The sequence below is a fragment of the Aquarana catesbeiana genome, linkage group LG04 (genome assembly GCF_042186555.1).
Source record: "Aquarana catesbeiana isolate 2022-GZ linkage group LG04, ASM4218655v1, whole genome shotgun sequence".
Taxonomy (NCBI): domain Eukaryota; kingdom Metazoa; phylum Chordata; class Amphibia; order Anura; family Ranidae; genus Aquarana; species Aquarana catesbeiana.
This window is the reverse complement of record NC_133327.1, coordinates 143,106,839-143,248,756: the sequence shown is the minus strand read 5'-3', so window position 1 is coordinate 143,248,756 and position 141,918 is coordinate 143,106,839. Positions and strand designations below refer to the sequence as shown.

At 43.1% G+C, this 141,918-nt stretch overlaps 1 protein-coding gene across 1 annotated transcript; it reads right to left on the bottom strand.

The window, feature by feature from the left end:
• Positions 1-46,460: 46,460 nt before the first annotated feature.
• On the bottom strand, positions 46,461-132,946 carry KLHL6 (kelch like family member 6). Its single transcript, XM_073625822.1, has 7 exons — positions 132,581-132,946; positions 115,889-116,054; positions 108,739-109,188; positions 80,036-80,273; positions 76,316-76,518; positions 57,398-57,611; positions 46,461-48,864 (listed from the first exon to the last, which is right to left on the bottom strand). Exons 1-7 carry the CDS (start codon positions 132,838-132,840, stop codon positions 48,563-48,565), a joined length of 1,833 nt encoding a protein of 610 aa, XP_073481923.1. The 5' UTR covers positions 132,841-132,946; the 3' UTR covers positions 46,461-48,562.
• Between the last annotated feature and the right edge of the window lie 8,972 nt (positions 132,947-141,918).

Sequence of the window (141,918 nt, the reverse complement as noted above, 5' to 3'; positions counted from 1 at the left end):
CATAAACAGAAAGAAAAATACCTAATGAGCTACACCTCCATAAGAAGATGTGGGGAAAATTACTTCCAGTCAAACCCACAGCTGTGGCACCCGTCTACATTCAGTTAAGAACTATAACTCCTCTAGACTAAAGGCAACATATAAGAAATTATATGGGGCACATCATAGTTGGTCTGTCCTTGGCTCTCAGCCACATCAGATGGCTGATTTCTCTAGGTGGACAATGAGATAATTTAATGGTCATCCAAAGTGGGCGGGACTGCCGAGTGTGAAAGCGAATCAACTGGGTATAATATTCTGGGCAGGACATTCATTTTTATTGAATACAGTCGACTGAACCATGATGAAGGATTGTTGGACCACCTATTAACCCCCCTGGCGGTATTCCCGAGTCTGGCTCGGGGTGGATTTTACATACCAAAAGCGGTATACCCGAGCCAGACTCGGGCTTGCATCGCAGGATCCAGGAAGAGATTACTTACCTTGTCCCCTGGTTCCTGCGATGTCTCTCCGCTGTGATCGGCGAGCCGCTGTGTCTCGCTCGATTCACAGTGCCGAGCTCCGTTCCCTGCGAGCGTTGCGACGCACGGGGACGGAGTTCGGCGGCAAATTCAAAAGTGAAACACACAGTATAGATACAGCATACTGTAATCTTACAGATTACAGTACTGTATCAAATAACTACACATCCCCTTTGTCCCTAGTGGTCTGCCCAGTGTCCTGCATGCAGTTTTATATATATAAAACTGTTCTTTCTGCCTGGAAACTGGAGATTGTCCATAGCAACCAAAACTGTCTCTTTACATCAAAAGTGGTTTTAGACCAGCTAGAAAAAAGCGATAACAAATTATAATCACTTGCAGAATTGAGCGATAGTGATTTGTGGGGAGATCCGTCATCAAACACTAAAAGTAATAAAAGCTAAAATTCTGGAACTGAGCAAATTTCAGTGTTTTTGATTTGATTACATTATTATATAATTTTTATTATTATTATGTGTTTTAATTATTTATAGTTATTTATTATATTATAATTTTTTATTTCGTTTTTCAAACTTTATCATACCCGGGATGTCTACTAGACTCTTGTTTGGACAGATTTAAGTGAACTATTCCTAAGAATTACAGGCCTACAATATAAAACGCCAAATTTCTGTGCAAAATAATGGTACCGCTTTCAGCACCTAAAATCTGAAATAATCATACCGCCAGGGAGGTTAAGATCTTCCGACAGTTTTTTATAAAGTGGTGGGAAATTCTTTTGATGCAGCTTTGGAAGAGATGGAGTTAGGAAAATACCCAGGTAGGGAAGAGCATTCGATCGCCAATGGAAGGGGAATTAATTTTGCATGATACAGATAGTGTGAGCCTCTAAAGATTAGGATTAAGTGCTAAGGATTTTGAATGATTAATAGGGATGAGCTGAACACCCCCCGGTTCGGTTCGCACCAGAACCTGCGAACGGACCGAAAATTTGCACGAACGTTAGAACCCCATTGACGTCTATGGGACTTGAACGTTCGAAATCAAAAGTGCTCATTTTAAAGGCCAATTTGCATGGTATTGTCCTAAAAAGGGTTTGGGGACCCGGGTCCTGCCCCAGGGAACATGTATCAATGCAAAAAAAACTTTTAAAAACGGCCGTTTTTTTGGGAGCAGTGATTTTAATGATGCTTAAAGTAAAAAAAAAGTGAAATATTCCTTTAAAAATCGTGGCTGCAAAAGGAACCCTAGAACATGGCGTCGGTCCCATAATAACCCTGTTCCCAGAATGCAACTCGGAGGACCACCTCCACCGAGCTTGTCTCCGAGACAGTGGAGCATCTATACACTTCGACACGTTGTCTTTCCAACACTGACCAGTGGTAACAGCGACACCCACCGGTCAGCACGGAAGCACACACAATGTCAGCCAAGCTGGAACAGAGGCAAACTTTTAACCTTCCTAACACACAATTTACTAAATTTACCTAACCTGTGGTAGATTGTAAATCTACCAGCGCTACACAAGGATTGGTGATAAAGCATCAGTGGAAAGGAGAAAAGTTTTTCCCATATTAACTCTTACAGGAGAGAATTTTCCTTCCTAGAGGTAGATTTCATCTCACTTCCTGTTGTCTCCTTCCGTTTGCAAGTAGGAGTCGTTTGTAAGTTGGATGTTTGAAAGTAGGGGCCTGCCCTATATACGCAGCAGAAATTTGGGCCTTAGGTGTTGTTGTGGCCACAACACTGTAAGCCCTCACAGGGCCCTGCTGTGAAATATTAGATCAAGAATTGTAAGTACATGCCCCTGTTGAACAGGGGCAGAAAAATTGGGCCTTTGGTGGTGGTGGTGGTGCTGGTGTCACAACACTGTAAGTCCTCACAGATACTCTTGGTGGGCGCAGAAACGGGCCCTGCTGTGAAATATTAGATCAAGAATTCAAATTACATGTCCCTGTTGAACAGGGGCTGAAAAATTGGGCCTTAGGCACTGGTGCTGGTGCCACAACACTGGAACCCCTCACAGATACTCTAGTTGGAGCACAGGAACTAGCCCTGCTGCAAAGAATTGCATCAAAAATTGTAGTTACACGCCCCTGTTAAACAGGGGCTGAAAAATTGGGCCTTAGGCACTGGTGGCGGGACTGGCGGTGCCCAGAACCAAAAATGTTCTTACAAGCTATTAGCATGATCATTGAGGAGGAAGAGGATAATTACTCAGCATAACAGAATAGTCACTCAGCATCAGCATAGGCAGTCTTTGAAGGGATCTGACATTTCAAAAAAATGTATTCGGTTACATCAGCATCAGGTGCTTGGTAGCTGGTGGTGATCCAAGACTGATTCATCTTTATGAAGGTCAGTCGATCGACCGAGTCAGTGGACAGACGCACCCTGTGATCGGTTACAAAGCCTCCAGCAGCACTAAATGTGCGTTCCGAAAGAATGCTGGATGCAGGACAGGCCAGTAGCTCAATTGTACACTGTGCAAGCTCTGGCCAGTGATCCATCCTCAAGACCCAGTAACCCAGAGGATTTTCAGTGGGAAAGGTGTCCAAGTCAGATCTTGCCCCTAGGTATTCCTGCACAATGTAAAACAGACGCTGGCGATGGTTGCTGGAACTGATCATACCTTGGGGCTGCGAACTAAAAAATTGTCTGAAGGCATTGGTCAGATGGCCACCTTCTCCACTGCTCCTTCTTTGACTGACCGAAGCCTCAGCAACACGTTGTCCAGAAACAGGAGTTTGTAACCTCCCAGTCTCTGGGAACGCATTGCACAGACCTTTCTGCAAGGCCTCCCGAAGATGTTTCATCCTCTGCTCCCTCTGCGACGGCAAGATAAGGTCCGCAACCTTACCCTTGTAACATGGATCAAGGAGGGTTGCCAGCCAGTATTGTTCCTTCTCCTTGATACCATGAATACGAGGATCCTTCTGCAGGCTTTGCAGGATCAGGGAGGCCATGCAGCGTAGGTTTGCTGAGGCATTCGGTCCGGAGTCCTCTGGGTCACTAAGGATGACATGATCTGCAACCACCTCCTTTCAGCCACATACACGTCCATGTGTTTCTTGGGACTGTAAATGATCCCTTAAAGACTGTTGCTGATGCTGAGTGCCAGGCTCCACCTCCATACTGACACAATCCTCCTCATCCTCCTCCTCTTCCTATGTGATCGGCGGGCATGCAGGAACACTGTCTGGATAAAGGGGGCCTTGAGAGCTAAAGAAGTCCTCCTCTTCCTGCCTCTGTTCTGCCTCAAGTGTCCTGTCCATTATTCCATGCAGCATGTGCTTCAACAGGTGGACAAGGGGGACAGTGTCACTGATGCATGCACTGCCACTGCTCACCATCCTCGTGGTCTCCTCAAATGGTGACAGGACCGGGCATGCATCCCTGTTCATGGCCCACTGGCGTGGGGAAAAAAAAGCTCCCCTGACCCTGTCCTGGTGCCATAGTCGCACAGGTACTCATTGATGGCCCTCTGCTGCGTGTGCAGCCGCTGCAGCATGGCCAATGTTGAGTTCCACCTGGTGGGCATGTCACAGATTAGGCGGTTCTTGGGCAGGTTAAATTTCTTTTGGAGGTCTGCCAGCTGAGCACTGGCATTATATGACTGGCGGAAATGCACACAGACTTTCCTGGCCTGGCTCAGGACATCCTGTAAGCCCGGGTACCTGCCCAAGAACCGCTGCACCACCAAGTTAAGGATGTGAGCCAAACAGGGCACATGGGTCATTTGTCCCTGTCGGAGGGCGGAGAGGAGGTTGGTGCCATTGGTGTGGCATCAACCACCTCTGAACCTGCCCCTGCAGAGCTGACAGAACCTCTGCCCTAGTGTGGCTCCTGTCCCCCAAGCACACCAGCTCAAGCACCGCATGGCATCTTTTGGCATGCATACTTGCGTAGCCCCTTGAACGCCTACGGAGCACCACTGGTTCCGAGGACAAAGCACAGGAAGAGGCCATGGAGGAAGAAGAAGAGGAGGGGGTGGAGGAGAGAGGTGTGTCAGAATCATTAGTAGTGGCATTTTGGAGGCGTGGTGGCGGAACAACCTCCAACACTACTGCACCTTGTCCTGCATCCTTCCCAGCTGCCAGCAGAGTCACCCAGTGCGCCGTGAAACTTAGGTAACGTCCCTGTCCACGCCTGCTGGACCATGAGTCAGCGGTAATATGCACCTTACTGCTGACCGCCCTGTCCAGCGAGGCATGGACATTGCCTTCCACATGCCGGTTGAGAGCCGGAATCGCCTTCCATGAGAAAAAGTGGCGTTTGGGTACCTGCCACTGAGGAACCGCACATTTCACAAACTCACGGAAGGGGGCAGAGTCTACCAACTGAAAAGGTAGCAGTTGAAGTGCTAGCAATTTGCCAAGCTAGCATTCAACCGCTGGGCATGTGGATGGCTGGGAGCGAACTTCTTTCGGCGGTGCAGCAGTTGGGGCAGGGAAATTTGCCTGGTACAATCTGACGTCGGTGTACCGAAAGCAGATTGCCCACAAGTACTTGGCTGTGACACACCTAATTCTACACCTTCATTCCTCTCAGTGCAGGTCTCAGAGAGGACTGAAGGTATAGTGGGGTTGGAGATCTCAGCTGATGAGGAGCAAGGAGAGGTCCTCTTTGTTCTTTGGTGTGGGTCTTTTAGGTACGCTTGCCAACGAACTGCATGGCAGGTCAACATATGTCTGGTCAAGCATGTGGTGCCCAAGCGGGAGATGTTTTGGCCACGCGAGATACGCTTGAGACATATGTTGCAAATAGCAGTGGTGCGATCTGATGCACTCGTCTCAAAAAAGGCCCACACCAAAGAACTTTTGGAATAACGCGCAGAGACAGCAGCGCCCTGCACATGCGGAGCTTTGCAGTGTGATGCAGTCAGTGTGCTGCCCTTAGGCTGGCCCCTGGAGGGCATCCTGCCTCGTTGGTGATGTGCCTCCTCCTCTCTCCTATCAGGCACCCACGTTGAGTCAGTGACCTCATCATCCCCTTCCTCCTCATCGCTGGAGCAAACCTGGCAGTATGCTGCAGCAGGGGGAGCATGACTGCCAGATTGCTGTCCTTCTTGGGCACCCCCTCTGTCCGTGCTCACGTTACTGCCTTCATCTAGCTCAGTATCATCATCAGAGCCTTCTAAACGCTGGGCATCCTCCTGGAGCATGTACCCAACACTGTGGTCAAACAGTTTGAGGGACTCCTCAGGAGGACATGGTGGGGCTAGGGAAGGAGTCACTGATGCCATTGAGCCGAGGGAAGAGGCCGCATTGGAAGCTGCTTTGCCAGACAAAGTACCCTGAGCTTGGGTGAGAGAGAATGAGGACGGCTTGGTCATCCACTCGACCAAGTCTTCCGCATGTTGCGGCTCAACACGGCCAGCCGCCGAAAACAAGGCCAAGCGTGTCCCACGGCCACATGCTGATGAGCATGCACCGTGTCCACAACCAGCACTGTTGCCTCTAGACACAGAACCTGCTTGCCCTCTTTTATTGGCTTGTGACAATCTGCCTCTCCTTGTTGGCCTTCCAGACATACTAATAGCCTGCAGTGAGATGTAACTGCACTAAGCTGGGATATATATATATATATATATATATATATATATATATATATATATATATTGATACTGCAGCTAGCAAAATCAACTGCCTGCCTGTAGTATGAGAACACCACCAATCTTCTACAGGTAGCTTTAGCTGAACACTGTGCAGAGGTCGAACTACACTAACTTGTAGCTTTAGCTGAACACTGTGCAGAGGATGCACTACACCAACGTTAAAATAAAGTAGCTGCCTGCGGTAGTGATAGGATCAGGAAAACACCACCAACCTTCTACAGGTAGCTTTAGCTGAACACTATGCAGAGGTTGCACTACACTAACGTGTAAATAATTTAGCTGCCTGCGGTAGTGATAGGATCAGGAAAACACCACCAACCTTATACAGGTAGCTTTAGCTGAACACTGTGCAGAGGTCGCACTACACTAACGTGTAAATAATGTAGCTGCCTGCGGTAGTAATAGGATCAGGAAAACACCACCAACCTTCTACAGGTAGCTTTAGCTGAACACTGTGCAGAGGTCGCACTACACTAGCGTGTAAATAATGTAGCTGCCTGCGGTAGTGATAAGATCAGGAAAACACCACCAACCTTCTACAGGTAGCTTTAGCTGAACAGTGTGCAGAGGTCGAACTACACTAACTTGTAGCTTTAGCTGAACACTGTGCAGAGGATGCACTACACCAACGTTAAAATAAAGTAGCTGCCTGCGGTAGTGATAGGATCAGGAAAACACCACCAACCTTCTACAGGTAGCTTTAGCTGAACACTATGCAGAGGTCGCACTACACTAACGTGTAAATAATTTAGCTGCCTGCGGTAGTGATAGGATCAGGAAAACACCACCAACCTTATACAGGTAGCTTTAGCTGAACACTGTGCAGAGGTCGCACTACACTAACGTGTAAATAATGTAGCTGCCTGCGGTAGTAATAGGATCAGGAAAACACCACCAACCTTCTACAGGTAGCTTTAGCTGAACACTGTGCAGAGGTCGCACTACACTAGCGTGTAAATAATGTAGCTGCCTGCGGTAGTGATAAGATCAGGAAAACACCACCAACCTTCTACAGGTAGCTTTAGCTGAACAGTGTGCAGAGGTTGCACTTAACTAACGTGTAAATAATGTAGCTGCCTGCGGTAGTGATAGGATCAGGCAAACACCACCAACCTTCTACAGGTAGCTTTAGCTGAACACTGTGCAGAGGTCACACTTAACTAATGTGTAAATAATGTAGCTGCCTGCGGTAGTGATAGCCTCAGGAAAACACCACCGACCTTCTACAGGTAGCTTTAGCTGAACACTGTGCAGAGGTCGCACTACACTAACGTGTAAATAATGTAGCTGCCTGTGGTAGTGATAAGATCAGGAAAACACCACCAACCTTCTACAGGTAGCTTTAGCTGAACACTGTGCAGAGGTCGCACTACACTAACGTGTAAATAATGTAGCTGCCTGCGGTAGTGATAAGATCAGGAAAACACCACCAACCTTCTACAGGTAGCTTTAGCTGAACACTGTGCAGAGGTCGCAATACACTAACGTGTAAATAATGTAGCTGCCTGCGGTAGTGATAGGATCAGGAAAACACCACCAACCTTCAACAGATAGCTTTAGCTGAACACTGTGCAGAGGTTGCACTACACTAACGTGTAAATAATGTAGCTGCCTGCGGTAGTGATAAGATCAGGAAAACACCACCAACCTTCTACAGGTAGCTTTAGCTGAACACTGTGCAGAGGTCGCAATACACTAACGTGTAAATAATGTAGCTGCCTGCGGTAGTGATAGGATCAGGAAAACACCACCAACCTTCAACAGGTAGCTTTAGCTGAACACTGTGCAGAGGTCGCACTACACTAACGTGTAAATAATTTAGCTGCCTGCGGTAGTGATAAGATCAGGAAAACACCACCAACCTTCTACAGGTAGCTTTAGCTGAACACTGTGCAGAGGTCACACTACACTAACTTGTAGCTTTAGCTGAACACTGTGCAGAGGTCGCACTACACTAACTTGTAGCTTTAGCTGAACACTGTGCACTACACTAACTTGTAGCTTTAGCTGAACACTGTTCAGAGCACGCACTACACTAACTTGTAGCTTTAGCTGAACACTGTGCAGAGGTCACACAACACTAACTTGTAGCTTTAGCTGAACACTGTAAGGAGGACACACTACACTAACTTGTGGCTTTAGCTGAACACTGTGCAGAGGTCGCACTACACTAACTTGTAGCTTTAGCTGAACACTGTGAGGAGGACGCACTACACTAACTTGTAGCTTTAGCTGAACACTGTGCAGAGGTCGCACTACACTAACTTGTAGCTTTAGCTGAACACTGTGCACTACACTAACTTGTAGCTTTAGCTGAACACTGTTCAGAGGACGCACTACACTAACTTGTAGCTTTAGTTGAACACTGTGCACTACACTAACTTGTAGCTTTAGCTGAACACTGTGCACTACACTACCTTGTAACTTTAGCTGAACACTATGCAGATGTCGCACTACACTAACTTGTAGCTTTAGCTGAACACTGTTCAGAGGACGCACTACACTAACTTGTAGCTTTAGTTGAACACTGTGCACTACACTAACTTGTAGCTTTAGCTGAACACTGTAAGGAGGACACACTACACTAACTTGTGGCTTTAGCTGAACACTGTGCACTACACTAACTTGTAGCTTTAGCTGAACACTGTAAGGAGGACACACTACACTAACTTGTGGCTTTAGCTGAACACTGTGCAGAGGTCGCACTACACTAACTTGTAGCTTTAGCTGAACACTGTGAGGAGGACGCACTACACTAACTTGTAGCTTTAGCTGAACACTGTGCAGAGGTCGCACTACACTAACTTGTAGCTTTAGCTGAACACTGTGCACTACACTAACTTGTAGCTTTAGCTGAACACTGTTCAGAGGACGCACTACACTAACTTGTAGCTTTAGTTGAACACTGTGCACTACACTAACTTGTAGCTTTAGCTGAACACTGTGCACTACACTACCTTGTAACTTTAGCTGAACACTATGCAGATGTCGCACTACACTAACTTGTAGCTTTAGCTGAACACTGTTCAGAGGACGCACTACACTAACTTGTAGCTTTAGTTGAACACTGTGCACTACACTAACTTGTAGCTTTAGCTGAACACTGTGCACTACACTACCTTGTAACTTTAGCTGAACACTATGCAGATGTCGCACTACACTAACTTGTAGCTTTAGCTGAACACTGTGCAGAGGTCGCACTACACTTACTTGTAGCTTTAGCTGAACACTGTGAGGAGGATGCACTACACTAACTTGTAGCTTTAGCTGAACACTGTGCAGAGGTCGCACTACACTAACTTGTAGCTTTAGCTGAACACTGTGCACTACACTAACTTGTAGCTTTAGCTGAACACTGTTCAGAGGACGTACTATACTAACTTGTAGCTTTAGCTGAACACTGTGCAGAGGTCGCAGTACACTAACTTGTAGCTTTAGCTGAACACTGTGAGGAGGATGCACTACACTAACTTGTAGCTTTAGCTGAACACTGTGAGGAGGAAGCACTACACTAACTGTAAATAGTGTAGCTGCCTGACTGTGGTACTAATAGGATCAGAAGAACACCAACAATTTTCTTCAGGGAGCTGTACTGTAACAACACCTGCCTGCCTGTCAGTAGGAAGATAATAACAGGAACGGATCTAGCTAAACTGAATACAGTGTATATATATATATATATATATATATATATATATATATATATATATACAACACCTGGGATGCATATATATACAGAATACACTGTAAGTGCAGCTAACTGACTGACTGTCCTGCCTAATCTAGCTAACTTAAATCAAATGACAGTGTCTCTCTGTCTCTGTCTCTCAACACCGGAACACTCTACACAGGGCCGCCGTGCAGGCGGCCTTATATAGTGTGGGGCGTGTACTAAACCCCCTGAGCCATAATTGGCCAAAGCCACCCTGGCTTTGGCCATTTACAGCTCTCTCTACAGACGGCGCTGTGATTGGCCAAGCATGCGGGTCATAGTCCATGCTTGGGCAATCATCAGCCAGCTATGCACTGCGATGCCGCAGTGAATTATGGGCCATGACGCGCCACACGAATTTGGCGCGAACGGCCCATATCGTTCGCAATTCGGCGAACGGGCGAACAGACGATGTTTGAGTCAAATATGGGTTCGACTCGAACACGAAGCTCATCCCTAGTGGTTAACCCTAAAACCCAAAATTGAAGGGAAGCATCGCAGAACCCTATAGGTTAGGTATCGAAGTGACTGGAGACAAAAGGAGCATTAAAACGTCATCCGCAGATAGGGCACATTTGTGCTCCCAATCTCCACAATATATCCCTTGAATATCCGTTGTGCTTTTAATCTTAACAGCCAGGGGCTCTAAGGGGGGCTAATATGAATAAAAGTGGAGATAGAGGGCAACCCTATCGCCTAAATCTATGTGTATTGATGGATTGGGAACCATACCCCTTAGCTGAAAGTCGGGCCGTGGGTTCACTATAAATAGCTTTTAGGGTAGTCAAGAAGTTTGTACCAAATCCACAAAGTTCTAATGTAAAAAAAAGGTAGTCCCAGGAGAGAGAGAGTCGAAGGCTTTATGCAGGTCTAGAGATAACCCTCCATGCCCCTCCGTCTCCCCTGCCCGTCCCAGTTGGAATTCACGGCGGATATAATGTCAATTAGTCGTCTAGTTTGGTCTGGCACCTGTCTGTTAGGGACAAACCCCACTTGATCTGGGTGAATATAAATGGATATAAAGGTATTTAAAGGGAGGCTAATATCTTCATCATTATTTTGAGATCTACATTTATTAGTGAGTTCAGGAGGTGCTTGAGGACATTTTTGACAAAAGTCAGTAAAGGTGAACATTACCTTTAAGTGCTCAAGTGCACAAAATTATGAAGACATGTCAATAACATCTAAATAACAGATATCCCGTGGACAGGGACTCTATCTTGCAAAGGCTGGCTGCTCTGGAATTCCTCCGCCAGCACCAGCAGGATGCCCTGAGCTGTATCCATCTCCAGCAAGATGACATGGAAAATTTCCATAGGCAAAACAATATTGAATGCTGTATACCTGCTTTCTTGGTCTCGGTCGACGTGGAAAAAGCATTTGACGGGGTCCATTGGGAATTCCTTCACTGTACACTACTCCAACAGATTTTGGTTTTGGGCCTAACTTAATGAACAAAATACAAGCCCTTTACAACTGTCCATCGGTGAGAATCTATTACAATGGCCTCTTTTCTGAACCTATTTGGATTCGTAGTGGAAATCAACAGGGATGCCCTCTCACACCCCTATTATACATACTCAATATGGAACATCTCGCCATGACCATAATGACGCGTACACACGAGCGGACTTTATGGCAGACTTTGTCTGGCGGACTTTTCGACGGACTTTAAAACAAGGAAGTTCATAGCCAGTAGCCAATAGCTGCCCTAGCATCGTTTTTTGTCGGTCGGACTAGCATACAGACGAGCGGACTTTTCGACCGGACTCGAGTCCGTCGGACAGATTTGAAACAAATCTAAGTCCGTCAAACTTTTAAGAAAAAAAAAAAGTCAGCTGAAGCCCACACACGATCGAATTGTCCGATGGACTCAGGTTCGCCGGGCCAAGTATGCCGTAAAGTCCGATCGTGTGTACGCGGCATAAGACAGAATCTGGACATACAAGCATCCTGATGGGCCAATACCAATATAAACTGTCACTTTATGTGAATGCCCCTTCACTATTTGTCATGAACTCGCATGTTTCTCTCCCCTCCATTGTCAAAGAATTTGGCTTCGTTAGCAATTTTAAATCGAACTATGGTAGCCTATATGATATCCCTCAATATATCCCTACCTCTGCCACTTTTATCTCAGCTTTGTTCTAACTGCATTTAAATGGCAATCAAAAGTTGTTAAATAACTGGGGATCGAAATCACTGTTTGCTCTTGCAGATCTAAATTACAAACCTCTTTTGAGTATGGGCCACTCGTGTTTAAAACCCTATGACAAGTCTAAAATCTCTTGGTTTGGTCGTATAAGCGTCATTAAATTGAACATCCTACCAAAAATAATGTATACCTTCCAAGCTGTCCCAGTATCTCCTCCTCCTGGGTTTTTTCTTTCCTTAAATAAAGTTATAAAAAACTTTATATGGTGATACAAGAAACCCAGGATCATACATAATGTTCTGTCTTTGCTCAAGAACAGAGACGGTGCAGCTGTACCTCAAGTCTCAAGTCCATTTGTACTAGCCAGACATTGGCGACAAACCGAATCACCTTCACTGTCTTAAAGGGCTTGCAAAACGGACAGAGTTGTCTATTTGGAACACATGATAGCCTAGGAGGAGGATATCAAGGAGTCATATCAATTCACATGAACGGTATGGTCTCATTTTCAGGACTCCTCTAAGTTCACATCCTTCCTATCAAGTGGGGCTTAAATATTTGGCTACTTTCAGGACCTCCATGCTTGCTTCCCTCTTTTCCTTTCCTTTCTTTTTTTTTCTTCTTTTCCCTTACAATTGCCTTCCATATCTATCCATGCTTCTTCTCCCCTATCGGTCAATGTTGCTACTGCCCCATTATGCCCCATTATGCATACATTATGCATACACTGCCCAGAAGAAATTTTTGAGAGGGGGTTATCCTTCAATTATTGTCGTATTTCATATACTGTTGGGCAACTGTATATTGGATAAAACCTTATGGTTTCTTATATATATAAACCTTGTATTACCTTCTTGTAATTTGATATTTGGAATTATTGGATATGTGTTGTACTACTGTACTTCTGCATTTTCGTGTTTGTTCTTTTGCATTGTATACTTGGTTGTATTGTATATGGATACTGTTTTTGATCAGTATGTTCTGAAACCTTAATAAATAGATTTAAGATAAATAACAGATATTACAGTTGTTCAAATCTAAATAAGAGATATTACAGCTGTTCAAATAAAAGGACATTCTCTAAAAAATGGCTTTTTGCAGAAACTGGCTTTGAAAAAAACTAACATTGTGCACGCATCTCGCATGTCAAGAACAATACTCCACACAGGGCTCAGTCTTAAATGACTTATATAACTTCTCATTGAAAAGTACATTTTAAAAGAAGAAAAATATAAACAGAAACATAGAAGCAAAATGGCATGTTAAAGGCCAAGTAATCCATTGAGCCTGCCACATTTTTTATAAATTTATTTAGTTTAAAATGTATTTATTTTTTGTCTCAGTATAGATCAATGATTGTCCCCGGGATACTTGAATCCACCTACTGTTGATGGACTCACTACAACTGCTGGAAGTCTATTCCAAGCATCAACTACTGTTTCAGTAAAATAATACTTTCTAAAGTTAGATTTGAACATTCCTCCTGCTAGTTTGAGGTCATGCCCCTGTGTTCATGATCTTAGCTTTATACTGAAAAATACTGCAATCCTGAACCTTATTAATGTATAATGTTCATGTCTCCCGAATCCCCTTATTTCATCAAGACCATACAATTTAAGTTCCCAGAGTTCCCAGAGTTTCTCCTGATATATTTCATTATTGAGATATTCTATCTCATCAATATCTTTTTGTAAGTGAGGTCTCCACAACTGGACACAGTGGGGGAGACTTACTAAAACTGGAGTGCAAAATCTGGTGTAGCTGTGCTTGGAAACCAATCAGCTTCCAGGTTTTATTATCAAAGCTTAATTGAACAAGCTGAAGTTGATTGGCTACCATGCACAGCTGCATCAGATTCTGATCCAGTTTTAGTAAATCTCCCCCAGTATTCTAAATGAGATCTAACTAAAGTTCTATATGAAGAATCTGAACCTCCTTCCTCCTGCTTGTTATCCCTCTAGTTATACACTATAGAGTTCAATTTGCTTTTCCCACTGCTTGGCCACACTGTTTGCTCATTTTGCAATCATCTGCAATATGAAATCAATAACAAAAAAGTAAAAATAGTGAAATGTGAAAAAACACAATAATACAGAACTTTATTAAAACATGTAATACACAATATTTAATATCTACAGTATATAATTCCAGATAACAAAATTCTTAATATGATGTTATTCAGAGAATCTAAAACCTGTTCTGGGCAAACACTTTTATTTCAAAAGGAACCTACAAAGTGGAGTCAAAATATGAAAATTTTCTTAGAAATATTTTACATTGCCACAATCCGGACTTTTCTCTTGGAAACTATGCATCTTTCTTGCACACATTGTGGGACAAGTGTCCACTCCTGTCACGTATCTTCTTTTCGCTTTTCACACTTACCAATCCCTGCAGGAACAAAACCAGACCGGGCCCCTCCCATTTTGGACTTACCTCCAAATTAGACACTATTTGAACAATCCAATGCAACGCCCACATCACAGTAGGCACCTCATGACATTTTTTTTTTTTAGGTTTTAAAATGTTTATTGAGGTAAAATGTTAAACATCAACAATTCTTTACCCACACAGGGGAGAAGAACAGATATAAGATTTTGAACATGTAGATACAAATATAAACGGATTTAACATGAAAATCTCTGCACTGTAGTTATTGACATCTGGAATTTCAATTCAGAAATAATGAAAGAGAGCTTCTATATGACCCAGTTGGGTATTCGCAACAAAAAGCCGACTGCCCCAGCGACCAGACACCCCGAAACGGGAACATGCTGTGTCTGGGCACCACGGGCCCCGGTTCTCCGTTAATAAGTAAATTCCCAACAGTTCATGAAAATTGGTGCAATGCCAAACATTTAAGTTCTTGAAAATGATACTACAGTTTAAGAGTCGAGATCTCGGAACCAGTGTCTATTCTGCTAGGTTTTAAACTTATACAAGCGTGGGTGAAAAATAACATCTTTAAAGTAATAACTTAAAGGATCATAATAGGCATATGTATAATCCTGTATCCTCAACTTCACACCCCACCATTCTGATTCGGTGGGAGAGAAAGCACAAATAAAATTTTATTTTACTAATAAAAATAAAAAATAAAATAAAAAAGGAGAGAGATATAGTAAGAAAGAGAGAAAGAGAGAGAGATGAGAGGATTGAGTGGGGGGGGGGGTTGCCAGGGCCCTCGAGGAGAGCTGTGTTAGAGTGTCAAGCAGCCGGGCAGGAGAACTTATTTAGCCGATTAGGAAACGAGTTTAGGGATTAGAGGGTCACTCCCATATGGCGAGCCCACGGATCCCATATATACGTTTGAATCTCTCAGTCTTGTCAAGAATGATGTTAGAAATTTTCTCTTGGTACATAATCCAGGAGATTTTCTGTTTGGCTATATGGAATGAAACTTTAGGAAGTTTCCATGCCCGGGCTATTGTAATTTTGGCTCCGATAAGAATATAGTGGATTAGAATCTGGTCATATTAAGGAGTTTTGGGGACTTTTTGGTTTAATAGGGCTACAGTTGGGGTTTGTGGGATCGCCAAGTCAGTGACTTTGCGAATTAGATTGAATATTTTTTTCCAGTAGCCTCTGATACGTGGGCATTCCCAAAAGATATGTAAGAGGGTACCCATATGTCCACATCCCCTAAAACATGTAGGGGAGGATTGTGGGTAGAACTTAGCTAACCTAGTGGGGACTAGATACCACCGCGTTATGCTTTTGAGATCTGCTTCAGTAAGAGAGACATTTAGGATTCCCTTAAAAGCGGATGTGACGTGTATGCCATGTATCGAGATCCCATTCAAATCCGACCTCATGCTCCCAGGTTGTCCTATAGGTAGCTTTCTCTTGAGGTTCGGCTAAAGCTGAGTATATGAGAGAAATTCCCCCTTTCATGTCCGTGGCTGAGGAGCACCACTGTTCATAGGGAGTGGTATGAAGTGGAAGCGATTCCTGGGATAGGGTGGAGAGTAGGAAATGTCTCAGTTGGTGAAGGCGAAATTTTTCTGATTGGGGCATTTTGAGTTTGGATGTGCATTGTGCCAAAGTGAGGGGACCACTAGAGTTACAGAAATGACCTATTCTGTACATTCCCTTATCAAGCCACCATTGGAACGCTCTTGTGTTTGTGCTGGAGGGAAGAGGGGATTATTAAAGATGTGTGCCAAGGGTTTCCATGAAGATATTAGATTGTGTAGTTTGTGCATGGTGTCACACAATGTGAATGAATGTAAGAGGGAGGGGGAGAGGATTGACTGTCTAGTTTTATGGGGACGCCATAAAAGGTAATCTATAGTGAAATTGGGTATAGCTTGTCTTTCCATCTCTATCCATTCAGGTTTGGGGCCTCTGTAGTAGATGGCTGAAATCTAAGATGTGCTGCCTGGTAGTACCACCAGAGATTGGGCAGTCCAAGACCTCCTTTTCTCCTTGGTCTAAAAAGAGTTTTTCTTAGGGAGCCTGTGATTCGATTTATTCCAAATAAATTGGATGATCGAGGATTGTAACTTGGAGATATGAAATTTGGGGACAGGAATGGGAAGGGAGCGGAACAGGTACAGGATTCGCGGTAATAGTGTCATTTTGACTGCGTTTAATCTTCCTAGCCAAGATAATTTATGTAGTGACCATTGATCAAAATCAGAGTTGAGTTTTTTGAACATGGGGGGGTAGTTAAAGCGGAATAGTTTCTCTATTAGAGGGGTTAACTGAATACCTAAATATGTGATGGAATTTGAGCTCCATACAAAGGGGAAGTGTTCCTTTAGGCTTTCCAAGATGCGTGATGGCGTGGATATGTTAAGTGCTATGGATTTGGACATATTCACTTGTAATCCCGAGATCCGTCCAAATTTATTAAGAAGGGAGAAAATATTGGGGATAGAGACGAGGGGGGAAGTGATGAAGAGTAGGACATCGTCCGCGAATAGGGCACATTTGTGTGTTGACTGGCCACAGTTAACGCCATGGATGTCTGGGTGATTCCTTATTGCAATAGCTAAATTTTCTATGCCAATGGCAAAGAGCAAGGGTGATAAAGGGCAACCTTGTCTAGTCCCTTTGGTTATAGGGAAGGGTTCAGATAAATGTCCTTGGATCCTAATCTGGGCTCTGGGTTGGGAATAGAGCGCTGCAAGGAGATTTAAGAAATGGGAGCCGAAACCCCATCGCTCTAATGTTCCGAAAAGATAAGGCCATGTAATGGAGTCAAAAGCTTTTTGGAGGTCTATAGATAAGAGGTAGCCTTCTTGGGGTGGATTACCATCTCATTTTGACTGCCTCCCTGGTATAAAACCCACCTGGTCTCTATGAACGTATGCTCCTATAAAGGAGCCTAGTCTGTTGGAAAGGATTTTGGTCATTATTTTCAGGTCATTGTTCATGAGGGATATAGGTCTGTAATTGCTGACCAAACTCTGATCTTTTCCCGGTTTCGGTATGACTGAGATATAGGCTAGGTTTGTCGCTGGGTCTACAGGTGATTCTTTGTTAAGAGAATTAAAGAGCCGGACCAGATAAGGAGCTAGAGAGGCTCCAAATTTGTTGTTTTACAATGACGAGAACCCGTCTGGGCCTGGGGCTGAGCCCGTTCTAGTTTCTTTTATAACTTCCATAACCTCCTCTATAGAAATAGGGGCTTCCATTAGGGCGCGATGAGAATCAGATATTTTGGGGAGGGGGATACTATCAAAAAATTTGTTGAGTTTCTGGGCATTATCCTGACTAGGATAGGAATATAGCTTGGAGTAGAATGAGTGGAATGTTTATAGTATTGTCTTGGGGTTTTGTGTTAGAGAACCTGAAATGGATTTGATTTTGGGTAGAGCTTGGTGTCTATATCTGGGAGAAAGTTTTGAGGCCAGTTGGGGGCCAAACTTATCGGCATTAAGATAAAATCTTCCACTAACCCATTTGAGGTGTTTTTCTGCAGTAGATGTGAGAGCAGTGTTTAATGCAATCCTAGAAGCATCCATTTTGGCCAGAGACGCGGGTGTGGGGTGTTGCTTGTGCTGTTTACAGATGAATTGGAATTCTTTTTGCAATTTTTTTATGTCAATTTGTTTTTCTCTTTTTAGTTTCGCTGCAAGTTGTATAAGGTTACCCCTTATTACTGTTTTATGTGCTTCCCATAAAGAGCCTGGAGAAATCTCCGGTGTGTCATTAAGGCGGAAGTATTCTAAGATGTCTTTTTCTATCATGGTGCTGTGTACAGGGTTGGATAGGAGAGCTTCATTGAGGCGCCACTGTGGTGGGCTTCTTGTGTGTAGGAACCCGCCTAGCTTGGTGGAGACCAGTGAATGGTCAGACCAGGGGACTTCGTTAATTACTGCCCGAGATGCTAGGTGAATGTCAGTGGTGTGTATAAAAATATGATCTATACGTGCATATGTTCTGTGGGGGGCTGAGAAGTGAGTATAGTCTTTGGCACTAGGGTTTAACTCTCTCCATACATCAATCAGACCCAAAGAGTGCAGAAGTTGAGCAATACGAAGGCTCTGATTGGGGGGCCTTTTGAGCTTCGAGTGGCTTATTGTTGATTTGTCAAGCATATGATCGAAGGCAATATTTGAGTCCCCTCCCATGATCACCTTGCCCTCCAAATGTGGGGAGAGCGAGTTGAGCATAGATGAGAAGAAAGAAGCCTGTCCCCTATTAGGAGCATAATATGATACCATGGAGAGAGTTGCACCGTTTATTTGACCTTTCACAAGTATGTATCTTCCCTCTTCGTCCTTAATGATTTTGGTCAAGGAAAATGGTGTGCGTTTGGAAATAAGTACAGCTACTCCTCTTTTTTTGTCATCTGCATTGGCCAAGTAAAAGGTGGGATAATTACGGTGCAGGAAAGATGGGTTGAAAGATTTCGGGAAGTGAGTTTCTTGGATGAGTATAACGTCTATCCCTCTGGAGTGGTAGCTATGGAAGGCTTTGCGCCTTTTTACTGGGGAGTTTAGTCCCTGAGCGTTGTGGGTTGCTATTTTAAGAGATGACTGTGGGGTAGGTTCGTTAGCCATGGACATTGTGTGAGGTATTCGTCAATAAGATACGGGTTCTTACCCAATCTAGGGTTGGGGTACCATCCATCCTTGGATCGTGATCTCGGCCGTGGAATCTCGAATATTTTGCTTGGTCTGTGAAGGAATGTGATGTAGATAATAATAATAGTAATCTGAAAATGTCTATTTTCTTATGTGCATACATATTTTTCTCCTTACTCATTATATAAGAATACAGATTTGCTCTGTTCCTATATTTTCTCAAAATGGCGTGTACCCCCTACCTCCCACACACAGAAGAACGCGGAACTGGAGATAAGAACAAAGAGAGCCAAACCTCGTTATGAAAATTATCCATCTTCTTTTCTATCTTAACCAATGAGATGTACCTATTAGACTGACATAGCAATGACGTATTTGTGTGTATAAAACATTAACACCGCCTTGAATAAATTAGAAGTGTAACAGTAACGAAACTGAGCGTGTCTCAGTGTGTTTACTTTTATATGCATGCATATCAACACTTTTCAAATTAGAGACAGCAGCAGATAACCTTGAGCTCGATTGGAGCTCTTAATCATTTCCATAACAGATGGTGCCGAAACCCGGGATCTCAGGCTACGGTCGAAGTTATACCGCGACAAGCATTCGGGCGTTAACTGATTAATGAGAGTGGGGTTTGCGCAGCCCTAACAGTACCGGTGAGTTGATTGATATTCTTACCACTGTACGACTCTCTTATCTTTCGGTTGACGGCTGGATTCTGTCGGTATGCTGAGACTGTTTTAGAGGCAGGTATTTCCTCGCCTGAGGTTGTTTTAACGAACCTGCCAATGGGTTTCTGCTGACTGTATTCTTTGTTCACTGTCTGCCATTCTTTGGGCTACGAAACTCAGCAGTCTAAGGGTGCTACATGTGTGAATGGGTAGTCTCATCTCCAGATGAGCTTTTGGCCTCTGGCATGAGATTGTTTCCCATGTAGCAAACGTTGTAGACTTGTTACTCTAGGTTCGACGAACCTTTGAGGGGAATTTCAGCTGCTGGCTTTGCAGCCTGAAGTGCTACATGTGTGAATGGGTAGTCTCATCTCCAGATGAGCTTTTGGCCTCTGGCATGAGATTGTTTCCCTTGTGGCAAATGTCTATAAACGTGTTTATTTTGCAGGGTGGTCTGCCCTTGTGGTTATTTTAGCCTGCTGAAATTTTGCAGTTCGAAGAGTGGCAGGTGTAATGTCCTGTCGTGATTGTATTTGTGGTTTATTGTTTGATATACACGAGAGGGGGAGGGGGGCTGCCCGGGGGATCTGTTGGGTCGCGGGCCGTTGCTCCTCACTACCCCTGATGTGTTTGTTCTTGTTCTGAGATTAACTGTACATTAGTCTTATGTGCCCACACCGAAGGAATTTGCTGATAAGAACGCTGAGAAAAATATTAACTCCTTGGTTGTATGTATTCCCCTCTCAAGCCGTTAGCCGAGAAACAGAAAGTGATATTGTAATGAAAGTGATATTGTAAAGAAGGAGAGAAGAAGATGTTGAAATAGTTAACAAAGTTGAAAGAAGTGACGAAAGTTATGTTGCAGAAGAAACAGGGAGAAAAATCCTGTGTGATAAAGAAAATTGGATAAAGGAAGTTAAGAAAGATGGCGATTGTATTATGTATGTATAGCTGATGATATGTTGGAACTTTAAACAAAGGAGGGGAGGGACAGCACTGCCCTCCGTCTAACAACCACTCCTTTCTCACCACCCAAGCACAACCCACTGTGACAACTCAGCCCGGCGGCCATCTTAGTGCACCCATGCCTTCACTTTCTACCCAGTCCAGTGCACTTCCTGCCGGCGGCCATCTTGGTACACCCAGTAAGCTTAAACAGCCTGTACCCAGCCCTCCCTGTTTTAGACCAAGATGGTTCATACCACACACCTGTCTTCCCCAATACGGGAGCATCACATTCCCAGGCTGGATATGTTAATGATGAAGAAGCATCTGAGTGGGAAGCCCGACAGCAGGCAGCAAGGCCACCCACTGATTTAACCCCCAATCCAGCTCCAGACTCTCAGTTCCGAGAGGATCTCAAACACATGCTGGCAACCGTAAAGAACAGTGCCTCTTGTCAGCCCCCGCCCCAACAACAGTCTCGGTTACCAGAAGGGGCACCAGTGATGTATGTCGCTTTTACTCTATCACAAGCAGCGGCCTTAGTGACAAGTCTGCCTGACCCAGAGAAGCAGCCAATTCCCTTCTACCACAGGATAGTGCAAATACAAGAAACTTACTCAGCTGCCTGGAGAGACTTGATCAGCCTATGCCAAATCAAAGCAGGATATGTCTTTTGGCCAGTCATGCAGATGGCCTTCAATGATGCCTGCCTGACAAGTGCCACTTCCTACACCTCAGGCGTGGAGTTCTGTGCACAACTCCACGACTGGGCAAAGGAGAAGTTGACGGATCAGAAGACCACAATCCAAGATATTACCCAAGATAAAGGGGAGTCTGTGAAGAAGTATCATGCTAGACTCATAAAGGCACACACACACATGTTATCAACTGCTTTTGTTTCAGGGCTCAGAGAGGATATCAGAAAAGGCCTGATGGTGGCCCGCCCTGAATACTATTCAATGAAAATGTCTGATTTATTGTTGGTGGCCAGAGGTATAGAAAATCAAAAAGGTAAAAAACCAACGCCCCTCATGGTAACCCATGACGAAGATCCCACCTACACTCGTCCACCACCACTGCCCAATACCAGGGAAAGGATCACCTGTTACAACTGTGGGAAACGGGGCCACATAAAGAAAGAATGCAGAGCCCCAAGATGTCCCAGACGAGGCAGGGAACCCTATGCAGGGCAACGGGGACATGAACCACCACCACCACGCCCCAACTCTCACTAGGAAATGGGCAAACCCATGTCACCCCTTATGGCAGTGTCCTCAAGTGGAACCGGGGGACCCTTAGCAAAAGTCACGTTACCCATACAAGGAAAACCTACCACCTTTCTACGGGTACAGCCAGAAGCGTGTTGAGGGCTGTGGACCTGCCTGATAATTCTTTCCTTTCCACTATTGATGTTTCCTGCGTAGGAATGGATGGGGTGCCCCGCTCCAGTCCACTTCCTGATTTGCTTGCCAAATTTGTGGTGTCCTCTACATGTCCCTTGAATCTACTAGGAGCTGATGTGTTGTCCAGACTACAGGCCTCAATCAGGACACGCCTGAAGGGGGGGTGAAGTTACATACTCCCCTATTTTTAGAAGACTCATCTGCTTTGTGTTCTCAGCCTCTCCTGATGACACTTAATGAAGCAAAAACTTCAGGTTCAATACTGCAGGAAGTACTTGACAGAATCCCTGCGTGCCTATGGTCCACAGGACCGGAAGACAACAGTCACTTAAAAGGTGCCACCAGTTTCAGTCAAGCTAAAAGAGGGCGCTTCATTGCCCCGGAAACCACAATAACCCCAAGAAGAGAATCCTAAAAAGAGAACCAGGTACCTACTGTGGATGCCTTTGACTGCAAAGTACCTCACAGAGGTGGACCTTACAAACGTTTTCTTCAGTGTCCACCCTCACCCCTCCTGCTGGTACCTTTTCGCATTCATCCACGGAAAGAAACGGCAACATACCTAAACCGTTGTGCCACAAGGGGCACAGAACTTTCCAAGCCAGTTTGCAAAAGCTATGGCTATCATCCTTGACACATGACAAGAGGAACACCCGGAAGTGATTCTCTTCCAACATGTTGATGACCTTCTCCTTTGTGTAGCTGACTTACCCCCTGTTGAAGTCACCTCAGAAAGCCTGTTGTGCTATCTTGCCAACCAGGGCTGCAGAGCCTCAAAGCCCAAATTGCAGTGGTGCTCAACACCTGTCATTTTCCTTGGACTAATTTCCTAGTGCAGAGCATGGATTCCAGAAGCCTTCCTACTGATGCTCTGCAATCAGACCCTTCCAGATGTCTCCTGAAGAAATATCTAAAGTTTGAAACCCTTGAGTGCGCCACCCCCGGCGCTAGGGCTCCCAGCCTACGACAAAACGCTCAAGCTCTTTGTATCCGAACGTCTGGGACATGCTGCAGGTGTACTCACCCAATCACACGGCATCAGCCTACGCCCCATAGGATATTATTCCTGTCGGCTGGATGCGGTAGCAAGAGGAGGCCTATTGTGTCTGCGAGCTGGATTTGCTACACAAGACTTGCTTGACAAAACTTTGAACTTGGTCCTCGGACACTGCCTCGTTCTGCTTGTTCCCCATGACGTTGTTGCCATATTCAACCAAGATCCAGCCGAAACACTTGTCCACTACCAGACACTTGAGACTCCTGTGTTCCCTCCTACTGGACAGCATTACTCTATTAAGTTGTCAAACACTGAACCCTACCACCCTTCTTCCACTTCTCGAGGGGGGAAAGGAGGAGGAGGAGTAGAGTCTTGACTTGTTACCCCCGTGACCGCACAGGACACGCGGTCACCACTGAAAACACTGTTCTACAAGCTGAAGCCTTAACACCGGTGATGTCTACACAGGAGGCAGAGCTATAAGCACTTACTACAGCACGTAAATGGGCAGAGGGAAAAAGAGCCAACATTCATGGACTCAAGATATGCTTTCAGCATTGCCCATGATTATGGTGTTATCTAGGACAGAGGATTCCTGATGGCTGCAGGAACACCTGTGAAAAATTGATTGATGCCTTGCTTCTCCCAACCCAAGTGACTATTCTGAGTAAAAGCACACGACAAAATGAACTCAAAAGAAGCTTAAGGCAATCATCGAGCCAATACAGCTGCCAAACAGACAGCTGGTGGTCCGCGGGAAGTGGACAGCAGGGTGGTAGAAGAAGACCACCCCGTGCTTACCTTACAGACTTTCCCAGTGGACAGAGTTTATCTAAAAGAACTACAGGAAACAGCAAGTCCGGATAAGAAGGAAAGCTGGAAACGGAGAGGAACAACTCTCAGAAATGGACTATTCGAGTGCAACAAGAAGCCTTGTCTACCCAGGAGTATGTACCCAGCCGTGGTGCAATGGGCACATGGAGCTGCCCACTTGACAAAGACTTTTATGAACTCTCTTATCAACAAGTGTTGCACCAAGAGTTACTCCACTGACCGACAGCTTCTGCAGATCATGCATTATCTGCACCAAATGTAACCCAGAATGCACAGAAGAAGCACCTGGCAAAAGCCCTATACCCCATTCCAGAGGATGCAAATTGATCATTCTCAAGTGCCAAGAAGTGGCAGATTCGAATACGCCCTAGTGGAAGTGGTCATGACTGCCAGGACCACAGCTAAGAAATTACTGAGTGAGATAGTATGTAGATTTGGGGTCCCAGAGGTGATATTGAGAGATCAGGGACCAGCCCTAACAACAACCCTTACTAAAGAGATTTGGGCAGCACTGGGGGTTCAGTTGGCACTACACATCCCATACCACCCTCAAAGTAGCGGGAAGGTAGAAAGGATGAATGGGACACTAAAAACAGGATGTTAAAGATGGCCCAAGAGACTAACATGAGCTGGCCAGACAGTTAGCCCATTGCCCTGTTCAGTGTCAGACACACCCCCAGGGGAAACATGCCCTATCCCCTTATGAAATTTTGTTTGGTTCAGCTCCCAGACTTGGTTGTTACTTTCCACAACAGTTACAGTTACAGTCTGATGTGTTGACTAATTATGTAACCACATTATCACGAGAATTAACCTGAATGCATGTCCAGGTGTTTTCTTCCATTCCAGATCCTGAATTAGATACAGGAACACACCAACTACTGTCTGGAGATCCTTGAGCCAAGTTATGATGGTCCATTCCAAGTTTTGCTGACCACAGCCACCTCAGTCAAGTTGGCCAGGAAGAACACCTGAATGCACGCTTATCACTGCAGGAGAGCGTGTTTTCGGGTGCTGCATATCCTTTTTCTGTTTGATCTAGGGGGGAGGGGCCCAGGAGGTGGCCATCACAAAAATGATAACATAATTACGTTTTGGTGTAACTCTTCAGGTACACATGTGACCACCTTTACCTTAGATTACGGTGACATAGTACCTTGTCCGTTTGACCCTTCATGGTGATGCCATTGGTACAGTGATATCCCTGACGGTAAGGACATATATGTATGCCATACATACAGTTACTGGGGACAGAGTTGTGGTTTCTGTGGGGGCCAGTGGGTTGGAACACAGGGCCAGACTGGGCGACCACAGAGTGCATTAGACAAAAAAGATGAAAATAGAAAGCCCCCATATCCTAACCAAAGATACCCCTGATACATACACTGACCCAGCACACAGTCAGAGGAGGAAGCGAGCAGCTCTCTCCGGAAGCTTTGATCCTCATGTATACATACATGTCATAGGGGTTACAAGGGGGGTCCCTGATGAGTTTAAAGGCAGGGATCAGGTAAAAGCTGGTTTTGAGTCTTTGATCCCCATAACAACTGTCAGCAAGAATGTAGATTGAATTAACTACATGTCATGGTTATGCAATAGAGTTTGTCGATCAGCTTACCTGTCTCCATGTGTTCATCTCTAGAGACCAGCTGACCCTCACCTGACTGCTTTTGTAACCTCCCCTCTAAGCATGGCCCCACCCCAGGCCCTATCAGGGAACCCTATATTAACCTGTGCACTGCAAGCCAGCAGTGCTGATCAACCACTGTGTGTTAGCCTATGTGTGTACTTGCTATGTTTCCCTCATCTGATTTCTGTTACCGACTTTGGCCTGTTCCCGGCCATCCCTGTTTGCCTGTGACCCTGATGTTCCAGCCAGCTCCCTCCTTCCTCTGCTCCTGTAGTCTACCGTGAGCGTGAGCTGTGAGACCCTGGGGGCCGCGACCTGGAGCCAGACTGCAGCGCAGTCCATCCTCACCACTAGAGGCTCTGGTGAACACCTGCTGGCTCTTAGACTCCGCGCCCTGGGGAATCTATGTTCTAGCTCCCAGTGGGATCTGTGTCAGTGATCCAGTAAACCTGCTTCCTGAACCTCCCAGGGTACAATCCGCAGCAGTCAGTGCTAGGGTCCACTACCTTGCGGTGCATTCCTGATCCCAACGGTGTGCATCTGTCATCCAGCCTCTAGGTGACCTGACACTACACATATTATAACCAACAGAGATTTGTAAATTACTCTAAAGATGCCCTCCAGGGAATTTCTGATCAGTTAGCCCCCACTTCCTACATGACATTCCAGGACCGGATGGCCTTAGACATGGTGTTATCTGGGAAAGGAGGTGTTTTGTAAAATCATAGGAAAAAACGGGAACCTGTTGTACATACATTCCTGATAATATTGGCCCAAATGGTAAGGTTACTTTAGCTATAAAGAAATTAGAAGATCTGTCACTAGAGTTGAAGAAGAACTCAGGTATCACAGACCCATGGGACCAATATTTTAGCTGGATGAGTGGGTGGCAGAAGGTGCTCGCCCAGATACGGGTAACGGTATTAATAATCCTGGTCCTTTTAGCCCTGATTATATGCTGTATTCTACCTTTTGTAAAAAAGTTAATGAGCAAGGCTGTAGACAATAGCACACCTACATTTCTCCACCAAGAAGAAGAGGACCCCCTTATGATGGAAGATGACAAACCCTTCACTCCTCTACAATCACTCCCTGTCCATAATCTCACAATCCTATAGGGTTATAGGGATAGATAGCGCCTGACTGCACCTCTCCAGCTGTATTGAGGAGGGAAGTGAACAGTTGCTGCCCAATTCTATATACAGCCTAAAAGAGTTGCTGAGGAGAAGGGCCAGGCTAAAAAGTAGGACCTTTAGTATTAGGGACAGAAAAGAGAAAATAGTCATTTTAGGGGGGATTGTGAAGGAATGTGATGTAGATAATAATAATAGTAATCTGAAAATGTCTATTTTCTTATGTGCATACATATTTTTCTCCTTACTCATTATATAAGAATACAGATTTGCTCTGTTCCTATATTTTCTCAAAATGGCGTGTACCCCCTACCTCCCACACACAGAAGAACGCGGAACTGGAGATAAGAACAAAGAGAGCCAAACCTCGTTATGAAAATTATCCATCTTCTTTTCTATCTTAACCAATGAGATGTACCTATTAGACTGACATAGCAATGACGTATTTGTGTGTATAAAACATTAACACCGCCTTGAATAAATTAGAAGTGTAACAGTAACGAAACTGAGCGTGTCTCAGTGTGTTTACTTTTATATGCATGCATATCAACACTTTTCAAATTAGAGACAGCAGCAGATAACCTTGAGCTCGATTGGAGCTCTTAATCATTTCCATAACAGGTCAGCTCTCCTCGAAGGCACCTGGGTGGGAGGAAGAAAGGGTGGGGAAAAGAGCAGGACAGAGAATAACGGGAGAAAAGAATAGAACCAACTGAAAGAGAAGGAGTCCAGTGTGTAAAAAGGAACCCTGGATCCTTTAATTGCAGGGTCAGAATCCTGCGCTGAGCCCCTAAAATAAAGGGCTCAGTAAAATATGGACGGCCCAAAATAGGGTCGTACGTCTATTGTGACCAAGGGGCAAAAATTTCCTCTCGGTTACAATAGGTGGAGTGGCATGTAGAGCCGCTCCGGCTTCAGAGCATTTGTTAGAAACAATGAAAAAAAGAAAAAAATACAAAAGCTAATGGAGAAATCTCCCTATAGCAGGAGCTAATATTAACATTGCAAGAGCAAACTAGAGTGTTTTCCAATTACTATCTCTAAATAAAAGGGCAAACCCGCCTTTGTAAAGTGGACAAAGAAAAACTAGCACCATTTGTATACACTGTAATCAAGAGAATGACCGGCGTCATATCATGTTGGATAAATCTGTTACACAAAATAACACAGTATGGGGGGGCAGGGAAGGGAGGGGGAAAGGTGAAGGATGGGGGGGGGGATTGGGTAAGGAAAATGAGGGGGGGTGGGTCTTATGGGGGTTTGAGGTGTTCCAAGATAAGGCCCAAGCCTGAGACCTAAAAGAAAAAAATAAAAGATAGAAAGTTTTTGGCAGTCCTCCTAAGAGGAAGGGAAATTCTGCATCCAGTGCTTCAGAGGAGATTGGCTAAAAACAGCTAAAGGAGGTCAGGTCTTGAAAAAGACCAGGAGTGTGTAGGAGAAGCCTCTACACATTTACTGCAGGATGATTTGAGCTACGTGAGAAGATGATAGCAGAGTTCATCTGGGGGGCATGGATTCCCGTTGTTTCTTCGTTTGTTGTTTCACCCACAGTGGGGTAAGGGGGCTGCTTGGAGGGGGCCGTTTAGACGACGCTGATCGATTTTCTATGTTGTGTGGAGGAATATCTTGAGATATTAGCCCGAGGCGAAGAAGCAATTGCTCGCCCATTTGGAAATTCGAAAAGCCGTAGGATTTCTCTTTGTAGTTGAATTGCAGCCGGAAAGGAAATGTCCATCTATATTTGATCATTTTCTGTGAGAGCACTTCTAAGAGTGGTCTAAGTGATCTTCTTTTTTGAATCATGGTCGGTGAGATGTCAGCGAAAATCTGGATTTTATTGCCAAACAGGGTGATATCATCTTTGTAGCGGGATCTTTTCATGACCTCTTCTTTTACCCTGTAAAAGTGTGTCTTGACCACTATATCCCTGGGGAGTCCATCTTTGCGGGGGGGTTGAAGCACTCTGTGAGCCCTGTCCAATTCGAGCTTGTCATCTGGAATGTCAGGAATGATTTCTTTGATTAGGGCTTTAACTGTGTTAGGGATATCCATGTTGGCTTCAGGGATACCTCGCACTCTAAAGTTATAGCGTCTGCTTCTGTTCTCCAGGTCTTCAATTTTGGCCAGAGCATTCTCAAGTTGATCCTGTAGAGAATGGATACAGGTGGCATGTTGGTTGGTGCGTGCTGCAGAATCATCTACAGCCTGTTCAATAGCGTCCATTCTTGCCCCTAGACTCTGGAGATCTGCTTTAATTGATGTGGTGATTTGCATGGCGTTTTGTGCTAGCCCTGTAGCAAGCATGTCCGAGAAGCAGTTAAGCAGTTGTGCCATCTCTGGGGGATGATTATTGGTGATGGGGGAGGCCTGTGGGGAGTCCACAATGGTGTCAGGGTAATTAAGAAGGGGAGAATAAGGGTTGCCGTTCTGCATTCTGCTGAGGAGAGATTCGGTGGACACAGGTGATGCCAAGTAGCTTTGGGCCCCCATAATGTTACTCACTTGTGCCGTGGATGGAGTGGATAACGCTGGAGGATACACCGGGCCTTGTATGCTAGCAGTGTCTCCGCATGGAGTAGTTGCGGCCGCCATCTTGGAAGGTCCCGGGGGAGCTAGGCCAAAGTTCAGCTGCCTATTTACGTCCTTCTTCTGCTGGGATCCAGACATTTAGGCTGGTGCCCGGATGTAAGAGGGTCTGATACCTGGTCCTCCTGCCGAGATCCGCTAAATATAGCGTTTATGCTGAGCTCCGGAGGTCCCGCGCATGCGCACCTGCACCTCATGACATTTTAAAAACTTTGCCATTCTGTCTCCCTTCAATGACACCTTGTATCAAGGATATACGCTATCCTTTTTCAAACCCACAAGCCCAATGGACATGGCTTCTGAGGCCTGGGCAAAAGACCTTGACTTGCCACTCTCAGCAAATGATTGGCCACGTATGAATTTGAACTTCCTCAAGGGATGTATGAATGTAAACATTCAGGAGACAAACTACAAATTTCAAAGCCGATGTTATTGTACCTCGACACACCTTCATGCCATTTCATCATCCTTGGCAGACAAATTTTGGAGATGCCTTGTGGTGAGAGGTACACTGTTGCACATATGTGGTCCTGCTCCAAAAACTGTCCTTTTTGGACTCAATTCCCCCTTTTTATGCAAAAAATCTCAGGCTATGAATGCCCCTTCAGTCACACTACCTTCCTACTTTACCACCAGTGTTAATTTTGGCAGCAAATTTCGATTTAGTTTTAGTCTTAGGACTAAAATGGCATTTTAGTTTTAGTCCCATTTTAGTCTTCTGAAAGTGTTTTAGTTTTAGTCTTTGACTAAAATGCCTTTTTAGTTTTAGTCCCATTTTAGTCATTGTATTTTAGTCGACTAAAATCTCAAGTACATTTTAGTCTAATATAATCATTTTAGTCAACTAAAATTGAATGTGCACAGTACACAGCCCCCCCCCCCCACCCTCTGCACAATACACAGCCCCCCACAGCACACAGACCCCCACAGTACACAGCACAGCCCCCCACCCTCTGCACAATACAAAGCCCCCCACAGTACAGAGCACAGCCCCAACCCTCTGCACAATACAAAGCCCCCCACAATACACATCCCCCCCTGCATTCCCAGGAGACCCCCAGTCTCCTGGGACAGCACTGCCAGCGTACTCTAAAGTTAAGAATAAATCACTGACAGCCCTTTGTCATGCACAGCTCCTCCTGTGTCACTCTCATTGTAAATCAAAGTCTCTAAATTTACCTCATAGCTTCGTTCTTGCATGGACCCGACGGTCACATGACTGCTCTCCTCTGAAGATTCATGGATGGTCATGTGACTGCTCTCCTCCTCCAATCTAAAGCAACAATCGGAGGAGGAGGAGCAGTATAGGAGAAGGGGCTGGCAATGATTTTTTCCTAATGATAGACTTTGCTGGCAGTGCTGTCCAAGGGCCAGGAGAGGCGGGCGGCTGGCTTGACTACCCCCCAATGTGTGGCACCTGGGGGCGGACCGCCCGATCCCCGCCCCCTACTGTGTTATACGCCGATAAATACAGCAAATACAGTAAATTCATGAGGGTAAACGTCCCTCCTTGCCATTAACGCCCCGTTTTCGTTCCTTAACGAAAACGGATTCTGTTTTCATCATAGAATATGTGAGGGTAGGGGGCGCTGCGATCATCAACTAGTATGTGGTCTAAACCAAATAGTGAAGCATTTTAGAAATTAAATCTTAATGACAAAAATATTTAAAAAATATATAAAAAATATTTACAAATTGTCCACCTGGACATAGATCAGTGAAGTCAATCTAAAATAACAACAAACTGTGAATCAATAAGTGTCTTGTAGACCAGTCCACATAAAACAATGAAAAAAATTCCCAATCTCCCAATTGTGATGATATCTTCCCACAGATAATGAATATTCCTTCACAAGACAGGCAAACGACACCCAATGTGACTGAATAAGTGATCTGCTTACCAGATCTATTTGAACAATCCAATGCAACACCCACATCACAGTAAGCACAGCACTGGGGCTGCTGGCTTCTCATAGAGATTGGTGTGTGGAGTCACCTCTGCGTCCACCTCTGTGGAGTCACCTCTGCGTCCACCTCCATGGATGGCGTGCATTCCAGCAGTCTGCACCAACAACCAGCTGCACCAGACATGGCGTAGGCAAGACGAAAAGACGTGACCAGGTACCGCCTCGGCGTACGTTTCATAATTGACGTCCTCAGGAAGCATGACGCAGACCGCTGGAATGCACGCCATCCACGGAGATGGACGCAGAGGTGACTCCACACACCAATCTCTATGAGAAGCCAGCAGCCCCAGTGCTGGGTTAGGCACTTTTTAAATGTAAGGAGCCATTTGGCTATTTGTTATCCTGTTTTTCAATTGAATAAACAGTATTATGCTATGGATGTCCTTTGCTCTCTCTATATGTCCTGCCTTTAACCACGAGGAGGAAGGTTCCTACCATCTCCATTTCCACTGATGTGAGCAGGGACAATCCTGCAAAAGCGCTATTTGACTCTTTCCCAGGAAAGAGGTCAAATAGATCTGGTAAGCAGATCACTTATTCAGTCACATTGGGTGTCGTTTGCCTGTCTGGTGAAGGAATATTCCCTATCTGTCGGAAGATATCATCACAATTGGGAGATTGGGGTTTTTTCATTGTTTTATGTGGACTGATCTACAAGACACTTATTGATTCAGTTTGTTGTTATTTTGGATGGACTTCACTGATCTATGTCCAGGTGGGCAATTTGTGAATATTTTTTATATATATTTTTTATATTTTTGTCAGTAAGATTGAATTTCTAAAATGCTTCACTATTTGGTTTAGACCACATACTAGTTGATGATCGCAGCGCCCCCTACCCTCACATATTCTACACATTAATAGGAGTATTCACTTCTCTTAGGGGAGCAGCAGTTTTTTTGATAATTTTCTATTTTATTTAAGGTCGGCGTGGAGTTTTCCATTTACATTCACAACACTATTTTCGTGATAGTTTTCGTCAGTTGACAAAAATGTGCTCTACTTTTAGTTTCGTTTTCGTCACTGTAAAAAAGCCTCTCATGAAAAGTTTTTGTTGATGAAATTAATACTGTTTACCACACCTATAGTTCTCCTACCACATACAAACACTCTCTTCTCATGCATTTATTGAATGCAGGCAAAACGCTCAAGACTATGGAACTATACCAAGATACTTGAGATCTGTGACTCAGGTAGGAGAGATGGAGGAACTGGTGCATATCAGCAGAAAAAACATGTTTCCTGACGCCTTCATGGCAGCACACACTGGGTTGTGACTCCGCCCCCACAACCTGACAGGATCGGTCTAGCTATAAAAGTTGAAGAGAGATGACCCCCACCATTCTCTTTTTTATCCTCACCTGACAAGATGGTTGGACATCGCAGAGCCTCTTACCGCATCACCCCAACAGTCCCTCGGGTACAGTCTCTAAAGGAGCTTCTATGGAGGGAGCCCCCACTCTGGTGGTCCCAGGGGCAGCAACATGGATCATCTGGCACATAGTAAGCTTTAAAGAAGCTTCAAGTATTGCAGTTGTCTCCACTTTTCATTTCTCTTTCTCTTGCAATCATTTTTCACCCGTTTTTTATTTCTGTATTTTTGCCTATGTTCTGCTTCTGGAACCTGTAGTCCCACAGCGCTCAGGGCATGCATCATGGCTGCCGCGCGTCTCGTCCCGCATTACGCATGCGCGGGGGAGAGAGATGGGGACGTCCTACCCTTTTGCCAGCTTCCAATATGGCGCCGAAGCCGTCGCGACACTTCTGCGCATGCGCGGAGCGTCATTTTTGCCGCGGCGGCGGCGGTTTATTTAAAAAAGGGCTCTGGCTTCTAAAAAAAAAAAAAAAAAAGCAGTTTGGTGCTCTGCTCGTTTCTGCTAGCTCCTTTTGGCATCTTTGGTCAAATTTTCCCCCTGGGATCTGGTAAGTGCTTTTATCCTCCTTGATCCATCGTTACAAGGGTTTTTCTTATTAAAAAAAAAAAAATAATAAATAGAAAATGTATTATTATTGTCTAGGTATAGATATATATGTTTGTCTTCCTCTTTAACCCCTTCCAGACCTTTTCTGTTCCTGCCTGCCTTCTTCCTCTCTGCTCATGGAGACCACTGCCCAAGCAGACCACCCACGACCAATAAGGTAAGGGGCTGTCCGTATTTTATGGTAAGTATTGAAGAGAGAAAAAAAGAGCGCACATCTTCTGACAAGACTCCTTCTAACAGTCCTTCCAGGTCTGAATCAAGACGCAAGGAGAGGTCAAGCCATACCTCAAGCAGAAGATCCCGCAGAAGCTGATCACGCTCCTCATCTTGTCGCAGGCACTCACGCCGTAGCCATTCTCGTCATGGTCACTCACGCCACAGTCATTCTCGATGTAGCCGATCTCATCATAGAAGATCACCTTCATCATGTCGCAAACAAACCCAACACACCCGTCCCACAGCCAATTGCTGCTGGGTATGTGGCGCCACTGCTTTGCCAGATAAATTAGCATGTCGCTCGTGCTTCAATGAAGCTACGAAAGAAAGAGAATCAGACTTCAGAGAAGTAACTGACCTGATTCGGGAATCAGTCAGAGAATCTATAATGGAGTCAACTGCACCCCTGCCGGCCAGGTCAGACCCAGGTACTTCCATGGCTCCTCCTCGCTCAGCGATCGAGGTAGGGACAGAACCAGAATCCCCTTCAGAGAATGAAGATCCAGAAGTGCCAACAGGTTTTGACTTCGCCTTGGTCGAACCTTTTGCAAAATCTGTCAAAGAGGCCATAGGTTGGGAAGAATCTGAGGAAGCACGTCAGAAAACGCAGAAATATTTTCCAAACCTGAAGAGGGATCCAGAAACCTTCCCTTTCATTGAGGAGTTGAATGATTTGATCAAGGATGAATGGGAAAGATCCGACAAGAGGCCTAACCTAAACAATAGACTTGCAAAAATGTATCCTTTAAAAGAACCTAAAGTCACCTCCTTAATTAATGCCCCGGTTGTGGATGCCTCCTTGATGCGTCTGGCAAGGCATGTCACCCTACCCATTGAAGATGCCGTCTCCTTCCGTGACGTCCTGGATCGGAAAATTGACCTAGAACTCAAAAAAGCCTACTCCACAGCAGGGGGCCCTTGTAGACCAGCAGTCACCACAGCAGCAGTTGGTAGAGCCATCTCGGGCTGGACTGTCAATATTGAGAAATCTCTTCAGGGGGAGGTAGACTTGGAGAAGGTAATTACGTCTCTACAGGAACTTAAATTAGCAGGCGATTTTATCGCAGAAGCCTCCGTGGAGATTATTAGGTGCTCGGCCAGGGCAATGTTAGCCTCGGTTATGGCAAGACGAGCTTTGTGGCTAAAACCCGACGCAGCATCGAAAACAAATTGGTGCAGAATTCCCTATGATGGTTCCAATCTCTTCGGCTCCAAATTGGATACAGCAATTTCTAAGGTGACAGGGGGAAAATCGGGCCTCATTCCCTCTTACAGGAGACCCAAGAGACCAAGAGGTCCTGCTTACAAAGGTAACCTTTCCGAAAGGTACAGAGAAGCCAAAACCTACAGACCAGGCAAAGAGTTTAAGAGGAACTGGAAGAACACACAGTCATCCTTCCTGAGGATGCGAAAAACCAAGGCCACCCCTTCTATCGAGCAGCAGAAGTCCTTTTGAAGGTACGCCCTCCCATCCTACAAGGGTGGGCACCAGACTAAAGACATTCACACAAATATGGTCAGAAAACATCAGGGACCATTGGACCATTTCTACGATCAAGTACGGTCACAGGTGGAGATTCCTGAACGAGATCCCCAGGAACCACTTTCTGCCAACCAAACTCCCGTCTTCTCCAGACAAGAGAAGGATCCTTCTGAAATACATAATGGAATTAAAACAAAAGGAGGCAATTTTGGAGGTTCCGCTATGTCAAAAAGGCAGAGGATTCTACTCCCCTCTGTTTTTGGTAAAAAAGAAAACGGGGGATTTACGGCCAGTGCTGGACTTAAAGAGACTAAACAAAAACATCAAGTTAGAAACCTTCAAGATGGAAAGCCTACAGTCCATACTATTAGCGGTGAATCTAGGAGACTGGATGCTGTCTGTAGACTTATCAAACGCCTATCTTCACATTCCAATACATCCTGCCTTTCAAAGATTTCTCCGCTTTTCAATCAAACAACATCACTTCCAGTTCCAATGCCTACCCTTCGGCATCTCATCAGCTCCCAGGACCTTCACCAAAGTTCTTCTGCCTCTCATCGCATACCTCAGGGAAAGAGGTCTAAGAGTACATCATTATCTGGACGATATACTTCTTCTAGCAGAAAGTCGCCAGGTCTTGATACAACACCGAGAGATCCTACTATCAACTCTGCAAAATTTTGGTTGGCTAGTGAACTGGCAGAAAAGCAAGCTTCAGCCCAATCAGAAGATGATTTTTCTAGGTGCAGAACTAGACACCATCCAGAACAGAGTACAGCTTCCTCAGGAGAAAATCATGCCCCTGATTCAGAAAATTCAGAGGCTAATCTCGGTTACACACTTACCAGCCAGAGTATGTATGAGTGTCCTGGGCTCCATGTCTGCAACTTTGCCCATGATCCAGTGGTCCCAATGGCACACAAGAATCTTACAGAATTCCTTTCTGAGGCAGTGGAATGGAGTATCAATGCTTCAGAGAATCTACATACACAGGTATGTGAAACAATCGATGTGGTGGTGGACACGATCCAAAAATCTCAAGAGATACAAACCTCTAGTTCCTCCACAGCCATAGGTGGTCACTTCGGATGCCAGCCAGAGGGGATGGGGAGCTCATTACCAAAATCTAGCAGCCCAAGGGCAGTGGAAGTTTCAAGCCCATGGGATAGTATCCAATATACTAGAGCTCAGAGCGGCTTTTCAGGCACTTCTGGCCTTCACTCCATACCTGGTGGGGAAAAACGTTGTGATCCGAATGGACAACAGAGTCGCTGTAGCGTATATCCAGAGGCAAGGGGGTACGAGGAGTCGCACTTTAATGCAGGAGGTACGCCCTATCATGGAATGGGCTCAAGTGCACCTAATAGACCTGAAAGCGGTATATGTCCCAGCAGCTCAGAACATGCTGGCCGACTATTTGAGCAGGGAACTTCTCTCAAACAATGAGTGGTCATTGAGCCAACGGGCCTTTTCCCTTCTTTTGAGAACTTGGGGAGTACCAGAGATCGACCTAGCAGCTACGCCTGCGAACACCAAATGTCGGAGATTCCTGTCAAGAGCAGCCTTCCCATCGGCCGAGGGGATGGATTGTCTGACCCATCCGTGGAATTTCAAGCTGGGTTACATTTTTCCACCAGTACACTTAATTGCGAGGTTCCTATCCAGGCTTCGCAAATCATCGGCGACAGTAATAGCCATAATTCCTTTTTGGCCGAGGAGGCCGTGGTTCACAACCCTACTACCCTACAGCAACCGCTTCCTCTCCCAGTAACATTGGACCTCCTGTCCCAGGGTCAATTTCTACACCCAGCTCCAGAAAAGTTACACTTGACAGCATGGAAATTGAAAGGACTCGGCTGTTAGAGCAGGGATGCTCGCAGGAGGTCATTTCTACTCTTCTACAGGCTAGAAGAAGCACCACCAACAAGACATACTCGCAAGTATGGAATAGGTTTTGTTCTCTGGCCCAACAAAAAAAATGGAACCCAGTATCACCAGAGCCACCACAAGTTCTGGAATTCCTTCAGTTGGGTATTACCAAAGGCTTAAGCTCAAGTACTCTTAAAGTCCAGATTTCTGCCCTTTCGGCTAAAACAGGCATTAGATGGGCACCACATCCTCTAGTGATTCAGTTCATGAAGGCTTGCTTAAAAATCAGACCTCCAAAAAAACCCACATTTCCAGCATGGAATCTCTCTACAGTACTCGATGCATTATCTAAACCTCCTTTTTGGCTGATTGAGTCAATTTCACTTTGGAACCTGACTTTGAAGGTAACCTTCCTTATCGCCATTACATCTGCGAGAAGAGTTTCAGAACTTAAAGCACTACTGATAACAGAACCTTACCTAGTCCTCTATCCCGATAGAGTGGTATTGAGACCCTCGGAAAGTTTCACTCCCAAGGTATCATCTTCTTTTCATTATAATCAGGATATCAACCTTCAATCCTTTACTAACGACCAGGGTGAACCTCATGCATTGGATGTTAAAACTATCATTACCAGCTATTTGGAAGCTACAGCTTCTTTCAGAAGATACTCTTCTCCTAATCCCTCACGGTCCTAGGAAGGGTCATCCAGCAACTTCCCGAACGATCGCATCCTGGCTGGTCAACACCATTAAAAAGGCATATTCGTCTCAGCAGCTAGCCATCCCAGAAGGCATCAGGGCACACTCAACCAGGGCAGTGGCAACTTCATGGGCAGCATACTGCAGGGTTTCACCAGAAACAATCTGTAAGGCAGCAACCTGGTCGTCAAGACATACATTTACTTCTCACTACAAAATTGACTCTGCGCAACTAACTACAGCGGACTTTGGCAGATCCATTATTAGAGCCAATTCCACAGCTCTTTAGAATAATAAAACTTAAATTTTTTGCACCCTCCCGACTGGCGAGTTATTTCCCAGTGTGTGCTGCCATGAAGGCGTCAGGAAAATGGAAAATTGTATGCTCACCTTTCCGTAATTTTCCTTTCCTGACGCATCTTCATGGCAGCACACAGATTCCCACCCTGTCTTAGATGATATATACAGAGAATGGTGGGGGTCAGCTCTCTTCAACTTTTATAGCTAGACCAATCCTGTCAGGTTGTGGGGGCGGAGTCACAACCCAGTGTGTGCTGCCATGAAGATGCGTCAGGAAAGGAAAATTACGGAAAGGTGAGTATACAATTTTCCATTTTTGTTAGGTTAAAACTTGGACTAGATGGTTCCTTTTTGAGGACTCAGATCTGTATGACCAACACCACTCCCAAAGTCAATCCAATATGGAGAAATCAAAGTCAAACTCAGCTTTATCCTCCTAGTGTGATGATGTCTCCCCTAATACCTGAAAATCTGATCCTTCAGGAGCTCCTGGTGTCCCTCCCTCTGCCACTACCCCTCTTTCTCCGATTAGTTCAATTGCTTGCCCCCAGATAGGCCTGAGATGAGAAAAACACTCTAAATATCCCAACCCTCTACCCTCATCTCTATCACTTATCTCACCGGGGAGATTCCTTAACAATAGTAAAAAGAAGAACACAAAGGGCTTTCGTGATGCTTGTTTGTTTATTGTTTGTTCTTATATACAAAGTAAGGAATCCTTTCTGTACATTTTACTCAGACCTCAATGTCATAATCCTTTTGCTTGACTGTTTATTGCACCATCTGTAAAACTTCTTGGAAGCTCATGTTATGTTCAACTATTGTACAGCGATATCACCATGATTGTTATGGGAAGAAAAAAAGAAATATTTTACACTATACCAAGTCATTCAGATGCAGTGGAATAGCCTTTAGTTCACTGAGATGATTTGTTTTAAGCTTTTTATATGTAAGAAAATATATAGGCAGGAAATGGACCTGGATCTAATACTAACATTTAATTTGCCAAAAACGATAAACTCTAGCAAGTGACATACTTTATTCTAGTGACCAAACGCAATGACTAAATTGTAGCATGTGTATATTTAGAAGGTGTTTCTATGCATGGTTTTTGCAGAGCTATTGGGATTTCATATTCTTCTATATGACCTCAACTGATTAGAGGAAACTGACCACCCTAGCCTAAAGTTATAATGTGAATAATGGAGTGCTTAAAGCGGAGTTCCACCCAAAAATTGAACTTCCGCTTTAAGTGCTGGTGACCCCCTGACATGCCACATTTGGCATGTAATTTTTTTGGGGTGGGGAGCGGGTACTCTGTTTTCAAAGGCACCCTGCTCCCACTTCCCCTCCTTCCCTGCAATTTTCTGGGACATGTCACAGGTCCCAGAAGATTGCCCAGATCATTCACAGCACGCAGCGCGGCTCACGCATGCGCAGTGCGCACCTGGCTGTGAAGCCACAACCGGGCGCCCACAGTTAGAATGCTGGCGCCGTGGAGAGGAGGGAGAGAGGAGCGAGGCTTCATGCGCCCGCATTGCTGGACCATCGAACACGTTTTGTAGCTGCTGATTTTTAAATGGGTGGAACTCTGCTTTAACCCTACGTTCACACCTATGTGCTTTTTAGTGCGTTTTGCAGTTTGCAGAAACACACTACAGTCCATGTTATCCAGTACATAACATGGTTTCCTATGGTACTAGTTCACATCTATGCGTTTTGCGGCCGGTGCGTTTTTGGAAAGGGTTGCAGACTTTTTTTGCCACAATTTGCGACTAATAGATTTCAATAGAGCTGCACCAGAAACGCAAGTGGTGCATTTTTGCTGTGATTTTTGATGTGTTTTGGGTTTCGCAGTTCTTATTTTACCACTGTATATAGCTGGTTGCTAAGCATCCTTACCAACTGATGAGTCGCAGAACCTACCCAAGCTCAATGCCCTTGGTGCTCTTTCCCCCGCCCTACCCTGCCCTACCCTGCTGCACTGTCTATGGGAATGCTCGGCAATATCTACATACTGGGACTCTGTGCTTGCCTATATCTTTAATGTTAGCAAGATACGGCTACTCAAAGATCCATTCTTATGCTTGTTTGGATGCGATGCTCCAGCCTCCCCTTCCTCATCGACAGGAACACCCATTCCCATGCAATGGTCTCATATATGTCTATTAGCGGCTCGCAGAACAATCATGGGCCACTGGATTAAACCATCTCCACCTTCCCTACGGTCTGTGAAGCAAGCATTACTGTCGCTTTTCCATGTTGAAAGACTGTACACCATTGTCTTAAAATTTCGCTCTACTACTCGTTTTTTTAGAGGACATATATAAAGTCTACGTTCACTGTGGAAGAACTATCATCCATCATACACCCGTTTACTGAATGGTACCTGAATACCCTGGGCAAACTCAAAATGCCTCATCTGTCCACTCCTTCCAACTCCCCGATGCTTAAATCCTTCCCATCGCTCTAGGATTATTAACCGGCCTCAACCCTGACGGACAGCCCTGTCTATCCCTATTATCAGTATATCACTTATGACAGTCCTCTCCTTATTACATTCAACGTTGCTTCTGCTCCTGAGGGTTTCATAGTTTATTATGTTATTGTGAATTCCTTGATACAAACTATTTTACTGTTGTACTGTTTACGGGTAAATACACCCCCTCTCCTGTCCTTCCCCCTCCCTCCTTCTCCACCTCCTATCCGTTATTTACCCCTGGTTATCCTATGCATTGGTTAATTACTGTGATCCAGAGCTACTCAGCTCTATATTTTCCACTTGTACTTGTTTTTACTTTGTACTGTAAAAATCCAATAAAAATAAATAAATGTGTTCTCGATGGGAGATACCATTTCACGGCCACAACTGAAACCTATACAAACAGCGGGGGGAGACCATAGTTCTCACATTGTGCCTCGCTGTTGCAGGTCAGCTTTACAGTGTGCTGACGGTCTGGTTTTGTCTGTGTTGCAGGGCGGGTTTGCTGTGTTGAATGGCCGGTTTTGCCTGTGTGAAAGGGCGGGTTGCAACACAGACAAAACCAGATTTTCAACACAGCCACTAGCCGCCCTCCAGCAGCAGCGATGCACAATCTGAGAACTACAGTCTCCCCTGCTGTTTGTATAGGTTTAAATTGTACCTGTGAAATAGTATCTCCCATCGAGAGATACCTCCTATGATGTGCGCATGCGCCCTGGTTACGTCAGCCCAGCTGATCAGCAAATCAGCTGTTGTGCTATTCCGTACGGCGCATGCGCAGCACTTCTCGATAGTGGGCACTTCTCGACAGAATATGGGCCCTCTCCTTAGCAACCAGCTGAATACAGTGTGTTTTACAGTGCATTTGAAGAGGGAAAAAAAAACGTAAAATGCATTAAAACTGTATGCAAAAACACTTAAAAAAAATGCTGGTTTAAAAACACAAAATGCACTGAAAAACGTGTCTGAAAAATGTGTCAAGCGCAGCCGCATAGATGTGAACCTAGACTTAAGGAAACAAAGCAAAGCAGGATTGGATATTTTGTCTGTTGCTGAGTTGTAACACTGTACTAGAAAACTTAGTCATAACAACCATTCTTAAATAGATGTAAATCCAATCAGTAATATATCATATAAAGTTTGAAATGTCAATCTAATTTTAAAAGTAGTTTTCAAGTTTTTGATTTGCAGCTTTTACTAAAATAATATTTTGTGATACTGGCATGAAGGTCCTAGTTCAGGCACTTCCCATTTTAGGGTGACAGCATCTATAACTGACAGCCATTTGTGTTCCTGCGTTGTCACACAGGTTTAAAATGGAGACTACAAGTGGCTGTTTCAACACACATTACAAAGGTGTGATCCACTGTTGTTACCATCTGGAAATCCACCATAAGAAATTAAGTGCAGCAGTTGCTGGAGTGCATGTAGGCAGAAACTGGCGGTAAAGAGGATGCAGAACTTCATTAGTGTGAAGAAACAACAAAGGATTAAAAATATGAAAACAAGTATTTTATTTAAAAAAAAGGGGGAAATTGTTAATGATACAGAGAGCGTTGGATAACAAAATGCCATTCAGTTAGGGTTCATACCTACCTTATGTTACAGTATATGACATTAACAACTGTATATCCCTCACTATACATAGAACTGTGAAGAAACAATGCATAATCATGATAACAATTATAGGTAATGCCCTAATTAGATTACTGCAGAATTAAAGTTTCTAGATAGTAACACCCTGTGGTAAGTTACTGCGCAAATCTAAAATACAAAAATGTATTTGTAATTTAAATACCTGAAAATTTAACTGCACAGGGAAATTTAGTGTTGGCTGCAATTGTGTAATTAAATATGCAACGCCTCACTGCTCACCAAACATTACACGAATGGCTGCTCAAATTTAGTACACTTTTTCTTGGCACTGAAGAGGGATGTAAAGAGATTAATGACAACCATAACCCTGGTTTTCATTGTGGGGTTGAAATATATATTTTGTGTTCATTTACAACAGGATTTGATTTGGTCCCCATTTAGAGTCAAACATGTACATGCACATCACATTACACTTATTTTCGCACTGAAATTCATTTTAAACTTTTAAGTCATATCTAAGAGCAGCCAATGCACAGAAGGCTCGTGTGTAGGTAGCTTTTAAGATTCTTGAAGAACCGCTGAAGTTTAAGGTTCAGCTACAAAATCTCAAGGAAAATGACCACACAAAAACTGAAGTCTGCAATGGATAAGTCAATTGCTGATACAATTTATGGCGTGCTATAGGATACAATATGTAGCGGGCACCTACTTTTAGATAGGTGACCCTTCTTGGTAGTTTTCGTGCCAGGTAAATTTAGATAGGCTTGTGCTATTACAGCAGGCCCGTCTGTTGTCAATTTCCATTTGAGTGGCAAGTAGTTTATATGCTAGTCTCGGCCAATCATTAACCTGCTTGGCAATACCCAGGACTCTCATATAAAAGGGGGTCACGTGGTGTCCAGGGAGGTTCATTTGCAGTCCTGATCTGAGGAGCGGAGGAGGCCAGCCTGGTTCCCAGAGGGGGAAGGGAGGTTTTCCCCTCCGGGGAACCAACGGAGCTGTTCCCTTGCAGTAAAGGGGGAATGGAGAACTGGTCCTCCATGAAGGAACAGACAACACTTCACAGCATGTGATCGCTGGTGTCGTTGGCCGCCCCTGCGGGGAGGGGATCGGGCCACGAAGAAGAAAAGGTGCTAAGAATCATTGCGGGAGAAGCAGGGCCGTCTTTAGCGCAGGGCAAACGGGGCACTTGCCCCGGGCCCAATCTTTGTTGGGGGGCCCGCGCTAGCCATGAATTGGGGCCCCGATGACAGCTTTGCAGAGCGCACAGAGGACACGGGAGGATGTATTCCTCGCTAGCCAGCTGAGAGGGGGCGGGGCCGGGAACTCCACTGACGCTCTGACCCCGCCTACGTGCAGCCTGTGTACTCGGAAAAGAGCTTCTGTAGTGAGAGCCAGTAATCGGAGTGCAAGTGTCAGTGGAGCTTCCGGCCCCGCCCCCTCTATACTGGCTGGTGAATACAGAGGTCCGGGGGCAGGGCCGGGAGCTCCAATGACACTCCCACTCCGATCACTGGCTCTTACTACAGAAGCTCTATTCCCAGTACACAGGCTGCACGTGGGCAGGGTCAGAGCGTCAGTGGAGCTCCCGGCCCCGCCCCCTCTCACCTGGCTAGCGAGGAATACATCCTCCCGTGTCCTCTGTGCGCTCTGCAAAGCTGTGATCGGGGGCGACCATTCACGGGTGATGTGGGCCCAGGGCCCACCCAACAAAGCATCAGTGGAGCTCCCAGCTGCTTTAGTGAGAGCAGAGAGTGGAAGCCCCGCCCACAGTCCTGAATGTATGTAATGAGTTTGGCTGGCCAGGTATGTCCTTACAACCATAAAATGCCTGACTGTTTAAACCCTGAGCTGTGTTATTCAACTGTAAAGCTGTGCATTGCTGAAAGTTCTCTGACCATCCCCTGTATAATGTCTGCAGTCTCTGATTGTCTCCTGCAGTATGTCCGCAGTCTCTGATTGTCTCCTGCAGTATGTCCGCAGTCTCCGGTAATCTCCTGCAGTATGTCCGCAGTCTCTGATTGTCTCCTGCAGTATGTCCACAGTCTCTGATTGTCTCCTGCAGTATGTCCGCAGTCTCTGATTGTCTCCTGCAGTATGTCCGCAGTCTCTGGTAATCTCCTGCAGTATTTCTGCAGTCTCTGGTAATCTCCTGCAGTATGTCCGCAGTCTCTGATTGTCTCCTGCAGTATGTCCGCAGTCTCTGATTGTCTCCTGCAGTATGTCCGCAGTCTCTGATTGTCTCCTGCTGTATGTCCGCAGTCTCTGGTAATCTCCTGCAGTATGTCCGCAGTCTCTGATTGTCTCCTGCAGTATTTCCGCAGTCTCTGATTGTCTCCTGCAGTATGTCCGCAGTCTCTGATTGTCTCCTGCAGTATGTCCGCAGTCTCTGATTGTCTCCTGCAGTATGTCCACAGTCTCTGGGTGTCTCCTGCAGTATGTCCGCAGTCTCTGATTGTCTCCTGCAGTATGTCCGCAGTCTCTGATTGTCTCCTGCAGTATGTCCACAGTCTCTGATTGTCTCCTGCAGTATGTCCGCAGTCTCTGATTGTCTCCTGCAGTATGTCCGCAGTCTCTGATTGTCTCCTGCAGTATGTCCGCAGTCTCTGAGTGTCTCCTGCAGTATTTCCGCAGTCTCTGATTGTCTCCTGCAGTATGTCCGCAGCTTCTGATTGTCTCCTGCAGTATGTCCGCAGTCTCTGATTGTCTCCTGCAGTATGTCCGCAGTCTCTGATTGTCTCCTGCAGTATGTCCGCAGTCTCTGAGTGTCTCCTGCAGTATTTCCGCAGTCTCTGATTGTCTCCTGCAGTATGTCCGCAGTCTCTGAGTGTCTCCTGCAGTATGTCCGCAGTCTCTGGTAATCTCCTGCAGTATGTCCGCAGTCTCTGATTGTCTCCTGCAGTATGTCCGCAGTCTCTGAGTGTCTCCTGCAGTATTTCCGCAGTCTCTGATTGTCTCCTGCAGTATGTCCGCAGTCTCTGAGTGTCTCCTGCAGTATGTCCGCAGTCTCTGGTAATCTCCTGCAGTATGTCCGCAGTCTCTGATTGTCTCCTGCAGTATGTCCGCAGTCTCTGATTGTCTCCTGCAGTATGTCCGCAGTCTCTGATTGTCTCCTGCAGTATGTCCGCAGTCTCTGAGTGTCTCCTGCAGTATGTCCGCAGTCTCTGATTGTCTCCTGCAGTATTTCCGCAGTCTCTGGTAATCTCCTGCAGTATGTCCGCAGCCTCTGATTGTCTCCTGCAGTATGTCCGCAGTCTCTGATTGTCTCCTGCAGTATGTCCGCAGTCTCTGATTGTCTCCTGCAGTATGTCCGCAGTCTCTGATTGTCTCCTGCAGTATGTCCGCAGTCTCTGATTGTCTCCTGCTGTATGTCCGCAGTCTCTGGTAATCTCCTGCAGTATGTCCACAGTCTCTGATTGTCTCCTGCAGTATGTCCACAGTCTCTGATTGTCTCCTGCAGTATGTCCGCAGTCTCTGATTGTCTCCTGCAGTATGTCCGCAGTCTCTGGTAATCTCCTGCAGTATTTCTGCAGTCTCTGGTAATCTCCTGCAGTATGTCCGCAGTCTCTGATTGTCTCCTGCAGTATGTCCGCAGTCTCTGATTGTCTCCTGCAGTATGTCCGCAGTCTCTGATTGTCTCCTGCTGTATGTCCGCAGTCTCTGGTAATCTCCTGCAGTATGTCCGCAGTCTCTGATTGTCTCCTGCAGTATTTCCGCAGTCTCTGATTGTCTCCTGCAGTATGTCCGCAGTCTCTGATTGTCTCCTGCAGTATGTCCGCAGTCTCTGATTGTCTCCTGCAGTATGTCCACAGTCTCTGGGTGTCTCCTGCAGTATGTCCGCAGTCTCTGATTGTCTCCTGCAGTATGTCCGCAGTCTCTGATTGTCTCCTGCAGTATGTCCGCAGTCTCTGATTGTCTCCTGCAGTATGTCCGCAGTCTCTGAGTGTCTCCTGCAGTATTTCCGCAGTCTCTGATTGTCTCCTGCAGTATGTCCGCAGTCTCTGAGTGTCTCCTGCAGTATGTCCGCAGTCTCTGGTAATCTCCTGCAGTATGTCCGCAGTCTCTGATTGTCTCCTGCAGTATGTCCGCAGTCTCTGAGTGTCTCCTGCAGTATTTCCACAGTCTCTGATTGTCTCCTGCAGTATGTCCGCAGTCTCTGAGTGTCTCCTGCAGTATGTCCGCAGTCTCTGGTAATCTCCTGCAGTATGTCCGCAGTCTCTGATTGTCTCCTGCAGTATGTCCGCAGTCTCTGATTGTCTCCTGCAGTATGTCCGCAGTCTCTGATTGTCTCCTGCAGTATGTCCGCAGTCTCTGAGTGTCTCCTGCAGTATGTCCGCAGTCTCTGATTGTCTCCTGCAGTATTTCCGCAGTCTCTGGTAATCTCCTGCAGTATGTCCGCAGCCTCTGATTGTCTCCTGCAGTATGTCCGCAGTCTCTGATTGTCTCCTGCAGTATGTCCGCAGTCTCTGATTGTCTCCTGCAGTATGTCCGCAGTCTCTGATTGTCTCCTGCAGTATGTCCGCAGTCTCTGATTGTCTCCTGCTGTATGTCCGCAGTCTCTGGTAATCTCCTGCAGTATGTCCACAGTCTCTGATTGTCTCCTGCAGTATGTCCGCAGTCTCTGATTGTCTCCTGTAGTATGTCCGCAGTCTCTGATTGTCTCCTGCAGTATGTCCTCAGTCTCTGATTGTCTCCTGCAGTATGTCCGCAGTCTCTGATTGTCTTCTGCAGTATGTCCGCAGTCTCTGAACCTCTCCTGTAGTATGTGTATTAATGTGCCCCTTTACTTGCTCAATTATTTGGGATTGCTCCACTGCTCAGTGAGAGGTAATGATGTGCATGAACCTCTAGCAACCAATCAGCAAACAGTAGTGATCTGCTTTAATCTCTAGCAACCAATCAGTAAGTGCTAATGATGTGCTGTAACCCCTAGCAACCAATTAGTGAGCACTAATAATGTACATTAACCTCTAGCAACCAATCGGCAAGCAGAAATTATGTGTTGTAACCTCTAGAAACCAGCCATTGAGCAGTAATAATAGGCTGTAACCTCTGGCAAACAATTGCAATCGCTGCGTGATCTGCTGCAGTAAACTGATTTTGAGTCTACCTGCTATTTTTTGTATGTCTCAGAATGGAGGGGGGGCCCCAAGAAAATGTTTGCCCAGGGCCCAATCAAAATTAAAGACGGCCCTGGGGAGAAGTAGCAACAAAGCGGAAGGAAACTGGGCGATCGATTGTTTATGAGTGGCACATGGACTGTTGATCACGTGAGTGAAAGCCCAAGGGAAACGGTACTACCAGAGACTGAGGGTTGTTAGTACACAAGTCAGTGAGATGGGCAGTGATGGCCTATGACTTTGGGTTCAGCAATACCCAGAGGATTCCAATCAGTCAAGCGGGAAAAGTTATTCAGAGTGACTCTTCTTTAGCTCAACTTGGAAGTACCATGCAGATGGGAAGTAGTGGCAAACAGGTAGCGGTGAAGCTGCAAGCACATATATAGAGATATGGACAGTTCTTTAAATGTCGCATAGATGAAGAAGTTATTCAGAGTGACTCTTTATCAACTTTTCTCTCTAAAAATCTACTTCCATCTTCCCTGATTTAAGAGATCATTTAAAGATGATTTCTTAACTATCCGCAACCGATCATAGTATTCCTGCAAGATTCATTTAAAAGATGATAATGTAACAAAAGAGCATCTCATAGGAAGTCCTTCTCCTATCCCAGTTTGTGTTGTTGAATAAAGCAAGTGAAAAAGCACTAAGGACTGTGACTTGTAAATCTATGGGCTGCGAGGGTTGGGTGGTAGACGTGAATTACAGATATAACATTTAATCAGCCGCTCCTCCGGGAGTAAGCGCTACAAATAAAATATAGGATTACCTTTGTAATACCTCTAAATGCATGTCTCCTTATTAGCCAGAGAAGTCTCCCCTGTGCTTCTCTCTGATATATTTTGTATGTGTTATGTGGGGCCTGACTTTCCATTGTTACAGCCTTTTGTAAAGAATTCTGCACCACTAAAAAAATCAGCCCCAACTACCATCCTGTCTAAAGCACCTTTAATAGCACTAATGCTGCCTCATTGGACATAACAGGTTTTTCTGGCTAATACGTTAAAAGTAGGCACTACATGGTATCTATTCTTAGGTAGTACTTTAAAATGGAGTACAGGTGGATGTATATTGTTTGCAGCATCCAATCAGAAATCTCTCCAATGGAGGCACAGACAGCAATTAAAATATTTTTTTAGTTGGGTGCAGGAAAGTTAGAACCATTGTTTTATTGTATTCTGCTGGGAGAAACCTTCTTCCTTATGTTCTCCTGGTGTGTGTAACCAGAACATGGAGTGAGGGGAAATATGTCTAACAGGAACACAATAAAACCCAACTGAGGATCTTACCTTCATTCATTATATCCCATCTTTAAACAATAATTCTGGATGCACTTAACAGCATGAAAAAAAAAAAATGTGCCAAAACATATTTGTGCTATAAAGTGACAATTCATGTTTTAATTTCAGTGTCATTGGCATATTGAAAATGTCATCAATATACGGTAAGTAAACCAAATCACTTAAAATTGCTAAGTTTTGCTAAGGGATAAAACATTTTCTGAAAGATAACAATAAGTCATCAATGCTAACAATTCATTTAAACAAATACTCTTCAAATTCCCATATTAATGTGATAATGAATACAATAAATTATAAATCATCTAAATATTAGATAGTTGTGATACGGTGTCCTCTGTAGTTAGACAGAAACAGCCCCTGTGACAATCCTACGAATGTGGGTATAAGATTTCCTTAATGTAACGCTGCTGTGATGGGAGACTCCTCGGGGGAGGACACATTCTTCAGTCAGTTTTTCTATGTCAGTGTTCCAGCATAAAACCGTGGCAATGACTTCATTTCTCTCATCTCTTCCACCCGTGATGAATATTTTATTACAACATGCAGCTATTCCACAACTCGCTCTTTCATGGCTAAACTTCGTCACCAGGCACCAGGTATCTTCCAGAGGGCTGTATGAATACAGTGCTTTCATTGCTCCACCTACAAAGAAACGTTATCAAGTGATTGGAAGCTAGCATCACAACTCATACATAACTTTAGAGGTACCCAGTTTTTAAACCAGCAGGAGCAGGTGGTTTGTTGGATTACCCAAGCTGAATACAGACAGCTGAACTGGGAAAATGCTTTCTCATGTTAATAGGTGTAATGTTCAATGAAAATTGATACCATTGCTGTTTGGACAGGAACTGAAATACGGCTTCCCTCTAGGAGCACACTGCAAAAGGATATTTGCTTATCTAGCAACATCAAAGAGGGCTAGATAAATGCATGAATGCAGATAGGAGAATTGGAGTGAGGCTATAATGGACTTATGGTACCATAGAGACATTTAAGATTAGTATAAAAAGTTGAATTTATTTAACATTACAACAACATATACAAATTAAAATAAGCTCTGTATATTCAAAAACAGTAAGGGCGTGGTTGAAAAAAACTAGTGTTACCAATTCACCCTATAGCAACCGAGCATGCTAATGTGCAGGTGCTATAGGGTGAACTTGTAACACCAGTTTTTTCAACCACACCCTTACTGTTTTTGAATACACAGAGCTTATTTTAATTTGTATATGTCTTAACATATGTTGTTGTTATGTTAAATAAATTCAACTTTTTATACTAATTTTGTATCTTAAACGTCTCTAATGTACCATTAAAGTCCATTGTAGCCTCACTCCAATTCTCCTATCCAAATTGACAGGACAAAGTTACCCTTTTTCTAATATCTACATAATATTTCTAGGCGTTCCAATTCTTTAAATGCATGAGTTCGTTAACACTTGACTAGTAGGTCCCCTGCCCCAAACCAGGACAGTAAGGGGTACTGAAAGGGGGAGACGGAAAAGACAACATTAAATAGTTATATAGTTACATAGTAGGTGAGGTTGAAAAAAGACACAAGTCCATCAAGTCCATCCTATGTGTGTAATTATATGTCAGTATTACATTGTATATCCCTGTATGTTGTGGTCGTTCAGGTGCTTATCTAATAGTTTTTTGAAACTATTGATGCTTCCTGCTGAAACCACGACCTGTGGAAGGGAATTCCATATCCTTGCCGCTCTTACAGTAAAGAACCCTCTACGTAGTTTAAGGTTAAACCTCTTTCCTTCTAATTTTAATGAGTGGCCACGTTTAATGAGTGGCCACGTGGCCACTCCCTTTCACTGAAAAGTTTTATCCCTATTGTGGGGTCCCCAGTATGGTATTTGTAAATTGAAATCATATCCCCTCTCAAGCGTCTCTTCTCCAGAGAGAATAAGTTCAGTGCTCGTAACTTTTCTTCATAACTAATATCCTCCAGTCCGTTTATTACCTTTGTTGCCCTTCTCTGTACTCGCTCCATTTCCAGTACATACTTCCTGAGGACTGGTGCCCAGAACTGGACAGCATACTCCAGGTGAGGCCGGACCAGAGTCTTGTAGAGTGGGAGAATTATCGCTTTATCTCTTGAGTTAATCCCCTTTTTAATGCATGCCAATATTCTGTTTGCTTTGTTAGCAGCAGCTTGGCATTGTATGCCATTGCTAAACCCATCATCTAATAGGACCCCTAGGTTCTTTTCCATCCATGCTTCCCCCAGAGGTTCTCCCAAGTGAGTAGATTGCATTCATATTTTTCCAACCCAAATGCATTATTTTACATTTTTCCACATTAAACCTCTTTTGCCATGTAGTTGCCCACTCCATTAATTTGTTCAGATCTTCTTGCAAGGTTTCCACATTCTGCGGAGAAGTTATTTCCCTGCTTAGCTTAGTATCGTCCGCAAATACAGAGATTTAACTGTTTACCCCATCCTCTAGGTCATTTATGAACAAATTAAATAGGATTGGTACCAACACAGAACCCTGGGGGAACCCTATTTCCACCCCTGACCATTCTGAGTGCTCCCCATTTATCATCACCATCTGAACTCGCCGCTGTAGCCAGTTTTCAATCTATGTACTCAGCTTATGGTCCATGCCAACAGACCCTACTTTGTACAGTAAACGTTTATGGGGAACTGTGTCAAATGCTTTTGCAAAATCCAGATAAATCCAAGTCTACGGGCCTTTCTAGATGGCAGCTCACCTCCTCATAGAAGGTTAATAGATTGGTTTGACAAGAATGATTTTACATGAATCCATGCTGATTGCTGCTAATGATACAATTTTCATTACTAAAATCTTGTATATAGTTCCTTATCATCCCCTCCAAGAGCTTGCATACTATTGTTGTTAGGCTAACTGGTCTGTAATTCCCAGGGATATATTTTGGCCCTTTTTTTAAATATTGGTGCTACATTGGCTTTTCTCCAATCTGATGGTACCATTCCAGTCAGTAGACTGTCAGTAAAAATTAGGAACAGTGGTCTGGCAATTACTTGACTGAGTTCCCTAAGGACCCTCGGGTGGGGTGCAAGCCATCTGGTCCCGGTGACTTAATTATGTTACGTTTTCCAAGTCTATTTCTAATTCTGTACTCTGAATACCAGGACCCCTGCTAGGGGACAGGTGATGCGATGATCAAGAAGTCAACTGGAAGCCTGGGACAGGAATGCACTTGTATAACCTTTTGTTTAAGATATCTTCACTGACTGCCATTACCACCCCCCCCCCCCCAACTGGAGGGCGTGTTTCAACTCTGCACTAAAATGAACAAAAAATGTAGAGATTCAGAGAGAATGCATGTTATGTGGGTGTTAAACCAGTGAAGACATCCTTCTTCCCCTGTTACCCCATTATCATTTTCCCTTTTCCCCTCTCCTTATTTATAACTGTAATGTATTTGTATCCCTATTGTTAGTAAATTTGTATCCCTATTGTTAGTAAAGAATTAGCTGTCCTTTATTGGAAGCCAGACACCCCAAACATAGCACATTTTACAATAGGTAACCTTAAAAACCTGATTTAGTTTCAAAGAAATCCAAGACAAATTATTATTATTATTTTTATTATTTTAACTAATGTAACCTGGCTCTACTTTAATATCAGCCTACAGTAAATTCATACCTGGAAAAGTAGGATGGGGCTGCAATTCTGCCTTGCATGTCACAGACCTGGCTAGGATGTTGCCTGATAGTGGTATCTGAATCACAAACCATTTGGCTGGTGAAACTGTACATGTATCTAATAGCTAAAAAAAATGCCCATTATATTGTTTTTCAAATGTATATCTGATATGCATAATATGCATAATTCATGTATGTTGTTTTATATATATATATCTATATATATATACACATATATGTATGTATGCCTAATCATTTTCTTAGTTCCTCCCAAGACCTCCTTCTCTCTAGCTCCTACGTCACACCCTCCCATGCTCGCCTCCAGGACTTTTCCTGAGCCTCTCCATCCTATGGAATGCCCTACCCCAATCCGATTATCTCCTACTATGTTTGCTTTTAGACGATCCCTGAAAACCCTGCTCTTCAGAGAGGCCTATTCTGCCCCCACCTAACAACAGTACTTTTATTTTCTCCATCAGCTCACCCCCCACAGCTATTAGCTTTTGTATCCCTTGACCCTCCCTCCTAGATTGTAAGCTCTAACAAACAGGGCCCTCTAATTTCTCCTATATTGAGATGTATTGTAACTACTGTTTGCCCTCATGTTGTAAAGTGCTGCGCAAACTTTTGGCACTATATAAATTCTGTATAATAATAATATACAGTTAGGTCCATATATATTTGGACTCATTTTTTGTTTTTTTTCAGGTATTTACCAAAACATATTCAAGCTATAGTTATATAATGGATATGGGCTGAAAGTGCACACTCTCAGGTTTAATTTGAGAGTATGCACATCCAAATCAGAGGAAGGTTTAGGAATTATAGCTCTTAAGAATAGCCATCCTCCCTTTTTCAAGGGACCAAAAGTAATTAGACAATTTAATCAAAAGCTGTTTCATTGCCTACTTTTGTGGGCTACTCCTTCATTATTTCTTCATCAATTAAGCAGGTAAAAGGTCTGGAGTTGATTCTAAGTGTGGTATTTGCATTTGGAATCTGTTGCTGCGAACCTACATTATACGTTCAAAGCAGCTGTCCATGCAAGTGAAACAGGCCATTGTAAGGCTTCAAAAATTAAACAAATCCATCAGAGAGATAGCAGCAACATTAGGAGTTGCCAAATCATCAGTTTGGTACATTCTGAGGAAAGAAGAACGCACTGGTGAGCTCAGCAACATAAAAAGGCCTGGACATTTACGGAAGACAACAGTGGTGGATGATCGCAGGATCCTCTCTATGGTAAAGAAAACCCATTCACAACATCCAGACAAGTGAAAAACACTCTCCAGGAGGTGGGCGTATCATTGTCAAATTCTACAATCAAAAGAAGACTTCATGAGAGCAAATACAGAGGGTTCACCACAAGGTGCAAACCATTCACAAGCCTGAAGAATAGAAACGCCAGATTAGACTTTGCCAAAAAACATCTAAAAAAAGCCAGACCAGTTCTTGAAAAGTATTCTTTGGATGGATGAAACTAAGATTAATCTGTACCAGAATGACAGGAAGAAAAAAATGTGGAGAGGGCTTGGAACAGCTCATGATCCAAAGCACACAACATCATCTGTAAAACATGGTAGAGGCAGTGTGATGGCATGGGCATGCATGGCTTCCAGTGGCACTGGGTCATTGGTGTTTACTGATGATGTGACAAAAGGCAGAAGCAGCCGGGTGAATTCTACAGTGTTTAGAGATATATTGTCAGCCCAGATTCAGTCAAATGCAGCAGTTTATTGGACAGCGCTTCACAGTACAGATGGACAATGATCCCAAACACACTGCAAAAGCAACCCGGGAGCTTTTAAAAGAAAAGAAGTAGAATATTCTGCAATGGCGGAGTCAATCACCTGATCTCAACCCAGTTTCACTTACTGAAGGCAAAACTAAAGACAGAAAAATCCACAAAGAACAAGAAGACAGCTGCAGTTAGAGCCTGGCAAAGCATCAAAAAGGAGGAAATCCAGTCTTTGGTAATGTCCATGGGTTCCAGACTGCAGGCAGTCAACCAGTAAAGGATTTTCAACAAAATAATAAAAATGAACATTTTATTTATGATTATATTCATTTGTCCAATTACAATTGTGCCCTTGAAAATGGGGGGACTGTGTATAAAAATGGTTGCAGTTCCTAAAATTTGCCTGTGTCCAAATATATATGGACCTAAATATATATATATATATATATATATATATATATATATATGTAGCGCCCTCTACTTGTAGGTAGGTGCTTTATTGTGTTTTTTGATAGTTTAGGATATAGAGACAGGTAAATTCAACCAGGCCTGTGTTCTTTGCTGGGCATGTTAATTCAGGGTTGGAAGTGTCAGAATAGAGGGGGGTGTGGCCGCCTACACTTGGGCTCAGAGATACCTTCTCTGCTTAATAGTGGATTCTGCTGGAAAGAGAGGATGGGCTGAGACCTGAGTGGCAGGAAACCCATGTGAGAGGACTGAACAATGGTTAATTTCTATGGTCAGAGGGAGGTCTCTCATAAAAAGGGGAGTCACATGCTCTGGGAGGGGTTTTTTAGTTTTTTCAGTTCAGGATTCAGAGTCCACAAGTTAGGCCCAGAGGCCCGAGAGTTCAGAGATCCCGGAGCCCTGGAGCCGGAGGAGAATCCAGGGGGCCAAGAGCCTAGGCCCTGGAGTAGAAGTCAGCATGTAGTCATTGAGGAACTACCAGACGTTCCCATGCGGGGGATGTACTGGTCAGAGGAGGAGGAAGTAGGAGCAAAGCGGCGGGGCTGGAGGAAGTAGGAGCAAAGCGGAGGAAGCTGAACTGGGTGAACGACTTTCTGTGAGTAGAACATGGACTGTTGATTGGGAGAGAGCAAAGGGAGTGCAAGCCCAGAGGAGCTAAAGAAGGACTTCATACTGTGCATCCAAGGAACGCAGTATCAAGCACTTCCAAGGGCTGAGGGAAGTTTGACATACAAGTCATGGAAATAGGCAGTGATGGCCTGTGACTTTGAGTTCAACACCCACAGGAATCTTAAAAGTCAAATAGAAAGGATTAGTCAGAGTGATTCTTATCTGTCTAACTTGAGAGTGTTGTATCATATAGAAAAATGGAACCAGGAAAGGATCGCCATAAGGGGATTGAGTAACAAAGCTACGGCTATAAATTAAGGCCCCACAAAGAACAGGGGAAAAAAAGGGGCATCTCATATACCTCACTGAATAGCCCCACAGATTTATTCGCAAATAAAGAAATATAAATCTGGAATTCAGACTGTTTGGTGTCATGTGATTGCATGGGGGGATCGGAAGCGGAGTGATTGGTAAAAGGTAAAAAGGTGTATATATATATATATATATATATATATATATATATATATATATATATATATATATATATATATATATATATATATATATATATATATATATATATATATATACACACATGCCAGACTCATCCACCATACCAATCGCTCTGTGTCTGCTACCCCTCTCTGTCAATCCCTCCACTGGCTTCTGCTCACCCAACAAATTAAATTCAAAATACTAACAATTACTTACAAAGCCATCCACAATTTAGCCCCCAGCTACATCATTAGCCTAGTCTATAAATACCAACCCACTCGTTCTCTTCGTTCCTCTCAGGACCTCCTGCTCTCTAGCTCCCTCGTCACCCCCTCCCATGCTTGCCTCCAGGACTTTTCCAAAGCCTCTCCAATCCTATGGAATGCCTTACCCCAATCTGTCCGCTTATCTCCTACTCTATTAGCTTTTAGACGATCCCTGAAAACCCTTCTCTTCAGAGAAGCCTATCCTACCCACACCTAACAACTGTATTATCATTTCCTCCATCAGCTCACCCCCCACAGTTATTATCTTTTGTTTTTGTTTCCACTTGACCATCCCTTCTAGATTGTAAGCTCTAATGAATAGGGCCCTCTGATCCCTCCTGTATTGATTTATATTGTAAGTGTACTGTCTGCCTTCATGTTGTAAAGCGCTGCGCAAACTGTTGGCGCTATATACAGTGGGGACGGAAAGTATTCATAGAAAGTTGTAGAAAGTCAACCATCACTGCAGCCCTCCACCAGTCGGGGCTTTATGGCAGAGTGGCCCCGACGGAAGCCTCTCCTCAGTGCAAGACACACGAAAGCCCGCATGGAGTTTGCTAAAAAACACCTGAAGGACTCCAAGATGGTGAGAAATAAGATTCTCTAGTCTGATGAGACCAAGATAGAACTTTTGGCCTTAATTCTAAGCGGTATGTGTGGAGAAAACCAGGCACTGCTCATCACCTGTCCAATACAGTCCCAACAGTGAAGCATGGTGGTGGCAGCATCATGCTGTGGGGGTGTTTTTCAGCTGCAGGGACTGGACGACTGGTTGCAATCAAGGGAAAGATGAATACGGCCAAGTACAGGGATATCCTGGACGAAAACCTTCTCCAGAGTGCTCAGGACCTCAGACTGGGCCGAAGGTTTACCTTCCAACAAGACAATGACCCTAAGCACAGAGCTAAAATAACGAAGGAGTGGCTTCACAACAACTCTGTGACTGTTCTTGAATGGCCCAGCCAGAGCCCTGACTTAAACCCAATTGAGCATCTCTGGAGAGACCTAAAAATGGCTGTCCACCAATGTTTACCATCCAACCTGACATAACTGGAGAGGATCTGCAAGGAGGAATGGCAGAGGATCCCCAAATCCAGGTGTGAAAAACTTGTTGCATCTTTCCAAAAAAGACTCATGGCTGTATTAAATCAAAAGGGTGCTTCTACTAAATACTGAGCAAAGGGTCTGAATACTTAGGGCCATGTGATATTTCAGTTTTTCTTTTTTAATAAATCTGCAAAAATGTCAACAATTCTGTGTTTTTCTGTCAATATGGGGTGCTGTGTGTATATTAATGAGAAAAAAATTGAACTTAAAGCGGAGGTCCGCTAAAAAAAAAAATAATAAAAGCCAGCAGCTACAAATACTGCAGCTGCTGACTTTTAATATATGGACACTTACCTGTCCAGGGAGCCCGCGATGTCAGCAGCCGAAGCTGATTCGTCCTTCGCTCTCGGCTGCTGCCGCCGCCATCCTCGGTAAGGGAATAAGGAAGTGAAGCCATGCGGCTTCACTTCCTGGTTCCCTACTGCGCATGTGCGAGTCACGCTGCGTGTCCTCTCAGGTCCCTGCTGTGTTCTGTGTCTCACAGAATACAGCGGGGGAGGATGGGGTAGGCGTCGTAAGTAGCATAGGTCACCGCAAGCGCCGCGGTGATCTATGCCAGGAAGTGGGAGCATATACCTGTATTAGACAGGTATCTGCTCCCTCCTTCCCCCTGAAAGGTGCCAAATGTGACACCGGAGGAGGGGGGGGGGGAATCCAAAAAGTGGAAGTTCCATTTTTGGGTGGAACTCCACTTTAAATGATTTTAGCAAATGGCTGCAATATAACAAAGAGTGAAAAATTGAAGGGGGTCTGAATACTTTCCGTCCCCACTGTAAATCCTGTATAATAATATTCATAATAAGAATAATATATACATACACACATATACAGTAAAATACTCACCAACCACATAGATGTGATCATGGAAGCTTACAGCGTTGATACATTTTGCCTCTACGGGCATAGGTGCTTTTAAGCTCCACTTGTTGGTAGATGGGTCATAACACTGCGTTTTATCTGTAGCTAGCTTTCCATTGGGTCCACCGCCAATTACATAAAGCTTGCTCTTATGGCTGGCTGCAGCAAACGAACTTACACTCATTATTAAAGGTGCTGTCTGTAAAAACACAAAAAGAATAGACTTTGTGTACACATCAGTGCAGTGAAATCTACTAGAAATAAATGTTAAAAATAGTAAATTTTGGTGATACATGTGATAGTAATTGCACTGCTTTACTTGAGTATTTTATGTGCTCGGCATCTGCAGACAGAATAAATAATAAGCTTTATAACATTTCACATTGTTCACACCCTATTATCGTGCCTCCTTCTGTTCTACAGTAGGTTACAGCTCTCTTTTTTCAAAAAGAACGTGTAACAAAATTATACAAAAGTTCAAAGAAATCTGGAGCAAAGTTAGTTACCACAATGTGGTTCATGTTTATATTGTACATCAAGACATTGTGGTGGATTTACTAAACAGATTTTGTGACTTGCACATTGCTGTTTCCTGGTGATACTACATTGCTGATTTTAAAATAGTTTTTGTTTCTAGTACTTGAGGACCCAGTTGTGTATCTAGATTGTCATCATTATCATTGACCCAACCTAAAACAGTAATGTGTTTGGTTAAATCAGACATCCTCTATTCCTAATATACATGTCACTAGTCTCAGTTTGCATTAGGTAAAAAATGTCAACATACAATTGAGCAGTTGTATTTAGCTGGCAGTCATATACAGTATCTCACAAAAGTGAGAACACACCTCACATTTTTTGTAAATATTTTATTATATCTTTTCATGTGACAACACTGAAGAAATGACAGTTTGCTACAATGTAAAGTAGTGTGTGCACAGCTTGTATAACAGTGTAAATTTTCTGTACCCTCAAAATAACTCAATACACACCCATTGATGTCTAAACCGCTGACAACAAAAGTGAGTACACCCCAAAGTGAAAATGTGCAAATTGGGCCCAAAGTGTCAATATTTTATGTGGCCACCATTATTTTCCAGCACTGCCTTAACCCTCTTGGGCATGGAGTTCACCAGAGCTTCACAGGTTGCCACTGGAGTCCTCTTCCAGTCCTCCATCATGGAGCTAGTGCATGTTAGATACCTCGCGCTCCTCCACTTTACGTTTGAGGATGCCCCACAGATGATCAATAGGGTTTAGGTCTGGAGACACGCTTGGCCAGTCTGTCACCATGGGTTGGCTGCACTTGGGCCCAGTGCCAACACTTTGGCAGGTGACTCATAATCTATAAAATCCTCCGATGTATACATTCTGTGGCTGGAGAGATGAGCCGACTGCTCCATCTCCCATACCCTCATCCAGCTGCTGAACAGACACATTCCTCCATCCAAGATCATCCCATGCAAAACAGGATCATCAAGGTCAGCCAGCACCTGCTGCATCCGCCATAAGACCTCCGCTTCCATAGCTGCGGGCGGAGATGGATAAAGCACACTGTTACTCTGCCACATTGCCGACTCTTCAGCCAGGATTTTAGAGTTGTCAGCATGTATTTCCTGATACTCCCAGGCAAAGGGAGCCCAGACCTGCTGCTGAGCAGAACCTAGCAGGTGTCTGTAGGTGATCTCCAGCTCCCATTCCTGATTGGCTAGAAACTTCAAATCTTCCAGTGCCCAGGGAACTTCTGAGACATTCAGCATCCGTTCTCTGTATTCCGAGATTTCTTCCAAACCCCACTCCAAATCGCTCCCAAAGTCAGGGTCCTATGACAGCCTCTCTAATAACAGCCCCAGGCCGCTGTAACCAAAGCCTTCTGTTGGGGTGTCATCCACTGTCCATGGGCACACTTGGGCTACTTACCAACGGAGGGCTCTCATCCAACTGCATCTCCACCTGGACCAGCCTGGTTAACTCAGCTTTCTATTCCTTGTGCAGTTGTCTCTCCAAAAAAACAATTCGCACTTCGTACTGCGACCAGTACTTTTCCTGGAAGGAGGAAAGCATTTTTCCCTAGTGTAGCTGCTCATGGGCTAGCACTTTCTTCCAGAGTTCCCAGGGGACAGAATCATACCATCCCAGCAGGACTTGCTCTGATACTGGTCCTCTGTGCTGTATCCACATCTCTAGCAACCTCCTTCCGAATTCCTCTTCCATGGCGGCTGGTATCTGTAACTCTCCTCTCCTTGCCTGCTATCCGGACCTTGGATCCAGGTGGAGGTTTGGATGTCCCAGACTGCAGGAAGCATCCCACTTCTTGTCACTAATGTAACGAAATGTCCCACATTCCGCTTGAGTGCTTTTGTTATACACCGCTTCCTTCCAGTCTAAATATAGATATCAGATCTTCCAACCGCTTGCAACCACAGACTAGGCAGTACTCGTTTTGGCTGCTGACCATAAACTGTTTATTTGAATGCAGGTACATAGAGATACACTCAGGGGACAAGCCCCCCTCCTTTGCATAATGAAACAAGGCGGGTAGACTTTACCTCCACCAGTAGCAGGACACAGGTGTAGTCAACAGCTAATCCTCATACATCCCATAAGACATACATCCCATAATACTTTGCTCACAAGGCAGACAAAAACAAAAGAACAATGGAATACAGCCACACCCCAAACAACCCAACAAAGAGTCCCCAACAGTATGAGACAATATATATATATATATATATATATATATATATATATATATATATATATATATATATGTACATACAACATTCCAGTGTGGTTGTACAGTGAGTCCAATTGGTACAGATCAGATTGGGGTTCTCGGTCAACCTGTGCCCCTAATAGACACAGGGGAACTTAAACATAGGAGGGGCAGGGGAGCTGGAGAAGGAGCTTCCAGTGCTCTCCAAGGTAAGCTGGGTTCCACAAGCCCCCCACCCAAAGTGACTCCCATCACAGACGACCTCCCAGAACTGGACGAATATAGTTGTCATTCGGGTATAGTGCGGTCAGCAAGCGGTTCATGCAATATCATACATTAAGGTAAAAAACCCTAAATAACAGCTCCCCCTCCCCTAAACACTTACCTGAGTCCATTCTTGATCCAGCGCTCTTCCTTCTGCAACAGCTCTTCCACACTCTTACTGGTCTCTCAGGCTTTGCTGATAGCAGTGGGAGCCATTAGCTTATGCTACTATCAATCAAATCCTGTGAGGAAGGAGTGGGGGATGGGTCTGAGCTGTGATGTGTGTCTCTATAGACGCACACAGCCCGACTCACGAGCGAGCCTGCATGAGTGCCCCCATAGCAAGTGGCTTGCTATGGGGGGGCACTTGAAGAAGAGGAGGAGAAAAGAGTGCCAGTGGGGGACCCCAGAAAAGGAGGCAAGTATAATATGTTTTTCATTTTAGGAAAAAAAATAATTGGTTTTAGAACTGTTTTAATTAGACTGGAGCTTTAGTGAACCTTTCATATCTATTTAATATGAGGCAAATTAAGGGTTATTGTCTGATAGGAACTCTTCTAGAAAATCATGTATAGATAAAAATAAGTTCAATGTATCAGTGAGAGTGGATTTCAAAATTATCTGATGTATTAAAGTGCTAGTAATATAATGTCTGACGTTTTTACCTACAGGTAAGCTTATTAAAAAACCTTACCTGTAGGTAAAAATGAATATTTCTTAAATGTGCACCATTTAGGAGATATTCCAGTGAGCAGCAGCCGATGACGTCACTGGCGCGTGCCTTCTGAAGGAACGGCATACCCGTGCCGTCCCTTCAGAGCTCTGTGCCATAAATCGTGACTCCCATGCACATGCGTGACATCATCGTGGCTCGGCCAGTCAGACAGCCGGAGCCCACAAATCTGGAAGGAAGACTGGGTGAAGATGGAAGCCCTGTGAGCAGTGACAGCACTCCACTGGAGGGCTTTGTTTTAAGGTAAGTCATTTATAATGACTAGTATGCGATGCATACTAGCACATTATAACATTGCCTTGCAGGGGGAAATGTTTTTATTTTTTCTCAAAACTTTACTACTGCTTTAATGTTTGCATTGTCTGGCTGGTCTTAGCACACAGTTTTGCATGAAGTGGCGATTCACCTAGCCAGAGAACCAGATTTGGTGCCACTGTTGCAAGCTATTCTTAAATAAATTCTATTGGATGTTACACAGCATGCAATCAGCTTGGCAAAAATAATTGGCGACCTATAATCAAGCAATGGAATTGGTCTTTCAAACTTTCTTTAAAAATAAATACATAGGTGCAGTACATTTAGCAGTCAATAGGATGTAAGATTGATATTAAGGAAAAAAATCAGTATATTCAGTATAACTGCTTGGTTTAAATGTTAATGGCTTAGTTACATCAGAGTGCCAAAGATGACAATTACAGTTTGTTTGCTGTAACCCAGCAGCAATAGATATGCAGAGGCCTTTGGATGACTGTAATGTTATATACCCAAGTCACTCAGACATGAACAGTAAACAGCGCCAGTGATAATCAAAGGCCGTATAAAACCAATATGCGTGCTGATATCATTACATAATATTGTACATGTTCTTCATGTTCAGAACAATCTGCTAATGTCTCTAGTTTACCAAAGCACTTATTTGTACATCCTGTATCTGACCTGTTTTTTTGGCCATTGTGTCTTTTTTGACATGGTTAAGGAAAGCTTGTTAAAAAATGTTCAGTGTAAACTATACAACCGTCATACACATGCTAGGGGAAATCTCAGACTAGTGTTTTTACATTAAGCGAACATTTATTAAATTTCAGCTTACCAGTTCTTAAATGTAATAGCTATATTGGTTTCCTTTTTTAGGCTTTCTTTCTTCTACAGTATATTAATCTGGTAATCCAACCAGTAAGTCTGTTTTTCAACAGAAAAGCTCTTGACATGGACATTCACAGTATTGTTCATTTAAGCACAATAGACTCCATTTTGTTAGCACTGCTGAAATGTGTTCTGTAACCTTCCCCTAACACACAGACACATATTATGCTAGAAGCTCTCTCTCTGTCTCTACTCCCCCCTCCCCTCTCAAGGTTTTACTCTTTGCAATTGTTCTATTCGCTAGCTTTTAATAATATATTTCTATTTGTTAGCTTTTAATAACATATTTCTATTTGTTAGTTTTTAATAACATCTCACACCACCCCTTTCTTATCTATGTATAAAACAACATGTAATAATACATTTTGGCACTGAACGGACATTTTAAACACAGTGATTGCGTCCTGTGAATCTGTTCCTGCAGCTGCAGTATTAACTTTTGTTTTAGAGTCCCAATCAGAAATAATTCCTTAACAGTTTTTGGCGAGTCATATCAGGAGTTTGGCAGAATCTCCAGAAGGAACCGGGATGATCGGGATCATCGGGAACGTAGACCTCGGAATTACATGTATGAGACAGAGAAGATTTAAGTTTTCGCCACTGTGATACTTTGACTTACTTGGTGATGCAACACTGTACCAAAATGATATTTATATAATTTTTTTTTTAGACAGATAGAGCTTTCATTTGATGGTATTTAATCACCACTGGGTTTTATTTATTGCTATACAAAGGAAAAAAACTGAATATTTAAAAAAAAAGTAAACAGTTTTCCAGAGTTCTGTTAGAAAACTTTATGAAAGAAAAAAATATTTCTTCAAATATTTAGGCCAAAGCATTTGCAACATTGCTTTGGTAAAAAAAAATAAATCTGCAAACTGTGGTATATATATTTGAAATTTATAAACCCCGGTCTTGAGGCCTTAAAATGCTGTACAACATTACTATTGACTATTGGGTCAATGACTATTAACTATTAGGTTGAGCGATGAATAGTTGCACATGATGAAAAATAATGGATTCGGGGAACAGAAAAGAAAAAACAAGAAAGGGAGAGTTGGATATGCCCCCTCCCGATCACAGCTTGCTCCCATTAGGGGTAGTCGGGTATTCTGGAGGCATGTCCAACATCTTTCAATCGTTTGCAGAACTCCCCACGCACATGGTTCTTCCTATTGCTCAGGTTTATTTGTTCTAAAATGATTGCAGTATATATATTTAGCCATGTACCTCTGTTCTTATTATTTCTTTAACAGGCAATAGATTTTGCCTCATCTGAATGCTTGTAAATTGTGCTTTTTTTTCTGGAAAAACTTAATAAAAAACACTGAAACATAAAATGCTGTACAAACACCCCTTTTTGGAAAGTAGGCATTCCAAAGTATTTAGTAAGAAGCATGGTAAGTTATTTTAAGTTGTAATTGTTTGCCACGAAAAATTAAGAAAGTAAATAAAATTAGATTTTTTTTACGAAGTTGTCATTTTAACAAGATATTTCTCACACTTACAATTAAAACCCCAAAACACATTCTTATAGTGTGTAGTTTCACATGTGTGAAAAAAATTCATAGCCTAGATCAGGGTTTCTCAACCAGGGTTCCATGGAACCCTAGGGTTCCTCCAGAGGTTGCCAGTTCCTTAAGCAATGAGCAATTACTGCCTCTCAGATAAGTTCCCACTGACACCGTTGATCTTTTTAGCTATCTCTAAGGGGATAATTCTTCTTAATGTCCACAAGTGTAAGGAGCATTCCTCTCACTGACCATCACACTAATGTATCACGCATTGTATGTGTAGTCATTTTTGGCAGGGAAAGTTATTTTTAGAGAAGCCCAAAATCCAAGAGCGCCTTCAAACTCTCAAGGGGCATAAATTACACATCTGATTTCCTGAATACCTATTACATTTCTTGAGGCTCTAAAAAGCCAGGAAGTAGAAACTACCACAAAATGACTACATTTTGGAAAGCAGACACCCCGAGATATTTTTAAGAAGCATTTGTGAGTGTTTTGAAGATTTTATTTGTTACCACAAGTTTTTGGAAAATGTGGAAAGTAAATAATCTGTTTTTTTACACAGTATGGGCATACCAAGAGTAACAGCTCAAAACACATTCTCCTACCCTTCTTGAATATGGGAACAGCACAGCTCTGGTCTTGTGACACTCTGACTGGTATGGTGGCTATCAGGAATATTTTTACTGGCTTACACTGGTCTGGTAACACTGGAACTGGTGCAATGGAAAACTGTGGCTGGTTACACTGGTCTGGTAAAACTGAAATGGTATGGCAGCAATCAAGGACACTGTGGCTGGCTGCACTAGTCTGTTAACACTGTACTGGTGTGGCTAGTGATCTGGAAAACTGGCTGGCTGCAATGGTCTGGTGACACTGTACTGGCATGGTTGCGGTCAAGGACAATGTGGCTGGCTGCATTGGTCTGGTGACACTGTGTACTGGTGTGCCTAGAAAGCAAGCACAATGTGGATAAGCTGGTGACACTGTAAAAGCATTTCTGCTGATCACACTAGTTAACACTCTCTTCCCTCTCACAGCGAATTGGTGTGCCACACGCTGACTGCAAATGGTGTGATTAGTCACAACGATCATGTGGAGCAGGGCCAATTTCATTGACTCTGTACCCTTGTGTTGTGATCTGTTATGTCCAATGGACAATGCAAACAGAGTGTTCTTGTATGCATGCAAAAGGGTGCACACAAGCACTGCAAAGGGGAGTTTGTTTTAAAATGGCCCCCCACCCTCAGAAGACAGTTGTTCAGCTGTAGTGTTTAAAAAAAAAAGCACCTCCCAGAGTCCAGGCTTGCTTGTTACAATTAATCTCCTGAATAACATCTGTCTCTTTAACTATGGAAAGCTAGATCTGCAAATCTGCAATTGTGTTCCAAATCAGTGCTTCAGAAATTATTGAAGCCAATGGGCCATCACGACAGCCAGGCAGCTAGTATTTGGGGAAGGAGAGGTCAACAATGGAAGGCTCCCTCGTCTCTGAGTACAGGTTATCTGTCAATTGTTCTCAATAAAACATCTGCACACAGACTGACAGGCTGTCAGAAACCATGAATCAGACTGAGACAGAAGTACAGTTAAATCACACTTGTTTAATAATAATAATAATAAAAAGGTAAACAGAGTAAACGTAGTCAAAACATAGCCAGAGTTCAGGAATCGGAACGGATAGTCAGACAAGCCAAAACGTCAGGGAGCCAGAGATGAGTGTAGTAGAACAGCAAGCAGGATCTGGAGCCAGAAGGAATGTCAGCCAAGCAAGTCTTTAACAGGAACACAGGAGAGCGTCTCTAGAGTAGTGACCAAGGTGAAGGCAGAGATCACCTGGGCTGGACGGCTTAAGTAGACAGGACTGACAGGATAGGCAGGATATCATCAACAGGTGAGTCACTGTGAAGAGAAAGGAGCTGGCAATTAGCCGACAGCTGAGTGGCCAACTTTGAGAAGGAAGGGCTGAGCCCAGCCCTGACAGTACCCCCTCCATAATTACCTCTCCCCCTCGAGGACCACCAGGCTTGAGGGGAAAATTTCTATGGAAATCACGGAGGAGGACAGGGGCATGTACGTCCAAGAATGAGACCAAAGAGCATTCCTCCGGACCATACCCTTTGCAATGCACCAGTTACTGTATGCGTCCACGGAACCTACGGGGGTCAACAATGGACTGTACTTCATAATCCTCATGGTTCTCAACCTGTACAAGGTGAGGATGAGGCACCGAGGTGGTAAAGCGGCTGCAGACCAAAGGTTTTAATAAGGAGACATGAAATACATTTGAGATATGCGTATTAGAAGGAAGGTCTAATGCGTAAGCCACTGGGTTAATCCTGGGAAGAATACGGAAAGGCCCAATAAACCAAGGTACGAACTTCAGAGAGGGTACATAAAGTCAGAGGTTGCAAGATGACAGCCAGACCCTGTCCCCAACCTGGTAGGAAGGCCCAGGCAGGCGTGTGCGGTCAGCATGGAGTCTGTACCTATCATTAGCATGACGCAAAGCCTCCTGGACTTGTGCCCAAGTGGAACGAAGACCACGGAGATGCTCCTCTAACGCAGGAATACGCTGCAGAACAAACGAGTCAGGCAACATGGAAGGTTGGAAACCATAGTTCGCCATAAACGGGGACAATTGGGAAGCAGAATTCAAGGCACTATTGTGAGCAAACTCCGCCCACGGTAAGAGGTCTGACCAGTTGTTCTGATGGTCAGAAATATAGCAACATAGGAATTGCTCCAAGGACTGATTGGCTCGTTCTGCAGCCCCATTAGACTGCGGGTGATACGCAGAGGAGAAAGCAAGCTGAATTCCCAACTGTGCACAAAAGGCTCGCCAGACTCGGGACACAAACTGACTACCCCTGTCCGAGACGATCACCTTGGGTAACCTATGTAAGCGAAAGATCTCCTGAGCAAAAATGGAAGCCAGTTCCTTAGAAGTGGGCAACTTCTTAAGTGGAATACAATGGGACAGTTTTGAGAACTGGTCAACCACCATAAGGATAACTGTGTTGCCCTGGGAGTTGGGTAACTCCACAATGAAATCCATAGACAGGTGGGTCCAGGGCCTCTCTCCATTGGGTATGGGTTGTAGGAGGCCCACTGGAACGTGTTGTGGAGTCTTACTCTGAGCACACACGGAACAGGCAGCTACGAAGGCGGTTACATCAGCACGTAGACTAGGCCACCAGAATTGTTGGGAAATGGCCCAAAAGAGTTGTGGCCAGCAGCCTTGGGAGAATGGTAAGTCTGTAGCACTGCAGTACGGAGACTCTCTGGGACAAAGCAGCAGTCACAAGATTTCTCAGGGGGAGCATGGACCTGAGCGGCAAGAATTTTGTCACCCAAAGGAGAAGTGAGACTGGTGCGAACCGTAGCCAGAATATGATCAGGAGGAATCACAGAAACCGACTCCATCTTGGAAGTGGAGGAAAATTGTCGTGACAAAGCGTCAACCCTTACATTTTTAGTACCGGGTAAGAATGAGACAATGTAATTGAAACTAGACAAGAAAAGAACCCATCGCGCCCTTCTGGATGAGAGGCGTTTAGCCTCAGACAAGAATGTGAGATTCTTATGGTCAGTAAGAATGAGAACTGGCACAGTGGTACCTTTGAGGAGATGTCTCCATTCTTTCAGGGCTAAAATTATCACTAACAGCTCTCTGTCACCAATCTCATAATTGCACTCCGCAGGTGACAATTTCTTAGAAAAGTAGCCACAAGGATGCATAGTGCTCTCAGAGGTAGGATATTGAGACAGAAGGGCGTCAACTCCAGTCTCAGAAGCATCAACCTCAAGGATAAAAGGTAACATAGGATCAGGATGTGCCAACACAGGAGCAGAAACAAAGGCAGCCTTGAGACTCTCAAAGGCCTTAATGGACTCCGGAGACTAACTCTGTGGGTTACCTTCCTTTCTGGTCATATCAGTCAGGGGCTTGACCAGAGATCAGAAGTTACGAATAAACTTCCAATAATAGTTGGCATAGCCAAATAAATGCTGCAGAGGACGTAAACCCATGGGTCGGGGGCCACTGTAGGACTGCTGAAAGTTTCTCTGGGTCCATCAAAAAACCAGCAGTGGAAATTACATAACCCAGGAATTTAACCTGTTCACGATGGAATTTACAATAGAGATTGTTCTCTCTTAGTTTCTGAAGCACACTACAGATATCTGTATGGTGGCTCTCCAGGGACTTGGAAAATATGAGGATATCGTTGAGATAAACCATCACACATAACTGCAACAAATCTTGGAGGACATCGTTAATAAATTCCTGGAAAACTGCTGGGGCATTACAAAGGCCAAAAGGCATTATGAGGTACTCATATGGGCCTGTTCTGGTATTAAACGCAGTTTTCCACTCGTCGTCCTCCTCAATCCTCATGAGATTGTGTGCCCCTCTCAAATCAAGCTTTGTGAAAACCGTTGCTCCCTTGAGGCAGTCAAATAACTCTGTAATCAATGGAATCAGATAGGCATTCATGGTGTTTTATGATAGGCAATCATGAAACCACTGAGACCCCTATAATCAATACAAGGTCTCAGTTCACCACTCTTCTTCTTCACAAAGAAGAAATCAGGAGATGAAGATTTGCGGATGAAACCTTGAGAAAGTGCATCTGCAACATACTCCTCCATGGCCCTATCCTCCAAGACCAACAAAGGGTAAATGGCACCAGGTTGAAGGTCAACTGCGCAATTATACGACCGGTCTGGAGGCAAACTACCGGCTTGACCTTTGTCAAAGACATTGCTAAAATCGTGGTACTCCACCGGCAGGGAGGAGAGTGAAGAGGTGCACAGGACCTTGGCTACCTTCTGGAAGCATGTCTTACTGCATTGTGAAGACCAGAAGAGAACCTCAGCACGGAGCCAATCAAAAGAGGGGTTGTGCCTCTGTAACCAAGGATAACCAATAACCAGCAGAAACTTAGGTGAGGAAATAACTTGGAATTGGATTATCTCATGGTGAAGAGCCCCTACGGCCATGGACAACGTAACAGTCTCATGAGTCACATAGGCAGGCTGTAGAGGTCTCCCGTCAAGAGCCTCAGTGGCAAGTAGAGTGTCACGCAGCTGCAGCGGAATCGAGTGCTTCGATACAAAGGTATCTGGAAAAAATATTACCAACAAGTGGATTGAATGCATCTTCTGAATTCATGGCCTTTGCTTACTGTCAGAAACCATGAATCAGACTGAGACAGAATTACAGTTAAATCACACTTGTTTAATAATAATAATAAAAGGGGAAACAGAGTAAAAGTGGTCAAAACATAGCCAGAGTTCAGGAACCGGAACTGATAGTCAGACAAGCCAAATCGTCAGGGAGCCAGAGATGAGTGTAGTAGAACAGCAAGCAGGATCTGGAGCCAGAAGGAATGTCAGCCAGGCAAGTCTTTACCAGGAACACAGGAGAGCGTCTCTAGAGATGAGACCAAAGTGAAGGCAAAGATCATCTGGTCTGGACGGCTTAAGTAGGCAGGACTGGCGAGCAGGATATCAACAGGTGAGTCACTGTGTAGAGAAAGGAGCTGGCAATTAGCCGACATCTGAAAAGGAAGGGCTGAGCCCAGCCCTGACAATTACCTCTCCCCTTTGGAGGACCACCAGGCTTGAGGGGAATATTTCTATGAAAATCATGGAGCAGGACAGTAGCATGTACGTCCAAGGATGAGACCCAAGAGCGTTCCTCCGGACCGTACCCTTTACAATGCACCAGGTACTGTATGGGCCCAAGGAAGGGCTGAGCCCAGCCCTGACACAGGCTTCATGTCATATCATGCATGATCAGCTCATTGCTGCCGTCTGCATAATATAATTAGAAACAAGGTCTATGTTCTCGAGACGCAACTCCTATAGAGACTCTGTGTCTTCAGAAGAACGATTGTCCGCGAGCAATATCTACTGTCTATGACATACTTCTTCAACATGCCAACCCCTTGTATATCAGGGATTGAGAACGAGAATTAGGCCACCCGCTTTTATCAGAGGATTGGGAAAAGTATTTTTTCTTAACATAAGAATTAGGCTTCTTAGTTCAGATACAAGAAACTACAAGATATAGAGAAACTATAAAATCTTATCTAGATGGTATTGATGCCCTGACAAAATACAAAAGATGTTATCTAATTATTCACCTAGTTTCTGATGCTGTGGCAAGGAACTTAGCACAGTGTGGCTTTTGTAGTGGTGGTGTTCATACTTGAGACCATACTGGAAGGCTGTATTTCAACTTACAACACATATTACAGGTAATAGGCTACCTGAACTACCAGAATTGGCTTTACTTTCTATCTTTCCAGGATCACCACAGATGGCTAAGAAGGGTCTAACATCCTTGTCTTTGCCAAAGCCAGGGCTATTATACCCAGATGTTGGAATTCTGGGAATTCTAGTATCATTCCCAGTATTAAAGAAAGTATTAAAGAATGGATGTCTGAATTATATTATGCATATGGAGGAATTGACAGCAAGCCTACAGGAGACATACCCAAAATAGCTAAATAGGGGAGCTTGGAAAGATTTCAGCACTTCAGATATCTTGAGACTTTTTTTCCCCTTCTTTTCTTCTTCTTCTGTTTCTTGCTTTTATTTCTGTTCTTTCTATTTCCTTTATTTTAATCTTTGCTTTTTATTTGGTTTATAATGGTTGACGGTATGGGGATGCTAAGGTCTATGCAGGAATATAAAATTGAATGACAAACAGGTTCAAAATTAGTTTTTGTGTTTGCATATGAAGCCAAATGAGAATTTGTGCTGTTAGATTTTTATATGTAACAAAGTGTATCATTCAATAAAGCTTGGAGATTAAAAAAAATCTATATATAATATATATATATATATATATATATATATATATATATATATATATATAAAAATATATATATATATATATATATATATATATATATATATATATATATATATATATATATATATATATACAGTATCTCACAAAAGTGAGTACACCCCTCACATTTTTGTAAATATTTTATTATATCTTTTCATGTGACAACACTGAAGAAATGACACTTTGCTACAATGTAAATTGTACAGCTTGCATAACAGTGTAAATTTGCTGTCCCCTCAAAATAACTCAACACACAGCCATTAATGTCTAAACTGCTGCCAACAAAAGTGAGTACACCCCTAAGTGAAAATGTCCAAACTGGGCCCAATTAGCCATTTTCTCTCCCCGGTGTCATGTGACTCGTTAGTGTTACAAGGTTTCAGGTGTGAATGGGGAGCAGGTGTGTTAAATTTGGTGTTATCACTCTCAGTCTCTCATACTGGTCACTGGAAGTTCAATATGGCACCTCATGGCAAAGAACTCTCTGAGAATCTGAAAAAAAGAATTGTTGCTCTACATAAAGATGGCCTAGGCCAGGGATATGCAATTATCGGACCTCCAGCTGTTGCAGAACTTCAAGTCTCATGAGGCATAGAAAGACTCTGACAGCCACAAGCATGACACCCAGAGGAAGAGGCATGATGGGACTTGTAGTTTTGCAACAGCTGGAGGTCCGCTAATTGCATATCCCTGGCCTAGGCTATAAGAAGATTGCCAAGACCCTGAAACTGAGCTGCAGCATGGTGGCCAAGACCATACAGCGATTTAACAGGACAGGTTCTACTCAGAACAGGCCTCGCCATGGTCGACAAAAGAAGCTGAGTGCACATGCTCAGCATCATATCCAAAGGTTGTCTTTGGGGAATAGACGTATGAGTGCTGACAGCATTGCTGCAGAGGTTGGGGGGGGGCAGCCTGTCAGTGCTCAGACCATACGCCACACACTGCATCAAATTGGTCTGCATGGCTGTCATCGCAGAAGGAAGTATCTTCAAAACTTGATGCACAAGAAAGCCTGCAAACAGTTTGCTGAAGACAAGCAGACTAAGGACATGGATTACTGGAACCATGTCCTGTGGTCTGATGAGACCAAGATAAATTTACTTGGATCAGATGGTGTCAAGTGTGTATAGCGGCAACCAGGTGAGGAGTACAAAGACAAGTGTGTCTTGCCTACAGTCAAGCATGGTGGTGGGAGTGTCATGGTCTGGGGCTGCATGAGTACTGCTGGCATTGGGGAGCTACAGTTCATTGAGGTAACCATGAATGCCAACATGTACTGTGACATACTGAAGCAGAGCATGATCCCCTCCCTTCGGAGACTGGTTTGCAGGGCAGTATTCCAACATGATAACGCCTCCAAACACACCTCCAAGACGGCCACAGCCTTGCTAAAGAAGCTGAGCGTAAAGGTGATGGACTGGCCAAGCATGTTTCCAGACCTAAACCCTATTGAGCATCTGTGGGGCATCCTTAAACGGAAGGTGGAGGAGCACAAGGTCTCTAACATCCACCAGCTCCGTGATGTCGTCACAGAGGAGTGGAAGAGGTCTCCAGTGGCAACCTGTGAAGCTCTTTTGAACTCCATGCCCAAGAGGGTTAAGGCAGTGCTGGAAAATAATGGGGGCCACACAAAATATTGACACTTTTGGGCCCAATTTGGACATTTTTATTTAGGGGTGTTCTCACTTTTGTTGCCAGCAGTTTAGACTGTCATTTCTTCAGTGTTGTCACATGAAAAGATATAATAAAATATTTACAAAAGTGTGAGGGGTGTACTCACTTTTGTGAGATACTATATATATATATATATTTAGAAACATAGATAGATAACTGAAGCAGAAAAATACCAAAAGGTCCATCTGCTCTTTTCATGATCATTTTTGTCTAAGAATAGACCAATGTTTATCGCATGTATGTTTAAATTTACTTAATTATCTTTTTAACCAACCTCTCTTCTCATAATGTGATTGTTTTACAATGTTCTGTGACTTTTACCAAGAAGCAGAGGTTTAAAGCAGTTACACTACAGCTTCTTGTGTACTCATTACTCCCATTGCTGAGACCATAACTCATTCTGCATCTCACTTTTAATCCATCTCTGCAATGAGCAGCTTCACTGATCAATAATGGATGGCAGGAGGTGGTGGTGGTGGGAAGAGGGGGGAGTCACAGCTCATGAGTTTGTGGAAAGACCTCATCAGCTATATTCTAAGGGCCCACTCACGCCTTTGCATGTGTTTTTGTGCATTGATGTGCATTTTATTAAAAGTGCGCCTGTGGCTGTGGACATTCAAGTACTAGCTCTTTGTTTACATTAGAAGGATGTAAAGTAAGGTATACATATTCAGTTTTTTTTTTGATTCAACCAGCAGGTTGAACAAAAAAAAACCCTGACAGATCCCCGCATCAACACAAACAAAGGGTGATGCAGAGATCTACCCTGCCGCACTATTGTATTCTGACAGAGGCCGTTGGCTGCAAGCTTCGATCGAATGCTGTTTTTTCAGCATGACTGTATGACAGGAGCTGGTCATCTGACTTTTGTTCAATAGTCTGCAGTACACAGAGAGCGAGTCAGTCGATTCCTGCTGATCCGTGAAGTCAATGTGGAGGGAGGGAGCAGGTGCTAAAGATTTATTCATTATACTTATATCAGTGGTGCTCAACATTTTTGGGCGGGTTCAAACAAACTGAAAAATTAAACTGTTAGTAATGCAGGACTGTAAATGGCCATTTATTAGGTGATTGTGTATCATTACAGCTAGATAAAATATTGAAAATGTTAATGTTAAAGTCAACTGTTAAAGAATACAATAAATGTACCATGAATCAGTGATTTTTTTAAAAATCAGTAAACAAATGTAGCCTCACTGTGCCCATAAATTGTAGCCTCACCATGCCCGTTAAATGCAGGCTCACTGTGCCAATCAAATGCAGCCTCACTGTGCCCATAGATTGCAGCCTTACTGTGCCCATTAATTGCAGCCTCACTGTGCACATCAATTGCAGCCTCACTGTGCACATCAATTGCAGCCTCACTGCGCCTATCATATGCAGCCTCACTGTGCCCATCATATGCAGCCTCACTGCGCCCATCAAATGCAGCCTCACTCTGCCTATTAATTGCAGCCTCACTGTGTCCATCAAATGCAACCTCACTGTGCCTATCAATCGCAACCTCACTGTGCACATCAAAACGCAGCCTCACTGTGCCCATCAGTTGCAACCTCACTGTGCACATCAAATGCAGCCTCACTGTGCCCATCAACTGCAGGCTCACTGTGCCTATCAAATGTAGGCTTACTGTGCCCATCAAATGCAGCCTCACTGTGCCCATCATATGCAGCTTCACTGTGCCCATCAATTGCAGCCTCACTGTGCCCATCCATTGCAGCCTCACTATACCTATCAATTGCAGCCTCACTGTGCCCATCAATTGCAGCCTCACCGTGCCCATCAAATGCAGGCTCACTGTGCTCATAAAATGCAGGCTCACTGTGCCCATCTTTCACAGGCTCACTGTGCCCATCAAATGCAGCCTCACAGTGCCCATCATATGCAGCCTCACTGTGCCCATCAATTGCAGCCTCACTGTGCCCATCAATTGCAGCCTCACTGTGCCCATCAATTGCAGCCCCACTGTATTCATGTGATTGCTCTGCATCCACTCCACTGTTAGATACTGTATTTTCCATTCCAAACCTGGTAAAGCCTTTGAAACAAATATATCAATATAAATAAATAAAGACAATATTTTTTCCCTTTCCTTTATTTTACATTTCTCTGAACCTACCAATTCGGCTGAGAGATTGTGAAAGAAGGCTCCACTCGGGCCATGCTTTCCATCCACGGAGCCAATGCGTTACTTCTGGTTTCCCACTGGCACAGAGAAATTGGAAGTGAAGCTGTGGCTCAGAGGAGAGCACCGACCATGTCCTACAGTGATGCCAATAGAAAACCCCACAGCAAGTAGAATGACTGTAAGATGGTAGTGTTCAGGTGCATTGCTTTGTGCCACAAGGACTCCCAAAAGCAGGCAAATGAAGAGTCTTACCTGGGAATTGCATAGACGCCACGCTGCCCATAGTGCACTGTGTCTGGTGCCCGTACACAGTGCACTTAAAGGGCCTCTTTTTTTTTTAAAGAACTTTTTTTCTTTCCATTTTTTGTGACTAGCTTTGGGGGGGGGGGGGGGGGCAGCCGATATATATACTTTTACATATTTCTGGCAAAAAAAAAAATCGTAAAAAGTGTATATTGATTGGTTTGCACAAAGCACAAGGTTATAGCGTCTACAAAATAGGGGATAGATTTATGCCATTTTTAGTATTCATTTTTTTTTTTTACTAGTAATGGCGATTAGCGATTTTTTGCGGGACTGCGACATTGCAGCGGACAGATCGGACACTTTTGACACTTTTTTAGGACCATTGACATTTATACAGCGATCAGAGCTAAAAATAGCCACTGATTACTGTATAAATGTCGCTGGTAGGGAAGGGGTTAACACTAGGGGGCGATCAAGGGGTTAAATGTGTTCCCTCATGTGTGTTCTAACTGTGGTGGGATGGGACTGCCTGGAGGAGGAGACCGATTGCCGTTCCTAATCTTTAGGAGCAGCAGATCTGTCTCGATCCTCCCCTGACAGAACGGAGATCTGTCTGTGTAGATTGACAGATCTCCATTCTGTCTCTGTCAGGAGCGATCGCGGGTGGCCGGCATGGCAACGTGACCGCCGGCAATGCGCATCGACTCTGGTGTTGCGCGCGCACACCCCCTACAGCTCGTACAGGAAGAGCGATTCACCCAGGAGAGCCAACCTGCTGCAGTATAACTGCGGCAGCTGGTCCTTAAAAGATTAATCTAACACATCTCTTTTGAAGTGTGGAAGGAAACCCATGCAAGCACAGAGAGAAAATGCAAACTCCAGGCAGATAATGCCATGGTTGGGAGTCAAACCAACAACCCTAACTTGTCCACAGTGCCTGCAGCTACAGAGGTCTAGGAAGGCTTTTGTTAAGCTCTGGTACTGCTTGTTAAGAATATGTATATATTTTACCGTCTATAGTTTGACCTCATGTCCAAATTAATTTCACTGTAAAGGGGCCCTTAGTGCAAATCAACACACAAAATAATGCACCTAAACTATCATTGGCAGTACAGAACACCACAACTCCCAGAGCATTCATGTGTTCAATGTGGTGTGCTGTAATGTACAATAATGCAAGTGTATTTGTGTATGTGCGCATTGGGGTATCTTTCAGTGGGAATTCCCGTGGGTTTTACCGCGTGTTGTCACAAGCACAAAGGTGTCCAATCCAAGGCAGTACAATTTTTACCAAGCCTGCATGACACCGATTTAATTTTTTCATGACATGGCTCCTAACTTAGCACTGAAGCATAGCATGAAATATATTTCTCTATAGAAAAAGAGAGGTGTCCTACCTTAATATGCTCCTATGGTTTGTTCAGCAAATCTGAACAGTGAAGGGAAAGTTACACTTCAACCCTTTTTCAGTAAGGTATAGCTCTTAGCAACTAACCAATGTTTTCCATGATCGTTGTAAAAAAAAAGTGATTGGTTGTTGAGGGTTAAAGCGCTTTCAATAAACAAGCCAACATGTGTACAGCAGAAGATGACAAGCAACACATAAACCACACTTACCTCTGTCCAACAGTTGTGAAAAGGATCATATGCTTCAACGCTGTACATTCTCTGGTTGCCATCAAAGCCACCAATTGCATAAACTTTACCACACAACGCCGCCATTTTGTGCCTCCACCTGCCCACATTCAGAAATTCTATTTGTATCCATTTATTGAGAGAAGAGTTATATTTCCAAACTTCATGCTGTGTTTCTTTTCCACCTAAAACAGCAAGTCATTTTGGAATAAGGTCTACAAGTTTGTGGACATTGATAAACATTTAAACAGTGACACAAATAGGAAACTCTCACCACATAAGACAATAAGAAGAAATATGTGCGTAAATACATACAGCACTCTATACTATAGATATACACCTTTTGCAGTGAATATAAACCAAAGATACTGATAAATATATACAATAAAAAACAATCAATGTATGGATACTCAGGGATTTTTTTCCACAGGAATACGGGGGAATTTCTGACAACTGCAGCACTGAATGTATATAATGGCAAGGGGTGCTGGAATGTGCTGAAGGGTCTATTGATGCTGGCTGCTGTGGGATCTATTGTCACTAGGGGCAATCTATTGTTGCTGGAGGGTTAATTTGCTTGAAGAGATCTACTAATAAAGTAGGGTTCTGTTGTTTCTGGTTGCTGGAGGGTATATTGATGCTGGCTGCTGGGAGATTTATTGTTACTGGCAGGGGTCTATTGTTGTTGGGGGGGGGTCTGTTGTTGCTGGATGTGGGGATCTATTGTTGCTGGATGTGGGGGATCTATTTTACTGCTTTCCTTGTTATCATTAACCACTCGAAGACCAGCAGCCGCAGTTATACTACGGCAGGTTGGCTCGCCTGGGCAAATCGCCGTAGGTATACGTCAGCCGCTTTAAGACCACTAGGGGGCATGTGCACACCCTCAGAATGACGACGAAGCCGATGCACGTGCCCGGCGGCCGCGAAATTCGCCAGGCACCCGCGATCGCTCCTGAGAGACACAGAACGGAGGTCTGTCAATGTAAACAGACAGATCTCCGTTCTGTCACGGGTGAGGACACATGTCTGTTGTTCATACTAAGTATGAACAGCGATCAGTCTCCTCCATCAGGCAGTCCCATCCCAGTTTGAATTACTCCCTAGGACACACATTTAACCCCTTGATCTGCCCCTAGTGTTAACCCCTTCCCTGCCAGTGACGTTTATACAGTAATCAGTGGCTATTTTTAGCTTCGATCACTGTATAAATGTCTATGGTTCCAAAAAAAGTGTCAAAAGTATTTGATCTGTCCGCCGCAATGTTGCAGTCCCAATAAAAATTGCAGATCGCCACCGTTACTAGTAAAACAAATTTATAATATAAATTCCATAAATCCATCCTCGATTTTGTAGATGCTATAACTTTTGCGCAAACCAATCATTATATGTGTATTGCGATTTTTTTTACCTAAAATATGTAGAAGAATACATATTGGCCTAAACAGAGAAAGAAATTAGTTTTTTTATATTTTTGGGGGGGATAGTTATTATAGCAAAAAGTTAGAAATATTGATTTTTTTTTAAAATTGTCTCTCTTTTTTTGTTTTTAATAAATAAAAATCGCAGAGGTTATCAAATATCACCAAAAGAAAGCTCTATTTGTGGGAAAAAAAGGATGTCAGTTTTGTTTGGGTACAACTTTGCATGACCGCGCAATTGTCAGTTAAAGCAACTCAGTGCCAAATTGCATCCTGTACAGCATCCTTGTCTGCGTCTGACCTCTGCCGCGCTCTGTCAGCACTGAGGTCAATGTTAGCTGCATGTGGTAGAGAAATTGAGGAAGAAGAAATGCTGGAACACAAGTCAATACTAGTGTACAAAAGTGTATTAGGTTTGAAAGAATAAATCACCTCTAATATTGGGTGTTCTATGTGTATGGATGCTGTTGCAATATGCAGAAATACTAGTTTAGTTTTACATTTTAGAATGGGGTGCCTCGAGATCGGCTATCATTTTAAAGGGTGCCTTGCCTGGAAAAAGGTTGAGAAACCCTGGCTTTGAGGCAGGGCTGGTGCAAGGATTTTTGCCGCCCTAGGCGATAGCTCACTTGCTCCACCCCTGACTCCACCCCCTTTGCCCTACCCATGTATGTGGTGGAGGTGGTGGGGGTGAAGATTTCAGCTAGGGTCCGAAAGCCTGCACCTCTGGACCCAGACTAAAGACAAATAGTGGTGGCACCGGCTCACTAGGGTAGTATATAGACAGACTAGTGTAGTATACAGATAGACTAGGGTAGTATACAGACAGGCTAGGGTAGTATATGGACCGGCTAGGGTAGTATATGGACAGACTAGAGTAATATATAAACAGGCTCGGCTAGTGTACAGACAGGCTAGGCTAGTATATGGACAGGCTAGGCTAGTATATGGACAGGCTAGGGTAGTATATGGACAGGCTAGGGTAGTATATGGACAGGCTAGGCTAGTATATGGACAGGCTAGGGTAGTATATGGACAGGCTAGGGTAGTATATGGACAGGCTAGGGTAGTATATGGACAGGCTAGGGTAGTATATGGACAGGCTAGGGTAGTATATGGACAGGCTAGGGTAGTATATGGACAGGCTAAGGTAGTATATGGACAGGCTAGGGTAGTATATGGACAGGCTAGGGTGGTGTATGGACAGGCTAGGGTAGTATATGGACAGGCTAGGCTAGTATATAGACAGGCTAGGGTAATATATAGACAGGCTAGGGTAGTATATAGACAGGCTAGGGCAGTAAATGGAAGGCTTCCCCTATGTTGATCCGTGATCAGAGTATATTCCTGTGTTCAGAGGATTTCTTTGGTAAGCAGACACTGGTGTGGCTCATATTCTATATATAATAATAAACACACACACAGTTCAATGTGGGACTGTCACAACTGACAGTCAGGTGACTGATTCCACCAATCAGGTTCCCTCTGCCCTATGACCCCCAGTACAAAGCCCAGGTACTTCTCCCTTCTGCCCCCATCACCTCCCCTCAATCCTAATCCCCCCAGACAAGTCCCACTCACTTTCCATGGAGGAGGTTGCATCTTGGCAGCTTCTCTGCTCTGTCTGTCGTTGACAGCACAAGGTAGCAGCAGCCTGGAATGCAGACCACCTCTGCCAGCTCTCCGCCCCATCACTCAAAGCCCCACCCAACTAGTGAGCCGCACCGAACCCTGCCTGAAACACGCCATGGAGCGGCTCTGCAGAATTTTGAAGAGGCGTGGTGGGGCTGGGAGACGTGTGTCCCAGGAAAGAGCACCGACAGCCCGCATACAGCAGTCCTTCTGCCTGGGGGGGGCAGTGCCCCAGACTGATGTGTGCTCTAGGCCAGTGCCTACCTTGCCTAGAGGTTACATTATCCTCCTTTCCCTGTGATAAGAAGCTTACCAGTGGAAACCTCCTGTTCTCCAATTTGTTTTACTGTTGATGTAAACAGTACTCATCTGTACAAGGAGAAGATCTGAGGCATTGTAATTGTTCTTTGTTATCACGCAATGTTATCTGTATTCTCTTTTTTGTCTAAATCTTAATAAACATTTATTGACAAAGAAAGCATAAAATGAAAGCAAAGAAAACCTGAATGGATAATTATTGAATGGATAATTATTCAACTATCTACAAGTTGCCAGAAATAAGTACTGCATATTGTTAGATGGACTCTGTATCAGATTGCCAGGTAATCAAATAAAAAAACAACGTTTGCTAAAACATTATCATACATGCCTGAAATGTAGACTTCATTTTTAAAGGTAATGCATGCAAATTCTACCCATTTTTTCGGTTCACTTTCACTTTCTTGTTCACATACTGGTAATTTTGCAACCTCCAGACGACTTCTTCTTAGGGGATCTAGGCAAGTTACTTCAGTAACAAACCTTTCATCTTTAGTGCATCCACCAATTATCATGAAAACCTCAGACTGATACTCATGAATCCGTGGTTTTGTCCTCTCCGAAATTATCTAAAAAAAATGAAAAAAAAAATTGTTTGGGTTCAATAATAGAAACTTAGTCAAAAATGTAGAAATTGACATATGTATTTACAACTAGGGCACAGACATGTGGCCCCCAACAAGAGGCTCATTGTTGTCTTCTAGCTCCTGCTTATACACTTTGCACAAATATGAAGCTATGCAGAAAGTGCCCATTGTATATCATTTCATGCAAAAACAACAGTATAATTTTTACAGGAGGGGATTCAAACTATGTGTTTCATAAGGATTTCCTAGACAATGTATACATGCTTCCCGAAATTAAAGCAGTATAGCCAATCATTAATAATATAAACTGCATGTAAATGCAAAAAATGGCAGAAAGAGCCTGTGAAAGATACAAAAAGAATTTTAAAAAAATTGTATTAAATTTATGGAGAAAAAGATATTGCACTTGATTATACTACATGGTGCTATAGCAAATAAATGTCCTCTAGTTATTGTGTAGATGTAATTTCAATTCAATGTGCACCATCGTAAAACTGTTTGTTTCCAGGCACCACTGTGCACGGTTTAGAGCAAGGATTATGGAGGAAACATGTACCACCTATATGACTATTACAGCTACATATATCTTTCACACCGTCTTCTGGTACATACTGTATGGCTGTTTTGCCATGCTCATTCACAATTAGCTGCTACACCACCTTCCAACAAAGTAAGCATCTTTCCTGGAAGACCATTGCAACTTAAAGCCGATTTTCCTGGTCCATGGTTTACATCACAATGTTCGCTCTATAGAGGTCACTTGAAAATCTCCCCCCCGAAATATTGCATTTTAGCAAAGAGTGCAGGGCACTGGATACAGTATAGAAACTCTAGTGCATTTTAGTACCTATTTTTAATGTATATTGTAAAGTTAACTTTAAAGTTATTTTAACCATTCGGCCTCTAGAAGGTTTTACCCGGTTCATGACCAGGCATTTTTAGCTATTTAGCATTGTGCTACTGTAACTGGCAATTGCTTGGTCATGCAACACTGTACGCAGATGACATTTATTTAAAAAAAAAAAAATCAGAAAAAATGATTTTTGATGGTATTTGTTCACCACTGGGTTTTTTATTTTTTGCTATAGAAACTGAAAAATATAGAAAATCCTGGAAAAAAAAATGTTTTTCTGTAGTTTCTGCTATAAAATTTTGCAAACAAAATAATCTTTCTACAAAAAATATATTTGGCTACATTTCTTTGTTAAAAACAACCCAAATCAGTGTATAATATTTAGTCTGTATGAAAATTATAGAGTCTACAAACTATGTGTAGCAATAACTCACGGTGGAGCTGCTGGATTAAAGCGGGCTGTTACCGTCACCTTCGTTACCTTAATTTCACCAGAACCGGGTCTAGGGTCCCGTTGAGCTTAATACCAGACAACGTAGGCACTGGACACTTGAGTATCTTTTCCGAGGTTTTAATAAAGAGTAACTGAAGGAAGTAGCAGGAAAGAGGTAGAAGAAGAGTTGCAGGGAAGTTCAAATACCTTTTCTTAGTGTAGCACTAGGAATTGGAATCTTGTAGATGAATGTACTTTAGAATTGGCCCGCCCGGATAGGTTTCTCTCACTAACCTAGCAGTCGGTACGCAGCACGAACAAAAAAAGTCTCTGCCACAGACTTGAATGTAATAGAAACCCGTACGATCCTCTGCCACAGGATGTAATGGTTTACGATGAATAGCAAACACAGCACTAGAACCTTTAAGCCGACTCGGCAGTACTATGTGGTAGGTTAACTTTAGGATGCGTCCTCCAACTGAGTCACCAGGCCCCTCTCCAGACCAGCACTCTGCATGATCCTTCCATGACGGGTCCTCCCCTGGGATCTTCTCAGTTGTCCAGCTTCTTCCCGTAGGACAGACAGCACAGGACCATTCCCTCGCCGCTGTGGTAGGCCCCAGACAGGTTTCTGGGCCCACCCACACGCTGCAGCAACGTGGTCCTCCCGGTCGGAGGACCACGAGGTAGTACTCCTAACACATACCTGTCGGCCAGGAGGGCCAGCAGGTGGAACGAAAGACCCTAAAACATGGCGTCTGTCCCATAAATACCCTCTCCCAGAATGCAACTCGGAGGACCACCTCCACCGAGTTATCTCCGGGACAGAGGAGCACTCATACACTTCAACGTGTCGCCCCTCTAACACCGACCCATGGTAACAACGACACCCACAGGCACAGTGTGAAACTACATGCAACACAGCCAAACTGGAACAGAGGCTAAATCTGGCTATGTATGAACAGGTAACCCACTAAATTTACCTATAAGTGGTAGATTAAAAATCTACCAGCGCTATATATGGTATATATATATATATTATATAAAATATATTCTGCTGGAAGGACATAATTAATAAAGTACTGCCCTTTTACAAAGCAACATACTTAAGTAGGGGTTGTCCCAAAAAATTTGGCTGGCTTGACGCCAAGGACACGTTGATCTGATCTGCCACAGTGGGGGAATGCTTTAGCTTAGGCGCTCTTCGACCTTGGTAAATTAGCCATGAAAAGTTGACCAAATAAATATCTGACTACGTGATGAGGGTGCACTATAAACCGCCTGGGTAAAATAATGTCTTATTGGAAGGGCTATGAGCATTGAATGTGATTCTGCAATTGTTTGAAATGCTGCACATGAACAGGGGGAGGGGGAGGGAGAGGGAGTTGAAGGGGGGGAGTTTTGGTACATGTTGTACTGTATGTGTTGTAAAAAATGTTAATAAACATACATTTTCAAAAAAAGAAAATATATTCTGATGTACTGACTGCCTATCTCATTTTTTGAGGCCCTAAAATGCCGGGACAGTACAAATAGTCCCCAAATGACCCCTTTTTTGGAAAGTAGACAGTCCAAAGTATTTAGTAAAAGGCATGGCAAGTTTCTTGAAGTTGTCATTTTTGTGTCACAATTTTTTTAGAAGATGAAGAAATTAAATAAAATGACTTTTTATTTCACAATTTTTTTTTAACATATTGTCACCAGTGTAGTACAGTGTCGTCATATGACTGGTGTGGTGGTGATCAGGAATACTGCCAGTATGTAAAAAAAATTTCATTGTTTTTTCTATTTTTAAGATATGATCGGGATTTTTTTTTTTTTACAGTGTGATTGCTTGTTACAGTGATGATCACTGTAACAGCAATCGTCTAAACTGTCATGACTGGCTTTCATTCATGACTCATTGTTTACTATTGTGATGCTGTGATTGTCCACAGCTAATCACATGGTACAGGGTGCTGTGATTGGCCTATGTACCATGTGATACCTATGGGAAAATCACAGAATCACAATAGTAAGCAAGCTTTCAGGAATGGAAGTAATTTATGACAGTTTTGCTTACATGTAATCATGTAATGGTTATGATTGGTCACAATGGTCATAGGATTGCGGTGCTGCACGCCACAGGGCTACATTCACATTTGTTAGTGTGGCATATTCAGGCAATTTTAAAAGTTTTTTTTTTAATGTTTTTGAGTACATTTTTTTTACATGTTTTAGAAGCTATGTGCCATATGTGCCTTCTTTGGGGCAGGATTGCGTGTTTTTTTTTCATCATGGGAAGCCCTGAAAAATAACATAACTCATAATTTTTCCCATTAAGGTCTGAGGAGCCAAAAATGCCTAAACTGTCCCAAAAAGTGGCTCCTGTACTTTTCTGAGTGACAGGCGTCGGAGCACTCAAGTGTGATCAGGTACCGTTTAAAACAATGTTGAGGGTTTTGTAGCTTTTTTTTGAGTTATAAAATGCTCAGGTGTGAATGACTTTAGTGTCTAGTTTATTATTTCTAAATATTATACAGTATACAAGTACAGTACACACAAACTAAGAATCTCCTTGTTATGAAAATGGCTATATGGATAATATTTAATAGATAATAATTTAGAAGATGCATATTGCATAATGGATGTGCTTATTAGACTGTTTATTATACTTTCATGCTTCAGAACTGTCAGCAGGTGGAGACAGAGGACAAAGAGACAGTAAATCACACATTGAACTTATTTTGAAGGCCTACGAGAGAAGCAAGAATTCAGCAATAAATTATCATACCATAGGAATATTTGTTTACATGAGTCTGCATTTTGCTTTTTGATGCATTTTTGGCAAAAAAACTAATGATCAGTGGCTTGGCAGATTTCATCTTCTCTAACCCTAACAGGCTAATGGTGACCCAAGAGTTTTACATGTGCATGAACACCTCATCTATTGCAATCTACTTGGTCCTGAGCCAATATGAAGTCTCACGCAAATTTACCAACTGTAATTAGTATAGTAGCTGGAAACTGAAGATGTTGGAGTTTAAAAGTTTAAGGCCTGGTTCACACTAGTGCACAGTAACAGAATCATATAATTTATGAAAAAAAAAAATCATATTGGAAATCCTATTGTTCTCAATGGTGTACATTCTAATCAACGTGACTCAGAACCGTGCAATTTTGGAAAAGGTTCATGCACTACTCTGATGTGATTTACAGTACTACTTGGCCCCATTGAATGTGTAAAGTTACATCAAGGTCAAACCACATAAGCGCACTGTAAATTGCATCAAAGTCACATGGCAGTAGTGTCAACTGAGCCTAATACAGAGACCTCTAAAACTTTTACCAAAAACAAAAAAATACCAAGTGAACATAGTGTAATTTTGATGTTATGTTACTTTCTGATATTTGTCTTAACTGTAGTTCTCCTACAATATGATGAGGCAAAATTAAAGTGGAAGTGAAATTAAAACTTATTTCACCAAAAGCCCCTTATCCTTCCCACCACATTAGTAATGAGTAGTACAGAACTCAGATTATATATTTCATTGCTCCAGGTGGCAGACTTATGCAGCTCTCTGGCTTTTTTTTTTTGCACGTATTTTTCTTAGGCGACTCGTACTGCACAAGCACTAGTCAGCTCAGCTGCATAGGCTTCAATAGGCTGCCCATAGCCCTATCTACATACAAATGACGTTTGCGTAGCTGAATACCATTCAAAGTAGAAAAGAGGTCAACAGGAACAGGGATTGCAATAACCAGAGGTATTATTAAAGTTTTACTAAACCCACAGCAGATACAATCAGTCTGTATATGCAGTAAAGCATGTTTGTTATACTCACTGTGGAACCTAAGGGGTTAATCCTCTGCATTGTGTAAAATGCCGGTTTGATCCTGTCTTCTCTGATCCTCCCCTTCTTCCACAGTCCCCAAACCATCTCCTGATAGAACAGAGCCTTGGGGCACTCTGCACATGCTCAGTTAGGTGTATATTGCTAGAGATTTTTTCTTGGGAGAATGCATGTGATCAGCACAAGGCCAATCAGTACTGTCCAGACAGAGAGTTAGGGGTCCTGCAGCCTCATAGGACAATCAGGGGAGAATGAAAACTCCCCCTACAAGCTTTAACCAGACACTGATAAAAGTCACAAGATTGCTCTAACTGCTGATGAGAAAAGGTATTTAGCAGTTTATATTTACTAAAACAAATGCATTTCCATGTTCTGTGTACTGTGGGAGACCAGATATAGTGAATGCAGGGTCCTGGGTTTAGTAACACTTTAGGATCAAACGCTCAATTCACATCCCTTAGGTCTTCAGCTAACACTTTGACACATTTTGCACCAAACGGGTCAACTAAGCAGGTAATCCTTTACACATACATAGTAGCTGGCACCATGTGTTTTAGCCCGGGTTCACACCATAATTCGCTGCGGACCGCACAGGAGCGCTGTGCGTCCCTGTTCACCGTTTCAGGGACGAATCAGGGCCGATTCTATGCCTGAATTCGGCCCTGAAACGCAGCCAAAGACGCACAGCGTTTTTGTGCAGTGCGCACCGCACCTGCCCCGGAGATATGTGAACCGGCTCCATAGGGAGCCAGTCACATTCTCCTGCTATGCGAATTAGATGTGCGGAAACGCACATCTAATTCGCATAGGTGTGAACCCGGGCTTAGCGAAGATGCACTGTTCACAGCATCCACTGTTTTAACCACTTACAGACCAGAAGATTTTCCCCCTTACTAACCAGGCAATTTTTTGCAATACAGTACTGCGTCGCTTTAACTGACAATTGCACGGTCGTGCAACACTGTACCCAAAAAAAATTGAAGTCCTTTTCCCCAGAAATAGAGCTTCCTTTTGGTGGTATTTTATCACCTATGCAGGTTTTTATTTTTTGCACTATAAACAAAAAAGAGTAACAATTTTGAAAAAAAAATGTTTTACTTTGCTATAATAAATATCCCCCCAAAAAATGTAAAAAAAACAAATTTCTTCAATTTATCAATTTAGGCCAATATGTATTCTTCTACATATTTTTGGTAAAAAAAAAAAAAAAATCGCAATAAGCGTATATTGATTGGTTTTCGCAAAAGTTATAGCGTTTACAAAATAGATGATATATTTATGGCATTTTTATTATTTTTAATTTTTAACTAGAAATGGCAGTGATCTGTGATTTTTAGCGGGACTGCAACATTGGGGCGGACAGATCGGACACTTTTGACACTTTTTTTGGACCATTGACATTTATACAGCGATCAGAGCTAAAAATAGCCACTGATTACTGTATAAATGTCACTGTCAGGGAAGGGGTTAACACTAGGGGCAATTAAGGGGTTAAGTGTGTTCCCTTGGAGTGTTTCTAACTGTATGGGAGCTGGGCTGACTGGGAGTAGAGAGAGATCGCTGTTCCTAATCACTAGGAACAGCATATCTCTCTCTAACTCCCTTGTCATAATGGGGATCTCTCTGTTTACATTGACAGATCCCCATTCTGGCTCTCATTCCCGCGATCGCTGCTGGCCATGCGCATCGGGTCCCCCCCTGGACAGCGAGCGCGTGCCCCCACCTGCTACGGCTCCATAAATGAGCCGATGTACACCTACGGCAATTTGCGGGAACATGCTGACCTGCCGCCTTATAATGACGGCGGCTGGTCAGCAATTGGTTAAACCACAGTAGAGCATAACAAAAGGAAATTTCTTACTAGTGCATTCAGAGATTCATCTTAACAATTTCACTGGACAAACATTTTTTCAAAAGTTTTGATTCCTCGTTTTCATAGTCCCCTTTAAACTGAACACAAATATAATTTCAGAATGGCTGTATCATGAAGGAATCTTGAGAAATAAGAAATTAAAGTGAATGTAAAGATTGCTTTTTTTTAATAAAAATGCTATACTTAACTTGTCTGTGAAATGTTTTTGCAAAGAGCAGCTCTAAACTTCCTCTTCTGGAGTATCCCGCTGGTCTTTGCACCTCCTCTTCTCCGAGTGCCCCCACAGCAAACTGCTTGCTATGGCGGCACTTGTATGGACTCGAACTCGAGCCGGGTTATGTGCGTCTAAAGATGCAGAAAGTTATTCTTGGAAACACCTGTCTTAAATAATTAAAACCTTCATCTTCCTTGTTCATTGCTTTCAGAACATTTTTCATCAGTCTGAGTTTTATGTGAAGTGGAAGCAAAACTATCTTTGAAGGGTAACTCGACACAATGACTAGTAAACACAGAAGTTTGGTTTCTAGGTTTACAAGTGACAGCTCTGCACTCTGTATGTAATCCCCCTGAACTCTGCACTCTGTATGTAATGCAATCCTGGTATTTAATGCCCCTTTAAGACCCTCCTACTGTTCGTGAAATTTGACTAACCACACCCACTATTTGATGTGATTTTGAGGGTGTATGTGGATGGAGGGGTTTTGGGGGGTCGTGGTTGAGTTCCAGCACCTATTGTTTGAGAAAAAAAGCCCTGGTAACAAGTAACTCACGTGCCATGGTTTTCTGTCCTGGAACCAAATTCTTTTGAAGTTGCCATTTTTTTTAATGTAATGTGACTTTCTTGCATAGTTGTCCCATTCACATTTATAACAGCAGTACTTGGTATATCCGAGCTGCTTGCCAAGCAACAAAGCCACTACTTTTGGATCTCTACAGATATTCCACTTGTACTTGGTGTACTGGATATGCTTCAACAACAGATCCATGTTTTCATATGTTTCTTTTATGTGTGCAGCATAGCCAACAGGTATTGGAGGCTGTACATTGCCATTGTGTAACAAGCCTTGAGGCTTGATGAATCAATATAGACACATCGTTCTAGTGGGTCATGCTTACAGCCCGAAGCTGTGAACAAACTGTCAATATCAGTACAGAAAACAAGGTTGTCAGCCTATGCAAAAACTATGTGTTAAATCATCTTGGCACAAATTTTCATACCTGGCAATGTCTAACACTATCCCTGCAATCTTGAGCCCAGTAGTTCTGCTTTTGATTTTGGAAAAATTTGTAAGTTTAAAATTAGTAAGCAAAATACTGCATAACTAAGAAGAAATTGCAAAAACATAAGATTTCTATAAAACAATATGTGACAAGTTAAATTACAGGTTATTTACGTGATTAGCAACCAAAAATCTTCACACTGGCATTGAAAGCAGGCGTTTGAGGGGCATTTTTAGCGCTCCTCAAATGCCTATGCAAATGATACTATGGACAGCACACAGTGCTGTTCACATTACCAAAACATGAAGTGTTAGCAGTGCCGGCCCAAGACATTGTGCTGCCTGGTACCAGGAATGAAATGCTGCCCCCCCCCTCACCAAAAAAAAATCACGCCCACCAAAATGCCCCCACATCCATTATTTTATATCATGGTAACTAAAGTGGACCTGTCATGGCTCTATACATGTATATAGGAGTATAAAGAGGACCTGTCATGGCTCTATACATGTATATCGAAGTATAAAGAGGACCTGTCATGGCTCTATACATGTATATAGAAGTATAAAGAGGACTTGTCATGGCTCTATACATGTAAAGGAGTATAAAGAGGACCTGTAAAAATACAAAGCGCAGAGGTGATCAAATACCACCAAAAGAAAGCTCTATTTGTGGGAAAAAAAGGACGTAGATTTTGTTTGGTTGCAATGTCGCACGACCGCGCAATTGTCAGTTAATGCGACGCAGTGTCATATCGCAAAAAAAATGATTGAAGTGCAATATTTCTATTATTACATTGTTATATAAAATAAAATAGTTCAACTCACCATAATGCAGAATCAGTGGGAGCCCTGAGCGTGTCACTTGCCAACGTCACCTGCCTTCAGATGCGGATTGTCACTTGCCACGACATCACCTGCCTCACATTGCGGATCGTCACTTGCCACGACGTTACCTGCCTCACATTGCGGATTGTCACTTGCCACGGTGCCACCTGCCACACATTGTGGATTGTCACTTGCCACCTGCCACACGTTGCGGATTACCACTTGCCACCTGCCTCACATTGCGGATTGTCACTTGCCACGACATTACCTGCCTCACATTGCGGATTGTCACTTGCCACGACGTTACCTGCCTCACATTGCGGATTGTCACTTGCCACGGCGCCACCTGCCACACACTGCGGATTGTCACTTGCCACGGCACCACCTGCCACACATTGCGGATTGTCACTTGCCACCTGCCACACATTGCGGATTGTCACTTGCCACCTGCCTCACATTGTGGATTGCCACCTGCCTCACATTGCGGATTGTCACTTGCCACGACGTTACCTGCCTCACATTGTGGATTGTCACTTGCCACCTGCCTCACATTGCGGATTGTCACTTGCCACCTGCCACACATTGCGGATTGCCACCTGCCTCACATTGTGGATTGTCACTTGCCACGACATTACCTGCCTCACATTGTGGATTGTCACTTGCCATGACGTTACCTGCCTCACATTGCAGATTGTCACTTGCCACAGCGCCACCTGCCACACATTGCAGATGGTCATTTGCCACCTGCCACACATTGCAGATTGTCATTTGCCACCTGCCACACATTGCGGATTGTCATTTGCCACCTGCCACACATTGCGGATTGCCACCTTGCCACCTGCCACACATTGCGGATTGTCACTTGCCACGATGTTACCTGCCTCACATTGTGGATTGTCACTTACCACGACGTTACCTGCCTCACATTGCAGATTGTCACTTGCCACAGCGCCACCTGCCACACATTGCGGATTGTCATTTGCCACCTGCCACACATTGCCGATTGCCACCTTGCCACCTGCCTCACATTGTGGATTGTCACTTGCCACGATGTTACCTGCCTCACATTGCGGATTGTCACTTGTCACGAGGTTACCTGCCTCACATTGTGGATTGTCACTTGCCACCTGCCTCACATTGCGGATTGCCACCTTGCCATGACACCACCTGCCACACGTACCGGATTGTTGCTTGCCACGTCACCAGGCACATATTGTGGATTGTCACTTGCCACTGCTGCTGATCCCACTGTGAGGAGCCTGGTGTTCTGCCGAAAAAGGTCCTCTATCGGATACGGTCCGCCCTGTACTGTGCAGGTGCAGCACTTGCGCAGTACGGAGGACAAAGAAGACGCTGAAAGTCTCCGAACATCAACAGCGGGAGCATGTGGCACAATGTACTCTGAAGCGCAGGCGCCGTGGAGAGCTCATGAACAGCTGTTCATGTTCGGAGACTTTCGGCGTCTCCTTTGTCCTCCGTACTGCGCAAGAGCTGCGCCTGCACAGTACAGGGCGGACAGTATCCGATGGAGGACCTTTCTCGGCGGATCCTCCCAGTGGGATCCGCAGCGGAGCGGGCGGAACGGGCTGGCTGGCGGGCGGCAATTTGCCTGGAACCATGGCTCCATCAGGTCCCATGGTAGGGCCTTCCCGGAGTGTTAGCATTCCGTCGCTTCTAGATTGAAGCCTAATGTTAAGTCTGGAGGAGTTTGAGGCCTTTCAACGCCTCCTATTAAAGTTGATGGTAACGCTCTGCAAAGTTGCGGTGGTTGTAGCACATTAAAATGATGTTAAAAAATCATGCAGGAGGAATATAATGTCCCACAATGCCCTGTAAGGATAGAGGAGGGAAAATAGTGTCCTGCAGTCACTTCATTCTATGTATCCAGATTAAAGTTCATGTGCGTGTAAAGGCAGATGTCCCAATACTTTTGGCAATATAGTGTATGTACTGTATTCCTAAATACAATTTAAGACAAGGCTATTTACTTTACTTGTGTGAGAGATAGTAGCATGTGGTTGGTGCCTTAAGAGCAGCAGTATTATTTTTGTTTGTGTTCAGCATGGGAAATACTATGCCCAGAGGGCTATGAAATAGAGAAGCAAACACACCAGAAATCCAGCATTTCTTGCACCGTGAAAGATGTTTCCAGTATTTCTCGAACCAAGATTACCCAATGTCGCAAGTACCACCAAAGATGTATGGAGGACCAAAAACTGCATTATCTCAAATTTACTGATTAGCCATGTACAAGTAAGGAAACTTTAGGCAATGATCCCAGTCATTGCAAAGAGGACTCTCAAAAGGATAAAAGATCCCTAGGTAAATGTCACTTTTTGAAGGCCTTTAAATAAATACCCCACACAGAGGGTTTGGTAGACCATATATAGGCCATACAGGTCAGACAGCAATCAAGTTTCTGCAAATCTTACAGTGAATTGCATTTTTTATCTGAATTTAATTTATATGACCCAATGCACAGGATAAAACATGAAAGATGTACTATGGACAGATGTGACTAAGAAGAAACCGATATATTAATCTTCTTTATTGGACTTGTTTCCTGCTTTCTGTCCAAATGTCTGAATGTCAGAAAGTTTATCTGTTTGAGTAATAACCACAGATATTCTGCAGTGTAAAAATTTGTCAACATTTTGCCTTCAAAAATTGCAGACAAGAACATGGCATAATGTTCAATGACTCTTTTGTCAATAGAGTAAATAAAGAATATTGGGATAAATGAATGTAAACTGAAATACTTTCAGCTGGCACTTTCACATGGGGCGGATGAGTGATGATCCGCCCCGTGAACATCCGATTGCTCAGCGGGGATCGCTCCGCCGATCCCCGCTGAGCAGGAACATGACAGGTCCGTCGCTGCTCACTGTGCAGCGACAGACCTGTCAGAGCGCCGCTCTCCCCTATGGGGGATCGGGTGATGACGGACCGTAGAGTCCGTCGTCACCCGATCCGATCCGAAAACGGATGGAAAAGTAGGTTTTTCCTCCGTTACACTTTTTCGGATCTGAGCGTGTCGGATGTCAGCGGACATGTCACCTCTGACATCCGACGCTCCATAGGGGTCTATGGAGGGTTCGTTCAGGTTCGCCTAAAAAACTGACAGGCGGACCTGAACGGACAGTCCGTGTGAAAGAGGCCTAAGCTCTCACAGTACTTGTATGTCTAAAAAGCACATCCAGAGTCTCCTCTCATTTTTTATTGAACAATGCTTAGCTGCCCTTTACCATTCAGCTGAGTTCACCACTTCAGCCAATAAGGGAGCACTCGGTGCACCTCAGAAGTGTGTGCTGAGTACAATCAGAAATTGATGTCACCCAGCTCTCAGTATGTTAGTTCTTGGCACCTTGAGCTTGATGTTGGTCATTTTTGTTGTGGAATTTTTGACATCAAGGACAAGTAAAACTCCTAATCTTCCCTAAATCTCTTGAATTTGTAAATGATTTGTAATACTAAATCACTTCTAATACCTAGCCCTCCCTATAGGAATCCTTCTTACTTAGTAAACATTCGCACCAGTTCATGCCTCAATGGCACCACAAGCACCTCATCACCTCATGGGTCATCTTAACCCAACACAAGTTAATGCACCACAGTGGACTGGGCTAGTAGTTATGGGTCCTCAAAGTAAATCTAAAGCCTAGTTTTGGGTAGAGTAAGGAATGGTTAGTACCCTTTTCTGGTTCTTTTTTTACTGTATATGTCACATTAGGACATTTCCATTTACATCCCATTCCATACACTCACCAGGAATTGAGAGAAAATCTCTCTAAAATTATGGAAATGTACTTTAGGCAGTTGTCACTGAAAAAGGTGTACCAATGGGAATATGTCCACTCCTTTCCTGTTCTTGTAGCTTGTTTTTTTTATTATTTTTCCTCAATTTCAGTCACTCTGACAAATGTCACTACAACAGAGAGGGTGACTCTAACCATCAGGGGACACAGACAGCAATAAAAACTGACAGGGTTACATAGTTACATAGTAGGTGAGGTTGAAAAAAGACACAATACATCAAGTCCAACCTATGTGTGTGATTATATGTCAGTATTACATTGTATATCCCTGTAGGTTGTGGTTGTTCAGGTGCTTATATAATATTTTTTTAAACTATCGATGCTCCCCGCTGAAACCACTGTCTATGGAAGGGAATTCGAAATCCTTGCCGCTTTACATACATTTTAACCTAACCCCAGAAATCAGCCCCTAACTCTTAAGCCATCAATGTTTTTTTTTCTTTTTTCTTTTTTCCCCTCTGTTTTTTGGCTTCCAGCTTCCTCTACTTCTTTAAAGAAAGGCAACCTGAAAATCCAGTAATCCAACATTTGAATACTTTCTAAAATGCTGGAATCAGAGATGTGACTATCATCATGAGTAAGGCAGCAATCTTTATATCTCTGTTGGAATTGTTATTATTCCAGTATTCAAACAGGCATGCTTTTTTCACATTGCTTAAAATTATATTTCAATATGACCACTTTTGGTCACAGGTCCAGCAAATATACAAGACGGAACCAAGCTCACATCCACAAGGACAGTAGAGATGAGTATCTTAGGGTTGTCAGAGAGAAACAAATGTGGGCACAAGGCTAAAAGACATAATTTAAAATTTTAGATTTGCTTTTCCTTTAGGCTGGGTTCACACTGATACGAATTGGATGTGAGTTTCTCTGCATCCAATTCACATGACAGGAGAGTGTGACCGACTCTCAATGGAGCCGATTCACACAGCTCTGGGGCGGCCGTGGTCTGCATTGGAAAAGGGTCCTGTGTGTCTTTGGCTCAGTTTCAGATGCAAATTCAGGCAAAAATTCGGACCTGATTCGCACCTGAATCTGTGAACAGGGATGCACCGGACCCCTGCTGTGACCTGTGGCCGCATCAGTGAGAACCCAGCCTCACATTAACCTCAACCCACAAACCTTATCCCCCAACTAAATCTAACCTTAAGATAAACTAAACCCTGAACTGAATTCTTGATACTGAACTGTAGGGATGAATGTTTTCCAGGTCGCTGCCATCTGGCAGTGTTTTGTAGTTTTAAAAAGCCTCTCTTAGACTTTGCTCAGGGACTTTAAGTTTCACATCACCTGCCAGACACTCTGTTGAGTTTCCAGAGGTCTGTGCCGGGGGTATGGGGCTGTGGATTCTGGCCAAAAAGCTGACAAGAATTTGTCATCACTGCGTTGAGCATTAACTCTGACAAAACAGCCTGTTCCAGAAGGGTTTTTAGCTGAGGGGAAAGTCTTCTGTAAGCAGGTCGAGTGCCTGGCATGAGAGGTCCCAGGACAAGAGCCATAGCCTAGAGACACCTTTGGGCAGGTGATGTGCCTGGTGCTATGCTGACTCAATCTGTCCTATGCTAGAGTCATCACTGGAATGGAAAAAATTCTCTGTATTACAAAGGTTGAGAAAGGCTGCTCTATGAGCTACAAGTGCTGCACAAGTCCAAGTAGAGAAAAGCTGCTGCTCACAAGTGAAAATCTCTTGCAATGGATTTTGTACAGGAATAAAGCCTTTTTGCAAGGATGGAGTGTGCAGACATCCTATCTTTTGTGTTCTAAATGCTGTATAACATGGCAAAATGTCAAACAACGTTGTGGCAAACTATATCATCCAACAGTAGTAATACATCATCCAACAGTAGTACTACTTGCTTAATGCCTCCTCTCATCAAGAATTAATTTCTCTCTCCAGCAGGGTTTCATGGCCCCCGTTTACCCAACATGGCTTGACAACCTCCACTGCCTTCAGAGAACTTACCTCCAGTTCCATGACCCATGTCAAGTTTACTTTGGTATCCTCTAGTGTGTATTCATGTTGTGTTTACTATTTCACTCCAAAGCTGGCCACATTCAACACCAGTTGAATTTCGTTTAAAATTTTTCGTTTTCAGAGTATTTGATTTTCTAATAGCTAATGGGATCAAATCAACAATCGTTTTTGAGTATAGTGATGTATAGTGATGAAAAAATCAAAAGAGCAGGGTGGAAATCTTTTCTCAAACAAAATTCTGAATTCTTTTATCCAGTAAATTCCATTCATTCCGAAATCAAATGTTAATAGCAAACGGAGGATTGAAGTACTTAAATTGCATTCCTTAAGTCTCTGATGGCATTGTCGAACGTACTGATAACTTTGTACGAAAGTTTGTACAAAAATCTATCAGTGTACATCCAGCTTATTTGGAAAAAGTAAACATTAAATTGCCATTGATGGAAAAAATATACCCTGCCCAATAAAGTTCTACTTTTACTGGTACAATGTTTTTATTGACATGTAAAGGGAAACCAGATGCCATAATCCCATGCAGAGGATAAAAACATGAAACATAATACAAAAGTTCACACAAGAACACAAAGAAAAAAAATTGCTACAAGACAAAAATTATAAACTAACAGTGACCAGCAGGGAATGCCTGAGCCTACAGACTCAGGGGCTGATGTGGACAGGGAGAGCGGAACTGTTCGCAACAATGGGGAGAACTAAACCAGAAGCGCAGGACAAACAAAAAGAACAGCAAAAAAAAGTAGGGGGGGACAAAAAAAAAACACATACGGAGTTGGGGGGGTTAAGGGAGTGAAGGAGCAGACGGGCAAGAGGCCCAGAAATTGAAAAGAGTAAGAGGAGAGAAGAGAAAGAGGTAAGAAAAAGAAGTTACCCCAGCCTGGAGTCAAGTTAGTTTGAGAGGCCTAGGCTGGTCAGGTGAAGAGTAGGAAATGCACACGACCACCACGGGGTCCATGCTTTGAGGAATTTAGCATGGGAGTCATGGAGGATACTGATCATCTTTTCATGGATCATAAGGATCATCAAGGTGTATTTCACCTTCGAAAATGGTAGAGCTGGCTTTTTCCAGGCCCTTGCTATTGTGCGCTTAGCTGTGATAAACAGATATGTAGCAATTTTCTGCTGGTAAGAGAAGAGGCCTGGGATTGGACAATGGACCAATGCAAATATGGGGTCCTTATGAAAAGGTAATTGAAGAGGGTATACAGGAGTCAAAAGACCCTTGACCAAAATCCCAAGAGGTGGGGGCAGGACCACTATATGTGTATTTAATCTCCTCGCTGACCACACCCCTGGAAGCATCTATCACTATAGCATGGGTTTAACTAAGCAATGCAGGCTGGGACCCAGTACCAGCATAGGGGGACCTTATAGACAATCTTCAACATGGCTGTGTTAAAGGAGCACTTCGCTATACTGGACCAGGCTTTACTTTAATCTGCAAGATCAATGGGAGACAGGTCTAGTTCCCATTTAAGCACATAAGAGAGGAAGGTAGAGGTGCTGTTGGCATAAAGTGAGGAGTAAATCAAGGAAATGGTGCCACGGACACCCAGACAAGCAGATGTGTTCGAAGGCGGTTGTGTGGTATGGGAAGGTGTCATGACGTCGGAGGGAAGTTATCCAGTGTCGCAGCTTGAATTCTGTTGTACTTATTAAAAACATCTGATTATCTGGCTGTGCAAAGGGAAAGTCCCAGTGTCCACAAAATTTACTGGCAGTGCAAATGCATACATAATGAGAATTTTGTCCACAAAGTACCAAACAACATTACTGTCATACATTTGCCTCTTACAGTAGGTGAACATTTGCATTGCCTGTATATTTTGTGGTCACTGGGACTTCCCCTTTGCGCAGTCAGATAATCAGATTTTTTTTAAAAAGTATATTTGGGTTGGAAAAAACAAAAACAAATTAACAGCTGTATAAATCAGTTGCCTGAAAGAGGAAGATCAATCAGTCTAGACATTCAAAGTGTGCACACAAACCTACCTCCTGTGAGTAGAAAATGAGGAAGCAGCAAAGCTTTATCTTATTCTAAAAGAATCATGCAGCATGATGTAGTAAGGAAAGTGTAAGCACTGTGACAAATGTTCTTTCTACAGCATAGGTTGTGTCTAACCATAGCTCTTTGCCAGGTGTCTGTAAGGGACTGTAACTGCATAAAAACATGAAATCCTTTTCAAAGTCTCTGAGCTATATTCATTTCCACACTGCATTTCAAATAATTCTAGTCTAATCCTATTAATCTGAATGATCCTAAAGGGTCTGTAAATGCACTTTGTGAAGATGCTGAAATACTGAGATCACATTTACTTCCTTGCATTCTGTGACAGGCAATCACAATGTCCACCATATTGATGTATTGATGTGTTACAGAACTCACAGAGTCTGCCTTCTGAACTATGAAGTTGCTGAAAGGAGGAGTTTCAGGAGGCGGAGTCAGTGCAGGAATCACAACTTGCAGGCAGCAAGGTACAATGGGATATGTAGTCCTTATAAATTGAAAGTAAACAGCAATGGAGAAACTACAAACTATGATGGAAATCCAGGAAGTTGCGGATGACTAGCAGAAAGGCAGCAATCACAACATAAAAGAAGATTTGCTATTACAATTTACAATGCTGATAAAAACTGTAAGTGTATGCTGTGACCATAGTTCACATTTAATAATTTGCATCACCACTCACAACATAAAATTTTATTTCTGTACATTTTGGCAGACTAGACAGGAGAGAGCCCGATGGAGGGGGGTGGTGACACCATTTTTTATCACACCAGGGTGACACCAACCTAGTGAAGCCACTACCAATAAGTAAATTAAAGTGATTGTAAACCCATATTTTAAGAAAAAATAACAAACGTGTCATATTTACCTGCTCTGTGCAATGGTTTTGCAAACAGCAGCCTCGATCCTCTTCTAATGCCGCGTACACACGGGCGGACTTTATCGACCGGACTGGTCCGACGGACATTCCGACGGATTTTTAACGGACTTTTGACGGACTTCCGACGGACTTTTTAACGAACGGACTTGCCTACACACGGTCACACCAAAGTCTGACGGATTCGTACGTGATGACGTACACCGGACTAAAATAAGGAAGTTGATAGCCAGTAGCCAATAGCTGCCCTAGCGTCGGTTTTTGTCCGTTGGACTAGCATATAGACGAGTGGATTTCTGGTTCCGGCGGAGTTATGATGTAAAGATTTAAAGCATGTTCCAAATCTAAAGTCCGTCAGACTTTCAACAGAAAAAGTCAGCTGAAGGTCCGATGAAGCCCACACACGATCCGATTGCCCACCAGACTTGGTCCGTCGGACCAGTCCAGTCAAAAAGTCCTCTCGTGTGTATGCTGCATTAGGACCCTAGCCTGCGCTCTTAGTTTCTCTCCCCTGTCAAGTGCCCACCATAGCAAGTTGCTTGCTATGGGACACTTGTGCGGACTTGCTCTTGAGGTGCACTCTCTGCATCCATTAACACAAAGAGCGCAACTGGACCCCCCCCCCCCAGATCTCTCCCCACTGGTTGGGATTAACAGCAGTGGGAGTAATTTGGTCCCACCACTGTAAGCCTATGAGGAGGTAAAGAGTGGAGAGCACTGCTGCTCTCATGCACAGCGCTGGACCGAGATCGGGTTCAGGTAAGTATAAGGGGGATGTGGGGGGAGCTGCGCTCAGGAGGTTTTTTACTTTAATGCAGAGAATGCATCAAGGTAAAAAAAACCTTTTAGCCTTTAGAACCACTTTAAATTTCTGATCCTTGCTGAGTGGCAGAGGCAGCTGCACAGGAGAGAGAAAGCACTGTAGGAACAGTTGCTAAGGTAAACCCGTTGAACATCAATGTGAGAGCTGCAAGGTTTTTTTTCTGCAACCACTGATATCAATGCTTGTGCCAATCCTGGGGGTTTCTTACTGCACCCACTGACACAAATGCTGAGAGTTATTACTACACCCACTGACAGCAATGCCAGGGGCTATTGCTGTGGCCACTAACACCAGTCCAGGGGGTTATTACTGTGGGCACTGACACCAGTGCTGGAGGTTATTGCTGTGGCCACTGACATCATTATTGGGTGTTTATAATGCAGACACTGACACTAATCCTGGGAGTTATTATTGTGGCCCCTGACACCAATGCTGAGGGTCAATACTATGTCCACTAACACCAATGCTGAGGGTCACTACTGCGATTGTGGATACCAATGCTGGGGGTTACTACTACACCCTCTAAAATGTAAGGGTCTGTAGGCTTAACAAAGAGGATACTGCACTCAAACATGTTTCTAGACAACTTCCCTGACCTGAAACTCCATTCCTTCTTGGCCACTTGACTTCACATATTGCACTTGACAGGACCTTTTGAGCCAAACCCAGGCTCCCAGACACCTTACAGTTGCAACTCCCTCCACTGTCCATAGTTGGATTACTAATCTGGACTAGTGGATACAGGACGTGATCTTGAGCCACAGATAAGTGCTTTTACCTGTGAATATATTTGTATACTTTTTATACTTGGATTAAAGCTGCTTATGTGACAGTGCTGGCCCTGCCACTGTGTGAGAATAGGCAGAAAACACACAGGATTTGCACTGAGGCAAAGTACGAAAATCCAAAGTATTTTTACTGAGCAGAGAAGTCTGGGGTTTCAGTTTTCTTCAGGTTTGGTAATCCCAGATCAGGGTCTTGAGCTTGTAGATTTCAAAGAGATTTTTTGTTTGGAGAATTCTCCAATGCTGTGTTCAGGCTTTACTAGAGATCTGCAAGCTGTGTGGGTGTGCACACTCATTATAAGCAAGGGCCTGGCAATAGCTCCGTCAGGAGAGAGCTGTGTGCTCCAGCTAGGAGACATGTATACTTCCATAAAGAAAGGTGACCCACTTGAGAGACTAAAATTCATGTTGGAGAGATTCCTTACCCATAGGACTTAGAAAGTCAAGACAGCTGAGAAACAGACAGGGAGAGCTGAGACAACTAGATGAGTCTAGAGTGCTGAGGGAAACCGTTATGCCCCGTACACACGGTCGGACATTGATCGGACATTCCGACAACAAAATCCTAGGATTTTTTCCGATGGATGTTGGCTCAAACTTGTCTTGCATACACACGGTCACACAAAGTTGTCGGAAAATCCGATCATTCTGAACACGGTGACGTAAAACACGTACGTCGGGACTATAAACAGGGCAGTAGCCAATTGCTTTCATCTCTTTATTTATTCTGAGCATGCGTGGCACTTTGTGCGTCGGATTTGTGTACACACGATCGGAAATTCCGACAACGGATTTTGTCGGAAAATTTTATAGCCTGCTCTCAAACTTTGTGTGTCAGAAAATCCGATGGAAAATGCGTGATGGAGCCTACACACAAGGTCCTATCACACATTTTCCGTCGGAAAATCCAACCGTGTGTACGGGGCATAAGTCAGAGCTCGAAGTGTCAGGAGCACCCCTATCATTAGGCCAGGAGTGGGCCCATACAGGAGAGAGCTGTGACTAAAGGCTGAGTGAGTCAGGAGTTAGTTCAGAATACCAGGAGAGCTGGTGAGACAGTGTGGGGGAACAGGATAAGAGCAGTGGAGATGCTGAAGAGAGAGCCAGGTGGCTTGATATTTTTGTGAACCTGTTTGGCTGTGTGAAACTGAAACCCATGCGTGGGCAACTGTGTTTGTAGACCTTTCTTTTTGTTTGCTTAGTAAAAGTGGGCCAACAAGCCCTTAAACCACAAGTTTGGACTGGCATGACTCCCTAAAACATATCTACCATTGAGTTAAGAAATCCCCCATATCAGACTTACTACAGAATTAGTGCTCTCTCTGCCTGTCTTTTGCTTTTAGATATATGTAATGGGACAATCCAGACCATTCTTTTACTGAGAGCTGAAAAATAGCTGTAGTATTTTAATGAATTATATTCTGAACCCATTTTCATCCTCATTGTAGAACTAAGGTTTGAATGTTCACTAGACTTTGGATTCTCATCTTTTTGAACTTGTGTTTTACTGCATCCACTCACATCATTGTTGGAGGTTACTATTACATCCAGTGACACTAATTTTGTTTTTTTGGGGTATTTTTTTTGCATCCACCGACACAATGCTTGAGATTATTATTGCATCTACTGACAATGATGGGGCTTATTTTGTTTAAAACAGAGCAAAGCAAAGAGGGAAGAGGTGCCAAATGATAACTACTTTAATGACCACACCCACACGCTCTTGGCATTTTTCTTCTAGATCCCTTTAAGGTGTCCCTCACAATTTATTTGGCAACCTTTTTTTACACCAACTAACACCGATCATAGGGTTTCATTTTATACCCACTGACATCAATGATAGAAATGATTTATGCATTAACTGACTTCCAATGTAAGGGATAATGTTATATACTTCTGACCACTGCAGTCTGTACAATATGTTGTATGTTAGATACTTCTGGTCAGATGTTTTATTATCTCAGTAGTTGCTGGCAGCTAAGTATTCCCAAACAGTTCTAACTAAGGTCTTCTTACAGGTACACTCAGAAATAGTATTAGCGCTATGTATACAGTATATTTTGTGTACATGTGGGCAGGTTGAAACAGTTAGAGATATATATTGGGTTAGTGGTTTGGCTCGGTGAGTTCCCTCCTTCCCCCAATCAGAGCCTTGGAAGACAGTTCTACCGTGTTTCCCCGAAAATAAGACCTACCCTGAAAATAAGACCTACTGTGATTTTCCAGAATGACTGCAATACAAGCCCTACCCCGAAAATAAGCCCTAGTTTAAAGTGGTTGGAAAATCCTATAATATCAAGGATGTCTCCAGTTTAATTATTCAGGGGATTGAAGCTATGGTGACACCCCCTAGGGGAAGCAATAGGAAAACCAGCAAAACCAATTGAGGTTGAATTTTTTCATATATACATTTTTTTTTAAACTGATGTGTTATGGGGTTTTTCCAAATTTTTTCTGCATGTTATTTTTTTCGTTTTTTCTGTGTTTTTCTGTGTTTTTTTTCTGCATTTTTCCTTTTTTTTTGCTGCTGCTGCTTTCCTGCTGTTTTGCTGGTTATTATATATCCCAATTAGTCTTCGGGTCTCCCGAGATTTAGATATTTGTAGGGGTTCTACTAAATATTATTTTTTGCATGTTCATGTGGTTAAAAAGCAGTGTTCTTTGATGTAGTCATCACTAATTAATAGTAATTTTCTAACTATTTATTAGATATCATCACACCGCCACTTTGTATTTGTACCCTTATTCCTTAGTGGCACCCCGTGAACTGATGTTCCTACATATAAACATGGTACGTTCCAACATGTTTTGGTAGATTTTTAGACATTATTTATAAACACGGTTTTACTATTAAAGGTTGCTTCGCAACAATTTGCACATTTCCTTTTGTTTATAAGTGCCGGTTCACACTGATGTGAGTTCAAAACGAATGTGATGCGTCAAAAACATTCTAAATTCGCATGTCATCCATGAAGTCATTGCTTTCAATGACGGTCGTTCACATACATGCGTTGCGATTCCTCTACGAATGCGATAAAAAAAAGGGTCTTGTGTGAGTTTACAGCAATGCGTTGCGAATTTAGTCTCCATAGACATCAATGTAAATCGTTCTGGAATCGCATTGTTGGTTCAGATATGTGCGAATTCCACCACACTACTCTCCACAAAAACCAGGAAGTACACAGGGAGTTAACACCTTTTTTTTTTACATTATGATTCCATTGGCTAGTACATCAATCGAAGCTATGTCCAACTCCTGAATTTTGCATTAAAATCGCGGTAAATTTGCGGTTGCGATTCCTCTACGAATGCGTTGCGATTTCTCTACGAATGCGATAAAAAAAGGGTCTTGTGTGAGTTTACAGCAATGCGTTGCGAATTTAGTCTCCATAGACATCAATGTAAATCGTTCTGGAATCGCATTGTTGGTTCAGATATGTGCGAATTCCACCACACTACTCTCCACAAAAACCAGGAAGTACACAGGGAGTTAACACCTTTTTTTTTTTACATTATGATTCCATTGGCTAGTACATCAATCGAAGCTATGTCCAACTCCTGAATTTTGCATTAAAATCGCGGTAAATTTGCGGTAAAAATCGCACCTCACACAGGACAAAAAAACGGAACGAATTCACAGCGCATCAGTGTGAACCGGCACTAAATGTATCTAGTTTTCATTGTTACGATTTCATGTTTTCATGCGTTTCCCCCACATTATAATAATTGGTGATGGTTTACTATGTCTTTATTATGTTTTTACTTTTTTGACTATTTTGAGATATTGGATTTTCTTATATATGTGTATCTTTGATATGTACATGTATAGCAATCCCCTTTTTCTTTTTTTATTTATGTTAACCATCTCGTTTTGTGGTCTATTTCCATGTTTTCCATGTTTTCTCAGGGGCCTCGCATGTATGTATGTATGTATGTATGTATCTCTTCCTCCACCCCCCCCCTTTTTTTGGCCACATGTGTTTTCAATTTAAAATCACTAAATGCATCATGTGACATGTTTGAATCTAGTATATATTTGTCAAACAATACAGTATATGGTCATTTAGCTATGACTAAGCAACAGTGATGTTGTGAAACGCGTCAGTGGTTTGTCCTGCTTCTGTTGTCATATGAACGTTGACTATTCATTACAATAAAGGCTTTTATCAGAGTGCGACTGCCCAGAATCCATTTCCTTAATATTGCTCATGCTGAGCCTGCACCTGGCTTCCACTTTGAGGAGGGCGTTTTCTTCAGTACACCACCTGGAGCGGTTCACCCTTTTGTTCTCAGTGAGGGAGATGTTGTTGGCACTCCTTCCGCCAGCGGTCTGTCTCCCATAGCAATGGGAGTGGATTGCATTGCAGAGGTATCCTATCCTGTACAGATGTACGGAAGGTCAAGAGTTAAGTTGAGTGCACGTATGAAGCCCAAGCAGAGTGCACGGCGGAGCCCAATCCACTACTGGGAATTGTGGTGGAAAGTACTGGACAGGTGGATGTGGACATTGGCTCATCATGTCCCTCCAAAATGCAAGTTATGGTGAAGGTGTGCATTGGCACGGGGAACTGAGAGTTAATTAGAGAACAATTGCAGTGCAGTGTGCATGGTGTATGTTCATCTTTAAGTGTAGAGGTCCGCCTTAGGGCTGAGTATCCCCCCACGGAGGCCCCAGCCTGGTCCTAGGACATTGATTAAGACGGCACACAGTAATTACAGTATTACACATGTGTGTAATAAAGTGACCCTGTACAAAGTGCTTTACATAGCCCAGAAGAACCCATGCTGTGTAAGCCTTCCATGTGACCCAGTACTTGGTGCCCAACGACTTAACCCCCTCCCCCCACCATCCTTAGCATACATTAAAAAAATGGTTTCATTTTAATAGTCTTTTGCATTTTATATACTGTATAAACAATCTATAGCAGTCTTTAGAATATGCAGTCTTTTGTAACATACGAGCAGTCTCTGCAACATATAAATAAAAAATAGTGAACTGTAGGTAGGGTCAGCTATCATGTTACTTAACCACTTCAATACTGAGCACTTTCACTCCCTTCCTGCCCAAGCTAATTTTCAGCTTTCAGAGCTGTCGCATTTTGAATGACAATTGCACGGTCATGCTGTACCCATATGAAACTTTTATCTTTTTTTCCCCACAAATAGAGCTTTCTTTTGGTGGTATTTATTCACCACAGGGTTTTTAATTTTTTTCTAAAAAACAATAAAAGACTGAAAATTAAAAAAAGCTCCCCCCCCTATCAGGAGAGCCTCTGATCGGCTCTCCTCTACCGGCGCCTTGTCAGTGGGAATAGAGGAAAAGCCGATAAAGTCACTTCCTGATTACCATGTGACCAGCTGTGATTGGACACTGCTGATCACATGGTAAAGAGCCTACATCATAGGCTCTTTACCGTGATCAGAGATGTGGTGTGTCAGAGCAACACACCGCAAAACTACCGATCGCCACGCTGCATGCCCTCGAGGCCGCACGGGAGTGGCTTATCCTGCTGAACGTCATATGACGCCCAGTCAGGATAATTGATCCACTTCCACGGTCGTCATTCTGCTATAGGCCAGGCGGGATGTGGTTAAAAAAAAAAACCAAAACCTTTATGATAAAAAACACATGTTCTCATGTTAGATCTACATTTCTATACAGACATGGAATAAGCTGTATCTGTTGAACCATGCCCCTCATAGTTAGCCATGCACAGCTTTTTCACTTCCTCTGGTGGACCCCAGGTCTCCAGTCTGATCCTGAACAGGGATGAATAATATATATGACAAAAAAAAACAGATGAACCCCTACACACACTCACCACTGTCTCCTTTATTTACTCATACAATCACTCATACCTAGAGGTGTAACCTGTCTGGAAATTTTGAAGACATAAGAAAAAAAACTTTTTTTTATATTACAAATGGAATGACAAGGACTGTATATCTTAGGAACAATTCAACTATACATGAGAACAGCTAACCACCCCCCGTTTCCCTGATAATAATTTAAAAGCTTCCTGTCAATATGCATTTTCAGTTATGGACAATGCTAATCCCAAAGCAACTATTGCAAGAGCTTGATCAATGTAATCTTGATTTCAAGGTGTCATTTCATTTAGAAGTGAAGGTATTGTGTAATTTTGTGAGACAATGGTTTGCAACACTTCCTTACTTGAAGATTCTGCTGGTGAAGAAACACTTTATCCAGAAGCAGCAGAAAGTGTTTCTGGAATGATAACTCTGTAGGGAAAAGCTACTCGCACTTTCATTATGGTCCTCATCATTTCATTCCATAATTTATTTTTTAATGTCTTTAGGGTGCCTCTGGTATGAAGGGTGTATTTTGTCATCCTTGTAGCATTTGGAAAAGAATATTTCTCCTCACAATATTTGCACATTTTAGCTTTGCTCTGTTGAAATGTTTTCAAACTTTAGATATTGCTCCCACCAATTTACTGAGTGGAGGAAAAGAAAAAATAATTTACTGACCAGACTATAGGTAAATCTTATGCTGTGATGGTGGTGAACATTAATAGTAATCATTTAACTACTTGACCTCCGAAAGATTTACCCCCCCCAATCCCGACTAGGCCATTTCTTGCCACACGGCACTGCGTTAATTTAACTGACAATTGAGAAGTGGTGCAATGCTGTACACAAATACAACTTATGTCCTTTTTTTCTACAAACAGAGCTTTCCTATGGTGGTATTTGATCACCTCTGCGGTTTTAATTTTTTTGCACTGTAAACAAAAAAAAAAACAACAATTTTGAAAAAAAAAATCAATAATTGTTACTTTCGGCGGACAGTTAGGCACTAACTGACACTTTTTGGGGACTAAAATAATGCACTGTCACTGTACTAATGACACTGCCTGGGAAGGGGGTTAAACATCAGGGGCAATCAAAGGGTTAACTGTGTTCCTAGCCAGTGTTTTAGTGTACTGTGAGAGGTGCTTTTACTCGGGAAAGACATAGAACCTAGTTCCTGCTTTGTAAAGACACAGGATCTTTGCCTTCCCTCCTGTCAGAATGGTGATCTGCCTTGTTTACATAGGCAGATTACAGTTCTGGCTCTCTGCCTAATAATCAGCGGGTGCTGGGGGACATCAAGTCTGCAGTACCTAAAGATCAGCTTCTGCTGTGTAAAATCACAGCAGGAGCGGGCCACCGGCGGTGCGCATGTGTCCCCCCTACCCAAAAGTGTCGGATCACGTACTAGGTATGTGATTTGGCGCAGCAGTGCCACCTTGCTGCCATAAATATAAATTATTACAGTTGGCAAGTGGTTAACGATTAAAAAAGATAAGCTATCTTGTCAGACAAGTTTACCTGTCAATTAAGGCCTGAGAGGAGGACAGAAACTATCATCTACTGTATCCCAACAATCACCCAACTGTAGGAGGTACAGTTTGCCCAACTGTCGGCAAACTGGAGCCTTTCCCCTGAAGTGCCACCCAGTGGCAGAATTGCACATTTCTCTTGTTTGAGAACTGAATTGAGAAGTACAGTGTTACTTGAAGGCCTCTTGCACACTGCACTGATGAATGAGCATCAGACATTCCTGGCAGAAAAAATGCGACGATGGGCTGTAGATCACTTGCGCGTATTTGTGAGTATTTGAGAGTATCCACACACAAGCAGGAAGCATGGCATTTACACTTATGCATGCGTACATGTAAACATTTGCATGTATTTGCAAATATACACACAAAAATACTGATCGGCAACTCAGATTTTTTAAATTTTACTGATCAATATTCAGTGCATTTTTTTTACTCTGTTGTGTGTACAGGCACATCCTTAACAATGGGCTGAATTTTAGATCAGTAAAAAAAATGCTGTACTGAGCGTTTTCAAGCTCGATGTGCAAGAGGCCGAATTGTATTCCAGGATTTGCTTGTCTTCAGCAGAAAGAACTTGCAAAAATGTTAGATTTTACATAAAGTATCAGAAATATTTCATTAAGGTCTTCATGTTATATAGCTTGAATACCGTGTCATAGATATATTATTTATAATTGTAAAAGAACATTTTTTTTTTCAATTTTTCTGGAAAAAACGCAAAAAAAGGGGCTTTAAAAAAACGGGACAAAAACAGTTTTTTTCCCAGGCATTCCCATCTCTACTTTAGTCACAAAAACAACAACTATGGCCAACTTTAGACCACATACCAGATGTACTGATTTTTTTCCTGCTCTCCATCCTTAGATCAAATCACTAAGTCTAAATTTCCCATTTGGGTATAATAACTTTCTTAAAATCGCAATTAGCATAACACAAGTATACCTATAACATTCTCCTAAGTGTATTTGTCTTTTACAAAGTCAAACTTCCTGCCAGCTGAATTGTTGTAGCAACAAAGCAATCATCCAAGTTTTTCTAGTTTGCTGTCGTTTTTATATTGTTTTAATTTTTACAGTGTGTATTCTTTCATATACAAAATGTAGTTACTGCATTGAAATCTGTCTGCTGAAAAATCTCCCTAGATTCTCAGGAGAAGGATCTCCTCTCACTTCCTGTTTTAGGCACATAAGTCATTACTGAGGAAACAAATACGGAGATGCTGGCTACAACCAACTGACAAGCTCTTGGCTCATCACATCCTTCCTGTTTTATCTTTCTTTCTGATAAACTTCCCCACTCTAAAAAATGGTGTTGTAATATCTTAATATTTCCAGAGTTTAGGCAGTAGGAATTGTATAATATTTTGTTAACATCATTGCAATATAAGGTGTTTTCTTCACAAAATATCATGGGAAGGAACTGTGGCCATTTGGTAGGAAGTGGTCCAAGGGAGGGACTCTTCCATTTGCCATAGCTGATTGAGTTTGATAGAAAGGGGTCCAAGGGAGGGACTCTTTCATTTGCCATTGCTGATTGAGTTTGAAAATCTCCCTTAAGGTACTGTTTTCATGCACTTTTCACTAGTTTAATCATTGTGGTGATATTGATGTCATATAATTGGTGAGAATTGGGTGGTATATATCATTCTTCACATAGACCTATGCCTGGAGCAGAATAAACTCTACAGGTTTGATGAACATGAGATGAACATGTATGATCTAAATATAAACCTATAACCGATTCAAGGAAGAGTCACTTACCTCATTTCCAGTCAAATAGTACATTCGTGCTTCTTGCATTAACGGGAATACATCAGGGCATTGCCTTATCAATGCATTGGCTTCTACTGTGCCCACAAGGTACCAGGGGTCCAGTAAGGGAAGACGAACATATTCCAACATTTTTGGAAGAAGCGTAATTCTTTCAGGTTGCTTATAACACACCCACTTTATGACAGTCTCAAACACTTGTGATTCTTCTGTCACATTAAGTTCATCACTCCTTAGAATGTGATTAAGGATGTCAAATGGTAGTTCTAGAAACTCCTCATAATTTACAACCTGGGAGAAGTTCTGGATGATGTAGTTTTGAACTTGCAGCTTTAAAGATTCCAGGCAATGAGCATCTGCTAGTCTTAAGATCCCAACACAATTCTCAGGATGAAGTGCTTCAGTGAGGAAACTGGAGCAAGCATCTACCATTCGCAAAAACTGGAAAGAAAACAGGAAACTGAGGGGTGCCGCTGATGGTATATTTGAACATATACAGTACAAGCAGTTTAATGTCAGATTACTCAAATGGCTTAGTAATGCAGAACTTAATGTTCTTAATGTTTTTATACATCAACTGTCTTTTTCTTTAATAACTTCATATGCTTAAGTGCATAAGGTGCCCCATACACTGACTATTTTTTTATGGCAGGATTTGGCTGACTGACATTTCATGTTTATGTTATTTTTGTGGCAGCTACAGACAAAAAAGATAAAGTAGAATTAGTGGTTTTAAAGTGGATTTAAGTGGTTCCAATGCCATGTACACACGGGCGGACTTTTCGACCAGACTGGTCCAAGGGAACAAATCTGTCGGACAATCCGACCGTGTGTGGGCTTCATTGGACCTGCAGCTGACTTTTTCGGTCGAAAATCAGACGGACTTTAGATTTAAAACATGTTTCAAATCTTTCCGACGGATTCGAGTTCGGTTGAAAAATCCGTTCGTCTGTATGCTAGTCCGACGGACGAAAACCAACACGAGGGCAGCTATTGCCTACTGGCTATGAACTTCCTTATTTTAGTCTGGTCGTACGCCATCACGTACAAATCCGTCGGACATTGGTGTGATCGTGTGTAGGCAAGTCCGTTCGTTCTAAAGTCCGTTGAAAGTCCATCGGAAGTCCATCAAAAGTCCTTCGGAAGTCCGTCAAAAGTCCGTCAAAAAGTCAGTCAAAAGTCCGTCGGAAAGACCGTCGGACCTTTGATGCCGAAAAGTCCGCCCATGTGTACACGGCATAAAGGCTCAAGGTTTTTTTTTACTTCATGCATTCTATCCACGAAGGTAACAATCTTCTCTGTGCAGCAGCCCCCGTAGCCCCCCAATACTTACCTGAGCAGGATCGCGATCCAGTGATATGCACGAGAGCAGGTAAGTATAACGTGTTTTTTTTTTTTTAAAGAGTTGCCTTTAATGCCACTTTAAAAAGAAGCATAGGCAAATATGAAAAGATAAAGAAGCTGCATACTCAGAAAATAATCAAATCAGCTGCTGAAAGTAGTGAAAAAAAGAGGTTTAATATCACTATAAATCAATCAATAAAATACTAACACTAATCACAACATATTGCAATTCTGCTGCATTTAGAAAAAGCCCTCAGTTTGACTTAATTGTTCTATAAAAAACAAAACATGTCAGCAAAACATTTCAGCAAGGCATTTCTGCAGCCCTAAGCCCCTGTTCACACCGGTGCGACTTGTCGTGCGATTTGACAGTTCCAAATTGCATGACACCCCATTGTCGGTAATGGAACCGTTCATATCGCCCCGACTCATGTCGCAACGATTATGAAAAAAGGTTCCTGCACTAGGTTTTGCTGATTCTATTGCAACTTGCAAAGACTTTTGTTAAGTGAAGTCGCAAGCCGGCTTTGAAATTGCTCTGAAGCAGCGCAATTCCACCAGTGGGAAGGGGGCTAAAACATGGTCATTGGACTAATTGCAATTTCTTATATACTAGAAGGGAATGCAGACTACAAATGCCAAGATGAAAAGTAATGGTATTTAGCAGGTTGGCTGAGCCCCTAAGTCAGTTTATAATGAACATTTGCAGCTTTGCCTACTTTTAGGGCTCATTTACATCTACGTGCGGGCTAGGTACAGTGTAGTGGGGCAGACAGTAAACACACAGAGTCCAAGCTAGACCAGAGCAGTATATTGTAGAAAAGTTCAGCACAGTACAAACAGTAGTGAATCAGTGGCCTGAAGAAGTGAAGATGCCATCAGTATCTGCCACGAGGTGTGAAATGCAGGCCGGCTGGTACACAACCGAATGGGAGGCTTCCTGAGAGGAGACAGTGTAGTCCCTGCACTTTTCCCACCCCTCTGGAACCTCTTCCTGTCACTATGCACTCACACAATGCATGCCAAGCAGGGAGCCAGGTCCTGCCCTCACCCAAGATGTCTGCCGAAGTCACATGGGGCATCAACATCCAATTGGATAGTTGTCTTTAAGTGACTGAGGAAATCATAGAGGAAGCAGGTTCCCCAAAACTTACTCCTCCTACTGCATTGCTGCTGCGGTTGAGCACCACCTACAGTGGTGACTACAGACTGCACCTGCCTATACATGCATGTTCATAGAAGTGCCTTAGGCATATAGGCAGGTGCAGTCTATTTTCTCCACTGCAGGTGGCACTCAAATACAACAGTAATACAGAGGGAGAGGAAGTCAGGAGGAACATGGTTCCTCTATGGTTTCCTGGCTCACTGGGGTAGTGAGTTGGTTGGATGCTGATAGCCCATGTGACTCTGGTGGCCATCTTGGGTCAAGCAAAGTCTATTTAAGACCCTGGCCCCTGGGTTTGGGCAGATTTAGTGTGTTGATAGTTTAAGGAAAGGTCATCCATCTGTCAGGGGCAGTATTAACGGTAGGGAAAGGTTCCAGACAAGTAGGGCATGCATAGGGATCCGCCACTCCTCCCGGAAACCTCTCCACTTGGGCTCAGACCGGTCAGGCCGCATTCTGCCCCTCAAGACAGACGCTGTCAGCTCAGTTGAGACCTGCTTCATTACACGCTGCTGTCATCCATGAGTGTTTTCAGTAGGGCTTCCTTCTGCTTGTTGTAAACTGTTTTACTTTGACCTCAATACAAGTTTTTCAATTGCATCTGGACCGACTGTATGTTATTGCCGCAGCACCCCTCTGCACCCATCCTGTGTATTTCTAGTGTGCTTCAACATGAATTGTTTTAAATGCCTTTTTCGCTTTGGGATTTGAAGTGGATGGAAGCTCAAGGCTTGTTAAAAACCTGTGTTCAGCGCATCAAAATGCATGTAATGTGTTTTCATGCATTGTCATTGACTTTTATGGTCCTCCCAAGGCACTAAAATGCAGAAAAATGAACATGTTGTTCTTTCAAATTTGCACTTCACTGCAGCGATGAGATGGGGACAAGCATTACTGTTATTATGGGGAATTACATGCATTAAAACCCAACAATGGGCCTTTAAATAGCAGCCAGTGTACACAATTCATAGTGCACTATGTACAGTACAGTGCCTTGAAAAAGTATTTATACCCCTTGAAATTTTCCACATTTTGTCATGTTACAACAAAAAATGAAAATGTATTTTATTGGGATTTTATGTGATAGACCAACACAAAGTGGCACATAATTGTGAAGTGGAAGGAAAATGATAAAAGGCTTTCAATTTTTTTTACAAATAAATATGTGAAAAGTGTGGCGTGCATTTGTATTCAGCCCCCCCTGAGTCAATACTTTGTAGAACTACCTTTAGCTACAATTACAACTGAAAGTCTTTTTGGGGATGTCTCTACCAGCTTTGCACATCTAAAGAGTGACATTTTTGCCCATTATTCTTTGCAAAATAGCTCAAGTTCTGTCAGATTGAATGGAGAGCGTCTGTGAACAGCAATTTTCAAGTCTTGCCACAGATTCTCAATTGGAATTAGGTCTGCACTTTGACTGGGCAATTCTAACACCTGAATATGCTTTGATCTAAACCATTCCATCGTAGCTCTGGCTGTATGTTTAGCCTCGGTTCACACCAGAGGCGGCACGACTTGCAGGTCGCCTCACCGAGGCGACCTGCACACGACTGCCCGGGCGACTTGCAAAACGACTTCTGTATAGAAGTCTATGCAAGTCGCCCCAAGTCGCCCCCAAAGTCGTACAGGAACCTTTTTCTAAGTCGGAGCGACTTGCGTCGCTCCCCTTAGAACGGTTCCATTGTACTGAACGGGACGCTACTTGTCAGGCGACCTAGGTCGCCTGACAAGTCGTCCTAGTGTGAACCGAGCCTTAGGGTCATTGTCCTGCTGGAAGGTGAACCTCCGCCCCAGTCTCAAGTCTTTTGCAGACTCTAACAGGTTTTCTTCTAAGATTGCCCTGTATTTGGCTCCATCCATCTTCCAATCAACTCTAACCAGCTTCCCTGTCCCTGCTGAAGAAAAGCATCCCCACAAAATGATGCTGCCATCACCATGTTTCATGGTGGGGATGGTGTGTTCAGGGTGATGTGCAATGTTGGTTTTCCGCCACACATAGCATTTTGCTTTTAGGCCAAAAAGTTTAATGTTGGTCTCACCTGACCAGAGCACCTTCTTCTACATGTTTGCTGTGTCCCCCACATGGCTTCTCGCCAACAGCAAATGGGACTTTTTCTAGCTTTCTTTGAACAATGGCTTTGTTCTTGCCACTCTTCCATAAAGGCCAGATTTGTGGAGTGCACAGTTTCTCCCTCCTGAGCTGTGGATCTCTGCAGCTCCTCCAGAAGTACCATGGGCCTCTTGGCTGCTTCTCTGATTAATGCTCTCTTTGCCTGGCCTTTCAGTTTAGGCAAATGGCAATGTCTTGGTAGGATTGCAGTTGTGCCATACTCTTTCCATTTTTGCATGATGGAATGAACAGTGCTCCGTAAACAGTTCGAAGCTTGGGATATTTTTTTATAACCTAACCCTGCTTTAAACTTCTCCACAACTTTATGCTTGACCTGCCAGGTGTGTTCTTTGGCCTTCATGATGCTGTTTATGCACTAAGGTTCTCTAACAAACCTCTGAGGGCTTCACAGAACAGCTGTATTTATACTGAGATTAAATTACACACATGTGGACTCTGTTTACTAATTGAGTGACTTCTAAAAGGCAATTGGTTTCACTAGATTTTAGTTAGGGGTATCAGAGTAAAGGGGGCTGAATACAAATGCACGCCACACTTTTCACATATATATTTGAAAAAAATTTGGAAAACCATTTATTATTTACCTTCCACTTCACAATTATGTGCCACTTTGTGTTGGCCTATTACATAAAATTCCAATAAAGTACATTTACATGACAAAATGTGGAAAATGTTAAGGGGTTTGAATACTTGTTCAAGGCACTGTACTGTGGGGGTTTAAATACTTTGAATGATGTATTCAGATGCAGCCTGCTGGCTCTTGGATGTGACCACCCCATAGAGGATATAGGGAACAGCGAGCTGTGTCTGTGTCCGCGCTGAATAGCTGAGCAGACACGGACCTGTCATCCGCCTGCTCGGCAGGGATCAGTGGAGAGATCCACTGCTGAGCAGGCGGATGCGTTTGGAGGGATTCCGCCCTATGTGAAAGAGGCCTAATAAATTAGCATGGCCATATTACAGTCTCTGTGTACACATGGATTAAAGGAAGCAGCAGAAGAACCCAGAAAAGCTGATTAGATTTAAACTTTACTAACACAGAGTACTGCTTGGAAGGGGACACACCCCGAAAGCTTGTACTGAAAATTTGGATGTTAGTGTAAATAATGGTATCACGGACAGTATTTAATTGTTCTCGTTGCAAGTGCACTAACACGGCTGCAACCACCTCAAGCATCCATAGCAAAGCAATTTCTTTGTGGTTCACTGCCTAAAGAAAGATAATTGTCCATGTCCATATACTGCAAGGTGGTAAAATATGAAACAATATCAATTCCATACATGTCTGTTAGGATTATTGCAATATACCTAGAGATAAAGCCTGAAGAGCATTTAGAATGGAATTATCTGTGTGCAATGTTTTTCTTACAACTTATCCCACCCTGCCCTTATCATATGGCCAATATAGATAAGGAAGTACTACAGGGGTCTTTAGCTTTGCAAACATTAGCTGAATACACAGCGATAGTACATAAATGAGGATAGCAACAGGAAATGATGCTTTTAGCTCAAGAAAAAAAATTTCTGCAAAAACATTATTTGCCCAAAGAGCAGCTACAGAGAGGGATTACACTGAACTAATCCAAAGGTCTACAAATGTCTGCAGAATGTTTACCACTGGGAAGTAGATCAGACAAGTGTGCTTTTTTTTTTCTGGAAATCTGATTGACCTACAACTCTAAAGTTATCAATATATGAGGGTTTCTAAATGTTAACATCGAAAACAAGCAAGCACGCGATAGATAATGCCACATTGGTCCCACAAAGTAATGTGAAGTTACTGGTTTTCTGTGCTGTCAACTGAAATAAAGAGAAATAGTTATTTCACAACCTCTCAGCTTTTACTCATGTGATCGTTTTCTCTGCATTCATCACCAGTTATGATTCTTCACAAGATTCAGTTTTTATGCAGAATGCACTGGAGGCCACGTTGGGGACAATTATAATTGGAGAAGACCCGTTATTGCCACTAGTGGTGGAAAGTTCTGTGCTCAAAAGAAACTCTAGTACCTGTGCCTGAGTAAAGTTTATTCCCATTTTTGCAGTAAGATGACAAACATAGTTTGGCTAAACGCTGTGTTTTATCCAGGACTCTAGGACTAATGCTACAACTAGAAAAGGGAAGCTTGTTTAGAACCATTTTCTTTCATTAAACAAAGGCAGCCTCCTTTGATTGAAGAAAGGTGTGAATCAAGCGGTACCTGCGGTTTGGTTACATTCCCCCATTTACAAGACAGTCCTATAATTTTTTTGTCACGTTACCATTGCTTCCTGGTTGGTTGTGTTTTTATTAGTATGTGTGTCCTCACAGAATCCCAACAACTGCGCTGATTAGTTGGTAACACAACAGCCTTGCCAGTCTCCAAAATAGAAGCAGTATGCCAACTGTCATCAAATATTTTATATATATATATATATAGTATATACAGTATATTTATATAGTTTAAATTAAATTTTCATGTGAGAATATTGACATCTTTAATTTGCATTTCACTTACTTGAAAAAGACTTGCGGCCTCCAATATTTTTTGCACATTTTGTTTTGTGATCACCATTTTGCTTGTGTATGCATAATCCAAAATAATCGCCATGGTTTCTGCATCCACCCCTTTGATTATAATCTTTTCTTCATACTTCTCTTTTAGATCATTACAGAACATGGCCCTAAGAAACACATGAAGTGAAAGTTTCAGTCATCCGCTCCGATCTAATGTCATGAAACATTAAAAGAAGAAGTTGTGCAATGAGCATTCAACAGTGACAATAATCTTCTTGCATGCTCCTAAAAGGCATCCCTTCCATGTAAAAGTCACATAACAGTAAAAGTATACCATCCTTGTACAACAGCCTGTAGAACACTGTGGAAGTATCTCACACAGAAGTATATAACCAATGGAGTCTACGAGAGATATAGGTAGCTATTGGTGGATTCCCCAGTTCACATCCTTGTACAATAGGATGAGAGTTTGCTGATGGAGCAGAGAGTGTTTCTCACACAAAAGGATCTCACCAGTAGAGTCTACAGGAGATATTAGAAACTACTGCTTGATTACACACATTGGAGTCCACCCTTAAGCAGAATATTAGTTTTTTACAGCCTGGCCTTTTGAAATAATTCCAGCAAATATTAAATTGTATCTAAATTCAAACACTGGGCCTACTTACACTATTTTGGTGCATCAGTGCACATTATGTCGCACAGTAACGTGCATTGCATTAGGTAGTTTATTCATTTGAATGAGCTGCTTAGTGCAGCAGAAAGCATGCAGGATATCTGGCAGTATACAGCTGCAACACCCATTTTTTGCCAAGGTCTGTTGGGTTGACATTCACAAACGCAGGCAACATATGTTGTCGTACATGTGCCCTTAAAGTGTATGTTAACTCCAACAATGAACTACACTTGTTTGCTACCTTTTGTTTTTTTTTAGTGTACCACTGAAAATGCTTTATTATGTCTAAGTGCAAAAAAAAAAAATACATGTTGATGACGTCAGAAATTTAGAGCTCTCCTGTGTTCCTGTGTATTTACTGTAGCCCTCCCATTCCTTATCTTAGGACCAGCAGAATGATTAGCCTTATTGTAGAGATGAAAAAGTAGACCTGTCTAAATAGTTTGGCAAGAAAAAACTGAGCAGGCCTGGCAACACAAAAAAAAAAAAAAAAGATCTGAGTACATTTCTGCAGAACAACTGACATTTTTCAGTACTTGCAGGATCTTTAAAGGGATAAAACTTGGGGGAAAGTCCATCTACTGCAGAGATGTACTGAATGCTTTTGCTCTGGCATACACTTTAAACTCTCTTTCATGTAATGTGAAACATTTCAATCCTTTCTATATTTCCCTCTTCCATTGAAATGATTTTTGGTGATCCTACCAGCCAGATGTAGCCCCTGGTAAATTTCTTTCCTAAGAGCCCTTGCACACTGGGGCGGGGGGCGGCGTCGGCGGTAAAACGCCGCTATTATTAGCGGCGTTTTACCGTCGGTATGCGGCCGCTAGCGGGGCGGTTTTACCCCCCGCTAGCGGCCGAGAAAGGGTTAAATACCACCGCAAAGCGCCTCTGCAGAGGCGCTTTGCCGGCGGTATAGCCGCGCCGTCCCATTGATTTCAATGGGCAGGAGCGGTAAGGGAGCGGTATACACACCGCTCCTTCACCGCTCCGAAGATGCTGCTGGCAGGACTTTTTTTACCGTCCTGCCAGCGCATCGCTCCAGTGTGCAAGCCCTCGGGGCTTGCACACTGGATACACAGCAGCGGCACTTTCGGGGCGGTTTGCAGGCGCTATTATTAGCGCAATAGCGCCTGCAAACCGCCCCAGTGTGCAAGGGCTCTAAGGTGACAATACTAACTCAGTTCAGCTGATATCTTTTCACCCGTTAGCCTAGATTCACATTAATGTGGTGCTGGAAACCTCGAAATCCATGTGCGTTTCCCGCACTGCATTCAAATCGCATTGCCCTTGCGATCTGCAGCAGGTGTCAGTGCAATCTTAACGACACCCCAAACACAGGTCACACATGCAGTGTGTTTGCCCAGACTGGATGGCACAAGATTACATGGTACAAAAGTAAATGGGCTCAAATTGCACTGCACTGAATCACATGTAAATTAAACAGGAATGTAGCACAGTTCCTGTGCGATTCACATGTGGTTCCTAGTGTAAACCAAGACTTAAAAAGTGATACTAAAGCTTAGGTTTTTTTTTTGTTTTTTTTTTAAATAACAAACATGTTATACTTACCTGCTCTGTGCAGTGGTTTTGCACACAGCAGCCCTGATCCTCTTTTTTTCAGGTCTCCCCGCTAGCACCTCTGGCTCCTCCCCCTGGGGGCACTGCTGCATGCTTCCTGCTTCCTCCCAAGCCACTGCTCTATGCGTCCATAGGGTTCGGCCCCGCCCCCGCTCTCTTCTCATTGGCTCACTGGCTGTGATTGACAGCAGTAAGTGCCAATGGGCTCTCACTACTGTTTCAGCCAATGAGGAGGAAAAGTCCTCATACAACCGAGGCTACTGTGAACATCGCTAGCCCGGATAGATAGCCTGAAGGTAAAAAAACCTTCAGCCTTTACAACCATTTTAAAAATGTGGTGATTTTGAAAGCAGTAAAGCCTTAACATGACCATAGTGCTGCTTTTCAAGGTAAAAATCTTCACACAGCAGACTTCTTTACAAATGTGCTCTTTGCTTCATTTGCTGTAGGATTTTCATTTTAATATATGAGAAAAAGTAAAAGTGCCAGGAGGAAGAGGAATATGTTGAACGGACTCTCCCCCTATCATTGCCTAGTTTCTGCATCGTTATGCAGAGAACATTTCGATGGACCCTGTATGCTCCACACCACACTCTGCATTTTATAAACAACTCATTAAATGCCGATGCAATGTGGTGTCTATTCACGTATGTATTCTTATAAAAGTACCTTCCAAAACTCTCAGCCTCCTCTAAATCTCCTAATTTTTATTTTTTTCTGCTGTAATCCGACTTTCTGTTAGATGGTGGCTACGTTAGTTTTCCATGGACCCACTATATGTATGAATGTAGCCACCCTCTCTTGCTCCTTCGCAAGATGGACTATAGATAGTGGGATTTTTAGTTGTCATAGAGCAGTTCACATTACTGCAACTAACTTGAAATGCACGTTGCAAATAAACAGAAGTGGGGGGGGAAAAAGAGAGGTCCAGAAGAGGAAGAAAAACACAGTAAGAAACTATTTCATTAAAATAAGATTACAGGGCCATTAAGTAGTGGGTGGGTATGGTTTATTTTTTGAGAATAAGGATACCATTTAGTGCCACTTTAAGTTAAAAGGGATCAGGTTGGCTTTGTCCCAGGTAGGGAGGCACGAGACAATACCACCAAAACTATTCACCTCATCTCATATTCCCAGCGCCATCATCAACAGGTCTGCCTTCTCTCCTTTGACGCCGAGAAGGCATTTGACCGAGTTAATTGGCGCTTCCTGAAACTTTCACTTGAACAAATCGGGTTGGGGTCCTCTTTCATTTCCAAAATCATGTCACTTTACTCTCACCCCTCTGCTTCGGTCTTGGTTAATGGTACCTCATCAGCTGCGTTTGATATATCCAACGGGACACGCCAGGGCTGCCCCCTTTCCCCCCTCATTTTTGTCATTGTGATGGAGCATTTAGCATGCGCCATTCGCCAGAACGATTCCATACAGGGCATACACACGCCATCCGCACACCATAAGCTTTCTTTGTATGCCGATGACTTACTCATCTATGCTCGCCAGCCCCATATCACCCTCCCTTCACTCATGGAATTCCAACGCTTTGGAAAACTAAGTAATTTTAAACTCAACATCTCCAAGACTGAGGCCCTCAACATCTCTCTGCCTGCATCTACCATGTCCACCCTCCGAGCCAACTATTCTTTTCAGTGGCAGACCAAGGGCATCACTTACTTGGGAGTGATAATACCGGCTAACCTTTCCAATCTTTTTACATTGAATTACATTCCCCTCCTCTCCCGTCTTCGCAAAGACCTGGCTTCCTGGGGGGACAAAACCATTCCTTGGTTTGGACGCATAAATACCCTCAAGATGGACACTCTACCCAAACTGCTTTATCTTTTCCAGACCATACCGGTCACCATACCTAAATTCTTTTTCTCTACCCTGCGCTCTCTTTTCATTCGCTTCTTGTGGAATAAAGGATTGTCTAGAATTAAATTTAAATGACTCACACGGCCAAAACTGCAAGGAGGTACAGGCTTGCCAGATTTTGATCTATATTACAAAGCAACATTAATGGCGCGTATCCTTGAATGGTTCCCACGACCCTTTCAAAAAGCCTCGGTCATGGTTGAACAGGATATGTCCCCCGTTGATCTAAGGGCTTTACTTTGGGGTTACAGGAGCAACTTACCGGCTTTGGCCAACTCTTCTCCTCTAACTACAGCTGCCCTTGTGCTCTGGTACAGGAGAGGACTTTGTGAGATTCTGTCTTCGGACCCGTCTCCTTTATGACCACTTTTTGATAATCCAGCCTTTCCACAAGGTATAGGGGCTCACGCTATAGGTTCTTTCTTCCGCACCTCCTGGCCACAAGCTCGTTCCTTCGTTCATGCGAACAATGGAACCCCAAATGTCCCCTCGGGAAACCAGGACTGGCTCACCTCCCTACACCTTTCTACCTTCACCAAACATCTCTTCGGTTCCTCTCAGATCCATCGCCCCCTGACTGAATTAGAACATCTAAGTTCCCTTCAAGAATTACCAAGACATTTACTCTCACACATTTACAGTCTGATTCAGGCTCTCACACTAAATGACTTGCCCACTTATACTAGAATGTGGTCGGCAGACTTGGGAAAGACCATCACCAGAGTGGAATGGCAAACTGCATTCCATTTCACACACAAATCCTCTATCTCTTGTTATTCACAAGAGAAGAATTTTGAGGTTCTGTCGAGGTGGTACAGGGACCCTGCCACTCTACGGAAAATATTCCCCTCTGCTCCTTCTACCTGCTGGAGATGTTCTACGGCAACAGGATCGTACCTGCATGTCTGGTGGGAGTGTAATCGGATCCATCCTTTCTGGAAACAGGTATTCCAGGTTTATGAAAAAATGTATGACGATCCTTTGCAATTGACTCCTGAAATAGCCCTTCTCTCTATCCTGCCAGGATCGATAACCTCTCAAAAACGCAGTCTCCTCCGCTTCTTCCTGTCTGCTGCTCGCCAACTTATACCTCGTTTTTGGAAGACAGCGACCATTCTCACGTTGGCCCTTTGGACCTCCACTATGAATGATATCATGAGTATGCAGGAGATGTTAGCGCTAGACAATGATACCTATGAGAAATTCACAATATTATGGTCTGTCTGGCGACGCTTCTCCTCCTCAGATACGCTGGTTACTTTGCTCCCTTTCACCCCCACTCCAACCCCTTCCTCTAATCTAAACGCACCCTGATCCCCGATTTATCCTTTATACTTGCAACCAATAAATTAGAGTCCTTCCTCTTCGTCTCCAGCCAGCAGACCCCCTCCTCCCTTCTACTCCTTCCCCTTTCCTTACCCCTGTTCGGCCTCTTATCTCTTATCCTACTTCTCCCCTTTCCATCTTCCCTCTTTCCATTTCACCATCTTAATGTTTGACATACTCTGTTTATATGATTTGTTACTCAATGGCTCCCAGTACTGCTGTAGGCAATAGCCATTTGGCATGCTGACTGTTCTTTCACAGTATAATATTTTATGTCAACTGTATTATTTTCTTTTGTTTCCTTACACCAATAAAAATATTTTCAACTCTAAGTTAAAAGGGGCATCAAAAGATGATTATTAATAGACGATTCAGACTAAATCTACAGTGCAGAACAGGGATTAAGCGATTCTGTTTGCTAGTACTGAAAAGTGGGCACGTTTCCAGGGATAAAAATACCCTGGTTTAAAATTTTGGGAAGGTCTCTGTATTTTTAAGTCAGTTGACTGGTGCAATATTACTATAAGTAAGATAAAAGTAAAAAGCAAATCAAAAAAGTTTAAAGGAAGAAAACAGGGCTCCTAAAGCTTTAACCACACTGAGAACAAAATCTCTGGGTAAACTGGATATTCTTTGCCTATTGTGTAACTGGGAGGGAAACACAACATTTACACAACTGTTGTATAAGTATTACTATCCAGAAACCAGCTACGTACTGTGCAAAGCTGATGGTTTTCATGTTTAACAAGCAGCCTACAATTAACTGAGCAGTCCTATATACCAAATACTCACCAATTCCAGTCATCAGTGTTATTTTTTTATACTACAATGTACCTCTGTTGAACATTTTGGCAAGGTTTCACATTACTATTCTATGTACCATTTTTTGCTCATATGATGTACCTGAACTAAGCAGTTCCGTTTTGAAAGCGGTTGCTTACTTGTTATCTTAATAAAAAAAAAAAAGAAATGTTGACCAGTGATTTGACCAGTGGTTCTAGTGAACTGGCCGATATTTGGCCCGTGTGTACCAGCCTTAAAGCAGAACTTTACTCTCCCTGACCCCCCCCCCCCCTTTTTTTTAACCCCACTTACCTTGTTGTAGGTCCTGCACATTTAAAAAGGAGCTCCAGTCTAAAAAAAAATTTAAAATACTGTAGCTGCTGACTTTTAATATAGGGACACTTACGGGGTCTAGGGGTCCCGCAATATCAGCACACCAAGAAGATTCGCTAATCGGCTTTGGGTGCAGGCGCCGGGATTGTAAGTAAGGAAGACCGGCAGTGAAGCCTTCAGGCTTCACAGCCAGTTTCCTACTATGCATGTGCAAGTCCCGCTGCACTTACTGAAATGAGAACGAGAAATGCTCGCAGATTGTTGCAGCAATCTTACCCGGAAGTGGGAGCTGGTACCTGTCAAAACCAGGTATCCATTTCCTCATCCCCCCCAAAAAGAGGGGAGGTGCGAACAAGCGGAGCTTCCCATTTTGGGTGGAGCTTCGCTTTAAGGTACTCACCCGACCACTGGATCGAGCTTTGTCCTGCTGAGATTTGCTTCTTCTCTGCATCCCCCCAGTCCCACACCGCCATCTTCTTCTGTGACATCATTGGTAAGCTGCCAGCTCTTCCGGGTTAAGCCAACGGCTTTACCAATGATGTGCTGACTAGCCCCACCCCACCTCCCCCCTTTTTCAATGAAGGGAAATATGAGACATACATATCCCAGTAGGCAATACGGGCAAAGTGCACGTCATTTGTCTAAACAAATGACATGCACGGGGGGGCGAGTCAGGTCTTTAAAAACAAAAAGTAAAAAAAAAACAATTTCTGCAGCAGAGGAGAGGAGGGGTGGATGGAAGACAACATGCCCTTGAGGGTCAAGTTACACTTTAAGTACCTACATTTGCCTTTATATTAGCAACTTAACCTGGGAAGAGCCATCTCTGTGAGACATCCAGGTTCTACTGCAATGCAAAGTGTAATCTAACACTAGAAGCTTGCTGACATGAGAAAACAGTGTGGTAGCCTGAACAATGTGCTGTGGTGAAAGCTAGCTGAGGAAGATCAGTGACTAAACTGTACTGTTTATCTACCATGAAGAAAGTAAGGTCACCTCTCTGGCTATGTTGTCTAGCAGCAGTGGATTACAAGGCTGGCTGAACAGACTTGTTTGAGCAAGTAAAGCAGTGTGTATATATGTGTTTCAACTAGGGATTTAGCTGTTTGCCTGTAGTTCAGCCTTATGCCCTGTACACACGAGTGCACTTTTCGACCGGACTGGTCCGACGGACCGAATCCGGTGGACAATCCGACCGTGTGTGGGCTTCATCGGACCTTCAGCAGACTGTTTCTGTCGAAAATCTGACGGACTTTAGATTTGGAACATGTTTCAAATCTTTACATCGGAACTCCGCTGGACCCAGTTCCTATCGAAAAATCCGCTTGTCTGTATGCTAGTCTGACGGACGAAAATGACACTAGGGCAACTATTGGCTACTGGCTATGAACTTCCTTATGTTAGTCCGGTCGTACGTCATCACGTACGAATCCGTCGGACTTTGGTGTGATCGTGTGTAGGCAAGTCCGTTCCTTTGAAAGTCCATCAGAAGTCCGTCAAAAGTCCGTCGAAAGTTTGTCGGAAAGACTGTCGTACCTTTGTTGCCAAAAAGTCCACCCGTGTGTACAGGGCATTAGAGTACTCATGAAGGGGTTCTTAATGTTTTCCATTTGACATGCAAATTTACTAGACATACAGTGCCTTGAAAAAGTATTCATACCCCTGAAACTTTCCACATTTTGTCATGTTACAACCAAAAACATAAATGTATTTTATTTGGATTTTATGTGATGGACCAACACAAAGTGGCCCATGATTGTGAAGTGGAAGGAAAATGAAAACTGGTTTTCAAATTTTTTTACAAATAAATATGTGAAAAGTGTGGCGTGCATTTGTATTTAGTACTTTGTAGAACTACCTTTCGCTGCAATTACAGCTGCAAGTCTTTTTGGGGATGTCTCTCCCAGCTTTGCACATCTAGAGAGTGACATTTTTGCCAATTCTTCTTTGCAAAATAGCTTAAGCTCTGTCAGATTGGATGGAAAGCATTTATGAACAGCAATTTTCAAGTCTTGCCACGGATTCTCAGTTGGCTGTAGGTCTTGACTTTGACTGGGCCATTCTAACACATGAATATGCTTTGATCTAAACCATTCCATTGTAGCTTTGGCTGTATGTTTAGGGTCGTTGTCCTGCTTGAAAGTGAACCTCTGCCCCAGTCTCTGCCCCAGTCTCAAGTCTTTTGCAGACTCTAACAGGTTTTCTTCTAAGATTGCGCTGTATTTGGCTTCATCCATTTTCCCATCAACTCTGACCAGCTTCCCTGTCCCTGCTGACGAAAAGCATCCAAACAACATGATGCTGTCATCACCATGTTTCACAGTGGGGATGGTGTGTTCAGGGTGATGTGCAGTATTAGTTTTCCGCCACACATAACATTTTGCTTTTAGTCTTAAAAGTTCAATTTAGATCTCTGATCAGAGCACCTTCTTCCACATGTTTGCTATGTCCCCCACATGGTTTCTCGCAAACTGTAAATGGGACTTCTTATGGCTTTCTTTCATCAATGGTTTTCTTCATGCTACTCTTCCATAAAGGCCAGATTTGTGGAGTGCACGACTAATGCCGCGTACACACGGTCGGACTTTTCGACCGGACTGGTCCGATGGACGCCGACGCACCAAAGGCTGCGGACAATCCGATAGTGTGTGGGCTTCACCGGACCTTCAGCGGACTTTTCCAGTCGCAAATCTGACGGACTTTAGATTTGGAACATGCTTCAAATCTTTATGTCGTAACTCCGCCGGACCCAGAAATCCGCTTGTCTGTATGCTAGTCCGACGGACAAAAACCCACGCTAGGGCAGGTATTGGCTACTGGCTATCAACTTCCTTATTTTAGTCCAGTCGTATGTCATCACGTACGAATCCGTCGGACTTTTGTGTGATCGTATGTAGTTAAGTCCGTTCGTTAGAAAGTCCGCCGCAAGTCCACCAAAAGTCAGTCGAACGTCTGTCGGACTTTTGTAGCCGAAAAGTCCGACCGTGTGTACGCGGCATAATAGTTGTCCTGTGGACAGATTCCCCCACCTGAGCTGTGAATCTCTGCAGCAGAGTTACCATGGTCCTCTTCACTGCTTCTTTGATTAATGCTCTCCTTGCCTGACCTGTCAGTTTAGGTGTCAGTTTCATGTCTTGGCAGATTTGCAGTTGTGCCATACTCTTTACCATTTTCTGATGATGGATTGAACAGTGCTCTGTGAGATGTTAAAAGCTTGGGATATATTTTTATAACCTAACCCTGCTTTAAACTACTCCACAACTTTATCCCTGCTCTGCCTGGTGTGTTCCTTGGCCTTTATGATGCTGTTTGTTCACTAAGGTTCTCTAACAAACTTCTGAGGGCTTCATAGAACAGCTTTGTTTATACTGAAATTAAATTACACACAGGTGGACTCTATTTACTAATTAGGTGACTTCTGAAGGCATTTGTTTCCACTAGATTTTAGTTAGGGGTATCGGAGTAAAGGGGGCTGAATAAAAATGCACGCCACACTTTTCAGGTAATTTATTTGTAACACATTTTGAAAACCATTTATCATTTTCCTTCCACTTTACAATAATGTGCCACTTTGTGTTGGTCTATCACATAAAATCCCAATAAAATACATTTACGTTTTTAGTTGTAACTTGACAAAATGTGGAAGATTTCAAGGGGTATGAATACTTTTTCAAGGCACTGAAGCACCCTTAATGTGTATGTAAGGGCAAAATTTTAAAAAATGTGATACACCATTGCAATATAAGCACATTTCAAAAAGATCCTTCAAGTGCAAAAAATACTTGTTGTCTACCAGAAAAGCACTCCTAAGTTGGTTGACAACACACAGCATTTTTATGGACTGAATGGTGTTAGCCCTGCTCAGTTGTCTCTTGCTACTCAAGCCCACTCACCCTCCTATCTCCACAACATAGGGACTTAGCATTCTGCAGTCCCACAACAAGAACTAGGAGGGATAATTAGACTCCTTGAGATAAAATAGGAAGCGTACAGAGGATACAGGACAGCTCTGAACTTCTGACATGATCAACACATATTTTTTTCCCCTTTTTGGACAGATATAACAAAACACTTTCAATGGTATATTTAACAGATCAAAATGGTACAAATAAGAGAAGTTCATTGTTAAAGGTTTTATACACCTTAAACTCCATGTAAAAAGTGTGCACAGGACATTAGCAGAAAACAAACATGAACTGTAAAACCATCACACAATCAGGATCAGCCTTTTTCAACCAGGGTGCCTTGGGGTTTCTTTAGGGGTGCCTTGGCAAAATGCCTAAAAATTGCCCCAAAATGTTATACAAGCAAACATGATGAAGTCTTCCTTTTAGTTACACAAATCCACAGGTTTTCATTGTGCACCATTACAACCTTAGAAAATAATGCTGGCCATACACTATACAGAAAATCGGCCGAACCCATTTTCGAAAAACGAACGTTCGACCGTGACCGCAAACGATCGTGCCATCATATAATGTCCGATAATCTGTTCAGTGGACATGAATAAATAATTTTGTGTTCGTTTTTTTACATATACCTAGTGCAGGCAGTTCGGACGGGAAACACATTAACCTTGCAATTTATCGTACGTTCGGCAGAAATTTTCCAAACATGCCGTTCGTTTTTTTCCACAAAAACGTCACAAACGATTATCGATTTGTACCCACTAACTTGCCGAAAAACGAACGAAGTGTCCATACGAACGATTTTTCGGCCGATTTTTCGTATAGTGTATGGCCAGCATTAGTCAGTACCAGTGTGCAAAAGTGCGTACAAGTGTGGAGCTGGAAGAATAAATCACCTCTAGAGAACAATATAGGACCAATACCAGTGACGTATTCCCCATGGATTCCTTGGGAATCTTGCCCTAGTCAGTTGAAGCAACATCCTCTCATAGGAGCCACGCTTAAGACCCTACAGAAGATTATTCAGACATCTGATCTAACTACTTCCCCAGGACCTTTAACACCGCTAGGCTTCAATCCAGACTTCCCGCCAGGAATGATAACGTCCTCACAGTTACACACAGATAGGGGTAAACCCCCTTCTGGCCACACATTGTTTCAAAGGAGGTAGGCTGAAAACAAATTTTGTAACTCCAAACAGAAAGGGGACAATCAAACATGACAAACTAGGACTATCGCCAGATTCACAGTTATGTTTCAAGCTCCAAAAGACACAAGCTCTTTGCAAGAGCATTAACCCCTTTTGAGACAGTGTGCTTTAAGGCGGTCAAAAATGAAAAAAACATCTCATTAACCTACACCTGGTTACGGACCTCTGGATCTCCAGAGCTGAATAAGCACAAAGAGTTTGGGGAATCTGCATTAAATACTACTTTCAGTGATGATCAATGGTTACATGCTACATAAATGTGCAATTAGCACACGCCTTCAGGAAACATTGTATAAACTCCTGACTAACTGGTACAACACACCAATTAAAATACAAAGATGGATTCCCACAGCTTCAGATCTTTGCTGGTGCTGTGACCAGGCGAAAGGCACATTACAACACATATGGTGGGATTCTCTCTTGATACAACCTTTCTGGCGAAAAGTCTGTGAGCTCATAAAGTGCATTACAGAAACATCAATCCAACCAACCGCAGCGTGCTGCCTGCTTCACATTTCGATTGGCTCAATTAAAAAAAATACAAACGATCACTGACTAGATTTTTAATCACTGCCGCAAAAGCAGTGATTCCTACACTGGAAAACCACAATTACCCCTACAAATAAGGAATGGCTTTACAAGGTACGCAACCTTAATGCTATAGAAGAAATAAGGGCAACTGCTCATGAAACAACTGAAACATTTAACAAAACATGGCAACCCTGGGTCATCTTCAAATATTCTACAGAATATGACTCGCTGATCGAAAACTAACTACGGCAACCCCTGGACCCCTGCCTGCTACCTTTTCCCTACCCTCTTTTCCAACCTTTTTTCAACTCTGTTATTTATCTATACTTCTCAATATGTATTGTAACATATACTTTCACAGAAGATACCATGCGTATACAAGTCGGAGCAAACACTCAGATTATACACACTATAAAGTCTAATGGTGACATTCGTTCTTGCTTATTAAAACCATAATTCCAGTTTACTGACTGTACTGTCTACCCAAATCACATTGTGTATTGCCTAAAGAACAATTTGATGAGGTTGTGTACGTGTTACGACATTTATACTATACATGTGTATCTGTATACAAATGTTATACTCTGGTACAATTCTACAACTGTTACTATCTTTTCACTTGCAATAAAAACATAACCAAGTAAAAAAAAAAGAATAAATCTCCTCTAACGTTGGGTGTCCAACACGTGTGGATGTTGATGTATTGTTGAAAACTACTAGAATAGTTTTTTACATTTTAGAATGGGGTGCCTTTAGATTGTCCATAATTTTAAAGGATGCCCTGACTGAAAAAAAAGGTTGAGAAACACTGATCTGGATCATACACAGATCTATGCCCATGTAGGTGCATGTAGTGACATTTTTTTTACAACTTCGGGTTTCATTCGCTAAAGGCAAATAGGCTGTGCACTTTGCAAGTGCAGTTGCACTCTGCAAGGGCATTTGCTCCAAAGCTTAGTAAGAGAGGTGAAGCTTCTCTTTGAAAAGTATACCCAATCACATGCAAAGAAAAAAAAAACAACATTTTTGCTTGCACATGATTAGATGATGGAAGTCAGCAGGGTTCCCCCTCATTCTCTGAGCTCTGGCACAAATGCCCTTGCAGAGTGCACAGTCTATTTGCCATTAGTAAATCAACCCCCAAGTGTCATATCAGTAGTTGTAAAGAACGTCTCATGCTTTAAATACACAAAGCCATGTTTAGGTTTCAGATCATTCCTTTATCTACATAAACCCATTGGCACGGGAGGGGACCGTGACATTTATTAGCGTACATCTTTTAAAACACAAGTGAATTAAGGACAGTCAAACTAAAACCATTTACTCATACTTTCCTGCGCAAAAGAGGAAAAAAAACACTAAAACTGTTTAATAAAATCCTCACTGTTTATTCCAGTAAGACTAAAATAGGCAACCATTGATAACAAAATAGAGGAAATGAAAATAAAAAAGCTCAGGTGACAGTCTGACTGTTATAGGAAAAAAAAGATTATATATGGCATTCATTTTTATAAGGTGCAACTGATTGGAACAATTTGCTGCACTGTGAGGGCAAAAAGATGTTATCTTGATGAGGATAGATAGTTGAATAGAATAAGGGGGAATTAAATTAATTAAACTATAAATACAGTATTTCTGTAGTGTGCTGAAATTATAAAGTATTAATAAAGCTAAACAAATACTATTTAGATATAAAGGGAATCTGTCCCAAAAACAGCTTTTAATATGTTGGTAAAATAATATATTTTTGCCCAGCTGGTCTGTGTCTAGATTAATATGATGCAGCAATACAAAATTTACCATTAACCACTTCAGCTCTGGAAGAATTTACCCCCTTCCTGACCAGAGCACTTTTTGCTATACTGCGTCACTTTAACTGACAATTGCGCCTTCGTGCGACGTTGCACCCAAACAAAATTGACGTCCTTTTTTTCCCACAAATAAAGCTTTCTTTTGGTGGTATTTGATCACCTCTGTGGTTTTTATTTTTTGCGCTATAAACAAATAAATAATAATAAACTTTTCGCTATAATAAATATCCCCCAAAAATATTTAAAAAAACAATTTTCTTTCTCAGCTTAGGCCGATATGTATTCTTCTACATATTTTTGGTAAGAAAAAAAAAAAAAAAATCGCAATAAGTATATATTGATTGGTTTGCGCAAAAGTTATAGCGTCTACAAAATAGGGGATAGATTTATGGCATTTTTATTATTATTATTATTATTTTAATTAGTAATGGCGGCGATCTGCGATTTTTATCATTACTGCGACATTGCGGCAGACACATCGGACACTTTTGACACTATTTTGGGACCAGTGACATTTATACAGCGATCAGTGCTATAAAAATGCACTGATTACTGTGTAAATGACACTGGCAGGGAAGGGGATAAACGCTAGGGGGCGATCAAGGGGTTAAGTGTGTCCTAGGGAGTGATTCTAACTGTGGGGGGGTGGGCTACCTTCAACATGACAGAGATCACTGCTCCCGGAGCAGTAGATCCCGGTCATGTTGCTAGGCAGAACAGGGAAATGTCTTGTTTACATAGGCATCTCCCCATTCTGCCGCTCCGTGTCACGATCGCGGGCCCTGGTGGACATTGAGTCCGCGGGATGCACGGGCACGCTCACGGAGTAAGCAGCGAGCGGGCACGCGCACGCCCACTAAGCTGCGTCTTGAAGCAGATGTACCGGTACGCTCATTTGCCCAGCCGTGCCATTGTGCCAACGTACATCGTCGTGCTCTGGTCGGCAAGCAGTCAAGCTATGTTCACGCAGGTGCTGGATACAGGAGAGTTTTTTGTACAGCGCTTCTCCTGCATTTTGTGCTTTGTCCTGCCCTGGCTGGGACACCAACAGAGGAAAGTCCTGAATGTTAAATTCATTATTTGGGCTAGTGCATAGCACAACATGCCCAGTAATTGTGTAGCTGTGCACCAAGACAGTCAACTCAATATATTCTATGAGACCTAGTGTTTGGTGGCAGCTTGTTGGGGAAAGAGCCTAGGAGCACACTATATTAACTAGTTATTTATAAATAAGGATTTTATACAAATAATGACATTTATAGCTTTTAAAAATCATAAAAGTAAGATAAAAATTAGAAGAAAACACTAGGGGACTATTTTTCAATGTTTTTACCCAATACTCACACCACTTTCCTCAACCTACATTTTGGTTAAAAAATGTGTGAATCCTTGGAGAAAACATTAATAAATAGACCCAATTAGAAAAAATGTTTGAATCCTCAGTGAAGGTTGTGTGAATCTAGTGTGAAAACACTGATAAATAGATTCTTATAGTTTCTCTATCTTCATAAATTACTTAAAACATCTAAAATAGACAAGTGAAGACATGTTGTAAGACAAATTTCCAAAAAATATTAAATCTGTTATAAATATTTGTAAGGATTTTAAAACATTTACATGAAAAATTTCCTCATCTACAAAGTATAACATACAAAAATCAAATTTTAGTAAGATTTCCATTAATTTACAATGTGTTGAAAGGCATTTCACCACCAACAAATTGCTTTGTTGTACACAATCCTGAGATTACTACATCAGACTACCTTAAATGGATATATGTGATATATATATATATATATATATATATATATATATATATATATACACACACACACACACACACACACACACACAAGTTCATATCATCTTAGGCTTATGCTTATGTCTATGATATAACCAACCTGTTTTGAACAATGTAGGATTTTATTTTGTTAACCATTTACATAAATTTTTTACAAGATTGTGCACATTAATAAGAATTTAAATTTTTATACATTTGGTCATGTGGTCGTTTGGCACACTAAAAGTCACCAAAGCGATATATTTTCTATTTCAACCACTTGTCAGTTGTGAGGATATAATTATTGGATTAACCAAAATTTTAACTAAATCTTTTAATCCTTAACACAGACAGTGACCTACTGTAACCCCTAAACTAAGTCTTAACACTAAACGAACCCTTTGTTCTGTATACAGTACTCATCTCATCCTACTTTGGGAGCAGCCGCACATAAGCTGGGCTACCATGATCCAACATTTAATAAGCATACATTCCACTATGTCCACCATAATGAATACATTTTGCTTGATGCTATGTGGGAATTATGGGAAACAAAATAACTCCGTGTCAATCTTCCATAAATAACACTGCTTGAGCTTGACCCCATGGCTTTAAGTAAAATTTCAGAATTTCCATTAGGGTGTAATAGATATTTCAAAAGTCTAAACAAACTTAACAATATAATGAAGCAATGAATACTATTTGCAGGCTTTATTTTACTCTCCTGTTTTCGGTTTTTGAATTTGCCACAAAAATTGAGTAACCGTTTAAGAGGACTAAACTTAAAAGACAGCATCTATACTTTATAAACCATTACCTTCTAAATGACAATATGCTAAAAAGTATCGGACAGATATTTGGGCACGCTGTGTCTCCTACCTGAAATAATTGCTAGCAGCTGCCAGTACAACACGATGACAAGGAAACAAGCTGGTTCCAACACACAGAACTACATCGGTCAGGGACTTCTCGAGCCTGAGGTTTTCCAGTCCATTCTGAAGAGCTAATGTAAATTCAGTATCATCAAATTTTCGGATGTCTCCACTCGATTTTTCAATGAGCTCCCCCAGTTCTTTGGGACACTCGCTGTTGAGGGAAATGATGAAGTTGCCTGAATTGTTTTCCATAGATTCTCCCATTGTTGTGACGCTGTGTGTGGTACGTCTGGGTCTTTTCTTTAGATGCAGTTAGGTCACACTTAGCAAGTAAAACGGATTTCCTGCCTATGGCTCTAAAGTTATCTACAACTGTCACACTCAAAACAGGAAACTTTAAACTAACTGAGTTGACAACCAACATACACCAGTCTCATTGGATAACAGAAGAGTGTTCAGCATTACAAACCACACCATGAATACAAAATATATAGACCACAGCCACAGGTGGCTCTCCTTAAATAAACTGGAGAATGTAAAGAAAAAAAATGTATTTGTACCCAGTTAATTCACTATGTTTATGCAGTCTTACTAATGTTATGTGTCCTGTTGGGCTGCCAATATCTACCAGTGGTTAACAATAGAACCCTGCAACTCAAACCAAGATATGCTCTTTGGCTGCTTTAGGCAGGCAGAATTGTCACTGAGAAGGCCAGGCGTGGAGATATCTGCCTGTTTTCTATGATATGGAAGCAAGTCTGACAGGTGCATGTAGTGCACATGCATTAAACCTATTATTATTATACAGGATTTATATAACGCCAACAGTTTGTGCAACTCTTTACAAAATGAAGAGAGACAGTACAGTTACAATACAATTCAATACAGGAGGGAATCCTAGGGCCCTGCTTGTTAGAGCTTACAATCTTAAAGGCATAGTTAATCTTTGCCAAACAAAACTGCCTATGCAGATAAGGAACATTTGTAGATACCAACAAGTTGTTCAGCTTTGATCAAAGTTGAATTATGCACTTGCTATAGGTGTAGGCCATTAATGTAGCTCATGAAGCCTGTGTTGCTGCTCACCTTCACCATCTCTGGAACAAGCTCTTTCTCCAATTCAAACTCTCTCATATGCGCCTTCTCTCCCCTGATGCAGTAGCTCTGAGCTCAGCATTTGAGAACTTACTCCGCTGATGGTGAAAGTGAGCAGTAACACTAGGCTTCTCTAAGCAACATGCTTAGCAACATCCTAGAAGTATTCCAGTCAGGCCTCATGAGGTACTTAAATGGCCTACACCTATATTAAGGGCAATATTTAACTTTAGTCAAAGCTGCAAGTTTTTTTTTTACTTTATATCTTTATTGGTAGGTACATAAGTAACAACGCATCATGAAAGGGTATCACATAAAAAAAAAGCAAGCACGTCCCATGACATTAACATACATTTAAGTTGGTACTTGAGAGATATTGAGTTAGTGATATAAAATTTTAATCTGGGTTTGTGGCAAGAAAAAAAAATATAGAGCACATAAAAAAAAAAAATAAAAAATCTTGTATCCTTTTACAGCGTAATTCAAATTGAACAGGAGAAGAATGTTCTCCAAACAAAAAAGAAAAAATAACAGCAAAACATAAGGCCGTATGTGGTAGGAATGTTTAATAATAGGAGGTTCCATTTTTTCTGGGATGCTGCAATATACGTTAATTGTCGACCAGAATGGCCTACGTCAGTGAGAGTATACATAATGGGTTCAGGTAGAATGATTCTATTGAAAAGTAAAATACTCCGTGGTCTAGGTAAGGGCGATGCACCTATAGCCTTGCAACCAGGGATCCCACTGTTGAAGGAAGGTGTTTTCTTTCTAATGCGCTTCGGCAAATGTATTCATATAGCACGTTGGTGTTGAGTGTCTGGACGACTGCAGAAATAGAAGGTATTTGTACATTTCTCCACATTCTCATCATTGCAAGTCTAGCCACAATGAAAGTATGGGTTATAAATGTTTAAAAACCAGTCAGTCATATTTCTATATCCACTCCTAGCAAGGCTAATTTAGGGTCTGGAGCACAGGAAATATGGGTAACAGATGATAAAATGATAAAATGCATTTATTTGACAAAATATGGGATTCATGGATAAATTACATTTCAGGTGAATAATAAATCCACACAAATGTTGGGTTTTGGTGCATTCTTTATCACTTCTTTCTCTCTGATTTAATCTCTTCTTTATCTTCTTCTCCCCTCTTTTCTTTTTTCTTTTCTCTTAATCTTCTCTTCGTGTATTTGCTTGGGGCTATGCGACTCTGGCAATGTATGGCACATGAATTCTGATTATGGAGGCAAAACATTGCTCTAGGGCAATTATCAAAATATGTAGTTCCTCCTCTCTATACATACAGTATGTGCATGTTGTTGACAATGCTAAACATTCTGTAAATATTCTGACTTCTTGTCAGAGGCGCCAAGCTCAATGGGCAGCTTGGAGCCTCAGACCAATAGTAAAGCACCATTGGTCCAAGCTGTCCAATAAAAATGCTGCAGTGGAGGCTCTCCTCTCACTACATTGTCATAGAAGGGGGGCTGTGTCCAAAAGACACATGCTCCCTTTCAGCCCAGCCCTCCTAACTACAAGGGAAAAATGTGGGTTTATGGGTATAGGGTTTACCCATAACCCCATGTTTTTCTCACACAGTTAAGAGGAAGAATATGCTGCTGCTGGAAATGTATGTTTTTAATCAAGCTAAATAATATATCACTATGCTATATGTTATAACATAATAATGTATTATTTACCTATTTACTGTGAAATTATTGGTTTAAAGTTATAACTTCAAAATTCAGTAATTTGTCAGTTAAGCCATAAGCCAAGTCAATTAGGAAGTGAAAGAGACGAACTGCTAACAGGTGGAGAGGAGGAGGAGCCGGATGTGGGTGGGGTCGGGTCAGAGCTGAGCCTGGGCTGCTGGGTGTCCCTCACACCATGATGCCTGCTAAAACAGGCCCGTGGACCATGCACTAGTCTCTGGCCGCCCCCCCCCCCCCCTTCACCCCTGTCCAAACGGTGTTGTCGGTTCCGGCGGTCTCAGCTCCCGGTCTCTCGTCCTTGGGCTCCAACGGAGGAGGGTGGAAACGGGGGGAGCGGTGCCCTGACTCCTTAGTTACAGCGGCCGCTGCAGACAGGATTTTGGACGGCTCCACTGAACCTCCGCAAACGGGGGAGAGGAGGGGAGAGGAGAGGAGACATGCACGGTCCATTACCCATCAGAACCTAATGGGACGGCTCGCCGGGATCGAGGGGGAGAGGAGGGATTGAGAGTAGCAGAGAGTGATAACCCGATACAGAACCTGATACAGAAGCTTGATGGTAAAGTCAAAGAAATCGCATGGAACAGGCGCATGCCCTAGGAGAGAAGAAAGTGGGTAAGACTCTGGTTCTTTTAGCTGCCTGAAGATGGGTAAGTGATGCATTAAATCACTTGTTGCTAAAGTGCAAGGATACCTGCTCATATTGTGTCAGTTACTGCGACTTTCTACTTGCGACTATATCGCATCAAAGTAGCATCAAGTATAACATCATTCCCTACACTAATCTTGGTCTGCTGTTGTATTTAAGATGGCTAAGTGAGGCCTCGGACTATTTCCAACATTGCTAATCTGCCAAGCTGTATAGAAACATTGCCTTATATGTGTCTTTATATTGCCTTATTAGTATACGTGACTCTACCATAACAAGACTCCTCTCTCATATGAAACTATTTCATACTAATAAGCTGGTTTATATCGGTGCTGGGGGGTGGGTAAGGGACGCAAAGAAGTACTCTCAGTAGTGTCAATCTATATGGATACTGCACACTTCTGTTTGACCAGTACACCGCTGCACCTGCATATGCGACTTTGCTGCAACTTGAGATCACAAATACACAATATCTCACTATAACAATAGGCTGACTTATTCCTGTGTCGGAAGTTGGGTGTATGATATAGCGGACTAATCCCATTGATGTAAGCAGTACGGAAATAATCGCATTCTAGGGGACTGTCGTACTGATCCACATACAAAAGTGACTGTAGTATAATAATATATCGCTAAAATATAACACTATAAGTGGAGTAAATACTACGGTGCAACGAATTAAATATTTTGGGGGATCAAGGTAATCCCCAGTGCCATAGGGAAAGTCAGAAAACACACCACACATAATAGAGGAGGAACCACTAACCAGGTATAGGTAGAAAAAATGAGAGGAAGATCAACAAAAGGACCTGCAAATCCACCCAGAACAAGTGCAAGCCCGGGAACCATCAGAAAATATATGATGAATGAAAGTGACAAAGAAAGTAATTCAACAGGTGCAAAGAATAAAACGCCAGATCGAACGGCTAAAATGGGTACAAGAAAACAAATGGCGGAGATGGATTCAAGACCCCCCAGTAACGAGGTAGAAGTAGAAACTGCAGAAGAAATCCAGCAGGCAAACCAGCTCCCTACCAAGGGAGAAATCGCTGAAATGTTTGCGAAACTGGAGGCCTCAATCAGAGGTGAGATCAGCGCTGTAAATGAGAACATGAGCCACCTATTAACCAGAGTGGAGGAAGTTGAAACAACAGTGGACAAACAAGGAGAAGAAATAAGAAACTTGAGACAGCAGATAGAAGTGCTGCAGAAGGAACAGAGGTATATAAGGTACAAAATGGAAGACCAAGAAAATCGCAGCAGAAGAAAAAACCTCCGGATTAGAGGCCTCCCGGAAGCGCATGGTGAAAAAGAAAACCTACAGGAAAAAATGGAGGAAATTTTCAAAGATTTGAAGAGCCCTTGCAATATCAGCGGTAATTTAAACCTAGACAGAGTCCATCGAATTAGGAAACCAGCCGAAATTAGGGGAGACACTCCGCGGGATGTAATAGTGCGATTCCATAGCTTCCGGGACAAAGAACAGATTAGCATGAATTTAAGGAGAAACCCACAGGTGAAGTACGGTGAAACAAATTTACACATCTTCCAGGACCTAGCCGCAGAAACTCTAAGCAGAAGAAGAATTTTGAAGCCATTACTAGCTGCCTTAAAGGCGAACGAGGTCCAATACTCCTGGGGCTTCCCTGCCAATCTTACTGGACGTAAGGACGGCCGAAAGGCGGTGCTGAGATTTCCGGAGGAGACCCAGAATTTCTGCGATCGACTTGGAATCCCAGTAATGGAGATCCCGGGGTGGTGGGAGAAAAGCGGAAGTCAGGAACACTTAGGGGACCCTGTCACTTGGAAACCAATACTAATGACAAAAGAACACAGGGACTGAAAGAGGCCTCGAATGTTAAAAGTGATTGAAAATGGATTTGTCTTTCTCTCTCTCTCTCTCTCTCTTCCCTCTTTGTTTCTCTCTCTATACGATCTATTGTCGGTGGGGGCGGGGGGGGGGGGGGGGGGGTGGAGGGTGTGTGGGAGGGATGGCTGGGATTACACCCAGGGGGAAGCTCTTGGCCAGACTAGACCCTCCTCTGAGCTCAACCTCTGGGGAGTAAACCGTGTGGCCAGGTGGAGTGGGTAGGCCAGGGTTTCTTTTTTCTTCATTCAGGGGGCTCATGTGGCACCCCAATACTCCCCCCAACTTGATGGGAAAGGGGGAAAGGCGAGGGGCTGGGCGGGAGGGATTTGGGGGGAGGGAGGTGGGTGGGCAGGAGGAGGGGGGGGGATGGGGGGGGGAGGGTACACGGGTGGAGAGGGAGGAGGGGGGTTGAGGGAGGGGGGGGTGGGGGGGTTAAGGGTAGGACGAGACCAATCCAATCATTGGTGGATCCGACTATTCAGCCAGGAGGGGCTACGTAAAGGTGTAAATGGGGCTAAAATAACAGGATGGCTGGGATAAATATAGTCACATATAATGTGAGGGGCATCAACTCCCCCATAAAATGTGCGAACATAATGGGAGAATTGAGATCCCTGAAAGCAGAGGTGGTCCTCCTTCAGGAGACCCACCTATACCTAGGCAAAAGCAAGAGAATAGCTACAAGCGAGTTTCCGTACTGGATCTATGGAGACTCCCCGATAAGAGGGGCAAAAGGAGTGGCGATTGGTTTTGCAAAGGGAGTTGGGTTCACAATAGAGGAGAGAGTAATTGACCCGGAGGGTCGCTTCTTGTTCATAAGAGGTAGCTTGAAAGGGATGGAATGTTCCCTGGCAAATATCTACTGCCCAAATAATAACCAAGCAAGGTTCCTAGTGGGAATCTTGGCAAAGTTTGAAACCTTTAAGAGAGGTAGGGCCATTATCGCAGGAGACTTCAATATATGTTTAGAGCCAGGTAAAGACAGTACGTCGCGTGCTCGGGGGTCCGAAGGCAAGTGGATGAAAAAACTCAGGAAAAAACTGCGTCATCAGCAGCTGGTAGATATATGGAGGATGCAACATCAGAACATAAGAGATTATACCTTCTATTCCCCCGTTCACGCGACATACTCTAGGCTGGACTTATTCTTCGTGGAGCATCGCTATGTGGAAGAGGTTGAGGGTACAAGCATAGGGCCAATGACGTTCTCGGACCACGCCCCGGTTAGCCTACAAATAAAATTAAGCAAGCATGAAACACGGAGCAGTAGCTGGATACTAAATGAGGACCTCCTACATGATGAAAAGATAGACAAACTTATTAAAGAAGAACTAGAATTTTACTTTAAAGTTAATACCGCTGAGGAGACATCAGAAACTATGGTCTGGGAGGCCCATAAAGCCTATATCAGAGGGATCATGATTAAGGCGGGGGTAGAGAAAAAGAGAAGCCAGGGAGAGACCTTTCGCATGCTTCAGGAGGAAATCATTAAATTAGAGCAACATCATAAGAAAAAGGGGGATAGCGAAACACTGGCAAAACTATTTAGGAGCAGGGAGGCTATACGGCAGTTAATTGAACAGGAAAATAGGAAGAAGTATAACCTTGTTAAAAAAGAAAGGTATGTAGGCAGTAACCGACCTGGTAGACTCCTGGCAAAGATATTAAGTAAAAAAAAAAATAACAAATATATCGACAAGATAAGATCTAGAACAAACGAGATCCAATATAGGGATCCAGATATTGCAAGGACGTTCCAAGAATTCTACAGTGAGCTTTATTCCATAAATAGAAATGTAACAACTAAGGAGAGGGAACAAAAACAAGCGAAGATCAAAAATTACCTAAGTGAAGTGGGAATGACTAAATTATCGGAAAATGAGCATACCACACTGGAGTCCCCTATTACAGAGATTGAAGTTAGAAAGGCAATTAGAGAAACACAAGTAGGTAAGAGCCCAGGACCGCATGGGTTGACAGTGCTTTATTATAAAAAATACCAAGACTATCTAATCCCTAAACTGTGTGCCTATATGAACGACATAGGAGACAAGGGGGAAATGAGCAGAGAAGCCCTGGCAGCCAATATTACGGTTATTCAAAAAGAGGATAAGGATGCGACAGTTTGTTCAAACTATAGGCCTATTTCCCTGCTAAATGTGGATACTAAATTATTCGCAAAAGTGATTGCGAGCAGAATGAAGCAGGTAATAGAGAAGATCATACATCCGGACCAGGTGGGGTTTATTAGAGGTAGACAGGGACGGGATAACAGCATCAAAACCCTCCTAGTAGCCCAGGAAATCAAAAAGAGCGGAGTCCCAGGTCTACTTCTATCCATAGACGCTGAAAAAGCGTTTGATAGAGTAGACTGGGACTTCATGATGAGTACGCTCGAGGAGGTAGGCTGTGGGGAGAGGATGTGTAAATGGATTAGGGCCTTATACTCAAGACCATCGGCAAGAGTGAAAATAAATGGGACCTTCTCGGACCCAATCGACATGTACAATGGTACAAGGCAGGGGTGTCCAATCTCCCCCATGCTCTTCCTGTTGACGTTAGAACCCCTTCTATTAAGGATAAGACAGAATAGGGATATTAGTGGGGTCGTAATAGGGAATATGGAATACAAACTGGCCGCCTTTGCAGATGACATCCTGCTGTATATAACCCAGCCAAGGATATCCCTACCAAATATCATGGCTAACCTAGTAGAATACGGAAAGTTATCAAATTTCAAAGTAAACCCAACTAAATCTGAAGCACTTGAGATAAACCACTTCAAGGAGAGTGACCACTCCTACCAAAAACACTTCCCCTTTGTGTGGGGGAAAAAAGAACTGAATTATCTGGGGGTCAAAATCACTACATCAACCGAAACGCTATACCAAGCGAACTTTATAACACTGTTAAACGAGGTAAAAGCTGAATTGAGTAGAATTCATCTGGGTCAACTATCCTGGGCGGGAAGAATCAACATATATAAAATGGTTATACTGCCGAAAATAACTTATAAAATGCAAATGATACCAATAACACTCCCACATACATACCTCAGAAGGCTACACTTAATGTTTTCAAAATTTATTTGGAGGGGAAAGTCACCTAGATTAAAATTCTCACAATTGATTAATACTAAAGGTAAAGGGGGATGGGGAGCACCAGATATAAGGAAATATTACGAAGCTATCGCTATAGCCAGAGTGACTGAATGGGTCAAAAACATAGAAAAACAATGGGTAGTAATAGAAAATAAAATTAGTGACACTAAACTGGATAAGATTATATGGATTTCGCCTCAACAGAGAAAGTACAGCACTGAAACGCATGCAATCACTAAACACGCACTTAAGATATGGGACACCCTTCACAGAAAGGAACACTGGGAGTATAACTCACCCTTAATGCCACTTAAAGATTTAGAACAGTTTGCACCAGGGAAAGAGGAATGGTTTGGTAAATGGTTACTAGAAGAAAATATACAACTAAAAGACATAATGCATAGGGGTCGAATATGCTCATTCCAAGAGATGCAGGACAAAAGAGATATGTTAGTCATTAACCCCTGGCGCTATAGCCAATTAAAACACTATGTTGGTTCACTCCCACAGCCAATAAGATCGGTGGATAATTTAACACCACTAGAAAAAATATGCGTGGATAGAGAGGGGAGGGGGGGTTTCTCCAGGATATATAAAGTTCTAGTTGATTTAGAAAGGTTAGAAACCCCGGACTATATAGGGAAATGGGAAAAGGAGTTAGGGAGAAATCTTACAGATACGGAAGTCTCCCTGATCTTGAAAAGAGTCTCAGCCACTTCAGTTAATAGTAAACTCCTAGAATTAAATTTTAAATGCCTGACCAGAATGTACCTGACCCCCGATCGGGTGCATAAAATACATAGGGATAAGTCGCAATTTTGTTGGAGGGGCTGCTCAGAGATGGGGTCAATGGCCCATATCTGGTGGCTATGTCCGGAAATGAAAAGGTTTTGGGGCGAAGTAAGAAAAT

Excerpts from the sequence above, each read along its gene's own strand:
- KLHL6 (XM_073625822.1), bottom strand. The coding sequence starts at position 132,840 with ATGGGAGAATCTATGGAAAACAATTCAGGCAACTTCATCATTTCCCTC. Across the intron at positions 109,189-115,888 it reads AGGCCGCAAGTCTTTTTCAA|TTTTTGCGAATGGTAGATGC; the intron begins GTAAGTGAAATG and ends TTTTCTTTCCAG. Across the intron at positions 48,865-57,397 it reads TGATCACATCTATGTGGTTG|GTGGAGCAATGAAAGCACTG; the intron begins GTGAGTATTTTA and ends GTTTCTTTGTAG.